The 144,179-nt window shown below is 45.2% G+C and overlaps 1 protein-coding gene across 1 annotated transcript; it reads left to right on the forward strand.

Moving 5' to 3' along the window:
• Positions 1-10,987: 10,987 nt before the first annotated feature.
• Positions 10,988-91,546, forward strand: TNMD (tenomodulin). Its single transcript, XM_040405814.1, has 7 exons — positions 10,988-11,083; positions 11,269-11,406; positions 45,706-45,846; positions 60,142-60,240; positions 63,000-63,153; positions 65,147-65,298; positions 90,961-91,546. Exons 1-7 carry the CDS (start codon positions 11,042-11,044, stop codon positions 91,168-91,170), a joined length of 936 nt encoding a protein of 311 aa, XP_040261748.1. The 5' UTR covers positions 10,988-11,041; the 3' UTR covers positions 91,171-91,546.
• The last annotated feature ends 52,633 nt before the right edge of the window (positions 91,547-144,179 follow it).

Raw genomic sequence — 144,179 nt, forward strand, 5'->3', positions numbered from 1 at the left:
TTATCCTGTACTGATCCTGAGTTACATCCCGTATTATACTCCAGAGCTGCACTCACTATTCTGCTGGTGGAGTCACTGTGTACATACATTACTTATCCTGTACTGATCCTGAGTTACATCCTGTATTATACTCCAGAGCTGCACTCACTATTCTGCTGGTGCAGTCACTGTGTACATACATTACTTATCCTGTACTGATCCTGAGTTACATCCCGTATTATACTCCAGAGCTGCACTCACTATTCTGCTGGTGCAGTCACTGTGTACATACATTACTTATCCTGTACTGATCCTGAGTTACATCCTGTATTATACTCCAGAGCTGCACTTCTTATACTTCTCCCAAACTTTCTTCATGCCCTGGAAGAAGCTGATAATGGACGATGCCTTGGTTCAGGCATTGTAAAAGTGTTTTCTAAATGCTTTTACACTTTGGATTAAACCTTACCTGTCAGTCTCCTTGCCTATTCCGCCTAGTGACTCCCTGCTGGAGAAGATCTAACGCCGCATGGTGTGAATACCTAGAAGACTGCATCCATCCTGAGCTCCGCTGGAGTGGCAAGCAGTGATTGTGAGACATCTGTGCCGAACGTGTACGTGGAGTCGGTGGAAGGAGATACAGGACTGAGTAGGAGGCCTTCTTACCCTCGATCTCTTCTGAGGTGGTGAGTCCCCGAGACCTCTGTGTTACTAGTGGAAGAGACATTTAGAGCCAGAGATACTTTTGCTTTCTTCCCTGTGCACAGAGATATTGTAGTTGCATTTTATCCTCCTTTAGGGTCCATTCACACGTCCGTGTGTGTTTTGCGGATCCACGGATCCGCAGATCCGCAAAACACGGACATCAGCGATGTGCGTTCCGCATTTTGCGGACCGCACATCGCCGGCACTTAATAGAAAATGCCTAATCTTGTCCACAATTGTGGACAAGAATTAGGACATGTTCTATTTTTTTCGGGAACGGAATTGCGGACCCGGAAGTGCGGGTCCGCAATTCCGGATCCGGGCAGCACATCTTGCTTCCCCATAGAAATGAATGGGTCCGCAATTCCGTTCCGCAAAATGTTGATGTAACTTCAGCGCAGGTCCTGCTAGACTAGAGCTTTGAATTATTGTCCAGTCACCATCTTTGCCTGAATTTGATTCCACCTGCACAGTAAGAAGAGGCACGGCACTGCACAGCGGATGGAACAGTGAAAGCATACAGTCGTGGCCAAAAGTTTTGAGAATTACATAAATATTGGAAAAGTTGCTGCTTAAGTTTTTATAATAGCAATTTGCATATACTCCAGAATGTTATGAAGAGTGATCAGATGAATTGCATAGTCCATCTTTGCCATGAAAATTAACTTAATCCCAAAATAACCTTTCCACTGCATTTCATTGCTGTCATTAAAGGACCTGCTGAGATCATTTCAGTAATCGTCTTGTTAACTCAGGTGAGAATGTTGACGAGCACAAGGCTGGAGATCATTATGTCAGGCTGATTGGGTTAAAATGGCAGACTTGAGATGTTAAAAGGAGGGTGATGCTTGAAATCATTGTTCTTCCATTGTTAACCATGGTGACCTGCAAAGAAACGCGTGCAGCCATCATTGCGTTGCATAAAAATGGCTTCACAGGCAAGGATATTGTGGCTACTAAGATTGCACCTCAATCAACAATTTATAGGATCATCAAGAACTTCAAGGAAAGAGGTTCAATTCTTGTTAAGAAGGCTTCAGGGCGTCCAAGAAAGTCCAGCAAGCGCCAGGATCGTCTCCTAAAGAGGATTCAGCTGCGGGATCGGAGTGCCACCAGTGCAGAGCTTGCTCAGGAATGGCAGCAGGCAGGTGTGAGCGCATCTGTGAGCGAAGACTTTTGGAAGATGGCCTGGTGTCAAGAAGGGCAGCAAAGAAGCCACTTCTCTCCAAAAAAACATCAGGGACAGATTGATCTTCTGCAGAAAGTATGGTGAATGGACTGCTGAGGACTGGGGCAAAGTCATATTCTCTGATGAAGCCTCTTTCCGATTGTTTGGGGCATCTGGAAAAAGGCTTGTCCGGAGAAGAAAAGGTGAGCGCTACCATCAGTCCTGTGTCATGCCAACAGTAAAGCATCCTGAGACCATTCATGTGTGGGGTTGCTTCTCATCCAAGGGAGTGGGCTCACTCACAATTTTGCCCAAAAACACAGCCATGAATAAAGAATGGCATCAAAACACCCTCCAACAACAACTTCTTCCAACAATCCAACAACAGTTTGGTGAAGAACAATGCATTTTCCAGCACGATGGAGCACCGTGCCATAAGGCAAAAGTGATAACTAAGTGGCTCGGGGACCAAAACATTGACATTTTGGGTCCATGGCCTGGAAACTCCCCAGATCTTAATCCCATTGAGAACTTGTGGTCAATCCTCAAGAGGCGGGTGGACAAACAAAAACCCACTAATTCTGACAAACTCCAAGAAGTGATTATGAAAGAATGGGTTGCTATCAGTCAGGAATTGGCCCAGAAGTTGATTGAGAGCATGCCCAGTCGGATTGCAGAGGTCCTGAAAAAGAAGAGCCAACACTGCAAATACTGACTCTTTGCATAAATGTCATGTAATTGTCGATAAAAGCCTTTGAAACGTATGAAGTGCGTGTAATTATATTTCACTACATCACAGAAACAACTGAAACAAAGATCTAAAAGCAGTTTAGCAGCAGACTTTGTGAAAACTAATATTTGTGTCATTCTCAAAACTTTTGGCCACGACTGTAGTGTCAGGTAGCATGTGCATGCTTCAGGCAGGTTAGGCTGAGTTCAGGTATTTCCATCTGTTATTGTGAGCCAAAACCAGGTGCGGTTCAAAAACTCAGAACTGGAAGAAACGTTCCCATCATACCTGATCTGGTACCTGAGTAGGCTTCTCTACTGGTTTTGGCTTGGAATAACAGATGGAAATAACTGAAGTGTGAACTGGGCGGATTATTTGCCTGATGGGCTGATGGATTCTTTTTACATGCCCCGGCTCCATTTCTTGGGGTTCACAATCAACCACAACTAGCACAAGATTCTAATATTCACAAATAATTTCCAAAATTTGCCGTCCAGGGCAATAATCAAAGCTTCTGATGGAAAAGGTACGATTCTGACATTTTTGAGATAAGCTGCACGGAGACGTGTTTGAGCTGCAGGACTCCCTTGTGCCATCGCCCAATGTAACCTTCTAATTAAATTCTGCAAACACTGGAAATTATTTTACGTTTTGCCGTCCAAAGTGCAACAGAAGACGGATCCTGCCAGACGTAACAGATTGGTGAAGTATTCCAGTCTCACCTTTGTGCTGTCATGGCCCACACGCCAGAGGAAAGTAATGAGCCAAATATCTGGGATTAAAAAGAAATTTAAAGCAGCAAAAAAGTCAATAAATTTTACTGAACTGTAACTAATCTATATATTATTATTTAAAAAAAAAAAATGGGAGTAATTGTGGTTTATGAGGATAATAAACTGCATTGTAATACAGGCCCAAAATATAAAATCACTTAGGCCTCTTTCACATGGGCGTCCCGGATTTGCTCCAGATGCGTCGCGTGTGCATTACGGAAAAACCTGCTCGAGTGCGCACGCAATTTCAGTCAGTTTTGACTGCGATTGCGTTGCATTGTTCAGTTTTTATCGCGCGGGTGCAATGCGTTTTGCACGGGCGTGATAAAAAAGTGAATGTGGTACCCAGACCCGAACCCGAACTTCTTCACTGAAGTTCAGGTTTGGGTTAGGTGTTGTGTAGATTTTATTATTTTCCCTTATAACATGGTTATAGCGGAAAATAATTGTATTCTTAATACAGAATGCTTAGTACAATAGGGCTGGAGGGGTTAAAAAATTAAAAATGAATTACTCACCTCATCCTGTTGTTCGCGCAGCCGGCATCGTCTTCTTTCTTCTTCTTTAAGGACCTGCAAAAGGACCTTTGATTACGTGGTGATCCTTCTATCTTCATTCAGCAGGACCTGCGCTGAAGTTACATCTTCAAAGGTCCTTTTGCAGGTCCTGAAAGAAGAAGAAAGAAGACGATGCCGGCTGCGCGATCAATTGGATGAGGTGAGTTAATTATTTTTTTATTTTTTAACCCCTCAAGCCACATTTTAGTAAGCAATCTGTATTAAGAATGCTATTATTTTCCGTTATAGCCATGTTATAAGGTAAAATAATACAGTGATTAAACTTTAATGGGGTCCGGGGTTGCTCATCCCTATCATCTCCTAGCAACCATGCGTGAAAATTGCACCGCATCCGCACTTGATTGCGGATGCTTGTGATTTTCACGCAGACCCATTGATTTCTATGGGGCCTGCGTTGCGTGAAAAACGGCGAATATACAACATCCTGCGATTTTTACGCAACGCACAAGTGATGCATGAAAATCAACGCTCATCTGAACAGTCCCATTAAAATAAATGGATCCAGATACAGTGCGGGTGCAATGCGTTCACCTCACGCATTGCACCCACGCGGCAATGTCGCCCGTGTGAAAGGGGCCTTAGTGCGCAGGTCTTGTATTGAGCACACTAAGTAAATATTCCCAGCGCAGGAAGAAAAAGTAAGTGAACCTCTGTGCCAATGATTTCTCCAAGAGCTAATTGGCAAAAGGTGTTTCAGTTAAAGGGGTTGTCCGGACATACCCATCATTTCACCCAGGCAGCCCCCTGATGCTCTCCCTTGCCCTGTGCTGGATCGCGCAGGGCAAGGGCTTTTTTATTTACAATTACACACTGCCGAGGCGGAGGCCTCCGACCAAGTCAGGGGGGTGTCATGCCCTGCTCAGGCTATGTGCGGAGGTCTGCTAGATTAGCAGCATGTGTCTAGCCTTTTGTTTTGTTTTGGAGTCGAGCTAGATCAGCCTCCCTTCAGGTGCACTGGGTGGGGTCGTTGGTTTCCGTTTAAATCACACCCACTCCCAGTGTTCCTTGCGGGTTATAGCTTCTGTCTGGCTCTGTGGAAGCAAGGAAGGAAGGATTGGCTTTTCCTGCTCAGAAAAGATAAGTTGGTTTCTGTTCTCTTGTGGTTTGCTGTCTAGGCTGTTAGAGAGACGCCTGCCCCTCCAGGTTCTGAGGGAGCAGGCTGCCTCTATCCACCTTTCACCATCTCAGGGATTTTAGGGTATTTTCAGCCTAGGCACGAGGACATGTTATTCTCACCTTAAGGGTCTGAACGTGGGCATAGCAGTATAGGGAGAGCTGGTAGGGATTTGTCAGGAGGTGACCTTGATCCCCAGCTTCTCGCCTAGAAACTTGTTTGTTTGTTTTTCTATGTATTTGATATCCTGTCCGTCATGACAGGGGGCTGCCTGAAAATGGGGATATGTCCAGGTTCGGCGCTGAACCAGGACAACCCCTTTAAGGAGATGAGATTGGATGTGTGGGTTTCTGAGGTGTTTTGCCTATTAAAGGCACACAAAGCCTGGTTACTGGCAAATCTGATCTCCTCTGGAAACATAGGTTAGTGTCAACCATAGTTCAGGGCTAACAACTTCCAGAAGACCTCAGAAGACATGTCACAGAGATGCATGAAGCCGGAAAAGGCTCAAAAGCACTGTTTCAGGCCTGTGTCTACATCAATCCATGGTTAGAGAAATTATCTTCAAATGGAGAAAATTCTGGACTGTAGCTACTCTCTTTAGGATTCCACAATGGTCAACCCTAAAAGAGGTGATAACTGGCCCAAGGGTAACAGAAAACGACCTACAGATGACTCTACAAACTGCAGAAACCTCTGATTAAGAACGGCGTTCATAGAAAGACACCTTGAAGGATGCCGTTACTGACCAAAAAAAGGCATTGTAGCACATCTGTTGTTTACCCAAGACCACCTGGATACTCAAAATGTTCTACTAATAGATAAGATAAAAGTTGTACTTTTTTAGCCCAAAGGCACAATACTATGTTTGGAGGAAAAAATACTCTGTACACCAACACAAAAATATCATCCCAATGTGATGCCTGGAGGATGGGGTTTTATCAGGCGTGGGATTCAGCCAGTTCCCTCCAGTTCTGGTTGTTAAAGTTACAACTGGATCGGAGAACCGTGTTACCGGCTGAGTCCTGATCCGGTGCTCTAACGGTGGCAGGGCAGCTGGAGATGTTCACTTCCATTGCTTTGCGCGCCCTCTGATAGTTTAGCTCCTTAGTTGGGTGGTATGTGTGTCTAGTGTATATAAGGTATAGAACAAAACATACAATGCAACAGCTCTCTGCCGGAAAAGAATAACGCTAGCGTGAAAGTAGCCTAACATTTTGTCATTGCCCCGCAGACATCAACTTTGTGTGCTCTGTAATAGATATTAACCAGTTGCCGCAACTGTAACGCCGAAAGGCGTCATCGCGGCGGCTCCCCCAGGCTACGCTAACGCCGATTGGCGTCATCTCGCGTGAGCCGAGATTTCCTGTGAACGCGCGCACACAGGCGCGCGTGCTCACAGGAACGGAAGGTAAGAGAGTTGATCTCCAGCCTGCCAGCGGCGATCGTTCGCTGGCAGGCTGGAGATGTGATTTTTTTTAACCCCTAACAGGTATATTAGACGCTGTTTTGATAACAGCGTCTAATATACCTGCTACCTGGTCCTCTGGTGGTCCCCTTTGTTTGGATCGACCACCAGAGGACACAGGTAGCTCTGTAAAGTAGCACCAAGCACCACTACACTACACTACACCCCCCCCCCCGTCACTTATTAACCCCTTATTAGCCCCTGATCACCCCATATAGACTCCCTGATCACCCCCCTGTCATTGATTACCCCCCTGTCATTGATCACACCGCTGTAAAGCTCCATTCAGATGTCCGCATGATTTTTACGGATCCACTGATAGATGGATCGGATCCGCAAAATGCATACGGACGTCTGAATAGAGCCTTACAGGGGCGTGATCAATGACTGTGGTGATCACCCCATATAGACTCCCTGATCACCCCCCTGTCATTGATTACCCCCCTGTAAAGCTCCATTCAGACGTCCGCATGATTTTTACGGATCCACTGATAGATGGATCGGATCCGCAAAACACATACAGACGTCTCCCTGGAGCCTTCCAGGGGGGGTGATCACCCCATATAGACTCCCTGATCACCCCCCTGTCATTGATCACCCCCCCCTGTCAGGCTGCATTCAGATGTCCGTATGATTTTTACGGATACATGGATCGGATCCGCAAAACACATACGGACATCTGAATGGAGCCTTATAGGGGGGTGATCAATGACAGGGGGGTGATCACCCCATATAGACTCCCTGATCACCCCCCTGTCATTGATCACCCCCCCTGTCATTGATCACCCCCCTGTCATTGATCACACCCCTGTAAAGCTCCATTCAGACGTCCGCATGATTTTTACCGATCCACTGATAGATGGATCGGATCCGCAAAACGCATACGGATGTCTGAATGGAGCCTTACAGGGGCGTGATCAATGACTGTGGTGATCACCCCATATAGACTCCCTGATCACCCCCCTGTCATTGATTACCCCCCTGTCATTGATAACCCCCTGTAAAGCTCCATTCAGACGTCCGCATGATTTTTACGGATCCACTGATAGATGGATCGGATCCGCAAAACGCATACGGACGTCTGAATGGAGCCTTACAGGGGCATGATCAATGACTGTGGTGATCACCCCATATAGACTCCCTGATCACCCCCCTGTCATTGATTACCCCCCTGTCATTGATAACCCCCTGTAAAGCTCCATTCAGACGTCCGCATGATTTTTACGGATCCACTGATAGATGGATCAGATCCGCAAAACGCATACGGACGTCTGAATGGAGCCTTACAGGGGCATGATCAATGACTGTGGTGATCACCCCATATAGACTCCCTGATCACCCCCCTGTCATTGATCACCCCCCCTGTCATTGATCACCCCCCCTGTCAGGCTGCATTCAGATGTCCGTATGATTTTTACGGATCCACGGATACATGGATCGGATCCGCAAAACACATACGGACATCTGAATGGAGCCTTATAAGGGGGTGATCAATGACAGGGGGGTGATCACCCCATATAGACTCCCTGATCACCCCCCTGTCATTGATCACCCCCCTGTCATTGATCACCCCCCTGTCATTGATCACCCCTCTGTAAGGCTCCATTCAGACATTTTTTTGGCCAAGGTAGCGGAAATTATTATTTTTTTCTTACAAAGTCTCATATTCCACTAACTTGTGTCAAAAAATAAAATCTCACATGAACTCACCATACCCCTCACGGAATCCAAATGCGTAAAAATTTTTAGACATTTATATTCCAGACTTCTTCTCACGCTTTAGGGCCCCTAGAATGCCAGGGCAGTATAAATACCCCACATGTGACCCCATTTCGGAAAGAAGACACCCCCAGGTATTCCGTGAGGGGCATATTGAGTCCATGAAAGATTGAAATTTTTGTCCCAAGTTAGCGGAAATGGAGACTTTGTGAGAAAAAAAAAAAAAATTTATTTCCGCTAACTTGTGCCAAAAAAAAAAAATTCTATGAACTCGCCATGCCCCTCATTGAATACCTTGGGGTGTTTTCTTTCCAAAATGGGGTCACATGTGGGGTATTTATACTGCCCTGGCATTTTAGGGGCCCTAAAGCGTGAGAAGAAGTCTGGGATCCAAATGTCTAAAAATGCCCTCATAAAAGGAATGTGGGCCCCTTTGCGCATCTAGGCTGCAAAAAAGTGTCACACATCTGGTACCGCCGTACTCAGGAGAAGTTGGGCAATGTGTTTTGGGGTGTCATTTTACATATACCCATGCTGGGTGAGATAAATATCTTGGTCAAATGCCAACTTTGTATAAAAAAATGGGAAAAGTTGTCTTTTGCCAAGATATTTCTCTCACCCAGCATGAGTATATGTAAAAAGACACCCCAAAACACATTGCCCAACTTCTCCTGAATACGGCGATACCAGATGTGTGACACTTTTTTGCAGCCTAGGTGGGCAAAGGGGCCCACATTCCAAAGAGCACCTTTAGGATTTCACAGGTCATTTACCTACTTACCACACATTAGGGCCCCTGGAAAATGCCAGGGCAGTATAACTACCCCACACAGACCCCATTTTGGAAAGAAGACACCCCAAGGTATTCCATGAGGGGCATGGCGAGTTCCTAGACTTTTATATTTTTTGTCACAAGTTAGCGGAAAATGATGATTTTTTTATTTTTATTTTTTTCCCTTACAAAGTCTCATATTCCACTAACTTGTGACAAAAAATAAAAACTTCCATGAACTCACTATGCCCATCAGCGAATACCTTGGGGTGTCTTCTTTCCAAAATGGGGTCACTTGTGGGGTAGTTATACTGCCCTGGCATTCTAGGGGCCCAAATGTGTGGTAAGGAGTTTGAAATCAAATTCTGTAAAAAATGACCAGTGAAATCCGAAAGGTGCTCTTTGGAATATGGGCCCCTTTGCCCACCTAGGCTGCAAAAAAGTGTCACACATGTGGTATCTCCGTATTCAGGAGAAGTTAGGGAATGTGTTTTGGGGTGTCAGTTTACATATACCCATGCTGGGTGAGAGAAATATCTTGGCAAAAGACAACTTTTCCCATTTTTTTATACAAAGTTGGCATTTGACCAAGATATTTATCTCACCCAGCATGGGTATATGTAAAATGACACCCCAAAACACATTCCCCAACTTCTCCTGAATACGGAGATACCACATGTGTGACACTTTTTTGCAGCCTAGGTGGGTAAAGGGGCTCAAATTCCAAAGAGCACCTTTCGGATTTCACCGGCCATTTTTTACAGAATTTGATTTCAAACTCCTTACCACACATTTGGGCCCCTAGAATGCCAGGGCAGTATAACTACCCCACAAGTGACCCCATTTTGGAAAGAATACACCCCAAGGTATTCGCTGATGGGCATAGTGAGTTCATGGAAGTTTTTATTTTTTGTCACAAGTTAGTGGAATATGAGACTTTGTAAGGAAAAAAATAAATTAAAAAATCATCATTTTCCGCTAACTTGTGACAAAAAATAAAAAGTTCTATGAACTCACTATGCCCATCAGCGAATACCTTAGGGTGTCTACTTTCCGAAATGGGGTCATTTGTGGGGTGTTTGTACTGTCTGGCCATTGTAGAACCTCAGGAAACATGACAGGTGCTCAGAAAGTCAGACCTGCTTCAAAAAGCGGAAATTCACATTTTTGTACCATAGTTTGTAAACGCTATAACTTTTACCCAAACCATTTTTTTTTTACCCAAACATTTTTTTTTATCAAAGACATGTAGAACAATAAATTTAGAGCAAAATTTATATATGGATGTCGTTTTTTTTTGCAAAATTTTACAACTGAAAGTGAAAAATGTCATTTTTTTGCAAAAAAATCGTTAAATTTCGATTAATAACAAAAAAAGTAAAAATATCAGCAGCAATGAAATACCACCAAATGAAAGCTCTATTAGTGAGAAGAAAAGGAGGTAAAATTCATTTGGGTGGTAAGTTGCATGACCGAGCAATAAACCGCTAAAGTTGTGGAGTGCCGATTTGTAAAAAAGGGCCTGGTCTTTAGGGGGGTATAAACCTGTGGTCCTTAAGTGGTTAATAGTACAAGTGTTTGTGTGTTAGTAGTTTTGTTACATTGTGTCTGTCTATAATTGGGACAATCAGACCATATCCTATTAGTAATCAAAGTAAAAATCCAGTCATTCCGGAGGGTTCACTTACTTTTTCTTTTAATGGCCACAGGAACCAGCCACTGAGAAGGGAGTTTTTGCCGGTTGTTACACACATTCTATACAAACATACATATACATTCTGAAATGAAAAACTGTCTGTGTTTTGATGTGGTTGGTGTATTTGGTGGTTATCCTCCCCTCAGTTTACACTTGTGTTATAAATCATGAACTTTTCTATGCTGAAGAAAATGACACTTTGTGTAAAAAAAAAAAAAAGTCTGTATGGCAGATCATTCAGCCACTGAAATACAATTCCCCTCCTAGGGTACAGGAGCAGCTCAGTCTAAACTTCACAATAGCAGCTCCTGCTTTCCTACTTATTTCTGTCCTGCAAATATGAAGAAAGAAGATAACCTGGAGGAGCAAAGTCTGCAGCACGTAAGTGTGTCCTACTCCTTCATTATTTTGTAAATAACTCATTTATTATTATTTTTTATTTTTTTTATTTTTTTTTTATATTTCACAATTAGAAATTTATACATTTGTTTACATTAGGCAATAATATTGTTTCAATATTTAAAAATAAATGTTTTATTTTTATCATTATCATCATTTTTCTAAAGGGTGAAATTTCAAAACCCAAAAAAAGACATTTCAAGAAATGTGCAATCCTGGCAATATCTGTGTGCTTACTCATGATTCTATCTCTTCTGACGCTGCTGGTGTTTGTGAAGGATTTCTGGAAGCAGAAACCAGAGAAGGTGAGAAATGATTTGTGGTTTCTCAGTGATATTTTGGGATATGGAAAATATGTATTTATTTATTATTATGATGATTATTATTCAACATTTTAATTAAGGAACTTTTATGGCCTTTTTATTGACTCCTTTACATTATTACAATATAATTTTTTTTTAAAAATTGGACGCTATTTGATAATATTTCATTGCAGAATTCAGCAGTTTAGTCAATATTATATATATATATATATATATATATATATATATATATATTAGATATTGGATAGATAGATAGATAGATAGATAGATAGATAGATATGAGATAGATATGAGATAGATAATAGATAATAGATAGATAGATAGATAGATAGATAGATAGATAGATAGATAGATAATAGATAGATAGATAATAGATAGATAGATAGATAGATAGATAGATAGATATGAGATAGATAGATAGATAGATAGATAGATAGGAGATAGATAGATAGATAGATAGATAGATAGATATGAGATAGATAGATAGATAGATAGATAGATAGATAGATAGATATGAGATAGATAGATAGATAGATAGATAGATAGATAGATATGAGATAGATATTAGATAGATAGATAAATAGATAGATAGATAGATATTAGATAGATAGATAGATAGATAATAGATAGATAGATAGATAGATAGATAGATAATAGATAGATAATAGATAGATAGATAATAGATAGATAATAGATAGATAGATAATAGATAGATAGATAGATAGATAGATAGATAGATAATAGATAGATAGATAGATAATAGATAGATAATAGATAGATAGATAATAGATAGATAATAGATAGATAGATAATAGATAGATAGATAATAGATAGATAGATAGATAATAGATAGATAGATAGATAGATAATAGATAGATAATAGATAGATAGATAGATAGATAGATAATAGATAGATAATAGATAGATAGATAATAGATAGATAGATAATAGATAGATAGATAGATAGATAGATAGATAGATAGATAGATAGATAGATAGATAATAGATAGATAGATAGATAGATAGATAGACGTTTTTGGGTCTCTGATGGATGTTTTTTAAAGAAACAGTTTCATGGTCCAGTAGAAGGCTTGCCGTGTACCATATGGCGGCACATTGAGCGCAGTATGGAGCCATAGTGACTCAGTTCAATGCCCTACAGGCTTCACATTGTTACATAAAGATGATGTTCAAAACAACTGTCTTCGGCTGATGGAAATCTGCGCCATAGCATTGCGCATCATTCACACATGAAGGTTTTTCGTGGTGAACGATTGCACTGAAGTGTTTAGTCGCCATTTATCACACTCCTTATGTGGCAGAGGAACCCACTGGTCCTGACAGGTATCGGGGCTCCGGGGCGCGCGCTGCCTCTGCAGCTGAATATGCCACATGGATTAATGGACGCGTTTTCTCATCTTCTCAGCTTTTTCCTCCTGAAATATTTCAGCAATTACACAGCTGATATTTAAAATTCTCCAAATGTCTTGTAAATTGAGCAGAAGTTTAAGCCTATGAGAAATGTTCCAGTAAAAACGACTCTATAAAGTTTTATAGCGGAACGTGCACCGGCTCAGAAATATCTGCACCTCCCGGCCCCAAGGTTCTGCAGGCAGTTCAGATTACCTGCTGCCTCCAGCATGATCAATGCCTTCTCCAGACATTTCCATCATCCTGCCAGGAGCTTGTGGAAAATAAAATGTGCAGCGCCACGTAAGACCAAATCCCAACATACCTGTGCAGACTGCAGGCACTTCTAGATTCAGCCCAACTAAATGAGTATTATTGTAATTACTTATAGGAGGAAGATGACTCAATAAGCCCTCCTGGCTCTGTTTATACCTGTATCCTGACCACTAGGGGGAGCTCAGGAGATTACTGTGTAATTATTGAGTTCAGTGTATGCAGCTAGGTCTTCAGCTCCCTCTAGTGGTGGCTGCAAACTGCCATAACCTGATCACCGAGATGTTCTCTTTTAGATTGAGATATGTTTGTCATTGTATTGGCATTAGACTAGTATTTTTTCACTGGCCAGCTCTGCAGTAGATGTGTCCTTCAATCCGTTCCTTTCCCACAGCATACATACAGTACTTTGCTATTAATTGTGGGTGCCAGCTGTACTGTACCTCCTCTAATGGCCAGCAACAGATATAACTCTGTCGTTTAATGATCGCGGTCCCAGAGGGTGCGACCGTACCGGGCAGGGGAAGGGGGGACCGCTGCGCTAATATGTATTAGGGCCCAGCATTTTCACTGTACTCTCACCTGCATGATAAGCACTCCAGTCTTCAGGCCTCGGCGCTGCCCTATTAAGACACATATTAAGCAGGTGGGCGGAGCATAACCATCAATTAGGCCCCCACTCACCTGCTTAATTTGTGATTAATTCTAGTAGGACAGCGCCGGGGCCTGATGCTGGAGACTGGAGTGCTTATCATGCAGATGAGCTGAGCCCTCTGATGGGGCCCGGATTTAAGTAATGTGAAAATGCCGGGCCCCATCACATGAAGACTGTGGGCAGTGGGGGGCACTTCTAGGGGCTGTGGGAGGTACTAATGGGGGCAGTGGGGACACTATTGGGGACATTACTAGTAGGGGCAGTGGGGGGCACTACTGGGGGCGGTGGGGGACATTACTGCGGGCATTGGCGGACACTACTAGGGGCTGTGGGGGCTCTACTACTAGCAGTGGGGGACACTACTGGGGACATTACTGGGGCAGTGGGAGGCACTACTGGGGACATTACTGGGGCAGTGGGAGGCACTACTGGGGACATTACTGGGGGCAGTAAAGGACACTACTAGGGTCTGTGGGGGACACTACTGGGGACATTACTGGGGGCAGTGAAGGACACTACTAGGGGCTGTGGGAGCACTACTGGGGGCAGTGGGGGCCACTACTGGGGATATTGCTGGAGGCAGTGAGGGACACTATGGGGGGCAGTGGTGGGCACTACTGGGGACATTTCTGGGCGCAGTGAAGGACACTACTAGGGGCTGTGGGGGACACTACTGGGGACATTACTGGGGCAGTGAAGGACACTACTAGGGGCTGTGGGGGACACTACTGGGGACATTACTGGGGCAGTGAAGGACACTACTAGGGGCTGTGGGGGACACTACTGGGGACATTACTGGGGCAGTGAAGGACACTACTAGGGGCTGTGGGGCACTACTGGGGGCAGTGGGGGCCACTACTGGGGAAATTACTGGGGGCAGTGGGGGACACTATGGGGGGCAGTGGGGGACACTACTGGGGGCAGTGGGGGACATTACTAAGGCAGTGGGGGCACTACCTGCTGGGGCAAGGGGGACATTACTGGGGGCAGTTTGAAACATTACCGGGGGCATTACCGGGAGATCAGGGATGTAACAATCGCGGACACAGAGGGAGATCTAGTGCTATCACATCTCTAACAACCTGAACTATAAAATTCCCACATGGTGAATAGGTGATAGGACTTCCACTGCAAGTACGCCCACCTTCACTGCGCATGTGCCATATCTAGGAGAGAGTGGAGCATCTCTAATCCGGCTTATGATAGTGTGTCCCATTCTTAGTGAGGTCAATACAGGCAAACTGTGTAGTGGGAACGTGGGACAGGAGAGTATTCAAACTAAGGGGCATCATAGTGTATGGGGGCAATAAGGGGGCATTGTACTGCATGAGGGGGAATGAGGAGGCATTCTTACGCGCACTAAGGGGGTATTTTTATTATGTGTGGGTGTGATTTTAGTGTGCGTATAGGGGCGGTTTTGAGTTGGGCTGATATTGTCAGTAGTGTTGACCGAATTGAACTTAACGAAGTGGACTTTAATCAGAATTTAAGAAAAGAAAAATTAGAATTTCCTTGCTCTTTGTCACATCATCACTTCAGCGCGCATGAGATTTGGCTAATTTTCTTCAATCAAGATGGCTGTGATGCCCTCTACGTGAACAAATGGATCAGGTGAGTAAATTTTTTTTTTTAACCCCAGCTGTGACCCTTAGATGCCGCGATCAGCATTGAACGCTGCATCTGAAGGGTTTAATGAGTGATCGCCATACCCCGTCATTACGCCCACAACATACAATGGAATGCAATTTGTGATGAAGAAATTCATCACGACTCGAGTTTCTTTGTGAACGTCGGCGAAGCAGTCGAATCGAATTTTGGCAAACTTTGCTCATCACTAATGATTACTCCTCAGGCTTTTCAAACGTTGGGCGCCGGGGGGTGGGACTATGCTTGTCAGCCTTCGATTTGGCTGCATCACTGAAATTCACAAAGAAATTCACTTTGTGGCAAATAACTTTGTCACGAAGCGCATTTCTTTATAAGTAGCTTGTGCAGTGACGGTCAAGGGCGATTGCGCCACGCCCTGTCATTGAACCCCTCAGATGCTGCGTTCATCGCTGATTGCAGCATCTAAGATAAAAAAAATAGGGCTTACTGGGGTTCATCAGTTAAAAAAAATAATAGGCACCTCATCCATCTTGATTGAAGATCCCAAACAAAATCTTGTCGGTGCGTGATGATGTCATCAGGCTGGCACAAAAAAAATATGCACTTAACACGGGTGTAGAATCAGTGGAGTCTGACAGCTGATTGTTCGCCATTAAACCGGCTAATTACCAGCAAAGCGATTATTTTCAGATTGCTCCTTCTGCTGTGGATCCCGAGAATACCAATATGATCGAGATATGAAATTTAAGATATTGTATCATCTTGTAAATTCCATATATATTAGGTGTGAAGGACCTCGACTGACCAAGCAGCACATAACTAGCTTCACAATATTCAGGAATAGCACAGATAGCATATAGTGATGTCACTGCAAACTCAGCTCTGCTACACCTTGGGTTTTACTCATCAATGTTAGATGCATACCTATCTTCACCTGATACACTGCAACCTATGCACCCCTATAGCTACCTCTCTGTATATGGGACCAAGTGCACCCACCTGTCGGCAGAGCTTGTGCCAGGCAGGGTGTAGACCGGGACACGCTAGAAATATGACATTCTGTCTGTGCCAGGAACACTAAGGGACCGGAGAACATTTGTGGGTTTGCCTCGGCTGCCAAGTACTTCTCCAAATGTTCAGCTCAGTCCCGCACAGTCTCTTAATTCTCATTTAATACAGATATTTGTGGGCTGAAGTTACTGGGTTGGCAGAAACTTCATTATATAGATACCAAAATGTCTAGACTGTTATGTAGGATTAATGGTCGGCCGCAGTCTTGGGAGGGGCACTGGCATTTTATGGGTTTAGGGTCGGAATGATGAAGGGGATTGTCCTGGATTAGAAACAAAAAGTTTTATTTTTATTTCTTGTAGATGGGCCGTATCCTGTATTCATCTGAGCAGGGATGAGCTGCAATACCAGACACAACCTCCCTACAGGTGTGGCACTGCATCTCAGAGAAAGAGTCTTTTTTTCTAATGCTGTGGTTCCTTTTACAAGTCAGTGATAATAACTGAGATATTTATACAGTAATGGCCCAAGGAGGAGAATGAGGAGCACAGAAGGACCTTCGAGCAGTGTACACAATATTCTATATCACTGGTGATTGTACAGTTATTATCTACATACATCTCTTTATTTGTATTGCTGTCTACTGTAAAGCTTAGAATTTTATGAGAAAATTACAATCATTTTTTCTGCATTTACAATTATTTTTCCAATACAGATATAGCAGAGCTGATTCGTGTTAACTTCTTAAGAGGACTTTGTCAGGTCTCCCTTCTGAGGGCAGCATAGGATAGAGCAGGAGATCAGAGATACGTAGTGTTCTGAGATTCAAAATAGAAGAATACTGTTTACTAGAGAAAGAGGGAGAGAGGACTCACAAGCTTCTTCTATGAGTGGCAGGGAAGCAGGACTTATAAGCTTTCTCCAGGGGAGGGCAGGACTCACAGATAGGGGAGGCAGGACTCACAGGCTTTCTGTATGAGTCAGTGGTAGTCACAGGACTCACAGGCTTTCTGAATGAGTCAGTGGTAGTCACAGGACTAACAGGCTTTCTGTATGAGTGAGTGGTAGTCACAGGACTCAAAGGCTTTCTCTGAGTGGCAGGGAAGCAGGACTCATAAGCTTTCTCCAGGGAAGGCAGGACTCACAGGCTTTCTCTATGAGTGGGCAGTGTAAGCAGGACTCACAGGCTTTCTCTATAAATCAGTGGTAATCACAGGACTCACAGGCTTTCTCTATAAATCAGTGGTAATCACAGGCCTCACAGGCTTTCTCTATGAATCAGTGGTAGTCACAGGACTCACAGGCTTTCTGAATGAGTCAGTGGTAGTCACAGGACTCACAGGCTTTCTCTGAGTGGCAGGGAAGCAGGACTCATAAGCTTTCTCCAGGGAAGGCAGGACTCACAGGCTTTCTCTATGAGTGGGCAGTGTAAGCAGGACTCACAGGCTTTCTCTATAAATCAGTGGTAATCACAGGACTCACAGGCTTTCTCTCTGAGTGGGCAGGGAAGGCAGGACTCACAGGTTTTCTCTATGAGTGGGCAGGGAAGGCAGGACTCACAGGTTTTCTCTATGAGTGGGCAGGGAAGGCAGGACTCACAGGCTTTCTCTATAAATCAGTGGTAATCACAGGACTCACAGGCTTTCTCTCTGAGTGGGCAGGGAAGGCAGGACTCACAGGTTTTCTCTATGAGTGGGCAGGGAAGGCAGGACTCACAGGCTTTCTCTATGAGTGGGCAGTGTAAGCAGGACTCACAGGCTTTCTCTATGAATCAGTGGTAATCACAGGACTCACAGGCTTTCTCTATGGATCAGTGGTAGTCACAGGACTCATAGGCTTTCTCTATGTGTGGCAGGGAAGCAGGATTTATAAGCTTTCTCCAGGGGAGGTAGGACTCGCAGGCTTTCTCTATGAGTGGGCAGGGAAGGCAGGACTCATTCTTTCTATATCGGTGGGTGGAGAAGGCAGGACTCACAGGCTTTATGAGTGGGCAGGGGAACCAGGACTGGTTTTCTCCTTGATCATATGCAACCCTTAAACAGAGACCTGGCAAGGCTGGAAGAGCTATTTAAAAAAAATCTGGCATGAAAGCGAGTCCCCCCTGGCATCAAGGAGCTCTATTTTTTGTAGAATTACCTGCAGTTCTGATGTAAACCTTTGATCAGATATAGTGATATTACCAAGAGTTGTGCCAAATTACAGATTTAATTAACTCCACCTCTATATGGCCTGTAACATATGCCAGGTCCAGCTCTGCTGCACTGGACGCTCTCAGCTCTGCTGCTGTCCTGCTCTATTGCATCTGACATATCAGTGTCTGACAGGTGCAGCCCTGCTACATCAGACAAACTCAGCACTGCTGCTACATCAGACAAACTCAGCACTGCTGCGTTTCTCATGCTCCATTTGGTGCATCTGACAAACCCTGTTTTGCTACATCATAAATTGATACCTTTGCTACATCTTTGCAGACTCTACTTCCCCTGACTCACTGACCTATACTGCACCTGCGCTCTATGTGACACATTTACGCTTAATCGCTATATGCTCCATTGCATCTGAAACGCTGCTGCATGAATCTGTTAGCTATGCTATACTGCATTGCATGGACAGTCAGAAGTGCACGTCGGGGGTCCGGTAAAGTTGGGTAACAGTCCCTGTGGTTACTGTAATTTCAGCTGGTATCACCCAGCTTTCCCATTTCTTGCATGGCCAATCTATAAGGTTCTGCAGAGATATTGTTTACCGAGGTAGGGTCAGATTTCAGGAATATGAGACTCTCTGTGGTTATTGTAATAGGAGCATCTTTCCCAAAATGCTGAAGAGCTAATCTGCCTCTGAAGCTCTGCTGTCACTCGGCTTTCCTAAGCTCCTGAGTGACAAATCTGCCTATTCATGTGGAGATACCAAATCACTGCATAACTGGAAAGATTTACATCTCAGGGGTCTGAGAAAGCTGCGTGAGGACCTCACGGGAGACCCTGAATTACAAATCTGTCTATCCAGCAGAATGTGAACAGGGAATCTGTGTATGTTAGCCATTCCGGAGCCTTACATCTGTCATGGTGGCCACCTTGGTATCACCCAGCTTTCCAAAACGCGTCGCTAAGATATTGGCAATTTTTTTTATTTGGTGGATTCTTTTTGCAGTTCTATATTTCAGAATTGGAAACAGTTTACAGAATGTTAGCGGTGACCACAACCTCCGAATAATCTCATAATCGTTACCTCCAAAATAACCGGTGACGTAATCGGACGCGCACGAAGAGCTCCTCCTGGGACAATTAGGGTTACATCCATGTATTACATGCAGTGTCGCACTGGGGTGCACAGGGCCCACCAGTAAAATTTATTTTGGGGGCCCATAGTACAGATACATTCAAATATTACCTGCTCAAACAGCAGCAAGATGCTTCCAGAGGATTGAATATGGGGGTCCCTGCAGCAACTCTGAGAAGGTAGACATCATGAATATGGGAGTCCCTGCATCAACTCTGAGAAGGTAGACATCATGAATATGGGAGTCCCTGCAGCAACTCTGAGAAGGTAGACATCATGAATATGGGAGTCCCTGCAGCAACTCTGAGAAGGTAGACATCATGAATATGGGAGTCCCTGCATCAACTCTGAGAAGGTAGACATCATGAATATGGGAGTCCCTGCAGCAACTCTGAGAAGGTAGACATCATGAATATGGGGGTCCCTGCATCAACTCTGAGAAGGTAGACATCATGAATATGGGAGTCCCTGCAGCAACTCTGAGAAGGTAGACATCATGAATATGGGGGTCCCTGCATCAACTCTGAGAAGGTAGACATCATGAATATGGGGGTCCCTGCAGCAACTCTGAGAAGGTAGACATCACCGCAGGTCCTTTTGCAGGTCCTGAAGAAAGAAGATGTGCGCGATCAAGTGGATGAGGTGAGTTTTTTTAAAATTATTTTTAACCACTCAATGTCCATTTTATTTAGCATTCTGTCTGAAGAATGCTATTATTTTCTGTTATAACGGAAAATAATAAAGTGAAGTTCGGGTCCCCATTGACTTTAATGAACACAAACCCGAACTTTGACCTGAAGTTCGACTGAACCCGGCGAACCCGAACTTCACCTGGTTCGCTCATCCCTAGCCCTGATTCATAGACACTGATACGGTACTGCGCTGCTCTTGGTGGGGCCCGCGCTGCTGGAGGAGCCATATAACTTATGACCCAGAGCTGTCTTAGACTTCCCTCATTATTTAGAACAGTTTCTGGCATAAATAATGATGAATGATCCCCTGGGGGTTTATGACCTCCCCCACACCCTGCCCTCGCCAAAGCCCTTTTTAATAAGAAACGCGAGGGCTCCATAAAATGCTAATTATATCTAGAAATGTCACAGCGACATTGGAAAGTCACTAATATGGTGGATATGGGACTTTTCTACACCAAAAACAGGTGTAGGGGGGGATAATGGATTATTCCACCTCTTGAGGTTTTGGTTGTACAGCTTGTACATGATATCAGTGTCCTCCTGTAGGGCCCTGGACTGGAGCAAGGGTACTTTGGACTATGGACGTTTGTGGACATTTGCCCCTATTGCTACTATATAAAGCCATCAACTACTTTACTGCACTTGGAAGGGGTAACTTGCGCTATGATTCATCCTGTTGTGTGCACCTATACTGTTTTATATTGGTGAACTGCATTTATATGTTTATTGGAATATATACTGCAGTGCAGTGTGGAAAGAGTTAATGCATAACCAAGTAAATACTGAGAGACTTTGGGACTTTCTATCTATGCACTGAAAAGTAAGAAATTTTCCACAGTTACTATAAAGGACTATGCAAACTTTTAGCTCTGTTGTTTATGTCAGAAAACTTGTTTATGTCTGGAAAAATTGCTTAGTCATTCCCATAGACTTGTATTGAAACTCTATACAAGTCCATGGCAGACTGAAATTGCAACATTGTTTCTGTTTAGGTTGTGCTTCTCTACTCCACCCCTCCCACTAGAAAGTTCTAGTTCAGCTAGAAACTTTATAGAAGGAGAACACCTGGAGCCCCTAGTTGTCTGCAGATAGGGACCAGTGTTTAGTAGAGGAGACTCTTCCAGACTGCAAAAGTAACCAAATATTCTGAGAAGGGGATACTCTGCCACAGACCCTGGGTTACCACCCCTTTCATCAGGGAGCCAGCTGGACATTTGAGCCACAAACCCTGAGCCAGCCCTTTGGCCAGGATATCAGCCTTCTAGGAGAAAGAAAGAGAGAGGGACAGGTAGCTGAAGCCTTCTTCCGCCAGGGAGGAGTCTGGAGAAGCCAGCCCTATGCCTCGCCTGTATTGTTTTGCACTTGAGTTCCTTCAGTAAAGAAGAAGCCTGGTTACTGCAGACCCTTACTCTCTGGACTCATTTCTCATTGGGGTGCGCCATGCCTTACCACCCCCACTGGAGAGCAGCAACACGTGGTGACACCTCCACAGTGTCTGGTGGACCTAACGTAGCGTTGGGACCACCCCAAACTCGGCCACAGCACTTCACAGCAAGGTGATATCACCTTGCAAAACCATAGACATTTGCTGTCAAACACATGCAGTTTTTGACCACACAGCTGCCAGCCTGTGTGAATACATCCTTACATGACAGATAAATTAAACAGCCAGTCCTGTCATTGTATGAAAAGCTCAGCAATATTCTAATAGAGTTTGTGGTTTGAATTTCACTGCATTTTCAAAGCCTCTACGAGCGCTCACGTTTACTAGAATTTATTGTAGTTGTTTGCTAGAGTTTCTTACAGTTGTAACTAGTGCAGTCATTTCTCTGTAACCATCCTGGCCTGATGGTTACAATGTATCAGTGCAGGTAAAATGTATCACATTGGAGTCTAGAGGTTTACTTCACGTGTTACGTACGGCTCATGTGTAGATCTTATCTCTCATCTCCAGACCTTATAAACTCTTATTTAAGCCACATTCTAATCAGTTTGAGAAGATTTGAGCTATAATGAGTGTTTATGAGGTCAGGAGATCAGAGATAAGAGCTACACATTAACCGTCAGATGACAATATTTAGAAAGAAAAAAACAGAAAGTGACATTTTGCCAATAAACAGATTTTTAACCCCTGTAATTCAGAAACATTTTTAATAAAGTTTAATTGAAGAAATTACTTTTAGCCCAAATTGAGTACAATGCAATCATAAACAATGCCCCCTAAGGTGTACATAAAGTACCACAGTAAGGCCTCATGCACACGACCGTTGTGTCCATCCGTGGCCGTTGTGCCGTTTTCAGGTTTTTTTTTGCGGACCCATTGACTTTCAATGGGTCCGTGGAAAAATCGGAAAATGCACCGTTTTGCAGCCGCATCCGTGATCCGCGTTTCCTGTCCGTCAAAAAAATATGACCTGTCCTATTTTTATGACGGACAACGGTTCACGGACCCATTCAAGTCAATGGGTCCGTGAAAAAACACGGATGCACACAAGATTGGCATCTGCGTCCGTGGTCCGTGGCTGTAGGCTACTTTCACACAGACGGATCCGCAGATCCGTCTGCATAAAAGCTTTTTCAGAGCTGAGTATTCACTTCGTGGGCCCCCCCTTCCTCCCCCTCCTAATTAAAATCTCCCCCCCTATCATTGGTGGCAGCGGAGAGTACAGATCGGAGTCCCAGTTTAATCGCTGGGGCTCCGATCGGTAACCAGGGTAACCAGGACGCTACTGCAGTCCTGGTTGCCATGGTTACTTAGCAATTTTTAGAAGCATTATACTTACCTGCGAGCTGGGATGTCTGTGACCGGCCGGGCGCTCCTCCTACTGGTAAGTGACAGGTCTGTGCTATAAGCAATGCGCCGCACAGACCTGTCACTTACCACTAGGAGGAGCTCCCGGCCGGTCACAGACATCGCAGCTCGCAGGTAAGTATAATGCTTCTAAAAATTGCTAAGTAACCATGGCAACCAGGACTGCAGTAGCATCCTGGTTGCCATGGTTACCGATCGGAGCCCCAGCGATTAAACTGGGACTCCGATCGGTACTCTCCGCTGCCACCAATGATAGGGGGGGAGATTTTAATTAGGAGGGGGAGGGAGGGGGGGCCCACTTGCCACCAATGAATCTACAGTACTACAGGGGAGGGAGGGGGGGCCGGCCGCACTGGCCACCAATGTGTTAACTACAGGGGAGGGAGGGGGGCCGGCCGCACTGGCCACCAATGTGTTAACTACAGGGGAGGGAGGGGGGGCCAGCCGCACTGGCCACCAATGTGTTAACTACAAAGGAGGGAGGGGGGGCGGCCGCACTGGCGACAAATGTGTTAACTACAGGGGAGGGAGGGAGGGGGGGCCGGCCGCACTGGCCACCAATGTGTTAACTACAGGGGAGGGGGGGCGGCCGCACTGGCCACCAATGAGTTAAATACAGGGGGGGAGGGGGTCTACCCCCTGCTGCCTGGCAGCACCTTTCAGGCAGCAGGGGGCAGTCATGTACACAGTTCGTAGGATATTCTAACCTGAAGCGTCCCCATCACCATTGGAACGCCTCTGTGTTAGAATATACTGTCGGATCTGAGTTTCACGATCTAACTCAAATCTGATGGTATATTCGAACATAGAGGCGTTCCCATGGTGATGGGGACGCTTCAAGTTAAAATATACCATCGGATTCGAGAAAACTCCGATCCGATGATATAAAAGGGACTCCTGACTTTACATTGAAAGTCAATGGGGGACGGATCCGTTTGCAATTGCACCATATTGTGTCAACGTCAAACGGATCCGTCCACATTGACTTGCATTGTAATTCAGGATGGATCCGTTTGGCTCTGCACGGCCAGGCGGACACCAAAACGACTTTTTTTTCATGTCCGTGGATCCTCCAAAAATCAAGGAAGACCCACGGATGAAAAAACGGTCACGGATCACGGACCTACGGACCCCGTTTTTGCGGACGTTAAAAAAAAACGGTTGTGTGCATGAGGCCTAACAGCTCCCGCAGGGGTTGTCCTCTAGCCTTCCTGGGTTCCTGAATGGCAGGGAATATACGCGGAGGGCGATGGATGAAGCAGCAGTTGGCAGCGCCTTTGTCCTTCTGGTTTGCGTAGTTTGGCCTGAGATGACAGTAGTAATTAGAGATGAGCAAATTTCCGCTTATGAAATTCGTTCACACTTTGTTTGGTGGTAAAAGGTGAATTGCGTTATGGATTCCGTTTCCACGGACCATAACGCAATTCTATGACGGAATGTATAATGCAATGCCTTTAGAGGCATTTCGCTATTAATTCCGTCATAATAGAAGTCTATGGGCTGCGAAACGGATCCGTCCTGTTTCCGTTATTGCGTTATGGTCCGTGGTAACGGAATCCATAACACAATTCTGCTTTTACCACCAAAGTGTGAACAAATTTCAAAATATGAAATTCGCTCATCTCTAGTAGTAATGCGTGTAGGCGGCGGGACGAGGATTCACCCCGTGGTCTTTTTCTTGCTGTGATTATGCATTTGGATACTTTTGTGCAAATTTATAATTATTTGTTTTGTGGTTCGTTTGATGTGGACAAAATCTTCACTTTAATTTACATTTTAATTTTGTTATTCTGATTTTCATCATCACTCTCACCCTATGGTAATCCACTCTCCTTCCTTCCTGCAGCTGGTCCTGCTCCACAGCTGCGGGGCTTGTTACAGTGTATCAGCCCAGAACTGTGCCAGGCAGTCTGTGTAATGCATGGACGAGGGTGACAATTGCTCAGGGATCAACACACTCTGGAGAGCGAGGGTGCAGTCCGTGTCCGTGTGGCCGTTCTGCGTATTTTAGAACGCGCCCTATTCTTGTCTGTTTTCGCGGAATAGTAAGCATTTCTATAGCAGGGAGCGAGGAGAGTGCGGCATGCCGACGATCGGTATTCATACTTTGCGGGTCTGTGGTTTGCAGACAGCAGAATACATACAGTACGGTCGTGTGCAGGAGGCTTTGTGATGAAATATTCTCGCTGAGGAAACCGCTTTCCCGTCGAGCGGCAGCTGAGTGATTTGCATCCTGCGGATGTCGCTTCTGCCGACAGCTTCCTCGTAAACTTTGCAATGTGTGAAGTGAAATGTTACAAGAAGCCACAAACAAAGCGTCAAATGTTTATCTGCTGCCTCAGCTCCTTCCTATCGTATCAGTCCCGGAGAGTCAGAGTGGGGGTCATTCACTAATGACTGTGCTACATGGAATGTAAACAGGGACGTGGCCTTCCAGAGATGTCCTCTGGAGCATTGGGCCCCAGTGCAAAATCAGTGACAGGGCCCCAACCTCCCATGTAACACTGGTGTCTTCTTATGTGGGGGACCAAGTGTTAACATGAGGTATGTCCCCCTCTGAAAACCCACCTACCCCGAAAACAATTCCCGAGAGCCAAGTCAATATACAAGAAGGTGCTATCTGGTCAATGTGCTATGACGGTATTATTTGAGCACTGCATGGCAGTAATTACTGTGTGTGTGGTACTATACAGTATATTTGTATTGTAGAGTATGATGGTAATTACTATGTGAGGTACTGTACAGTATATAAGTATTGTAGAGTATGATGGTCATTACTATGTGTGGTACTGTACAGTATATAAGTATTGTAGAGTATAAAGTTAATTACTATGTGTGGTACTGTACTGTATATTAGTATTGTGGAGTATGACAGTAATTACTATGTGTGGTACTGCACAGTATATTAGTATTGTAGAGTATGACGGTAATTACTATGTAGGGTACTATACAGTATATTAGTATTGTAGAGTATGACAGTAATTACTATGTGTGGTACTGTACAGTATATTAGTATTGTAGAGTATGACAGAAATTACTATGTGTGGTACTGTACTGTATTAGTACTGAACTGCATGATGGTAATTACTATGTGTGGTACAGTACAGTATATTAGTACTGTAGAGTATGACGGTAATTACTATGTGTGGTACTGTACTGTATTAGTACTGCAGTGCATGGCGGTAATTACTATGTGTGGTACAGGGCAGTATATTAGTACTGCACTGTATAATGGTAATTACTATGTGTGGTACTGTACAGTATATTAGTATTGTAGAGTATGATGGTAATTACTATGTGAGGTACTGTACAGTATATAAGTATTGTAGAGTATGATGGTCATTACTATGTGTGGTACTGTACAGTATATAAGTATTGTAGAGTATAAAGTTAATTACTATGTGTGGTACTGTACTGTATATTAGTATTGTGGAGTATGACAGTAATTACTATGTGTGGTACTGCACAGTATATTAGTATTGTAGAGTATGACGGTAATTACTATGTGGGGTACTATACAGTATATTAGTATTGTAGAGTATGACAGTAATTACTATGTGTGGTACTGTACAGTATATTAGTATTGTAGAGTATGACAGAAATTACTATGTGTGGTACTGTACTGTATTAGTACTGAACTGCATGATGGTAATTACTATGTGTGGTACAGTACAGTATATTAGTACTGTAGAGTATGACGGTAATTACTATGTGTGGTACTGTACTGTATTAGTACTGCAGTGCATGGCGGTAATTACTATGTGTGGTACAGTGCAGTATATTAGTACTGCACTGTATAATGGTAATTACTATGTGTGGTACTGTACAGTATATTAGTATTGTAGAGTATGATGGTAATTACTATGTGTGGTACTGTACAGTATATTAGTATTGTAGAGTATGGCGGTAATTACTATGTGTGGTACTGTACAGTATATTAGTATTGTAGAGTATGACGGTAATTACTATGTGTGGTACAGTACAGCATATTAGTACTGCACTGCATGGCGGTAATTACTATGTGTGGTACAGTGCGGTATGTACTATGTGTGGTACTGTACAGTATATTAGTACTGCACTGTATGATGGTAATTACTATGTGTGGTACAGTGCGGTATGTTAGTATTGTAGAGTATGATGGTAATTACTATGTGTGGTACTGTACAGTATATTAGTACTGCACTGCATGGCGGTAATTATTATGTGTGGTACAGTGCGGTATGTACTATGTGTGGTACTGTACAGTATATTAGTATTGTAGAGTATGATGGTAATTACTATTTGTGGTACTGTACAGTATATAAGTATTGTAGAGTATGATGGTCATTACTATGTGTGGTACTGTACAGTATATAAGTATTGTAGAGTATAAAGTTAATTACTATGTGTGGTACTCTACTGTATATTAGTATTGTGGAGTATGACAGTAATTACTATGTGTGGTACTGCACAGTATATTAGTATTGTAGAGTATGACGGTAATTACTATGTGGGGTACTATACAGTATATTAGTATTGTAGAGTATGACAGTAATTACTATGTGTGGTACTGTACAGTATATTAGTATTGTAGAGTATGACAGAAATTACTATGTGTGGTACTGTACTGTATTAGTACTGAACTGCATGATGGTAATTACTATGTGTGGTACAGTACAGTATATTAGTACTGTAGAGTATGACGGTAATTACTATGTGTGGTACTGTACTGTATTAGTACTGCAGTGCATGGCGGTAATTACTATGTGTGGTACAGTGCAGTATATTAGTACTGCACTGTATAATGGTAATTACTATGTGTGGTACTGTACAGTATATTAGTATTGTAGAGTATGATGGTAATTACTATGTGTGGTACTGTACAGTATATTAGTATTGTAGAGTATGGCGGTAATTACTATGTGTGGTACTGTACAGTATATTAGTATTGTAGAGTATGACGGTAATTACTATGTGTGGTACAGTACAGCATATTAGTACTGCACTGCATGGCGGTAATTACTATGTGTGGTACAGTGCGGTATGTACTATGTGTGGTACTGTACAGTATATTAGTACTGCACTGTATGATGGTAATTACTATGTGTGGTACAGTGCGGTATGTTAGTATTGTAGAGTATGATGGTAATTACTATGTGTGGTACTGTACAGTATATTAGTACTGCACTGCATGGCGGTAATTATTATGTGTGGTACAGTGCGGTATGTACTATGTGTGGTACTGTACAGTATATTAGTATTGTAGAGTATGACGGTAATTACTATGTGTGGTACAGTACAGCATATTAGTACTGCACTGCATGGCGGTAATTACTATGTGTGGTACAGTGCGGTATGTACTATGTGTGGTACTGTACAGTATATTAGTATTGTAGAGTATGATGGTAATTACTATGTGTGGTACCGTACAGTATATTAGTACTGCACTGCATGGCGGTAATTACTATGTGTGGTACAGTGCGGTATGTACTATGTGTAGTACTGTACAGTATATTAGTATTGTAGAGTATGATGGTAATTACTATGTGTGGTACTGTACAGTATATTAGTACTGCACTGCATGGCGGTAATTACTATGTGTGGTACAGTGCGGTATGTACTATGTGTGGTACTGTACAGTATATTAGTACTGCACTGTATGATGGTAATTACTATGTGTGGTACAGTGCGGTATGTACTATGTGTGGTACTGTACAGTATATTAGTATTGTAGAGTATGATGGTAATTACTATGTGTGGTACTGTACAGTATATTAGTACTGCACTGTATGATGGTAATTACTATGTGTGGTATAGTGCGGTATGTTAGTATTGCAGTGCATGGCGGTATGTACTATGTGTGGTTCCTGTACATTTTTTTTGCAGTGTATGATGGTGGCAGCACTATATAGTACTGCCATTTAGGCAACTGTATGAAAGTGTTGTGGGCCAAGTTATGGCAGTTTTATTTTGGGGACCATACTGTATGGTTCTAGTAACATTTATTTGTATGCTGCATGCCAGCAGACTATATGGGGCGCCCACTGAAGCTACAACACAGCGCACCGTCCGGGCCCCTCTGTAACCTGCAGAAGTAAAGTTGGCTCCTGAGAAAGCCTGACAGTAATGTGTATGAGAACAGGGGTCAGTCCGGGAGCACCATCGCAGAGCCGGTCCCAGAGCCTCCAGGTTGGTGGGCACCATATTGGTGGTCTGGACTGCAGAGAGGTAAAGCAGCCAGAGTGGCACCTGGTGCACCGAGGACACAGCAAGTGAGGAGGAAGACTACGCTGGAACTAGAATGAAGAGATTGGTCCTCCTGGGGGTAATCGCCCGCCCACACCCCACATTACACATCTTCTAAGTGGCAGAAGTAGGAGCACAGCTGTGAAGGTTCACGGTCTTGTATTGTCAATGTGGCCGATTAACCTCCTAGACGAGGATATAGAAGGCGTTAATACAGTGGAATTGTAACATCCGCAACCGCAAAGTCGCCAGGCGCACATGTCCCCGTCTCCTGGCGTGAATCGATTCACTTTGTTCCTCTCGCAGAAATTAAACTTGATTTTTTTCTCACATTATTCCTAAATTTACTTCCCCTCTGTAAAGAGAATAATCGGAACAAGCGGCAACTTTCTGGTAATTATCCGTCATTCCTGCTAAAGGCGCCCAATTTTACCACTGAAGCGGTCTTCTGGCTCCTTGTCCTTGTCCCGTAATTGCAGCTCACCTCCGCCGCTCTGATTGTAAAGATATAATGGCTTCTCTGCCGAGTGGGTATCAGCGATCTGCATGGAGCAGGAGGTCAGCGGCAAGGTCGCCTATAATACAATGTCTGCGGCGGCGGGAACGGCCTTCAAACGAGATCTGATGTGAATGGAAGGAGCTGAGAAATGCAAAGTGATTACCAGATAATTTCACTAAGAGCTCGAGAGGAGCCATTAAATCACACGCCCGTCTTCTCCATGTAATTTCTAGACCGTCGCCAATCAGCAGGAAGAAGTCATCTTACCTTACATGGTCCGAAAGAAAAGCGGATTGCGGGGTTTTTCTTTTTTTCTCAGTGAATAAAAAAGAGCAAGTTTTTTTTACATTTTGATTATTTTATTTATTTGCTTTTGTTTTTTCTTTGTAGCAATTAACTATAAGGTAAAGGAGAGCGCTCACCTCTCCTGCCATGTCTGATATAGTAAAGGAGAGCGCTCACCTCTCCTGCCATGTCTGATATAGTAAAGGAGAGCGCTCACCTCTCCTGCCATGTCTGATATGGTAAAGGAGAGCGCTCACCTCTCCTGCCATGTCTGATATGGTAAAGGAGAGCGCTCTTCTCTCCTGCCATGTCTGATATAGTAAAGGAGAGCGCTCACCTCTCCTGCCATGTCTGATATAGTAAAAGAGAGCGCTCACCTCTCCTGCCATGTCTGATATAGTAAAGGAGAGCGCTCACCTCTCCTGCCATGTCTGATATGGTAAAGGAGAGCGCTCACCTCTCCTGTCATGTCTGATATAGTAAAGGAGAGCGCTCACCTCTCCTGCCATGTCTGAAAAAAGTAATGGAGAGCGCTCACCTCTCCTGCCATGTCTGAAAAAGTAAAGGAGAGCGCTCACCTCTCCTGCCATGTCTGATATAGTAAAGGAGAGCGCTCACCTCTCCTGCCATGTCTGATATAGTAAAGGAGAGCGCTCACCTCTCCTGTCATGCCTGATATAGTAAAGGAGAGCGCTCACCTCTCCTGCCATGTCTGATATGGTAAAGGAGAGTGCTCACCTCTCCTGCCATGTCTGATATAGTAAAGGAGAGCGCTCACCTCTCCTGCCATGTCTGATATAGTAAAGGAGAGCGCTCACCTCTCCTGCCATGTCTGATATAGTAAAGGAGAGCGCTCACCTCTCCTGCCATGTCTGATATAGTAAAGGAGAGCGCTCACCTCTCCTGCCATGTCTGATATAGTAAAGGAGAGCGCTCACCTCTCCTGCCATGTCTGATATAGTAAAGGAGAGCGCTCACCTCTCCTGCCATGTCTGATATAGTAAAGGAGAGCGCTCACCTCTCCTGCCATGTCTGATATGGTAAAGGAGAGCGCTCTTCTCTCCTGCCATGTCTGATATAGTAAAGGAGAGCGCTCACCTCTCCTGCCATGTCTGATATAGTAAAGGAGAGCGCTCACCTCTCCTGCCATGTCTGATATGGTAAAGGAGAGCGCTCACCTCTCCTGCCATGTCTGAAATGGTAAAGGAGAGCGCTCACCTCTCCTGCCATGTCTGATATAGTAAAGGAGAGCGCTCACCTCTCCTGTCATGTCTGATATAGTAAAGGAGAGCGCTCACCTCTCCTGCCATGTCTGATATAGTAAAGGAGAGCGCTCACCTTTCCTGCCATGTCTGATATAGTAAAGGAGAGCGCTCACCTCTCCTGTCATGTCTGATATAGTAAAGGAGAGCGCTCACCTCTCCTGCCATGTCTGAAAAAAGTAAAGGAGAGCGCTCACCTCTCCTGCCATGTCTGAAAAAGTAAAGAAGAGCGCTCACCTCTCCTGCCATGTCTGATATAGTAAAGGAGAGCGCTCACCTCTCCTGCCATGTCTAATATAGTAAAGGAGAGCGCTCACCTCTCCTGTCATGTCTGATATAGTAAAGGAGAGCGCTCACCTCTCCTGTCATGTCTGATATAGTAAAGGAGAGCGCTCACCTCTCCTGCCATGTCTGATATGGTAAAGGAGAGCGCTCACCTCTCCTGCCATGTCTGATATGGTAAAGGAGAGCGCTCACCTCTCCTGCCATGTCTGATATAGTAAAGGAGAGCGCTCACCTCTCCTGCCATGTCTGATATAGTAAAGGAGAGCGCTCACCTCTCCTGCCATGTCTGATATAGTAAAGGAGAGCGCTCACCTCTCCTGCCATGTCTGATATAGTAAAGGAGAGCGCTCACCTCTCCTGCCATGTCTGATATAGTAGTGACTACTTTCATTTCCCATGTAATAACAATTCTGGAGCATCTATTCCTAGGACTTTATTTGTGCCCTTTTCTCTGTAATTCCTTTTAGAAGTTTATGACTAAAGGTCCAGGCGGGTGTTACTAGTTGGGGGGTGTGTGTGTCCCAGGACATTCTAAAATGTCCTGTTGGGACAGAGTCAGAAACTGCAGATGCATTTCCCCCTCTGGTAACACCTTTAGGGCGCATTCACACTACTGTGCCGTGTTTTGCCGTCCCGGATGCCACCCGTTTGCATTCCGCAATGGGTGACCCATTATAGAAATGTCTATTTTTGTCAATAGGAAATGGTCTACAATTTTTGCGTGGGGCCGTGGAAAGGAACAACGGATGCGGAAAGCACATGATTTGTTGCCCGCATCTTTCGCAGCGCCATTGAAATGAATGGGTCCGCACCCGTTGCGCAAAACTGTGCGAGTGAGCCCTTATTCATACGATTCTATAAGGAATAACAGAGGAACGGCACAACATAGAGTCATAAGGACGGATGCTCCGGAATGGTCACTTCATGTGGAATACAAGTATTTACTAAACAGACAGGTCAGGAAAGGCGACTGCTCTTTAAGCAAGAAAACATGTAGCAAAATTGGAAGCAGGAAATTCGGAGCGATCTGGTTTTAACCACAGGTTCCCTTTGGGGTAAAAAGTTGCTGCCACCAGGTGACTAATATATAAATTTAAAAAAAGATAATTTTGTCATATCCACAAGGCGACTTAAGCAAACAACTGAAGTGTTGTCATCACCATGATTTTGCCGCGGCCAGGCTACATTCACACTATGTTTGCAGTGTCCGTGCTCCAAATGTATCTCTGGACCCCATTTACCCAACCGAGGCCAAACGAGATCCCCTTCAGCCTGGATGGGGCTGTGTATGGAATAGTGCAATCTGCTCCATATAGAGGCAACCTGTGCAGAAACATGGAGCCTATGGGAGACGTTTGGCACTGTTTAGGCTGTGGCCAGACCTATACAGTACCTCCAATGTACGTACAACTTTATCTTCTCTGGTAGACTCTTGAAGACCACCCGTGTCAATCCTGGGTGTCGAGCTGGCGTGGTTTCTCCCTGCAAAATTGGGTCTGTGAAGACCCCCTGTTATATCCTCCACCAAATATAAAACCTACCTGTGCTTCTGAGTCCGTGCTCCAGGACTCTCCTGAGTTTATTGGAAGTAGTTGGCCATAGTCGGCCAATACTGGCTGTCATGGAGCTGACATCTCTGTCACACGGTCACCCCTGAGATGATCACCATCCCTTTTACAGATCTCCCTGCCAGTCAATCATAGTGGGAGAACAACTCCCATCATCCTCAGAGACATGTCTCATTGCATTTATAGTTCATGCAAGTTCACTGACTAAAGTATACAAAGTATAGCCCTGTGGTGACATCATCACTGAAGTAGGAAGTAGCTAGCTTCTCCTATTAAAGGGGTTGTCCGGGTTCCCGCTCGTCCCCCCCACTCAGCCCCTCTGACAGGAGTATTGGAGCATTTCATAATGCTGTATCGCGCCAGGCAAGGTATTTTTTGTTTACATTCTCACATTGCCCGTTTCACAGGCTAAAGCCCACCCATTAGTGCCGGTGACATCATCGGGCTCACTGCTAGGCTGGAGCCTCCACCTAGCTTACCCATGGGGAGCCCAGTACATCACCGGATCTCCAGAAAAAGCTCTTGCCCTGCGCGATACAGCGCAGAGCAAGGAAGAGCATCGGAGTATGAAATGTCAGAGGAGCTGGGTGGGGGAAGAAGGGGTTATGTTCTTTAATAGAAATCAATATCACTACAGCGTATATTCAGTAAAGAAGGTAGGACACAGTATGTTAACTCAGCTCTGCTACATCATGAATTTTGCAGGCACATCTTCATTCCCCCAGCAGGGATGCATCCGCATTATAAAATTAATAGCAAACACTCAGGGAATGAATGTTTCCAGATGTGCGGAGATAGAGCCCCGACAATGCGGCAGCCTCCCCCGTCACTCCGGAGCGGTGGCATTATGTACTTAACAAAGAGGCGCGCGGTTAACGGGGGGCTCCGCAAGCGCAGAGACTGATAAGGAGATTGTCAGACAAGACGATGCATCTGATTTCTCTCCTTCAGCCGTCACCCGAGGCGCAGGGCAAGCTGTTTTTATTTGTCTAATTAATTCATAATCTAGTTCTAATTAAGGCATATTGCAAAATCAAAACCTGTTTAGAGACAGTAATTACATTAGGAGACGCGGGCCAGGCCGGGGGAGACGTGCAAACTCCCCGATCATCCTGGGTACACTCTGTCTACACCGTGGAGATGGAAAACGGATCAGCCGGGGTGTTTGCAATCAAGGAGGACAGATGCGCCTCTACCTTGACGACTGTCAATCATCCACCTAGGAAGGAAAGGCACCGGCTGTATGGAGATCACACTGATGACATAAACAGGCTGGGGAATGCGCAGGATAAAAGGCTTACGTGTGAGGAGAACACCTGGCCGGGGGGTTGCACTTCTAGACCCTAAATATTTGTATGAATTGCTCCAAAACATGGCTGCACGGATCACACCATATCACACATGGGTGTGGCAGAGCTGGGTTGATCATGGAAAGGTTTCTTGTTGGCCAACATGCAGCTCTAATACATTGTAGTACTGTTTGGGGCAGTTACTAGGCAACGATACATTGTTGTGGGTCAGCTGATGTCTCTGCTGCAGCCAGGCTTGTTCCTGATTGGATAACACCTCTTTAAATATTTTTAGTCTCTGCTGTGATGTTGCTGGTGATAGCATAAGCTCTGTGGGTAAAATTTATCATGAGGGGAATATCTGAAGTCAGTTTTGCTTGACTCTGTGTTGCCGTTCTATATGCCTTATTTATCAAATGTTGCAGATTGTTTGATAAATTTGTCTTATCCTTAAAGGCTCATGCACACAAACAAAAAGTGGGTCGGCAATAGATGGGCATCGGCCGTGTGTGCACCGTATCACTTTAATGGGTCCATGGTAATGGATCATGTGAATGACCATGTGATGAGCGCAGTGACGTCATCACAGGTCCTTTACCCAGGTCCTGAAGAAAGAAGACAGAAGAGATGCCGACTGTGCGAACAAGTGAATTAAGGTGAGTTAAAAAAATTTTTTTTTTTTTTTTTATCCCCTCCAGCCCTATTTTATTATGCATTCTGTTTTCAGAATGCTATTATTTTCCCTTATAACCATGTTATAAGGGAAAATAATACAATCTACACAACCTTGAACCCAAACCTGAACTTCTGTGAAGAAGTTCGGGTCTGGGTACCACAGTCAGTTTTTTATCAAGCGCGTGCAAAACACATTGCACCCGCGCAATAAAAACTGACTGCAGTTGCGTACCTACTCGCGCGGGTTTGCCGCAATGCACCAGGACGCATCCGGACCTAATCCGGACACGCACGTGTGATACAGGCCTGACACTTTTGTCTAGAAAGGTTAGTGCAGTTTCCTACTCCACCCTCTTGCTGGGGTTTTAGTTTTTTTTTTTACTGTTTTTAAAAAGTCTCAGTGATGGATATTGACTGAAATTCGTTAACATAGCTAACCACGTCCACTTTCCCTCCTATATTTCATAACTGGAGGGAGTTTTTAATAATGCAAGGTCACAAAACTTTTTCACAAGTGACTGCAAGAAATCACAAACGCCTCATTTTGTGACTTTTTGAAGCCAGAATTCTGGAGTGAAGACGTGATAAATCAGGGGCATTCTATTTATATCCAGTAAATCCTTGCATTTAGCTCTTTGTCTAGTTTGCTTTGTTTAGTTTTGTTTTTGTGGCATTTCTAGTCCTGTCTTTGCTCCTGAGTCTTGTAGGTTGTTTGTTTCCTTGCCAGTTTCAGGTCCAGCTCTGCTCAGTTCGTTTTAGTTTTTTTTGTCTCCAGCTGTTTTGCAAAGGTCAGAACTGCAGAGTTGGGTTTCAGTAGGAAGATATGCAGGGTCAGTGGCGTTTTGTGTTTTTGTGCATTTTTTATAATTTTTTTGGTGCAGATTTGATGTGTTTTCCATTGAAAAGGGTAAAATACACACAAGAAAAATGCAACAACAATTGACATGCTGCAGATTTCAAGATACGTTCATGAGGTCAATTTCTGCACCAAACAGAAAAGTAAAGTATACATGGGTATACATGGGAAAATTTGCAGCAGAAACTGACCTGTGTTGTGCGTATTTTCAATCTGCAACATGTCAAGTTATACTGTGGATTCCATTGCCAATGCAAAGAATGACACTTCATCTAATCAGCTTTTCTGCAACAAAATCCGCAGCGTGTGAACACTGCAGTTTGCTACAAGCCATGTAGGGGACACAGCAAACATGTGAAAAAAGGTGCTCTGGTCAGATGAGACCAAAGTTTAACTTTTTGGCCTAAATGCAAAGCGCTATGTGTGGTGGAAAACTTACAGTGCACATCTCCACTGTGACACAAGGTGGTGGCAGCAGCATGATCGGGGAGGCTTTTCTTCAGCAGGGAAGCTGGTCAGAGTTGATGGGAAGTTGGATGGAGCTAAATACAGGGCTATTCTTGAAGAAAAACCTGGTAGAGGCTGCAAAGGACTTGAGATCGAGGCGAAGGTTCACCTTCCAGCAGGACAATGACCCTCAATATCCAGCCAGAGCTAAAATAAAAGGGTTTATGTCAGGGATGCTCAACCTGCGACCCTCCAACTGTTGCAAAACTATAATTCTCAGCATGCCCTAATAGCTGTAGCCTGTCAAGGCATACTGGGAGTTGTAGTTTTGTAACAGCTGGAGTATATTCATGTGTCAGAATGGCCCAGTCACAGTCCAGACCTAAATCCCATTGAAAATCTTGGGCAAGACTTTAAAATTGCTTTTCACACTCTCCATCCAATCTGACTGAGCGCGAGCTCTTCTGCAAAGAAGACTGGGCAAATATCTCAGCCTCTAGATGTGCAAAGCTGGTAGAGATATCCCCCAAAAGACCTGCAGCTGTAATTGCAACAAAAGGTGGTTCTACAAAGTATTGACTCGGGACTGAATACAAATGCAAACCACACTTTACAGATCTTTATTTATTTATTTTGAAAACCATGTATCATTTTCTTTTCACTTCACACATACTTGCTACTTTGTGTCGGTCGATCACATAATATCCCAATAAAATACATTTAAGTTTGTGGGTGTAACGTAAAAAATGTGGAAAAATTCAAGGGGTATGAATACTTTTTTAAGGCACTGTATGTGGAGGAGGAAGAGCTATTTGGCTCCACTGAGCAGAAATTGGAGATTTCCTTCAGAAGTGATAGCTCCTTGCTCTCCTGGTGGGGTCCGTGATTGTCTCTGTACAGGGAACAAGCTTCATTCAAGGCGAAAAGTTACAAATGTGAACAAGTTATCCCTGCAGAAAAGAACAAAGTGACCGCATTTCACAGCGAGTCGCTGGTTCTAGCCCCCGGCTTTCATCATTGAGAGCGGAGGTCGGTGTAATATGGATTTATCATGTGCAGCTGCAAGGCTGAGACCGGCCAGGAGCCCTGGAGTTGGGGATATCACTTAGGCTGGGGTCACACAGAGCTTTTTCTGGGGGGGTTTGCTGCATTTTGTAGAAGTGTGCGGTCTGCAGAAGTTTACAGCCTTCGGATACAAATAAAGGCGGGTTCTCATTGGCGTTATGGCATTCTGTTATAGGTTCCGTTATAACAGAATGTAACGGAATTTTAGGACGGAAATAAAAATCGAACCCTTTAAGAGCCGTTCCGTTTTGCTCCGTCCTAATAAATGTCTATGGGGACAAATAATAGTTCAGTTTGGTTCCGTTACACATAGAAACATAAAAACATAGAATGTGTCGGCAGATAAGAACCATTTGGCCCATCTAGTCTGCCCAATATACTGGTAACAAGACCATGGTCTGAATATACTCCATTGACTACAACCCTCTGTTGTCTGTCCCTCAGCCACTGCCTAATCCATTCAACAATATGGGAGTCCAAGCACAAAGACTGCAATTTATTGATAAGCCTTCTATGTGGGACAGTATCAAAAGCCTTACTAAAGTCCAGATAAGCGATGTCTACTGCACCTCCGCCATCAATTATTTTAGTCACCCAATTAAAAAATCTATAAGATTAGTTTGACATGATCTCCCTGAAGTAAACCCATGCTGTTTTTCATCTTTCAATCCATGGGATTTTAGATGGTCCACAATCCTCTCCTTGAGTATGGTTTCCATTAATTTCCCCACTATTGATGTCAGGCTTACTGGCCTATAGTTGCCCGATTCCTCCCGACTACCTTTCCTGTGAATGGGCACAACATTTGCTAATTTCCAATCTTCTGGGACAACTCCTGTTTCCAGTGATTGGTTAAATAAATCTGTTAATGGTTTTGCTAGTTCACATGACGGAAAATAATAGTTCTATTGACTATCCCATGGCGGAGAGGCCGTCGCGACCATCTTGATTAAAGAAACCGTGCAAAATCTCTTGCGCGGTGACGTGTGACATCAGCTGGCTGGCCGGGCACGGTGACGTCATCAGTGACAGCCTCAGGATGGGGTCACTCCTGGCTCCTGTCATCTACATGAGGAAGAATAGGGGGTTAGCGGCACTGCCTTGTTCCAGCCCCTGACTTCTCCGTTCACAGCAGTTGTAGGGTCTCATTTAACCATTTAGGGGGCGCTCTACAGAACCCATCGGTTGGGGGCTTTCAGCAGGAACATTTTGGGGTTCATCCTTTCATCCTGAAGTCAGTTATTACCTTCTGTAACCAGGAGAACAGTCCATAGACTTTCCGTTTTTTTATTTAATTTCTCCCATAAATCATAATGCCGGATCAGATTGTAAAATACGGTGAAGGCCGAGCACAGAACGTACGCAGCTCCCAGGCTATCCGAATAATAATTACCTGATGTCTCCTGAAGTTCTCTGTGAGGGGAAATCTATAAGGAAATGACACAACCCTCTTAACCCTTTTGGTGTCACTCCCAAAATCTACAAAACTCTCATCCTGTGACGTCCCATATTTCTGCACAGTCTTTCTGAAATGCTCTGTGCTGCTGGTGGACCTGCTCCCTCTACTATGTAACTCTCATCTTGTGATGTCCTACATGTCAACACAGCCTTCCTGAAATACTCTGCGCTGCTGGAGGAACCTGCTCCCTCTACTATGTAACTCTCAGCCTATGGCCTCCCACATATCCACCCAGGCTTCCTGAAATATTGTGCACTGCTCAGGGGACGGGTTCCTGTGACCTTCCAGATTAGGACACAGACCCTGAATGTGACTCTGAACCCTTTTTCTTCTTTATTTTGCCTTCACCAATAAAACTGCCTTTCATAGTACTACAAATATAGCAGAGCTGAGCTCCCTGGGCAAGTGACAAACCAAGCTCTTCTTCATCTTTGTATCACCAACCTGTGGCGTTCCAGCTGTTGCAGAACTACAACTCCCATCATACCCTGGCAGCCTGCAGCTGACAATCACTGTTCTAAGGCAGTTTCCAGTAATATTTTAATTAAATTTATATAGCCCTTACATATACCACTGTAACGCTGTATGGAGCTTGTGAGAGTAATGGTTAATGCTAACATGCCTGCTACTGTTGGGCGATCATGCTCGGCCGAACACCAATTCAGCTCAAGCATTGCTATGCTCGTCACATCGCGGTGTTCGGCCGAATATCGCGTGTGCTCGAGCGAGATGCTCCAGTCAGTGTATTTAAATCTAATTTAGCCTCTATTTCTGAAAAGTTTCTGGCGGGATTCGAACTCACAACCTTCGACATTACAGCCAAGAATGTTAACCACTACACTATAGAGCTGCATGGCCAGTTACTTAAAAAATATATATATGAGACTTCTGCTCTATAGGAATACTTACTACTAGTTTCATATTTGCAGCTCTATAGTGTAGTGGTTAAGATTCTTGGCTGTAATGTAGAAGGTTGTGAGTTCGAATCCCGCCAGAAACTTTTCAGAAATAAAGGCTAAATTCGATTTAAATACACTGCGTGTTCCCAAGCACTGACTCCACATAAAGACATAGCTGTAGAGCACCCGAGCATCCCGAGGTGTTCTACTCGAGCACCAAAGCACACGAGCGCTTTGGTGCTCGACCAACACTAATGCCTTCCTTATAAGCTTATAGTTATATATATATATATGAAGTTTATATATGAATAAGAGTGGTTTGGAACATGTGTATCATCAATTACTGTTAAGTATTTGTAGTGTGGGAGGAAACCCATGCAAACACAGGGAGGACCTACAGACTCGGTCAGATTGGACCCCAGGACCCCAGCGCCACCATGCTTTAGAATCCTTGTTGGAGTTCCAACAGAGAGCCCAAATACAACTCTCTATGGCTTCATTCACATTTGCTATACCTTCTTCGAAGTTGTGCTATATTATTAATATTTTATTCTTTACTGCCCCATCTAATGTAATAAATAAAAACTCCAACGGGAAAATTTTCATTGCTACCTCCTAGGGTGTGGGTGGGTTATCATGGGCGATTTCCAACCTCAGAGGGGTGCACTAATTCATGTGGATGCAGAACACTACTATGGGAGTGATAGACGTGCACTTCTACACAATGGTAACTAAAATCAGTTCTTTAAAGCCTCACAAATGGCTGATGATGGAAGCGCAGCTCCAGAGCACAAACTGCTGCTCTAACAAGAGAAATACTAGGCACTGATCCCAAGGGAATGAGGGTTATTTAAAGGTTTAGCTCTGGACTACAGGGAGTGCAGAATTATTAGGCAAATGAGTATTTTGACCACATCATCCTCTTTATGCATGTTGTCTCCAAGCTGTATAGGCTGGAAAGCCTACTACCAATTAAGCATATTAGGTGATGTGCATCTCTGTAATGAGAAGGGGTGTGGTCTAATGACATCAACACCCTATATCAGGTGTGCATAATTATTAGGCAACTTCCTTTCCTTTGGCAAAATGGGTCAAAAGAAGGACTTGACAGGCTCAGAAAAGTCAAAAATAGTGAGATATCTTGCAGAGGGATGCAGCACTCTTAAAATTGCAAAGCTTCTGAAGCGTGATCATCGAACAATCAAGCGTTTCATTCAAAAAGTCAACAGGGTCGCAAGAAGCGTGTGGAATAAACCAAGGCGCAAAATAACTGCCCATGAACTGAGAAAAGTCAAGCGTGCGCTGCCAAGATGCCACTGCCACCAGTTTGGCCATATTTCAGAGCTGCAACATCACTGGCGTGCCCAAAAGCACAAGGTGTGCAATACTCAGAGACATGGCCAAGGTAAGAAAGGCTGAAAGACGACCACACTGAACAAGACACACAAGCTGAATACGTCAAGACTGGGCCAAGAAATATCTCAAGACCTGATTTTTCTAAGGTTTTATGGACTGATGAAATGAGAGTGAGTCTTGATGGGCCAGATGGATGGGCCCGTGGGCTGGATTGGTAAAGGGCAGAGAGCTCAGTCCGACTCAGACGCCAGCAAGGTGGAGGTGGAGTACTGGTTTGGGCTGTATCATCAAAGATGAGCTTGTGGGGCCTTTTCGGGTTGAGGATGGAGTCAAGCTCACTCCCAGTCCTACTGCCAGTTTCTGGAAGACACCTTCTTCAAGCAGTGGTACAGGAAGAAGTCTGCATCCTTCAAGAAAACATGATTTTCATGCAGGACAATGCTCCATCACAACGCGTCCAAGTACTCCACAGCGTGGCTGGCAAGAAAGGGTATAAAAGAAGAAAATCTAATGACATGGCCTCCTTGTTCACCTGATCTGAACCCCATTGAGAACCTGTGGTCCATCATCAAATGTGAGATTTACAAGGAGGGAAAACAGTACACCTCTCTGAACAGTGTCTGGGAGGCTGTGGTTGCTGCAGCACGCAATGTTGATGGTGAACAGATCAAAACACTGCCCGAATCCATGGATGGCAGGCTTTTGAGTGTCCTTGCACAGAAAGGTGGCTATATTGGTCACTGATTTGTTTTTGTTTTGTTTTTGAATGTCAGAAATGTATATTTGTGAATGTTGAGATGTATACTTGGTTTCAATGGTAAAAAATAAATAATTGAAATGGGTATATATTTGTTTTTTGTTAAGTTGCCTAATAATTATGCACAGTACTAGTCACCTGGCACACACAGATATCCCCCTAAAATAGCTAAAACTAAAAAAACAAACTAAAACTACTTCCAAAAATATTCAGCTTTGATATTAATGAGTTTTTTGGGTTCATTGAGAACATGGTTGTTGTTCAATAATAAAATTAATCCTCAAAATACAACTTGCCTAATAATTCTGCACTCCCTGTAGTGATGAGCGGGATGTGCATATTCGATTTCGCGATATTTTCGCGAATTATTCGATTGAATATTCGTCTTATATTCGTCGAAAATCGAATATTCGTCATTATTCTATTTATCGCGAATAATATGCGATTTAATTATTTGCGTATTGCAATTTTCTTTTAACCGTATAAGGCAACTTTCCAATTGGTTGGCTATGGCTAATATGTGTATTTTACGAATATTCGCTATATTGGTCATATTCGTCATATTCTAAAAAACGAAGTTATAGGCAATATAGCAAATATTCGTAAAATACACATATAGACTGCAATTTAGCTAATATAGTGCTAATAATCTTTTTTTTTTATAGTCTATTTTTTTTTTCTCTTCTGACCTTCGTTTTGGACAGGATTTACAGTATCAAAAAAAATACTATAGCACTGTATTAGCTAAATTACAGTCTATGTGTATTTTACGGAATATTCGCTATAATGCATAAACTTTGTTTTTTTAGAATATACGAATATTCAAAAAAACTAAGTTGTAGCAATATAGCGAATATATTCGTTATTTAGAATATTTGTCTTTTTTTTTTTTCACTCTGTACTGTTATTCCACTTTGGCATACTGCTCCCCGACAAGCGTCCCCGTCACCATGGGAATGCCTGTGGGATAGAATATACCATCGGATCTGAGTTTTCACGATCTCAGGGAAAACTCAGATCCGATGGTATATTCTAACCCACAGACGTTCCCATGGTGACGGGGACGCTTGTCGGGGAGAAGTATGCGAACAGCTGTACGGATTGGAAAAAAATATGTGAATATTCTAAATAACTAATAAATTCCCTATATTGCTATATATTTGTTTTTTAAAATATGCGTCATTTTTTTTTTCATATGAAAACATGTTCCTCGCTGCTTAAGTTGCTTGTGGGCCAATGACTTATTGACCCACAAGAAAGAAGCAGGGAGGAATCATGTGTTCAGATGTAAAAAAATGACGAATATTCGAAATAGCGAATATATAGCTCTATATTCGAAATATTCGCGAATTAGCGAAGATGCAATACTCGCGATTTATATTCGCTATTCGAATATTCGAGCTCAACACTACTCTGGACCCAACCCTGGCCTGAAAGCCCAGGAGGAAAGCTGAAAATGCAGATTCAGCAACCATCACAGAGAGACCTCGTCCATTGCTGCAGTGAACAGCATCAAGTGACTGTTGTTCTTATTGTTATTTTTTTGCATTTTTATTCTTGTTTCTTCTGATCTTTGAGTTTTAAAAACAGCTGCCAAAATCCCATTATTTTGTAACATCAGCCCACACAACATCCTCGATAGGAGCCGCCTGGACTCAGTTGTGTAGATTGTGAGGCGATGAATCCTCTTCTGTCACCACAGTATGTTCCTGGCAGCAGTCGCTCACACGTCCACCTCATCGTCACCCGCTCACATGACACAATCTGACTTTTACATGTTTGAGACATTGCAATTATGTTTCATCAAGGATGTGATACAAATGTTATGCCCATCCACCATCGGAAGCCACCATTGGTCAGCAGGTGGAGTGAGCTTCATCGCCCATTCTGTGGGTCACCCATCACAGGAGGCAACGGGTGTCAGAACCACCGACTCAGGGAGACAGAATGAGCTGTACAAAGAAAAACAAAGGGACTGATGGAGCTGGAGTGCGGGACAAGGGGTCCTCTTACATTTTTTGGAAGAAAATTGTTATATCACAATGTAAGGTCAAAGAAATATTCCTTACAACCAAGATACTCAACTAGTAGCAGTAAAGGTCTGTGTAACCTTTCCTAAACTCATTCTGATCCAACACAGACCCCTAAACACATCCAAACCCCAAAACAGAACTGTACAATGAATGATACCCCAGACCAACCCCCTAAAATGAATCAGAGTCAGAACAGACCCCTAAAATTAATCAGACCTCGAATCATACCCCTTAAATTAATTCAGACTCCAGAACAGACTCCTTAAATGAATCAGACCCATGACCAGTACCTACAATTAAATTAGACCCCAGACCCTTAAAATGAATCAGACCCTTGAACAGACCCTAATTTGATCAGACTCAGGACCAGCCCCTAAATGAATTAAGACTCCAGATCAGGCACTTAAAAGTAATAGAGACTTAAAAAAAGACCCGCAAAATTAATCAGACCCCAGAATAGACCCCTAAAAGTTATCACACCCATGATCAGCACCTAAAAGTTATCAGACCCTAGACCAGACCCTTAAAATGAGTCAGGCTCTAGACCTGTAATGGCTAACCTCCGGCACTCCAGCTGTGGTAACACTAAGACTCCCAAGATGCACACCTGGCTGTTCTCAGAACTCCATAGAAATGAATGCAGCCTGCTGGGAGTTGTAGTTTCACCACAGCTTGAGTGCTGGAGGCTAGCATCGCTGCTCTAGACCATACTCATACAATTAATCAGACCCCTCAAATTAACGGGGACCCCCAGAACCAACTTCTATAAGCAGAACTAGTAGATTATAAGTCATGGAAATGAAATCCTCTACAGCCTGTGTCCCTTTCATAGATACAGCATCCCTACAAGATAAAGGCTCCACCAAACAGCGCCACATATCTCAGCTTCCTCAATCCTTTTTATGAAAAAATATCATTGACATTTACTGCAATCATAGGATTGGGAGAGTCTTGGTTCATGCCTCTACACTCTCCCTGGTACATGCCCTTACAGGAGTGAATAGGTTACCCTCTCCCTTGATTGCAGTGCTTTTGGAGAGGGAAAGCTCTGCACACAGATGTGTCCACTCTTAAATGTCTGCAAAAATCTCCCATCACACAATATCAATACATTTTTAAGCAAAACTGTCCGCAGGCTGCAGTTCACATCACCACCACTGGGTGGCCGCACATAGAGCATAAGCAACTCCAGACTGCGTATCTCCAAATGATGTTTTTCTTCCGTGCTTGTGCCACTCACCTCGGTATGTTGAGTCAGGAGAAGAGGTCAGAAAGAACATCTGTAGGTTCACACCACCAATGGGAAAGGGCGGCGGTGTCAGCGAGACCTGGGCCCCATTTTCATGGGCCCCCCTTGCTATAAAAGGGCCTATTTCCTAAGCACATTACCAGGCCGGCCATTGGACCGGTCTCCGGGAATATCTCCTGTTTTGTAATGATCCAGTGAAGCAGCAGAAAACATTTGATTTGTAATATAAAGTCCTCGGCAGCTTTTATTACCGCAGCTGAAATTGCATTTCAAAATGGCTCCATAAAACAATATTGTCTTCCATTATTCTCCCCTTTGTCTCCCCGCAGGTCTATGATGTTGAATACAAATTCCTCAGAAACGGAGAGAAGACAACACTCTTGATGGAGATTGATCCCAGGAACAAAATTGAAACTTTTCGGATGGAGAACGGCACAGATAATGCGGTGGAGATCCACGACTTTAAGCACGTGCGTCCTTCCACTCGTTTTTTGTTTTTTTTTTTATCATAGATTTTCTTTCTCCATAAAAAAAAAAAATTACCTGGGTTGTATACAAAATTGCGCAGTCAATGCAAAGCGCTCTTAAAGGCAACTTTTGCAGACGACTTAATGACATAAGTTACGATTGGATTTCTCATTCCATTTCTCCTGTTTTATTGATGAAGAAATTTCCAGCTGATGCGGCGCAATATTTCCAAACAGCAAATACTTCACATGAAAAGACGTAAAGATCTGCAGATGAATGAGCGCCGCAACAATCACCGTGTTATATGCGGCCGATACTTTATTGATACATTGTGTCGTTTAGATCTGCATGCTTCAGTACTAAACACTTTACAGCAATTGCTGGGACTGTAGCATCAGTTTAACTCCTTGCATGCACTGTGGGCACTAATCATAAAGAAAGACCACACCATTAGCTATATGGCCGAGGTGAGGGGGCCAGCACTGATCTGCACCCATCCACACCCCATGAAGTGATAGGATACAATTCTATTTATATGAAGCCACCACTAGGGGGAGCACAGTGCATACATATTTATACAGACTTCACCAGGAGGAACTCAATGCATGCAAATTTATACAGCCACCACTAGGGGAGCTTACTGAATAGATATTTACACAGCCACCACAAGGAGGAGCTCACTGCATGCATATTTATACAACCACCACTAGGGGGAGCTCACTGCATGCATATTTATACAACCACCACTAGGGGGAGCTTACTGTATAGATATTTACACAGCCACCACTAGGGGGAGCTCACTGCATGCATATTTATACAGCCACCACTAGGGGGAGCTTGCTGCATAGACATTTACACAGCCACCACTAGGGGGAGCTAACTGCATGCAAATTTATACAGCCACCACTAGGGGGAGCTTACTGCATAGACATTTACACAGCCACCACTAGGGGGAGCTCACTGCATGCATATTTATACAACCACCACTAGGGGGAGATTACTGCATAGATATTTATACAGCCACCAATAGGGGCAGCTTGCTGCATAGACATTTACACAGCCACCACTAGGGGGAGCTTACTGCATAGATATTTACACAGCCACCACTAGGGGGAGCTTGCTGCATAGACATTTAAACAGCCACCACTAGGGGGAGCTTACTGCACTGATACGTATACACCATCCATGAGGAGGGAAGCTTACTGCATAGATATTTATACAGCCACCACTAGGGGGAGCCTACTGCAAGCAGATTTATATGGCTACCAATTGGGAGAGCTCACTGTATGCATATTTATATAGCCACCACTAAAGTGAGTTTACTGCAAAGACATTTATACATCCTCCACTAGGGGGCACTTACTGCATAGATATTTATACAGCCACCACTAGGGGGAGCTCACTGCCAGCAGATTTATATAGCCACCAGTTACTGCATAGATATTTACGCAGCCACCACTAGGGGACGCTCACTGCATGCAGATTTATACAGCCACCACTAGTCTGCAGCTGCACATCTCCCTTCTTGCATCCCACCCCAACAGAGCTTGTCTACAGTAATACACTGTAAGAAACCCAACATCTGTGTAAGAATGGGTAGGTCAAAACAAACTCTCAGCCATTTCATTCATTGACTGCAAGCCATGATCTTAAAAACGTGTGGAGGAGTTAAAGCACAAAGTACTGTACATTAGAAAGCTACATTCATTCATTTCATTGCAGTAATTGCTCCGGATGTGTCTGTTTCTGTAACAACTTGCATTCCCAATGAAATATAAATTTGGGGGAATCATTTCTTTTAACTCCATGTTGGGCCATTCCTCTATTACTCCTGCTAGAATGTTATGATTACAGGTCCATCTGGGTGTTACCAGTTGGAGGTGTGTCCCTGAACAGTCTGACAACAGCAGGACTGATTGGATAGTGTCAGACTGTGCAGGTGTAAGCCATGTACCGGGGCGGGCTCCCCAGGATACAGCGAAGTCACGAACGTGGAAAGCAACTCCAACACCAGCTTTTGCCAAAACAGAATTTTACTAACACGTGGTAATAAATACAACCACAAATGTTGAGAACATAAAATAAATTATATACACCCAGCCCGAAGCTGAGACCCCTGTGTTGGCACAGCACGGCGCCCTCATTAGGATGCCGGAGGAAATTTTGCAGTAATTTACCTACTGGCGGGCATAAACTAAACTGCCTTGCCGCACCTATTATTACCCTGAAGCAAACACGAACAATTGTTTGGGTGCTTAGAACGGGTTAGCCTGCTGTGGCAACACAACAGTTTACTGTGCTCTATAGTATTTCTCCTCCCATAACTAATCGGTAGCACGTGTCTAAGTATTACTCCTGAGCAAAAGGCTGAACTGGATTGAGTTTCGTGGGGGTGTTTATCAGCTCTCAAATGTGCAATGTCCCTTTAAGTAATGGAGTCCTTGTAGTAACAGTAGCAACACCTTAGGGTCCTGACACAAAACAGAGACCCTAACTAGATAACTACAGGCCTGGTCTCAGTCTCTAGGCGCCAACACTGCAGTGAGGTGCGTGCATGATCGTTACCTACCTGGGTCTGCTCTTTATCCGCTGATAACTCTGAACCAAACAACAAGTCTCTCCAGTAAACATGGGGTCCCGCAGGGTATGCAGCTTTGTTCCTCAGCTCTTCCTGGAAACAATCCTCCTTTTCCGGACAGGATCTAGGTCTTGGACCAACGATCAGCTTCACTCAGCTACAGCTGTGGTCACTGGGGGTCCTCTCACTCCTGTATCCTTCAGATTCTCTGCTCACACAGAGCTCCTCAGTCTCAGCTAGCTTCTAAGATGGTTGCTGCTTCTCCCAGAAAGTTCTAAAAAAAAACCACATCCTTTGAATATTCAAATATCTGCAGTCTATTAGCTGTGTTTAAGAAACAGTGGCATCTTGTGGCCAAACAGCAGAATATCAGTCCTGATCATTTAACTTAATCCACATACAGTGTTCAAACAATGAAAGTTGCTTCTCAATCTCACATGCCACCCCACTAGAGGTGGTAATCTTCAGCAACTTTCCCCATACAAATTCATCCTGGGCATAGCGCTGTGGGGGCACACCAGCATTGGGCCTCGTTGACCTTCGTAGAGTGATAGGCTCAGAAGCCCTGGGGACATCAGGCACATTTAATGGGAGAGGGGCTGTTGACCGCTCAACACTTTCCCTGGGTGGCAAACTTGCCACGGCTGGAGCCTCTGCGGGTACCGGGGCAGGGACAATCCACCATTCCTCCTCCTTCTCCTTTAAGGGGATTTTCTCTGTACTCTGAGCACACTGGCTCATCAAAATAAAAACGCCTCAACATGTTACGATGCAAGGTTCGTGAGGGCCCCCAGTCCCTATTGGCTCTACTTCATAGACCGGGATGGCAGGGCCATGTATGGGATTGCCTCCCACTGCCCATCCAACTTCCCATACATTAGCTTGGCTTTGACCATCCATCGATCACCCAGGGCATACCCATCCCCCTGCACTGGTCTTGGGTTAGGGTGTACCACTAGTCCCAGGCGCTCCCCCACAACCTTGTGGATCGCTCTCAGCCGCAGCAGTGCTTTTGTACCCATGCGGTGGTATTTCTCGGGGGTGGCTTCATCGGATTGGGCATGTGGAGATCCTCAATCTCCATTCCGGCTCTCCCAAACATGAGCATATGTGGGGAGTATTTGGTGATACTGTGTACCATGTTGCTATAGGCCCACATAAGTTCAGGTAGGTACTCGGGCCACCAAGTCTTTTGGCTATCCTTCAGAATCTGCAGCATCTGGAGCAAGGTGCAGTTGAACCATTCGCATGCCCCGTTTCCCTGGGGGTGATACGGGGTGGTGTGAGAATGTTCGATCCCATACAGCTGGTACAGCTCATTTATGAGAGTACCCTGAAAACATGCCCCCTGGTCCGAATGTATCCTCCATGGACACCCGAACACCTGTATAAAGTGTTTTCAGACAGCTTCAGCGGCCGACTCTGCCGTCTGGTCTCTGTTGGCACAGCCACTGCATACTTTGTGAAATGATCTGTCATGACTAAACAGTATAAGTGTCCCGAGGTAGAGTACCCAATCTGTACGTAATCGATCATAAGGAGCTCCTGGGGGCGCTGGGGTCCGGATGGCCTGAACAGGAGCCCGCTGTTCAGTACTCTTACTCAGCACGCAGGGCCGACACTTAAGACATGCCTGGGCCACCATGTCTGCCAAATCTGGACAGTATACCAGCCGTTGGAGCCACTTAAAAGTTTTATCGCTCCCAAAATAGGCACCCCTCTCATGGGCTTCCCAGGAAGCCTCCAGTCCTAATGACATGGGGATGACAATCTGTCGCCAGTACTGCAACTCTGATTGCATGTATATGGTCCGAAACAGGAGGCCCTCGGGAACAGTCAGCTTATCCCACTGCCTCAACAACTTTTGGCCCTCTGTAGTCAGATGGGCCCCCTCTTCTGGCCGAGTCCAGATCTTGGTCCAGACCCATTCTTTCACTTTCCACAAGTCTGGACAGCTATTCTGGACTCTCTCCTAATCAGCCATCATCCATGGACATCCCAGACGCCAACCCACTTGAATGTGCCACGTCCCGGAACATCGGTAATCGACCAAGGTCAGGAGTTTCAGTGTCCTCTAGCTCTTCATCGTCACTCTGAGTCAACAACCCTACAGGGACTCGGGAGAGAGCATCAGAGTTGCCGTTCTCCCTACCTGACCGGTACTTAATGCAGTAATGGTACTTAGAAAGGCAGGCCAACCACCGAGCTTGGCATTCTCCAGATGTGCTAACGGGTTGTTGTCCGTCATCACGGTCACCTCTGCACCTGTCAGGTACTCCGCGAACATTTCGGTCATGGCCCACACCAGTGCCAGTAGTTCCAGTTTAAAGGAGCTACAGTTGTCAGGGTTATGCTCTGACTCCCTCAGAGACTGGCTGCCATAGGCAATGACTCTCTCACGTCCATCCTGGACTTGGGATAACACGGCCCCCAGACCATGTAGACTTCCGTCAGTGTACAGCAGGAATGGGATGTCGAACCGTGCATAAGCTAGAATCAGGGCACTGGTCAGAGCCTCTTTGACTGCTTCAAAGACCTCTTGCTCTGGGGTCCCCACTTGATGGGACGATTCTTCGGGCCCCCCGCAGTACCCCTTAATGACTCGTTTAATGGGCCAACCAAATAAGCAAATTTTGGTATAAACCTATTGTAGTAGCTGGCCAGTCGCATGAACGCCCGCACCTCTCGTAGTGTACTCGGCTGGCCCCACTTCTGGACGGCCTCCACCTTGCTGGGGGTCAGCTTTACCCCCTCCTGGGTGACCAAATGTCTCAAATACTCTATCTGCTGTTGAAACAGTTGGCACTTCTTGGGCTTGATCTTGAGCCCATGGTCTCGCAGCCATCTTAGGACCTGTCACAACTTCTGGAGGTGATCCTCAAAGGAGGCCCCAAACGCTACTATGTTGTCCAGGTATATCAATATCGACTCGAAGTTGAGATCTCCCAGACAGTGCTCCATCACCTGCTGGAATGTTCCCGGGGCATTGGAAACGCTTTGTCCTTCTTGGCCACCGGTAACTGCCAACACAACAGTTTACAATCTTCCCCCCTCCCATAAGTAGTCCGGTAGCACGTGTCTGAGTATTACTCCTGAGAAAAACGCTGAACTGGATTAAGTTCGTGGGGGTGTTTATCAGCTCTCAAATGTACAAAGTCCCTTTAAGTAATGGAGTCCTTGTAGTAACAGTAGCAACACTTCTAGCTTCTAAGATGGCTGCTGCTTCTCCTAGCAAGTTCTCAAAACCCCACCTCTTTTGAATATTCAAATACCTGCAGTCTATTAGCTGTGTTTAAAAAACAGCGGCATCTTGTGGCCAAACAGCAGAATATCAGTCCTGACCATTTAACTTCAAACAATGAGAGCTGTTTCTCAATCTCACACAGGGACACCCCCCCCCCAACTTGTAATCTAAGGATGGACCTTTACACTTCTAGCAGGAATAATAGAGGGATGATACAACATAGAGTGCTAGGAATAAAACATTTTACTTTGGAGAGGTGATAGCTCCTCTTCAAGCTTTACTTACATACAAAGGGACGTTTAATATGTGAGGAAATGGCTGAATTAGTAAGGCTACTTTCACACTAGCGTTCGGGGCTCCGCTTGTGAGTTCCGTTCGAAGGCTCTCACAAGCGGCCCCGAACGGATCCGTACAGCCCCAATGCATTCTGAATGGATGCGGATCCGCTCAGAATGCATCAGTTTGGCACCGTTTGGCCTCCGCTTTGCTCAGCAGGCCGACACCCGAACGCAGCTTGCAGCGTTTTCGTGTCATCCGCTCAGAATGCATCAGTTTGGCACCGTTTGGCCTCTGCTCCGCTCAGCAGGCGGACACCCGAACGCAGCTTGCAGCGTTTTCGTGTCCGCCTGGCCGTGCGGAGCCAAACGGATCCGTCCAGACTTACAATGCAAGTCAATGGGGACGGATCCGTTTGACGTTGACACAATATGGTGCAATTTCAAACGGATCCGTCCCCCATTGACTTTCAATGTAAAGTCAGGAGTCCCTATTAATATACCATCAGATCGGAGTTTTCTCCAATCCGATGGTATATTTTAACTTGAAGCGTCCCCATCACCATGTGAACGCCTCTATGTTAGAATATACCATCGGATTTGAGTTACATCGTGAAACTCAGATCCGACAGTATATTCTAAACACAGAAGCGTTCCCATGGTGATGGGGACGCTTCAAGTTAGAATATACTGAGAACTGTGTACATGACTGCCCCCTGCTGGCTGGCAGACCCCCCCCCTCCTGTATTTAACTTATTGGTGGCCAGTGCGGGCCCCCCCTCCCTCCCCAGTATTAATTGTAACCAGTGCGGCCCCCCTCCCTCTATATTCATCGGTGGCCAGTGCGGATTCCCAGTATTAAATATGACCAGTGCGGCCTCCCCTCCCTCCCCAGTATTAAATATGACCAGTGCGGCCTCCCCTCCCTCCCTCCCCAGTATTAAATATGACCAGTGCGGCCTCCCCCTCCCTCTATATTCATTGGTGGCCCGGCCAGTGCGGATTCCAAGTATTGTGACCAGTGCGGCCTCCCCTCTTCCCCCCCCCTAATTAAAATCCCCCCCCCCCCATCATTGGTGGCAGCGGAGAGTACCGATCGGAGTCCCAGTTTAAATCGCTGGGGCTCCGATCGGTTACCATGGCAGCCAAGACGCTATTGCAGTCTTGGCTGCCATGGTTACTTAGCAACAAATAGAAGCATTATACTTACCTGCGATGTCTGTGTCCGGCCGGGAGCTCCTCCTACTGGTAAGTGAAAGGTCTGTGCTATAGGCAATGCGCCGCACAGACCTTTCACTTACCAGTAGGAGGAGCTCCCGGCCGGACACAGACATCGCAGCTCGCAGGTAAGTATAATGCTTCTATTTGTTGCTAAGTAACCATGGCAGCCAAGACTGCAATAGCGTCTTGGCTGCCATGGTAACCGATCGGAGCCCCAGCGATTTAAACTGGGACTCCGATCGGTACTCTCCGCTGCCACCAATGATGGGGGGGGGGGGTGATTTTAATTGGGGGGGGGGCAAAGAGGGGAGGCCGCACTGGTCACAATACTTGGAATCCGCACTGGCCACCAATGAATATAGAGGGAGGGGGAGGCCGCACTGGTCATATTTAATACTGGGGGGAGGGAGGGAGGGGGAGGCCGCACTGGTCATATTTAATACTGGGGGGGGAGGCCTCACTGGTCATATTTAATACTGGGGAGGGAGGGGGAGGCCGCACTGGTCATATTTAATACTGGGGAGGGAGGGAGGGGGAGGCCGCACTGGTCATATTTAATACTGGGGAGGGAGGGAGGGGAGGCCGCACTGGTCATATTTAATACTGGGGAGGGAGGGAGGGGAGGCCGCACTGGTCATATTTAATACACGGAATCCGCACTGGCCACCGATGAATATAGAGGGAGGGGGGCCGCACTGGTTACAATTAATACTGGGGAGGGAGGGGGGGCCTGCACTGGCCACCAATAAGTTAAATACAGGAGGGGGGGGGGTCTGCCAGGCAGCAGGGGGCAGTCATGTACACATTTCTCAGTATATTCTAACTTGAAGCGTCCCCATCACCATGGGAACGCTTCTGTGTTTAGAATATACTACTGTCGGATCTGAGTTTTCCGAAGTGAAAAATCAGATCTGAAATAAACAGTTATGCAAACGGATCCGTTCTGAACGGATGCAAGCGTTTGCATTATAGGAGCGGATCCGTCTGTGCAGATATCAGACGGATCCGCACCTAACGCAGGTGTGAAAGTAGCCTAACTCGGTGTAAGCAGATGTGAAGGGGCACACTCAGAAGGGAAACACAGTGGTGGATATAATATAGTAGTTTAATACTTTAAAAACACACCCCTGAAAATAATATAAAATATACATAAAAACGCACATCAATCGTATAAATAACGTTGTGTGCACAATCCTGCACAATAAACATACAGTGGACACGTGCTAAATAGCTTGCATGATCTCTGAGACAATAAATCAATGCAGCGGCAATGTCCCAATCCAATGTATTGTATAATAATCGTGCCGACAATGTCCCAATCAGAGTCCTAATTCCATATAGTATAAATTGTGCTGATATGGCAATGGCACTATGGCCAAATCCAGATAGAGCAGTAGTAATAATGGTACAACCCAGTACTAGTGTCCGGTAATGTGAGCGTTCAATAATGTATAGCAATTACTATTGCTTCACCGGGGACTGATGATGAAATTACTTACAGTCTCTTGCAACTTGTAATGCTCAAATACGAGCCCGGTCTTACCCTTCTTCACCGTCTAACCGCAGCGCTGTTCCCAGGTAGCCGTACACTCGCAGCGTCCCACGTGGTGTACTCCGAGTGTGCCCCTTCACATCTGCTTACACCTCATTTGCTCTTTGTAGGTCCTGAGGGTAGGACCGGAGGGTGAGCACCTTATCCATACGGAGAAGGGGTGAGCCGCTGTATCTTTTTCACTTGAATTAGTAACTCCTCTCTATGAATCATCATTGTTAGGCTCATAAATCAATAGTGATAGGTGGGACTAAGAACATCGAATATAAATGATGAGGAGAGCAGTCCTGGCGTCCTGCCATCTCCAGAGTCCAGGTAAGGCTACTTTCACACTTGCGTTCAGACGTGGTCCGTCTGATGTCTGCACAGACGGATCCGCTCCTATAATGCAGACGTTTGGATCCGTTCAGAACGGATCCGTCTGTATTATAGTTTAAAAAAAATGCTAAGTGTGAAAGTAGCCTGAACTGATCCGTCCAGACTTTACATTGAAAGTCAATGGGGGACAGATCCATTTGAAAATTGAGCCATATTGTGTCGTCCCCATTGACTTACATTGTAAGTCTGGACGGATCCGTTTGCCTCCGCACGGCCAGGCGGACACCCGAACGCTGCAAGCAGTATTATAGTAGTTATATTCTTGTACATAGGAGGCAGTATTATAGTAGTTATATTCTTGTACATAGGAGCAGTATTATAGTAGTTATATTCTTGTACATAGGAGGCAGTATTATAGTAGTTATATTCTTGTACATAGGAACAGTATTATAGTAGTTATATTCTTGTACATAGGAGGTAGTATTATAGTAGTTATATTCTTGTACATAGGAGCAGTATTATAGTAGTTATATTCTTGTACATAGGAGCAGTATTATAGTAGTTATATTCTTGTACATAGGGGGCAGTATTATAGTAGTAATATTCTTGTACATAGGAGCAGTATTATAGTAGTTATATTCTTGTACATAGGAGCAGTATTATAGTAGTTATATTCTTGTACATAGGAGCAGTATTATAGTAGTTATATTCTTGTACATAGGGGCAGTATTATAGTAGTTATATTCTTGTACATAGGGGCAGTATTATAGTAGTTATATTCTTGTACATAGGGGGCAGTATTATAGTAGTAATATTCTTGTACATAGGAGCAGTATTATAGTAGTTATATTCTTGTATATAGGAGGTAGTATTATAGTAGTTGTATTCTTGTACATAGGAGCAGTATTATAGTAGTTATATTCTTGTACATAGGAGCAGTATTATAGTAGTTATATTCCTGTACATAGGAGCAGTATTATAGTAGTTATATTCTTGTACATAGGAGCAGTATTATAGTAGTTATATTCTTGTACATAGGGGGCAGTATTATAGTAGTAATATTCTTGTACATAGGAGCAGTATTATAGTAGTTATATTCTTGTACATAGGGGCAGTATTATAGTAGTTATATTCTTGTACATAGGGGCAGTATTATAGTAGTTATATTCTTGTACATAGGGGGCAGTATTATAGTAGTAATATTCTTGTACATAGGAGCAGTATTATAGTAGTTATATTCTTGTATATAGGAGGTAGTATTATAGTAGTTGTATTCTTGTATATATGAGGTAGTATTATAGTAGTTATATTCTTGTACATAGGGGCAGTATTATAGTAGTTATATTCTTGTACATAGGAGGCAGTATTATAGTAGTTATATTCTTGTACATAGGAGCAGTATTATAGTAGTTATATTCTTGTACATAGGAGGCAGTATTATAGTAGTTATATTCTTGTACATAGGAACAGTATTATAGTAGTTATATTCTTGTACATAGGAGGTAGTATTATAGTAGTTATATTCTTGTACATAGGAGCAGTATTATAGTAGTTATATTCTTGTACATAGGAGCAGTATTATAGTAGTTATATTCTTGTACATAGGGGGCAGTATTATAGTAGTAATATTCTTGTACATAGGAGCAGTATTATAGTAGTTATATTCTTGTACATAGGAGCAGTATTATAGTAGTTATATTCTTGTACATAGGAGCAGTATTATAGTAGTTATATTCTTGTACATAGGGGCAGTATTATAGTAGTTATATTCTTGTACATAGGGGCAGTATTATAGTAGTTATATTCTTGTACATAGGGGGCAGTATTATAGTAGTAATATTCTTGTACATAGGAGCAGTATTATAGTAGTTATATTCTTGTATATAGGAGGTAGTATTATAGTAGTTGTATTCTTGTACATAGGAGCAGTATTATAGTAGTTATATTCTTGTACATAGGAGCAGTATTATAGTAGTTATATTCCTGTACATAGGAGCAGTATTATAGTAGTTATATTCTTGTACATAGGAGCAGTATTATAGTAGTTATATTCTTGTACATAGGGGGCAGTATTATAGTAGTAATATTCTTGTACATAGGAGCAGTATTATAGTAGTTATATTCTTGTACATAGGGGCAGTATTATAGTAGTTATATTCTTGTACATAGGGGCAGTATTATAGTAGTTATATTCTTGTACATAGGGGGCAGTATTATAGTAGTAATATTCTTGTACATAGGAGCAGTATTATAGTAGTTATATTCTTGTATATAGGAGGTAGTATTATAGTAGTTGTATTCTTGTATATATGAGGTAGTATTATAGTAGTTATATTCTTGTACATAGGGGCAGTATTATAGTAGTTATATTCTTGTACATAGGAGCAGTATTATAGTAGTTATATTCCTGTACATAGGAGCAGTATTATAGTAGTTATATTCTTGTACATAGGAGCAGTATTATAATAGTTATAATCTTGTATATAGGAGGTAGTATTATAGTAGTTATATTCTTGTATATATGAGGTAGTATTATAGTAGTTATATTCTTGTACATAGGGGCAGTATTATAGTAGTTATATTCTTGTACATAGGAGCAGTATTATAGTAGTTATATTCTTGTACATAGGAGGCAGTATTATAGTAGTTATATTCTTGTACATAGGAGCAGTATTATAGTAGTTATATTCTTGTACATAGGAGGCAGTATTATAGTAGTTATATTCTTGTACATAGGAGGCAGTATTATAGTAGTTATATTCTTGTACATAGGAGCAGTATTATAGTAGTTATATTCTTGTACATAGGAGGCAGTATTATAGTAGTTATATTCTTGTACATAGGAGCAGTATTATAGTAGTTATATTCTTGTATATAGGAGCAGTATTATAGTAGTTATATTCTTGTACATAGGAGCAGTATTATAGTAGTTATATTCTTGTACAGAGGAGGCAGTATTATAGTAGTTATAGTCTTGTACATAGGAGCAGTATTATAGTAGTTATATTCTTGTACATAGGAGCAGTATTATAGTAGTTATATTCTTGTACATAGGAGGCAGTATTATAGTAGTTATATTCTTGTACATAGGAGGCAGTATTATAGTAGTTATATTCTTGTACATAGGAGCAGTATTATAGTAGTTATATTCTTGTACATAGGAGGCAGTATTATAGTAGTTATATTCTTGTACATAGGAGCAGTATTATAGTAGTTATATTCTTGTATATAGGAGCAGTATTATAGTAGTTATATTCTTGTACATAGGAGCAGTATTATAGTAGTTATATTCTTGTACATAGGAGCAGTAATATAGTAGTTATAGTCTTGTACATAGGAGCAGTATTATAGTAGTTATATTCTTGTACATAGGAGCAGTATTATAGTAGTTATATTCTTGTACATAGGAGGCAGTATTAAAGTAGTTATAGTCTTGTACATAGGAGCAGTATTATAGTAGTTATATTCTTGTACATAGGAACAGTATTATAGTAGTTATATTCTTGTACATAGGAGCAGTATTATAGTAGTTATATTCTTGTACATAGGAGGCAGTATTATAGTAGTTATATTCTTGTACATAGGAGCAGTATTATAGTAGTTATATTCTTGTACATAGGAGCAGTATTATAGTAGTTATATTCTTGTACATAGGAGCAGTATTATAGTAGTTATATTCTTGTACATAGGAGCAGTATTATAGTAGTTATATTCTTGTACATAGGGACAGTATTATAGTAGTTATATTCTTGTACATAGGAGCAGTATTATAGTAGTTATAGTCTTGTACATAGGAGCAGTATTATAGTAGTTATATTCGTGTACATAGGGACAGTATTATAGTAGTTATATTCTTGTACATAGGAGCAGTATTATAGTAGTTATAGTCTTGTACATAGGAGCAGTATTATAGTAGTTATATTCTTGTACATAAGAGCAGTATTATAGTAGTTATATTCTTGTACCTAGGAGCAGTATTATAGTAGTTATATTCTTGTACATAGGAGGCAGTATTATAGTAGTTATATTCTTGTACATAGGAGGCAGTATTATAGTAGTTATTTTCTTGTACATAGGAGCAGTATTATAGTAGTTATATTCTTGTACATAGGAGGCAGTATTATAGTAGTTATATTCTTGTACATAGGAGCAGTATTATAGTAGTTATATTCTTGTACATAGGAGCAGTATTATAGTAGTTATATTCTTGTACATAGGAGCAGTATTATAGTAGTTATATTCTTGTACATAGGAGGCAGTATTATAGTAGTTATATTCTTGTACATAGGAGCAGTATTATAGTAGTTATATTCTTGTACATAGGAGCAGTATTATAGTAGTTATATTCTTGTACATAGGAGGCAGTATTATAGTAGTTATATTCTGGTACATAGGAGCAGTATTATAGTAGTTATATTTTTGTACATAGGAGCAGTATTATAGTAGTTATATTCTTGTACATATGAGGCAGTATTATAGTAGTTATATTCTTGTACATAGGAGGCAATATTATAGTAGTTATATTCTTGTACATAGGAGCAGTATTATGGTTGCTATAGTTTTGTACATAGGAGCAGTGTTATAGTAGTTATATTCTTGTACATATGAGGCAGTATTATAGTAGTTATATTCTTGTACATAGGAGGTAGTATTATAGTAGTTATATTCTTGTACATAGAAGCAGTATTATAGTAGTTATATTCTTGTACATAGGAGGCAGTATTATAGTAGTTATATTCTTGTACATAGGAGCAGTATTATAGTAGTTATATTCTTGTACATAGGAGCAGTATTATAGTAGTTATATTCTTGTACATAGGAGCAGTATTATAGTAGTTATATTCTTGTACATAGGAGCAGTATTATAGTAGTTATATTCATGTACATAGGAGGCATTATTATGGTTGTTATAGTTTTGTACATAGGGACAGTATTATTGTAGTTATATTCTTTTACGTAAGTCCTTCCTAGGATAACATGAGTGAATGTATTACAATACTCGTACTAGTATAATATGAAGTGTATAGTAGTCAAACAGGTTTTTTTTTCCTAACTGTCAGATTACCTCAGCTTTATACCTTATTTTGCATTTTCCCTTCTATTTTTTAGGGAATTACTGGCATTTACTTCGCTGGATTGGAAAAATGCTTTATTAAGACTCAGAGCAAAGAAATCCCAGCAGTTGAGGCGACTGAGCTGGAAGTTGAGGTACTGTTTGGTTGTATAAGGGTTTTTCCCTATACAGACTGTTATTGTGGCCACAGTTGGAACCTTAGAGCCAATTTTGAAATGAGCCCACTTTTATTACTGCTAATTGGCCATTCTAGTTGAGGGAAGACACTGATATTACATAATGCTAATGGCCCGTCTAGTAGAGGGAGGACACTGATATCACATAATTCTAATGGCCCGTCTAGTAGAGGGAGGACACTCCACATAATTTGTTATCAGTGCCCCCCCCCCCCCTACTAGATTAGTAGTAGTAAATGTATTGGTTGAAAACCACCTGAGAATGTGATTCACATTCTTTTTTTGGCTGTTAGAAAAGTCATATTCTTTTTTCAACTTCTGAACATGTGATGGAACCAGAGCAGTTTCTTTATTAACTTCCTTTTTCGACTTTCCACTGAAATTAGGTTCTTCCAGCATTGTAGAACCATAACTGACAACTCTTGTTTCCAAACATATTGATTGATGGTGACCATCTGGCTGTCCTTATCCTTGCCCATGCATCCTTATACTTCAGATTGTATGTAGGACACAGTTTCTCAACTTCTTGTTCGCTCAAAAGGGTCATATCATATCCCCAGCATTTTATTAGGATTGCACTGGTCATGTAATTAGGGTCAGTGCACTAGGTGTTCTCTCTCTGGGATATCCTCTAACGATCATCTTGTGTAGACATCTGAGGACTAAAGTTGTGAAACACTTATGTAACTGGCTAATTTGAGAAGAAGGGGAGGTATAGAGGGGTAAGTTGAGGTTCTTAAATACTTACAGGCCCAGTTTCATTCTGTAGGAAGTCAATTCCTATTTGTATGTGCTTAGAGTTTTGGAAGAAATTAAATTATCTAGAGGAAGCCCATGAGAACACAGGAAGAACATACAAAGTCCACACAATTTCTGCAATGCAACTTCACCTCTGGAGTAATAGTTGACAGAAATCTACATAAAACAAATACAGTTTCGTATCATTAAAAAAAGTCTCAGTATTTTCAAAAGCCCTCTGTTCAGTGGTCACCGGTCTGCAGATGTCTCCTCTTAAAGGAATACCAGGAAATACATTGTTTTATATGTTCCATTAGTGACATAAAATAATTGAATACTTTTCCACCAACTAACAAAAAGCAGAGAGACCTCACGCCCCATGTCAGTGCAGGATCCTCTCTCATATGGGGACAATTTGCTGGATTTATGAGAAAGTTTCCGTTTCTATAAACTGTTGTATGGAAATATTTACATTGGCGTCTATTTTAACAATGTAGCATTCCACATAGTCACAGTCCTTCCAGTAATTTGTTGCAGTCTCAGTTGTCTCTTGAGGTTCCTCTAACTGCACAAAAAGACCTTTTTTTTTTTTTACAATTCTTTAATAAAATTGCACTTCTTACCATATAGATATAGCAGATGATTCTATGGCTTTCATTGAAATTAATCAAAATCCTAAGAATGGAGTTTACTTTACCTGATCTCGAGGAGCACGTGGGCTGTCATGTGGGTCTTACTATCTCAATGGGGAAGTGCTTTCCTCTTGTGATGCAGAACATACCAGTAGATGCCTCCTGGCTCATGACTTGAAGAAGCCTCCCACAAAAATGCTTATTCTCTGGCCCACTAGAATAGTGAGGGTAATCTTCTTACTGGTGGTTGTATCTGTGGGTTATCCTTTCCCTTCTGATCCTCAGCTGTGTTATGTGATGGACACTCTGACTCTCCAGCTGACAGTGGAGAGTCAGAGTGTAGATGTATCTTGTAGTGAAGATTACCTTTACTACAAGATATATCAGGTACCTTTTTAACAGGACAGAGAATAAGAAAATGTGGGAATGTTTCTTTAAGAAAGAAAGAAGAGAGAGATAGTGGTAAAGTGCCAGGATGGAAAACGGAAGAAAGACAGAAGGATATTGATGGAGGGTAGAAAAAAGGAAGGAAGAGAGGAAGAAAGGAAAAGAGTAAGGAAGGAAGGAAAAGAGGGAGGAACAGAGAGAGGGAGAAAGGAAAAGAAGAAGAAAGAGAGGAAGGAACAGAGAGAGGAATAAAGGAAAAGAGGAAGGAAAGAAGGGAAGGGAAGGAAGAGAGGAAGGAACAAAGAGAGGGAGAAAGGAAGAGAGGAAGGAGCAGAGAGAGGGAGAAAGGAAAAGAGGAAGGAAGGAAGGGAAGGAAGAGAGGAAGGAACAAAGAGAGGGAGAAAGGAAGATAGGAAGGAACAGAGAGAGGGAGAAAGGAAAAGAGGAAGGAAGGAAAAGGGAAAAGAGGAAGGAAGAAAGAAAGGAAGGGACAGAGAAGGAAAAAGGAAAAGAGGAAGGAAGAAAGAAAGAAAGAAAGAAAGTGAAGAAGGAAGAGAGGAAGGAACAGAGAAAGGGAGAAAGGAAAAGAGGAAGGAAGGGAAGAAGGAAGAGAGGGAGAAAGGAAAAGAGGAAGGAAGGAAGGGAGAAAGGAAAATAGGAAGGAAGGAAGGGAATAAGGAACAGAGGAAGGAACAGAGAGAGGGAGAAAGGAAAAGAGGAAGGAAGGGAAGGAGCAAGAAAGGAAGGAAGGAAGGGTGGAAGGGTAAATAGAACGATGGAAAAAAGAATGGAATGAAGAGAGAGGGCGGAGAAAAGGAAGGAAGGAGGAAAGAAGAGAAGGAAGACACTGCAAAAAGAAGGAAGAGAGGAAGGAAGAAGGAAAGGAAGTACATATAGTAGATTATTGGCTTTAGGATAATTTCTATGCTTTTCTTTTTTTTTTTACTTCCATCGCTTTAGGAAGGTGAAATCACCACCACAATCTATGAACAGTCCATGTTCTGGATCCCCTCTGAGAATCCTATAGAGGACACAGATTTCCTGAAGAATTCCAAAATACTGGAGCTCTGTCACAATAAGTCAGTGCACTGGATCTTCCCTTCTTCTCCATCAGGTAAAATTAGACTTTAGAGGACAGATTCATAGACTCAGTCAATGTATAGATCCGCTGGGCGGCTGTGGGAAGTCTGGGGGATTAACAATATGGCCGCCATTCCAGCAACATGTCATATTCATACACTCCCATATTGCTTCCATTACTGTTTGGCAGGTGGTTTCTGACAACTTGTGTGTCCATACTGGTTGTCACTCATCTTTCCTAGAAACAGACGTAAATAGATAGAATTTGTAGAAACATTGCACAAAGCCGGCAGCTGTGCGAGCAGGACGTGGTCAACCTCAGGGTACTTTCACACTAGCATTGTTCGGACGGATCCGTTGTAGATGGATCCGGATGCGGATCTGTGTCACAAAATGCATTGCAATACCGCATCCGTCTCTCCGGTGTCATCCGGAAAAACGGATTTGGTATTTATTTTTACATTTTTAAAGGTCTGCGCATGCGCAGACCGGAAGACCGAATCCATCAATGCATCAATTTTACAATAATAATAATACATTTCAATGGGAAAAAATGCTGGATCCGGCATTTCCGCAAGTGTTCAGGATTTTTGGCCGTACAAATACTGTAAAAGGACTGAACTGATGCATCCTGAACGGATTGCTCTCCATTCAGAATGCATTAGGGTAAAACTGATCAGTTTTTTTTCCGGTATTGAGCCCCTAGGACGGAACTCAATACTGGAAGATTTTGACGCAAGTGTGAAAGTACCCTAAGTGAAAACGAGAATGCCTCCATTTACTGACAGGAAGCAGATACACTGAAAAACAAAAAAAATATAAAAAAATAAATAAATTAATACACAAAATAAATTACAAAGTTGTAGAACTTCATTATATAAAAATGTAACTTAATTTACATAAAACCTATTGACGCTGAAAAGAACCCACCATGACCTGGAGTATGGGGGATGATTTTCCCCTTAATTCTATGTTTTGACATGAATGCTGACTGTTTCCATTATACAGGCAGCCGCGTCATGTAACGAGCGCATACACGAAGAGAATACCTCCACCAGATTACTAATTATAGCTAATTATTAAAACCATCAAAGCCGCGTGCGTCCTGCTGATGTAGACGATCCAATTAGGTCTCATTCATGGAAAATACAACCTTTTGTTTATTACAACCGGTGACTAATTTCATGGCTGTCACAGAGGAGACGGCGTCCGTGTCATTACCTGTACGATCGTAGCCCTGGATTTACATAGAACGAAGTGCGAGACATATTCCGTATGTCTACCTCCCCCCCCCCACATCACCAGACAAGTCCTCTCTGTTCCTGGGAAAGCTGAGTGACAACCAATATGGCCATTAGTGATGAGCAAAGGTATGAAAAACTTGATTCGGCTGCTTTGGTGAATTTCACAAAGAGATTCGATTGGTGATCAATTACTTTGTCACGAAGCTCATTCCTTTGTAAATAGCGGGCGCAATGATGGGGAATGGCGATGTGGTGGAGTGTGGGTGGAAACCGGAGAACCCGGAGGAAACCCACCCAAACACGGGGAGAACATACAAACTCCATGCAGATGTTGTCCTGGCAGTACCAGGCACCAGTGCTAACCGCTAAGCCGCCGTGCTGCCAAGCATAAGGCATTTGGGCACTGCCTCTAGCATTGGTTTACACTCCACCTACAATGGTCCGGGGCTTGTTTGCCCCCCCCCCCCCCCCCACCTTTGTCCCATTCTTTTTCGCCCTTTGTTTGGTAATATTGCCTATCCTATGATAAGGAAGTGACTTTCTTAGGTTCCTACCACTGAAGCCATCATGGGCCCCTCTTCTACACTGGCCCCATGCTATCCTTTGCACCCCTGGTCTCAGATTTGGTAATTTTCCTGTGGGAGCTGCGATGGCGGACATTCTAGCTGTCACCCAGCTTTCCCAGAGGCAGAAACTGCGGCACAGGATCTCTAAGGAATTCAGGCTTTCTGACTTTATGGACTTTTCATTCTCAGGGAATTGTTCTTTTTTTTCTCTTTCAAGCTCCTGAATTTCAAGATTTTGATGATGGAGAAGACGATGAGTCAGAAGCAGAACAACAAGTATTTTCACCTAAAGATCAAAGAGGCAAAAGGCAGAGCGGCAAACGTCAGTCCAGATCTCTGACCGAAGAGGACCTACCGGTCAATGACTATGTAAGTGCCATTATATCACCTGTCACCTACACGGGGAGGGGGAGCAGCTGCCGTGTGAAGGGGAGAAGTCAGCCCAGTGTCCTCTCATCTACAGAAAACACACAAAGTATTAGTAACAAATAATATAAGACTGGCACTCAATTGTGTGGGTCATATAGAACGTGGCAATTTATTACAGCAATTGATTGTTATAAAATCACATTTAAAAAGATATACAATAAAATACAATCTCACACAATAAATAAAACATCAATAAATGAAATAAGATAAGATAAAACCGCAGGATAAGTGCACACTGGTATATTGTATCAGTAGGATTATAAGATAATCTGATCGCGTATCATCTATAAGAAATAGTTCCAGGTCTAACACTGTTTTTGAAGAGAGAGTCACTTCCTTAGTTGTCACTGAGTTCTCTCAAAAGTGTTCTCTTACACAGGGACAATCATTTGAATATAGAGACAATAAATAAATCCGGAGAACGGGACCTAGTGTTCCGGTTGATATGATAGTTAAATATCAGTGGTGAGTAAGGCGTGAGTTATTCTCTTACCCCTATCGTATCGGGAACGCCGCTTGGATTACTTCTCTCAGGTCTCTGCTCACCACCTTGTACCGGCGTCTTCTTCTCCCGTTTGGCGTCCTCGTGGTATATGTCTCACGGGACTTGGTATATGTCTCACGGGATTTGGTCCGGTATTTCTTCCGAATATTACTGATTTGAAAAAAAAATTCGGATTCGAAAATCTTTTATGGAGCGCTCCACAAATCAGGATATCATCGGTCCTCTGTAGTTAGTCCGGGTCTTTCTTTATGGGGGTGAACTATGCCAAACGCGTTTCGGGGACCTCTCTCCCCTTCCTCAGTGGCTCAACCCCCAATGTGATCTCACTTCCTTTTATAGTTCACTTAGGCTTCTCAAAAACCTGGACCGGAATCAAATTTTTGAAAGAAAGAAAGAAAGAAAGAAAAATGATAGATAGATAGATAGATATGAGATAGATAGATAGATATGAGATAGATAGATAGATAGATAATAGATAGATAGATAGATAGATATGAGATAGATAGATAGATAGATAGATAATAGATAGATAGATAGATACATAATAGATAGATAGAGAGATAGATAGATAATAGATAGATAGATAGATAGATAGATAGATAGATAGATAATAGATAGATAGATAGATAGATAGATATATAGATAGATAGATAGATAATAGATAGATAGATAGATAGATAGATAGATAGATAGATAGCTCCTTGCTGCAGTTGGTACATTACATCATTGCTCCCGCTGTGATACTAAGGACACCTTGAATAAAATGTAAATCTCACATATGTTAGGATGCGTTTAGGGCCCGGCTCCGCCGCCCTTCTGTACATGGAGCCCCTATGAGCTGCGTACAGCTGTGAGCAGCAGACGTTTTTCTGAACATCAATGTAAATAGTGAGCGCCGTCTCCCCTAATAGTCTTATTACGGAGCAGATCTGACGCGCCTTTGGAGTTGGAACATGTAGGAAAAAATTGCTAACAGGACTGATTTGCAACCTGGATAATTAGGGGAACAGTAGCATAAATGGATTAAAAAGAGAGTGGGTGAATAGAGATTTGATGTATCCAGACTGCGGGCGACAAAAGGAGGAGGCTTTCATGTTGCGATAAGTAACCGTCAGCGCTCGCACTTTAAAGAGCCCTTTATGTCTTTACTTGATAAAACACAAGGTGTTAAAAAGGAAAAGTTAGAGATAAAAAAGAGAAATGATAACAAAGTCCTGCGCTCGTCGTTAATTCGGTGCTCGGTGCCGTACATCAAGCAACAACATGGCGACAGATGGGTGATCAATATTCATCATATATATGACACATTGAGATACCGCCACTGCTTATATCATTGTTACATCTTGGCGCCAATTTTTTGAGAGTCATCCTGGCAGATGTTTCAGAAAGTAGAATGTACACAGATAGACGTCCCCCACTTCTGACACAGATGCCCCAACTGGATTTGGACTGACATTGTCCTTTTGAAGCTTCTACGTGACAACAGCTTAGGTTGCCCTAATGGCTCTGTGACAAATCCAGGCTGTGTATAACGCTGGGGAATGCGGTTTATTGTGGGCGCGGGGGAACGCACTGTGTGTATGTCTCTTTGTTTATCCTCCCATCCCTCATCCACACCTACCTGTTAAACTAATCAGCCCATTGTTAGACTCTGTGCCATGATGTTTGCCCTGTTAACTCGAAATGTGTATTGGGACAAATCAGACTCCTACAAAGTGGTTGATACCGGTTCTTTCTAGACTGCGGAGGGGGCTGGTTTCTTTCTATAAAACTCAAATGCTTTGTGTTAATAAAAGGTTCTTCTCATTCTGCTTACCTCAAAACGAGTGCTGCCTGATTCTTTGGGTAATGGTAACAGCGATTGGAATACGTTCCTTTTGGGAAGCCATATCATTGACGTAGGTGCCCAGTCGGGGTACCAGGGAGTCCGTCACAATTGGTGGCAAGCGGTGGGATGCTTCCTTGCACTTGGAACATCCAGATCACCACCGGGACATCTTCGGAGGAGGATCGCTATAGCAGCCTGAAGTGAAGTACACTGAAGGACTTACTTGAGTACAGAGGAATTAGTGGAAGCTGCAAGACTAAGGCGTCTCTCATCGCAAAACTCCTAGAGGGAGATCATACCAGAGAGAGGATGAGTGCCCCGGTCCAGGGGGGTTCTCAGGTCACGGAGATCTAGTGGGATATCCAGTGGAAGCTATCCCTGTATAGCACTCCACCTGACTCAGATACCATCACCACACTCATCTCGGATGCTACCAACCTAAGACAGGCGGAGGTTCAACGAGCAGGAGACCGTCAGACAGTGCCTGATGGAGAGAGCCGGAAGAAAATACCTTTTGACTCATTCCGACTCTTCCAGGACGGCCAGGAAGACATTGATGTGTACCTGGAGCTGTTTGAGAGGCAGCGTGACATGCAGGGAGTAGAAGAGACTGACTGGATGAAGATCCTGATCAGTAAACTGTCTGGTAGGGCTTTGAGTGCCCTCGAATCTACTCCTGCGGAAGACAGAAGGAACTACGAGCGGGCGAAGGAGAGGATCCTAGCCCGCTATAATATCAACCCTGAAGCTCATCGATGAAAGTTTTGAGGGCTGCGGAAGGAAGCCGAGCAGCCGTATACAGAGCTAGCACACCAGATGGCCCGAGCCATGGATGCCTAGTTCGCGGGATGCCAAATCACCACCATGGGATTAGGTGGAGGACCAAAGACCGCTTAACATCAATGAAGCTGCAGTCCTGGCAGATCAGTATATTGATACCAGAAGACCCCATCAACCTGAAGCTTGACCAGTCAGCAGACCCTTTCAGGTGGTGATACCTCGTTCCCCAGTAACAACAAACCGTCCACCGACCTCGTACCCTCCTCCTCGGGCAACGCCTGCAACCCTTCTCCGATCGGATGGGAGAAGGTGGTATACATGCAATCAGGTGGGACACATGTGGGGCAACTGCCCCCGAAATCGCCCACGGTCTCCGCAGTGGAACCAAGCTACAGCGGGACCCCAGAGAGCAGCAGCCATTTTGTAGAGGAGTCCCCGGTAATGATGGTAGGAAGATGGGATGAGGAGGAGTTTGAGGTGCTCCACGAAGTGGACCCTGTGCAGGCAGCCGCTCTAAATAACCGCCAACACCATAGGTAGATGGTGAAAGTGAATGGACGCCCCTCTCAAGGGCTCCGGGACAGTGGAGCCACCATCACACTAGTACAGCCGCGGATGGTGAGATCTGAGGGCCATACAGGACGGGCCATTGCAGTACGAGTAGCAGGGGGAAAAAATCATCAGAATTTTGCCCGCCCCAGTATACCTGGACTGGGGAGCCGATAACCGTGAACTGGAGGTCGGGTGATGAAGAATCTCCCTGCAGATGTCCTGCTCAGAAACGATCTGGGGAATTTGACTTCATCTTTCCTAGCAGAGTCCTTATCCGAGGCATATCCGGTGACCACCCGGCAGCAGTCCAGACAGGCGAGCTCTACATTCGATGATGGGACCCAGGTAAGCCCGGTTCTTTCGACCCCTGACTCAAATTCTCCGACATTGTTCTGGGTTGCCCCAGCCCAATTCGCCCAGGAAACTCTGACCGACCCCTCATTGACCAAGTATAGAGAGACAGCGGGGTTGGACCCCAGGGGGTTTGGAGAGGACTGTTTTCAGTGGGATGGGGGGCTACTGTGCAGGGTTATTGAGGACAAGGGATCTCTCCATCTACCGAAGCGCCAGTTAGTGGTACCCCGGCAACATAGGTCCCAGATTCTTAGCGTTGTCCATGACATTCCCTTAGCGGGGCACCTTGGAGTTACTAAAACCCATGCCCGCCTGACCCAATTATTCTTTTGGTTGGGGATCACCGAGGACGTTTGACAATACTGTCGGTCATGCAACAGTTGTCAGTGGGTGGGCAAAAAGGGTGACCATTCCAGAGCTTCCTTGTATCCTATGCCCATCATTTCTGAACTGTTTAGTCGGATTGCAGTTGACCTGGTTGGACCACTTCCCCGTCCCAGTGCCTCTGGAAAGAGGTATATATTGATGGTCGTGGACTATGCCATCCGTTACCTGGAGGTGATTCCGCTGGCCAATATCCATGCAGAGACAGTGGCTAATGCCCTACTCAGGATTTTTGCTTGGTTGAGATTTCCTAGAGAGATTATCTCAGACCAGGGGACTCAATTTACCGCTGAACTGACCCAGCAGATCTGAAAGCTGTATGGGATTGACCCCGTTACAGCTCTCCATACCACCCCCAGATGAACAGACTGTGTGAGAGGTTCAATGGAACACTAAAGCAGCTGCTTCGTACGTTCGCTACCTCTCACAAAGATTGGGAGAAACTCCTGCCGTACCTCCTGTTCGCTTACCGGGAGGTACCATAGGAGTCCACTGGATTTTCTCCTGTTGAGTTGTTATATTGTAGAAGGGTGAGGGGACCCCTAGACTTATCGAGAACCCACTGGGAAGGAGGGGAAGGGGGTCAGGACACATTGGTGATAGCCTATGTTTTAGCATTGAGGGACCAGCTGAAAGAGCTCACTGAGATGGTCAGTGATAATCTTCAGCACGCACAGTCAGCAGAAGCGGTGGTACAATCGGACCACCCGGAACCGCACTCTGCTTGTTGGGCAAAAGGTTCTTGCTCTCAAGCCAACCAAGACGGATAAGCTGCAAGCCGCTTGGGAGGGACCTTACAAGGTAGTGAAGCAGCTTTGCGACACTACCTACCACGTAGCTAAATGTTCGGATGAAAGAGTCCAGTGGACCTTTCATGTGAATATGCTCAAAGCGTACGAGGAAAGGTCAGAAGATGTAGCAGCCATTTATGCTCCGGCCGGGGATGACTCAGAGAGCTGGACTCTCCGATGAACTGAAGGACATGTTGGTCTGTTATCCCACCCCTGACACTTTAGAACAGACTATGACCCTAGCTGTCAGACTAGACCGACGTATAAGAGAAAGACGGCGAGAACTTTTGACTTTTCCACAGGTAGTGGTCAAACCGGATTCTTCACCCTTGAGAGTCAAGTTGGAAAGTAACCCAGAAGAACCCATGCAACACGAAGGAAAGTTTACAAAAAGCTCATATTAGACCTTTGGTTTCCCCTATGGGGGCAGGATTTTTCTTTGTTGAAAAAAAAAGATGGTGGATTAAGACCTTGCATTGATTATCAAGAGTTAAACAAAATTACTATCAAAAATCAATACCCTTTGCCATTGATTCCAGACCTGTTTAATCAGGTCCTTGGAGCCCCAATGGTTCACTAAACTCGACCTTAGGTAAGCATATAATCTTATTCGTCTCAAGGAGGGGGATGAGTGGAAAACTGCTTTTAATACCCCTGAGGGGCATCATGAATATCTAGTATGGTTTAAGCAATGCCCCAGTGATTTTCCAGAATTTTGTAAATGATATTTTAGGCAATTTATTGGAAAATTCTTGATCGTTTATTTAGACTATATTTTGATTTATTCACCTGGGATTCTCATGTTAGCCACATTAGACAGGTACTACAGGTTCTTCGAGAAAACCAACTATTTGCCAAAGGTGAAAAATGTATATTTGGGGTACGGGAAATGTTGTTTTTGGGGTATGTTCTCACTCCCCAATCCTTTAAGATGGATCAAGGGAAGGTGCAGGCAATTCTAGAATGGGTGAGGCCCTCTCTAAAAGCGTTACAATGTTTTTGGTGTTTTTCCAATTACTACCGGAAATGTATTAAAAATGTTGTTAAGCCTCTTACTGACCTAACTAGAAAGGGAGCGGATTTAGTGAATTGGTCTCCCGAAGCTACTAAGGCTTTTGAAACTCTCAAGAGATGTTTTGTTAACACTCCTATTTTAGTTCAACCTGACCAAGAGAAGCCTTTTGTGGTCGAAGTCGACGCTTCCGAAGATGGGTTATGACCGGTACTCTCCCAGGGATCATCAACTTTCACGAACTTGAGACCGTACGTATTTTTCTCTCGTAAGTTCTCTCCGACTGAGAGAAATTATGATATTGGGAACTGAGAATTTCTTGCTATTAAGTGGGCCTTTGAGGAGTGGAGGGGGCCCTACATCGTGTTACAGTTTTTACTGACCATAAAAATCTCATGTTTTTGGAGTCTGCAAAACGTTTAAATCTCAGGCAGGCTACATGGGCATTGTTCTTTACACGTTTTAATTTCTGTATTACTTTCAGGCCAGGAAGTAAAAATATTAAAGTTGATGCCCTGTCCCGAAGTTTCTGTGCTTTCCAACCTCCTGACACTCCACCTGAACCTATGTTGCCGGCAGGAGTCATTGTGGCTTCGGTCTCCGCTGATTTGACGCTGATTCTGCGGAACAACACTTGGCTCCAGTACAATCTCTTAGTGATAAATTATTTGTCCCTGGTCATTTACGTCTCCGACTGTTGGATGAGTGCCACAACTCTGTTTTGAGTGGACATCCAGGTATTTATGCCACCAAACTTGTTTCCAGGTTTTATTGGTGGCCTTCCTTGTCTAGAGATGTCTACTCATATGTTTCCGCATGTGAGGTTTGTGCCAGGTCCAAGACTCTTAGGTCCCATCCTGTGGGTGAGTTACGACCACTGCCCTTCCCGAATAGACCGTGGTCCCATATTTCTATGGATTTCATCACCGACTTACCGGTTTCTGAGGTTAAGTCAGTTGTGTGGGTGGTGGTGGACAGATTTAGTAAAATGGTACACTTCATCCCTCAAAATTGCCTAATGCCAAGACTCTGGCTTCCCTGTTTGTTGATCATGTTATATGTTTACAAGGAATCCCAGAGAATGTGGTTTTGGATAGAGGTGTCCAATTTGTTTTAAGGTTTTGGAGGGCTTTTTGTCGTAAATGTAACATCTCTTGGTCTTTTTCTTTGGCCTTTCATCCAGAAACCAACGGTCAAACTGAACGTCTCTAGAGCAGTATCTGATGTGCTATGTCTCACACAACCAACAGTTGTGGGTGAATTCGCCATTACCAACCAGGTGAATTAATCTACTGGTATGTCTCCTTTTTAATGTAATCTTGGTTTTCATCCGCGATTTAGTTCATTTTCGCCATCCTCTTCGCAAGTTCCAGAGGCTGATATAATGGCTAGAGAACTGTGCACAGTCTGGGCCCAGATTCAGTCGAACCTGAGAAAAGCACAGGAGATTCGGAAAAGTAACGCAGATCGAGGAGTAGATTTTGGGTTGGGTGATAAAGTGTGGTTGTCCACCAAGAATTTGTCTTTGAAGGTACCTTTGAATAAGTTTGCGCCACGGTTCATTGGGCCTTATGAAACTGTGGGCATTATCAATCCTGTATCTTTTAAGTTAAGATTACCCGACTCCTTTCGTATCTATAATGCTTTTCACAATTCTTTACTTAAAAGGTATGTGTTGCCTGTATCCCCTTCACAGGAAGCTCCACCACCAGTGGAGGAGGCTGGTCAACCAGAATTCGAGATCTCTAGGATTATTGATGCGAGAAAGGTCCGGAACTCTCTGCAATATTTGGTCCATTGGTCCTGAGGAGATGTCTTGGGTGCCAGCTAGTAAGATGCATGCTGTGAGGCTGGTGAGAAGGATTGATCTTACTCACCCGAAAATACCCGCTCCAGTAATTATGGATCTGGTGGCCCCTGGTGGAAGGGGGGGTACTGTAACGGGGAGCCGGCAACGCGCTTCCTCCTTGCGGCGGCGCCTGCATCCTGCATGTGTGCAGGAGCGAAAACGCGACCTGCGTCCTCGTCTCCATGGGGACCAGGGGGTGGGGAGGACCCGGCCGCGCACGCCTCCTCAGCGTGACCCGCATCCTCCTAGCTGAAAGAGGTACAGAGCGCCGATCACAATTTTTCGGTGCTCAGATGGTTTGGGCTGCAATTTATCGGTTCTCAGATGGTTTGGGCTGGACTTGGGTCACATGACGCTGGCCACATCATGTGACCCACTTGTTCTGCTATTTAAACAGACAGCCTGCTGGCCACAGGTTGCCTGCGATTGGTCTTGCTACCCTCACCAGCATTCTCGTATTGTGCCTTCTGTGTGTTTTGGACCTCGGCTCTGTTTTTTACCTCGACCTTGTGACCTCCCTGGAATTGACGTGACCTCTCGGCTTCAGACTCCGGATTGTGTTTTGACTTCATTATCGGATTGCTCCTTGTGTACCTGCGTGACCTCCTGGCTTTGACTTTGGCTTGTCTGACTCTGTTACGGTACCGCCCCTGCACGTATCTAAGCGAGGGACTTCTGCTAAGTTGTACGCTGTTGGTTAGGGCGGGCCATGCAAGTAGGCAGGGACCGAGGTGGGGTGGAGTTTTGGGCTGCACTTATCCCTACCCTCTGTCGTGACAATACCAGCATGGTCCATATGACTATAAGAAGATGTATAACTTATACCAGCTGTACATATAAAACTATATACAGGAGATGCCCAGGTTATACCAGCATGCTCCATATCACTATATACAGGAAGATGTATAACTTATACCAGCTGTACATATATAATTATATACAGGAGATACCCAGGTTATACCAGCATGGTCCATATCACTATATACAAGAAGATGTATAACTTATACCAGCTGTACATATATAATTATATACAGGAGATGCCCGGGTTATACCAGCATGGTCTATATCACTATATACAAGAAGATGTATAACTTATACCAGCTGTACATATATAATTATATACAGGAGATACCCAGGTTATACCAGCATGGTCCATATCACTATATACAGGAAGATGTATAACTTATACCAGCTGTACATATATAATTATATACAGGAGATACCCAGGTTATACCAGCATGGTCCATATCATTATATACAAGAAGATGTATAACTTATACCAGCTGTACATATATAATTATATACAGGAGATACCCAGGTTATACCAGCATGCTCCATATCACTATATACAAGAAGATGTATAACTTATACCAGCTGTACATATATAATTATATACAGGAGATGCCCAGGTTATACCAGCATGCTCCATATCACTATATACAAGAAGATGTATAACTTATACCAGCTGTACATATATAATTATATACAGGAGATACCCAGGTTATACCAGCATGCTCCATATCACTATATACAAGAAGATGTATAACTTATACCAGCTGTACATATATAATTATATACAGGAGAGGCCCAGGTTATACCAGCATGGTCCATATCACTATATACAAGAAGATTTATAACTTATACCAGCTGTACATATATAATTATATACAGGAGATACCCAGGTTATACCAGCATGGTCCATATCACTATATACAAGAAGATGTATAACTTATACCAGCTGTACATATATAATTATATACAGAAGATACCCAGGTTGTACCAGAATTACTTTCATGTCCTGATTTTCTTTTAAGTTAAAATAACAAAAAAGTTAAGTAAATCAGACAGGTAAAGTTTTTTTTATCGTTCTGCTGAATTATCTGAAGCTTTTTCTCCTCGTTAATCTTAAAGAAGGTTGTGTGATGATGACAGAGCTCACGTTTTCTTTCGTCTTCCTGTAAACTCATATAGGTTACTCTCCTTACATCTACATGGAAGGCGGCACAAAGCCACCGTAGCCTTTATGTATGTGGCAGGTAGGACTTTGATGAAGCTCTGATTTCACATCTCAACCACCAGAAGCAGCAAGGACAACAAAGCAAATGAATCACACCTCGTTTCTTCATTTCAGTCTGTCCTCCAAAGTGTTAGTCTAATTAAAACACAGCAAGCCCCCCCCCCCCTAGATACAGTGTGTACAGATATATAGTATATACAGCAGTGTACTGATATGTGAGGTATGAGGTATAATAGATACAGTGTGTACAGATATATAGTATATACAGCAGTGTACTGATATGTGAGGTAGGAGGTATAATATATGCAGTGCGTACAGATATATAGTATATACAGCAGTGTACTGATATGTGAGGTACGAGGTATAATAGATGCAGTGTGTACAGATATATAGTATATACAGCAGTGTACTGATATGTGAGGTACGAGGTATAATAGATGCAGTGTGTACAGATATATAGTATATACAGCAGTGTACTGATATGTGAGGTACGAGGTATAATAGATGCACTGTGTACAGATATATAGTATATACAGCAGTGTACTGATATGTGAGGTACGAGGTATAATAGATGCACTGTGTACAGATATATAGTATATACAGCAGTGTACTGATATGTGAGGTATGAGGTATAATAGATGCACTGTGTACAGATATATAGTATATACAGCAGTGTACTGATATGTGAGGTAGGAGGTATAATAGATGCAGTGTGTACAGATATATAGTATATACAGCAGTGTACTGATATGTGAGGTACGAGGTATAATAGATGCAGTGTGTACAGATATATAGTATATACAGCAGTGTACTGATATGTGAGGTAGGAGGTATAATAGATGCAGTGTGTACAGATATATAGTACTGTATATACAGCAGTGTACTGATATCAGAGGTACGAGGTATAATAGACGCAGTGTGTACAGATATAGAGTATTTACAGCAGTGTACTGATATCAGAGGTACGAGGTATAATAGATGCAGTGTACAGATATATAGTATATACAGCAGTGTACTGATATGTGAGGTACGAGGTATAATAGATGCAGTGTGTACAGATATATAGTATATACAGCAGTGTACTGATATGGGAGGTACGAGGTATAATAGATACAGTGTGTACAGATATATAGTATATACAGCAGTGTACTGATATCAGAGGTACGAGGTATAATAGATGCAGTGTGTACAGATATATAGTATATACGGCAGTGTACTGATATGTGAGGTAGGAGGTATAATAGATTCAGTGTGTACAGATATATAGTATATATAGCAGTGTACTGATATGTGAGGTATGAGGTATAATAGATGCAGTGTGTACAGATATATAGTATATATGGCAGTGTACTGATATGTGAGGTACGAGGTATAATAGATGCAGTGTGTACAGATATATAGTATATACGGCAGTGTACTGATATGTGAGGTACGAGGTATAATAGACGCAGTGTGTACAGATATAGTATATACGGCAGTGTACTGATATGTGAGGTACGAGGTATAATAGATGCAGTGTGTACAGATATATAGTATATACAGCAGTGTACTATGTGAGGTACGAGGTATAATAGATGCAGTGTGTACAGATATATAGTATATACAGCAGTGTACTGATATGTGAGGTACGAGGTATAATAGATGCAGTGTGGACAGATATATAGTATATACAGCAGTGTACTGATATGTGAGGTACGAGGTATAATAGATGCAGTGTGGACAGATATATAGTATATACAGCAGTGTACTGATATGTGAGGTACGAGGTATAATAGATGCAGTGTGTACAGATATATAGTATATACAGCAGTGTACTGATATGTGAGGTATGAGGTATAATAGATGCAGTGTGTACAGATATATAGTATATACAGCAGTGTACTGATATGTGAGGTATGAGGTATAATAGACGCAGTGTGTACAGATATATAGTATATACAGCAGTGTACTGATATGTGAGGTACGAGGTATAATAGATGCAGTGTACAGATATATAGTATATACAGCAGTGTACTGATATGTGAGGTACGAGGTATAATAGACGCAGTGTGTACAGATATATAGCAGTGTACTGATATGTGAGGTATGAGGTATAATAGATGCAGTGTGTACAGATATATAGTATATACAGCAGTGTACTGATATGTGAGGTAGGAGGTATAATAGATGCACTGTGTACAGATATATAGTATATACAGCAGTGTACTGATATGTGAGGTATGAGGTATAATAGATGCAGTGTGTACAGATATATAGTATATACAGCAGTGTACTGATATGTGAGGTACGAGGTATAATAGATGCAATGTGTACAGATATATAGTATATACAGCAGTGTACTGATAAGAGGTACGGGGTATGATATATGCAATGTGTACAGATATATAGTATATACAGCAGTGTGCTGATATGTGAGGTATGAGGTATAATAGATGCAGTGTGTACAGATATATAGTATATACAGCAGTGTACTGATATGTGAGGTACGGGGTATGATAGGTGCAATGTGTACAGATATATAGTATATACAGCAGTGTACTGATATGTGAGGTACGAGGTATAATAGATGCAGTGTGTACAGATATATAGTATATACAGCAGTGTACTGATATGTGAGGTACGAGGTATAATAGATGCAGTGTGGACAGATATATAGTATATACAGCAGTGTACTGATATGTGAGGTACGAGGTATAATAGATGCAGTGTACAGATATATAGTATATACAGCAGTGTACTGATATGTGAGGTACGAGGTATAATAGACGCAGTGTGTACAGATATATAGTATATACAGCAGTGTACTGATATGTGAGGTACGGGGTATGATATATGCAATGTGTACAGATATATAGTATATACAGCAGTGTGCTGATATGTGAGGTATGAGGTATAATAGATGCAGTGTGTACAGATATATAGTATATACAGCAGTGTACTGATATGTGAGGTACGGGGTATGATAGGTGCAATGTGTACAGATATATAGTATATACAGCAGTGTACTGATATGTGAGGTACGAGGTATAATAGATGCTGTGTGTACAGATATATAGTATATACAGCAGTGTACTGATATGTGAGGTATGAGGTATAATAGATGCAGTGTGTACAGATATATAGTATATACAGCAGTGTACTGATATGTGAGGTACGGGGTATGATAGGTGCAATGTGTACAGATATATAGTATATACAGGAGTGTACTGATATGTGAGGTACGAGGTATAATAGATGCTGTGTGTACAGATATATAGTATATACAGCAGTGTACTGATATGTGAGGTATGAGGTATAATAGATGCAGTGTGTACAGATATATAGTATATACAGCAGTGTACTGATATGTGAGGTAGGAGGTATAATAGATGCAGTGTGTACAGATATATAGTATATACAGCAGTGTACTGATATGTGAGGTACAAGGTATAATAGACGCAGTGTGTACAGATATATAGTATATACAGCAGTGTACTGATATGTGAGGTAGGAGGTATAATAGATGCAGTGTGTACAGATATATAGTATATACAGCAGTGTACTGATATGTGAGGTACAAGGTATAATAGACGCAGTGTGTACAGATATATAGTATATACAGCAGTGTACTGATATGTGAGGTACGAGATATAATAGATGCAGTGTGTACAGATATATAGTATATACCGCAGTGTACTGATATGTGAGGTAGGAGGTATAATAGATGCAGTGTGTACAGATATACAGTATATACAGCAGTGTACTGATATGTGAGGTACGGGGTATGATAGATGCTGTGTGTACAGATATAGTATATACAGCAGTGTACTGATATGTGAGGTACGAGGTATAATAGATGCAGTGTGTACAGGTATATAGTATATACAGCAGTGTACTGATATGTGAGGTACGAGGTATAATAGATGCTGTGTGTACAGATATATAGTATATACAGCAGTGTACTGATATGTGAGGTATGAGGTATAATAGACGCAGTGTGTACAGATATACAGTATATACAGCAGTGTACTGATATGTGAGGTACGAGGTATAATAGACGCAGTGTGTACAGATATATAGTATATACAGACTGGAGTACCAGTACAATAGGGCCCTTAAGGTCCTGTCTGCACAGAGGTTGGGCCCTCGGAATCATTTTCTCTGGGGGGCACACTGGACTGCAGCCCGATGCTGAGTATGCCCATGTGGCACCCCCGCTCGGACCGCCGCCGTAGAATGGATGATAAGGATATGTTCACACGTGACATAAACACGGAGGATTCTGTGCAGCGGAATTTCAGGTGGAATATCCGCAGAATTTGTAGCACAAGCAAAGTGGATGAGATGTTACCCAACCATCCACAGACTGCATAAAAACTGCAGGCGGAATCGATCGGCGGCGAGGATTTTATACCCGCAGAACGCCGATCTATGCTGTGGATTCTCACCACTGACTTAACCCCTTGATGAACAGCTTGTAGCTTGGGCCAGTCACGATGCCTGCAGCGGGTGTGGGGATCATTGTGGTTTGGATGAATGAGCTTTTCACTACTTTCATCCCGATGGCTCGTTTTAATCTAATAAACATGAACTTCTGCGCTGAGAGCAACTTCCCAATCATTGATTTAATGCAGCATTTATTACACTCGCCCCGTGAGTTCATTCACTTAACCGCCGCGTTCAGCAGAGGAGCCCGATCATCGCCTAACGCCGCCTTCTGCAAGCTTCTAACCTACTTTCTGCTAAATGTCTTTTCCATTTGCAAAATCTCTGCTTGCTCTCAGTGAATAGGAGCATCCTTTTTTATATCTTGCGACCTGTCCTGGTTTGTTACATTTGTATCCAGTGTAGACCATTGTCTGTGAGCTGAACGCAGCAACACAAAGCTTGTTACAGTGTATCGGTGCAGGTAAATGTATCCGTCTGGGATCCTGGCGAACTTCGCGGAAGGTTGTCTAAACTGGATACAACAGTAACAAACCCTCAGCTGTAAGAAGCATTAAGTCGGGATGAGTTTTTAGCCTTTGCATTCATTGAGGCACATTTATTAAGGGACCCATTTTTTAACAACCAGTGCAACAATATTTAGTCACACGTTCGGTTTTACACTGCATTCACCAGTTGGGCGGGGCATGAGGTGTCGGGGGCTGTGCGTCCGGCAGCGCCGGATCCAGACAGACAGCGTCCGGCAACGCCGGATCCAGACAGACAGCGTCCGGCAACGCCGGATCCAGACAGACAGCGTCCGGCAATGCCGGATCCAGACAGATAGCGTACGGCAGACGCCGAATCCAGACAGACAGCGTCCGGCAACGCCGGATCCAGACAGACAGCGTGCGGCAACGCCGGATCCAGACAGACAGCGTACGGCAGACGCCGGATCCAGACAGACAGCGTACGGCAGACGCCGGATCCAGACAGACAGCGTCCGGCAACGCCGGATCCAGACAGACAAAGTCCGGCAACGCCAGATCCAGACAGACAAAGTCTGGCAACGCCGGATCCAGACAGACAGCGTCCGGCAACGCCGGATCCAGACAGACAGCGTCCGGCAATGCCGGATCCAGACAGATAGCGTACGGCAGACGCCGGATCCAGACAGACAAAGTCTGGCAACGCCGGATCCAGACAGACAGCGTCCGGCAACGCCGGTTCCAGACAGACAAAGTCTGGCAACGCCGGATCCAGACAGATAGCGTACGGCAGACGCCGGATCCAGACAGACAAAGTCTGGCAACGCCGGATCCAGACAGACAGCGTCCGTCAGACGCCGGATCCAGACAGACAGCGTGCGGCAACGCCGGATCCAGACAGACAGCGTGCGGCAACGCCGGATCCAGACAGACAGCGTGCGGCAATTGCCGGATCTAGACAGGCAGCGTCCGGCAACGCCGGATCCAGACAGATAGCGTCCGGCAGACGCCCGGATCCAGACAGACAGCGTCCAGCAACGCCGGATCCAGACAGACAGCGTACGGCAACGCCGGATCCAGACAACGCTAGTGTGAAAATAGCCTTAGATACACAGCCCAGCAGACTGCACCACAATTTATATGCTTAGATACATGTCTCAGCAGACAGTATCACACATGCTAAGCGTACATAGCCCATTGGACAGAATCACACTTAGGGCTCCTGCACACAATTGTTGAGTGTTTTGCGTTCCGCAAAATTGTGGATCCACAAAACATGGGTACCGGCCGTGTCTGTTCCGCATGTTGTGGAACGGAACAGCCGGCCCCCTAATAGAAACAGTCCTATCCTTGTCCGTCATGCGGACAATAATAGGACATGTTCCGTTTTTTTGCGGAATGGACATACGGACACTGAATGCCCATGGAGTCATTTCCGTTTTTTTTTCTTTTTTTTCTGCGGCCTCATTGAAGTGAATCGTTCCACATACGGGCAGCGAAAAAAATGGAACGGACCCGGAAACTAAAAATGTTTGTGTACATGAGCCCTTACCAGGCTTAGATAAATTACTCAGGAGAAAGTATCACACATGATAGGATGAGATACCCAGTTGACCGTATCAAACTTAATAGCCTTAAATAAAAGGCCCAGCAGACAGTATCAGACATGACAGGTTTAGATACATGGTCCCATAGGCAGTATCCACATGATAGGATTAGATACATGGCTCAGCAGACAGTATCACACATGATAGGATTAGATACATGGCCCCATATACAGTATCCACATGATAGGATTAGATACATGGCCCCATATACAGTATCCACATGATCGGATTAGATACATGACTCAGCAGACAGTATCACACATGACAGGTTTAGATACATGGCCCCATAGGCAGTATCCACATGATCGGATTAGATACATGGCTCAGCAGACAGTATCAGACATGACAGGTTTAGATACATGGCCCCATATACAGTATCAGACATGACAGGTTTAGATACATGGCCCCATATACAGTATCAGACATGACAGGCTTAGATACATGACTCAGCAGACAGTATCAGACATGACAGGTTTAGATACATGGCCCCATAGGCAGTATCCACATGATAGGATTAGATACATGGCCCCATAGACAGTATCCACATGATAGGATTAGATACATGGCTCAGCAGACAGTATCAGACATGACAGGTTTAGATACATGGCCCCATATACAGTATCCACATGATAGGATTAGATACATGGCTCAGCAGACAGTATCAGACATGATAGGATTAGATACATGGCCCCATAGACAGTATCCACATGATAGGATTAGATACATGGCTCAGCAGACAGTATCAGACATGATAGGATTAGATACATGGCCCCATATACAGTATCCACATGATCGGATTAGATACATGGCTCAGCAGACAGTATCAGACATGACAGGTTTAGATACATGGCCCCATAGGCAGTATCCACATGATCGGATTAGATACATGACTCAGCAGACAGTATCACACATGATATAATTTATATATATACAACTGAAAAAAAATGGCTCCTGAGCTTTATTTAGACAAACGACTGTAAGCGGAACAACTTCCCGCCGTTAATGACACAATGAGGGGCGCATGGCGTTTTGGAGGAGACTTTTCAGTAGGAGTCTGCAAACCTCATTAAACCTTGAAGAAGACACGTGCCATCTGCAGATTCTTTTTTATGGCAGGATAACCATTTGCTGTTGGTTTTATGCAAAGTTTGTTTGAATGTCGCAACACAAAGGCTGACAATCCGGCGGGCTCCGCACACAGTGTGCCCGTCCCGCTGTCGAGTCTTCTGTTCTCGACGCTCCCTCTCTGCGCTTCTAATGAGGCATTAATGGGCTGCCAATTACGCATGCAAATGAGGGATTTTACTGGGACGATTCTAACTGTACCTGAAGGCATAACATGCCACATTAACACGCTCCAATATAAATCACTTTTATTTAAATAATTGTCTTTCTGCCGTTCATAGCGATCAGAGATCCCGGAGATTTCGCAAAAAAACAAATTCCGATAAAAATGAAAGCCTTGGTTGAAAATGATTATTCCCAGACAATTCATTACCGGGCTCGGATACATTACATATATTATGTTGGTTATGATAAATTGACCAAACCTCCTACGAGCACAGATGGTATTTACTATATGGCAGAGGAAGGTTAATGATCTCAGGACCTGCTAAAATGAAGAGAATTCCCACAATGGCACTGACCCACATTATGGTCCTATCCACATAGTAAATAAGCAAATCGCTATTACCAGAGATTTCTATGTGGAGTCATTCAATGGGAGTTAATTACAGGGAAAAGTTCCTATTGTAAATAAAAAAAAGTCAGAAAGCCTCCGGAAAGAGAGCATCTCCATCTCAAAGATAATTTGTATTAATGTAAAGAGAATCACTTAATAACAATTTAGTAATATACAGTAATTACTAAGAAATGTTTAATCCTCATATGGGGCAGTTAAGAGGCTGCATATGAAATCCAAATAAATACTATAATATTGCTGCCCATGTAATAGAATATAACTGCTATAATGATGCCCCCCCCCCCACGTATAAGAATATAACTACTATAATACTGCTCCTATGTACAAGAATATATCTACTATAATACTGCTCCTATGTACAAGAATATAACTACTATAATACTGCTCCTATGTACAAGAATATAACTACTATAATACTGCTCTTATGTACAAGAATATAACTACTATACTACTGCTCCTATATACAAGAATATAACTGCTATAATACTGCTCCTATGTACAAGAATATAACTACTATAATACTGCTCCTATGTACAAGAATATAACTACTATAATACTGCTCCTATGTACAAGAATATAACTACTATAATACTGCTCCTATGTATAAGAATATAACTACTATAATACTGCTCCTATGTATAAGAATATAACTACTATAATACTGCTCCTATGTACAAGAATATAACTACTATAATACTGCTCTTATGTACAAGAATATAACTACTATAATACTGCTCCTATGTACAAGAATATAACTACTATAATACTGCTCCTATGTACAAGAATATAACTACTATAATACTGCCCCTATGTACAAGAATATAACTACTATAATACTGCTCCTATATACAAGAATATAACTACTATAATACTGCTCCTATGTACAAGAATATAACTACTATAATACTGCTCCTATGTACAAGAATATAACTACTATAATACTGCCTCCTATGTACAAGAATATAACTACTATAATACTGCTCCTATGTACAAGAATATAACTACTATAATACTGCTCCTATGTACAAGAATATAACTACTATAATACTGCCTCCTATGTACAAGAATATAACTACTATAATACTGCTCCTATGTACAAGAATATAACTACTATAATACTGCTCCTATGTACAAGAATATAACTACTATAATACTGCTCCTATGTACAAGAATATAACTAAATGATTTTCCTATTCCATGACGTAAAGTCATAGTTTTATTAAAGACACGGAGGCTCATATTGCTATCTCCTTCTTTACTTTTCCACCAATAGCAGCAAAGAAGAAATTTACATAATCATAACAATAAAGGCCCCTCCCCTGACAGATCCTATAATAAGCAGTGTCCTCTTCAGTAACTTTCTCTTTCTTTGTATCCGCGACACCAACCGCATAACCGTAACTGGAACCGTAACCGGAAACTGGAACTGGACCCGAGAAACGACAACCATTCTGGTCCATCAAACTGTAGAATTCAAGCCAACTTGGCTAACACTTCAGGAAACCTGGAACAACGTAGAATTCCATACGCCGTGGAAACTTCAACCTGAAACAGAGCAAATAATATAGCCAGTGTAAGAATCAGGCAGAAACTGAACAAGATCGACCCTGGAAACGGTCGTACACCGTAAGGTCGCTGATAAACAGAACCATAAATATTCAGTAAAATATACGTAATAAATAGCAATAAAAGACAATGTAAACCGTCAATAATAATCACACAGTAAAAGGGCGGGCAGGAAAAACCCAGGGCGGGCAATACTCGCCTCCGTGTCTTTAATAAAACTATGACTTTACGTCATGGAATAGGAAAATCATTTAGTTTTACAGCAAGACACGGAGGCTCATATTGCAAGTTCAAAGCTGATCAATAATAGATGAAAACACATGAGGGGTCTGACGAAAATAAAATTCTCTAAACGTCGTGGCCCTAGACCAGTCAGCCAAACGCAAAATGTCCTCCAAACGAGCCCCCGAAACAGCCAGGGCCGTGGCAGCCGCGCCCCTGGCCGAATGAGCTGTAAAGACCGCCGTATCAATCCCCGAAAGGGACATGACCCACTTCATCCAACGCGCCAAAGTAGGACTAGTCACCGGGCCAAAAGGATGGCGAATAGAGAGGAACAGGTGTGGGATGTCCGCAGAGCGGTGAGTCCGAGTGCGCAACTCATATTCCCGCAAGCAGGCTACAGGACAAAGCGCCGGAGAAGACGGGAAACAGGGATAAGACACGGACCGAATATTGGTCTTGGTGCGCCGCGTAATGTGACGCCCTCGGGAGTAAAGGATCTCGCATCATGATCCAGAGCCCTGACATCGGAAACCCTCTTACAGGAAATGAGGCAAAAGAGGGTCAACAACTTGGCTGACAGCTGACGGAGGGAAAGAGCCGCGTTTTCCGGCCAAGCAGAGAGGAAAGGAAGGACCAGGGAAACATCCCACGTAGTGGTGAAGCGTGGCCGAGGAGGCCGAGCCAAGCGTGAGCCACGTAGTAGGCGTGACACCGAAGGGTGTTGACCCGCCGGAACACCATCAAAACCCTGATGAGTAGAAGAAATCGCTGAACGGAACAAATTAATGGTCCGATAAGCTTTTCCTGCCTCAAAAAGAGACCGTAAGGAATTGTAACAAATGGGTCACAGGCGCCGAAATGGGATCCAGGTCCCGTTCCACGCACCAGCTAACCCAAGATCCCCAAGCTGCCCGGTAAGACTTCCGGGTGCCGGAAGCCCAAGCGTTGTCCAGGAGGCGTCTAGTTGCCTCCGAAATTCCCTCGACCTCTCCGGGAGTCCTGAGATTCGGCACGCCAGAAGTTGAAGGGATCTGTCGACCAGCAGGGGATGTGGAGCACCCAGAGGGTCCTGGAGGAGATCCGTTCGATCCGGAAGAAGGAGAGGTTCATCCACCAGGAGTTCCAGGAGGATCGGGTATCAGGCTTGAGTCCCCCAGAAGGGGATCACCACCATCAGCAGCATCCTCGGGATCATGGCAAAAGGTCTAAACGCGTAATGTAGAGCTGATGACCAGTCCTGGAGAAACGCGTCCACCACCTCCGGATCCGGGCGCCAGCTGAAGAACCTGGGAAGGTGAGTATTGAGCTGTGACGCAAAGAGGTCTATGGCGCAAGGACCCCAGGTGTCTGAGATCATGGAGAACATCTCCGGTGCGAGCCTCCAGTCGCTGCCGTCCGTGAAGCATCTGGAACTCCGATCCGCTCGGTAGTTGTGTAGACCCGGAAGGTACTCCGCTTGTATCATGATGTCCCTGGAAAGACAGTAGGACCAGAACTCTTTCGCCAGTCGGGCCAAGGTAGCCGATTGGGTGCCGCCTAGGTGATTGACATAGCGGACCGCCGACACATTGTCCATGCGTAATCGGATGCATGCGTTGCCATTGGTAAAACTCCGGATGGCAAACGAGCCCGCCAGGAGTTCCAGAGCGTTGATGTGAAGTTGGGTCTCGGCCTCCGACCATCGACCCCCTGTGGAAATACCCTCACAGTGGGCACCCCAGCCTTGGAGACTCGCGTCCGACTCCACCGTGAATTCTGGTTGAAATCCGAAGATTGCTCTGCCGTTCCAGGCTTCCAAGTTGCATATCCACCATCGAAGTTCCTCCCGCGCTTCCTGGTCCAGAACCACCGCGTCCGCGAACGAGGCCCCGGCACGAAGGTGGGCAATCTTCAGGCGCTGTAGGGCCCGATAATGGAGAGGAGCGGGGAACACCGCCTGGATGGAGGAGGCCAGCAGGCCAATGATGCGAGCCAGGTGGCGTAGGGATAGGGAGGTAGCTGAGAGAGCATGTCTCAACTCCTTGCGTATCGTCCGCAACTTCTCTGACGGAAGACTGAGAGATTCCGCAACAGAGTCCACCATGAAGCCCAGGAACTCCATCCGTCGAGACGGCGTGAGGCAGGATTTCTCGGGATTGAGCAGAAATCCAAGAGCCGTAAGGAGGTTCGAGGTCCACGGAAGGTGTTGTAGCAGCATTGACTGACATTGATGCATAATGAGGATGTCGTCTACATAGATGACTAGACGCACACCCCGACTCCGTAGCCAGGCAATGACCGGGCGCAGAAGCTTGGTAAAGCACCAAGGCGCCGAAGAAAGGCCGAATGGAAGGCAAGTGAAGCGCCACACTTCGCCCCTCCACAGGAAGCGCAGGAGATCCCTGGACGAGGTGGCAATTGGGACCGTCAGATAGGCATCTTTGAGGTCCAGCTTCACCATCCAGTCCCCCGGAATCAGCAAGTCCCGAAGGAGGTGAATTCCCTCCACCTTGAAGTGGCGATAGCGCACCACAGAGTTCAGGGCACGGAGATTTATCACCGGACGCATTTGTCCACTCTTTTTCTGCACTAGAAAAATGTTGCTGACTACACCCCCCAGAGTAGGAGGGGCCCTTTCTATCGCCCTTTTTTGAAAAAGGGAATACAGTTCTAAATCCACGAGCTCCCTGTCTGGTAATGCCAGAGGAAGTGGTGTGGTAGAAGGGATAAGATCTGGCGATTCCGTAAGTTCTATGTGGAACCCCTGCACAGTGGTCAGCACCCATGGGTCTGATGTAATGCTGGACCAAACGTGGAAACAAAAACGGAGTCTGCCCCCGACACAAGGAACCAAAGAAGTCCCCACTGGGGAAAGACTTACCGAAGGATTTTCGGAAATTCGGATTCCCTCTAACGGACCTTGAACGCCATTGGCCGCCTCTGGCCGGGAAGAGTGGAGGGGGATTCCTTTGGTCCTGGAAGGGTGGTCTTTGGGTGAAGGAGCCTCTGCCCGAGCTGCGGGCCTGGAAACTTGAACGGCCGGACAGACGGCCCCTACTACTGCCGGCCCTAGTGGAGACCCGTCCCTGAAAAACCCTACGCATAGAGGACTGGGCCTTGTCCAGGGCAGTAAATGCTCCTACATATCTGCTGAGGTCCTTGATAAAGGAATCCCCGCAAAGCAGACCCTGAGCATCCTTACCCGCCTCAGTAAGTGCCAGGTTGGCCAATTTAGGATCTATTTTGAATAGTATGGCTTTACGCCGTTCAATGGCCAGGGAGGAGTTGGTGCTGCCCGCAATACAAATGGCTCTCTGTATCCAGCCAGTAAGCTCCTCCGGATCTATCGGAGAGCCGTCCGCTCTGGCCGATTCGGCCATTTCAAAAATTTTGGCAAGGGGGCCAAAAATGTCAAGGAGCTTGTCCTGGCATCTCTTAATTGCCGAATCCAACCCCTTACGGGGGTTCCAGCCGGATTTTGCCAAGAACTGTGTAATCTTGGGATCAACTGCCGGCGTTTCACAGACCTTGTTGGGGATCAATGGTCTGGGGCACTCAGATCTGAGCTTGCTGCGCGCCTCTTTGCTCAGAGGACGGCGCACCCAATGCTCTAAATAATCGCTCACATGAGCTATAGGCATCCACTCCGCTGACCTAGGGTAGTGGAGGGCATCAGGGTCGAATAAGGGGGTGCCAGAGGGATCCACCAGGGTAGATGCCGTATTAGGGGCGGTGGAGGCAGGACCCATAGACTCAGAGGTGGAAGGCATAGGGCCAGCAGTGCCTGGAATATCCTCGGAATGGCAGCTCGCCTCCGCATTAGCCTCCGTATCAGAATCCAATTCTGATTCCACATCGCTAGTTTGTGCTCTAGCACATTTCCACGTGCGCGCCCTTTCTGCCTGGCGCGGTAAGGCTCTTTTGCGTGATCTATGCACGCTATCAAGGGTGGCTGAAATCACACCAGTCAGGTTCTCCTGTATATTAGGAGTATCATAAACGGCAGGCTGCGGATGAGGTATAGCAGGCGTCAGACTAGAGGGGCCAGGGGCATGGGCAGACAAGGCCTGGGAGATGGTCTGGGATATCATGGATGACATGGATCCCATGGCTTCAATTATTGCGCTAGATACTGAGCGCTGAAACTCCAGGGCCTGTGCATTCATCTCAGACCTTCTGGGCTCCCCAGATGGAGGGGGAGTAGGCCCAGATGGGGATCGGTCGGATGACATGCTTGGTCTATTCAGATAATAATGATAAATTATTAAAACAGGTCTACGGCTGCAGGTAACCTAAGGGGGAGCTAAAATGGCAAGTGCTAGCCTAACAACCCCCCAACTAACCAAAACGAGGGGTTAATCACCCCAGGAGCCGTAGAGAAGGAGCCGAGACCGTCCGGTGTAGATGCAGTGCCGAAATCCCGCGAGAACACGCGCAGGAGCTCCCAAAATGGCCGCCGAGATCTCGCGACCCGCGGGAAATAAGCAGAGCCGGCGCCGGAGATAGACTGTGAACGGAGCACCAAGGAGAAGAGAGAAAAGAGTGGAGGAACACCGCCGGAGCAGGCCGCAGGTAACGGACAGAATAAGGGTGGGAATCGGAAGCCACAAAATCGCAAACGGAAAATAATACAGGGAAAAACAAAACGGGAAACAAAATGAAAAAGGGGGGGAGAACCCCCAAGCAAGGGAAAGGGCCTAGAATGAATCCCTAAGATATGAAGGCCTAGAAACAATATACAAATATATATAAGGGGAATAAACTCAATTAAGAGACACAGTCTGACATACAGTAGTCTGAGCGAGCAGAAGCTCCGAGCTTAACCCCTAAATCACAGCAATCATGCCACAAAAATATACTGAATAGATGTTACTTATCTTGGTGGAAGCAGCAAAGAAAGAGGAAGTTACTGAAGAGGACACTGCTTATTATAGGATCTGTCAGGGGAGGGTCCTTTATTGTTATGATTATGTAAATTTCTTCTTTGCTGCTATTGGTGGAAAAGTAAAGAAGGAGATAGCAATAGGAGCCTCCGTGTCTTGCTGTAAAACTACTATTATACTGCTCCTACCGGTATGTACAAGAATTTAACTACTATAATACTGCTCCTGTGTACAAGAATACAACTACTATAATACTGCCTCCTATGTACAAGAATATAACTGCTATAATACTGCTCCTATGTACAAGAATATAACTACTATAATACTGCCTCCTATGTACAAGAATATAACTACTATAATACTGCTCCTATGTACAAGAATATAACTACTATAATACTGCTCCTATGTATAAGAATATAACTACTATAATACTGCTCCTATGTACAAGAATATAACTACTATAATACTGCTCCTATGTACAGGAATATAACTACTATAATACTGCCTCCTGTGTACAAGAATATAACTACTATAATACTGCCTACTATGTACAAGAATATTACTACTATTATACTGCCTACTATGCACAAGAATATTACTACTATAATACTTCTCTTATGTACAAGAATATAACTACTATAATATTGCCTCATTCTGTTTTTGTCCTGTCCTCTAGAGAGAAGTTGGGCTTGACTTCCATCCAAGTTGGGATAATAGAGGCTTCTGCTGCACTCACTGCCGCCGTGGACAGAGATACTGCCAGAGAGTGTGTGAGCCCCTTTTGGGGTACTACCCCTACCCTTACTGTTACGGCTCAGGTCGTGTGATCTGCAGAATAATTATGCCCTGTAACTGGTGGGTTGCCCGTATGCTGGGCAGGGTATAAACTATGTGAGCTCTATATTATCTGTATACATTTGATGTGAAGTAAGAACAGTCATCTTGCAGTCTTGCATTGTCTCAGAACTACAGCTCCCATCGTCCATATTGTTCATCAGCCCTTATAACCTATACATTATGATCACAATCCACTAAATACTGACATCTAACCAATCCTGCCCAAAATTGCACCTTTTACAGGTAGCGAATACAGTCTATGGTTCATTTGGCGTCTTTTGAAAGATGAACAATAACATACTGTGTATCCCATCATATCCAAGACTTTAATGTTGCTTCATATTGCCCAGTGGAAATAATAATGGATTTTCAAGTTCTCATATAATATAAGGCTTAGGCAGGGTACTGGCCCTCCTTAAAGAGGATCTGGCAGCATGATCAACCCTGCAAACTAGGGTAGGGTTGATCATGCTGATTTAAATGTTACCTTTCTTTTGTCTGTAGGCTAAACAGCTGCAGAGATATCTGTGTTTTTATTCATAAGCAAATGAGCATGTTGGAGCACCGAGGGGCAGGGCTGAATCCTTGGAGCACTGCGTTGTAAAACCCCCTGTGCTCTGCACACTCCCTCTCCACTTGATTGACAGGGTTAGACATCAGCATGCTACAGCTGTGTCCTAGCATGCACATATCATATACACCACTTACTGTAGCCTTACCACGTTGATATATGCTTAGACAGCTAATATACATATTACTGCTTTATTCACAGGCACAATCTATGCTTATAAAGACACCAGTAATATTTTTAATCTTTCTAAGCATAGAAAAAAATGTTATTTTTGATGCTGTAATTTTCATAACTTAGTGCTCAGTGGTCAGCCTTGCATGTAGAGATAAGTTCAAGTCCCAGGAGAGACTAATATATGTTTTTTTCTCTGTTATTTTTTCTCTCTCTCATTTAATACATAAAATGCTTTACTATAATAAATAATATACTAACAAATGCTTTACTATATGTAGAATAGGGGTTTTTATGCTTAGAAACCTAGAACTATTATTGGTTTACTAGTCATAAGCACAATATATGATTATAAAGAAACCAGCAATACATATTAGCTTGTAAGCATAAAAAACTGTATTTTCAATATGATAAGGATACATACTTTTATTATAGGTTAAATGAGGTAAAAAAATTATATCTAACGAAAACAATCTGAAAGTCTCTCCCAAGATTCAAACCTGGGATCTCTACATGTAAGGCTGACCACTTATCACTTAGCTATAGCATTATCACATATAAAATAATGTGTTTTTTTTCTATGCTTAGAAAGATAACACATACTACTGGTGTCTTTATAATCATATATTGTGCCTGTGAATAAAGCAGTGATATGTAGATTAGCTTTTAAAGCATATTTCAATGTGATAAGGCTACAGTAAGTAGTGTATATGATATGTACATGCTAGGATACGGCTCTGCCTTCAGAATGCTGATGTCTAGCCCTGTCAATCAAAGAGATGTGGGGGAGTGTGAAGAGCACAGAAGGTGTTACAAAGCAGTGCTCTAAGGATTCAGCCCCACCTCCTGGTGCTCCAACTTGCTCATTTGCATATGAATAAAACACAGCTATCTCTGCAACAGTTTAGTATGCAGACCAAAAAAAAAAGGTATAGTTTTCATTAGCATGATGAGGCCTATCAGGCAGTGGGGTCGGACTGCGAACTTAAAGCGGCCCTTTAAAAAATACAAAAAGTGGCCCCGTTTTGTAGTTGGGTCCAAATTGATGGAAGGCAGGGTCGACAATACCACAATATACCACACATTATACCACCCCAACAGAGCCAAATACCACAGTCAATCACAGAATACTGCCAGCAGCACAAAATACATCCCCAAAAACTTCCACTGGCCGGCCGTGAGGAGGGCCCAGGCAGCCCCCTGGGCATTGGCCCACCGGGAAATTTCCCTGTAAGGTCTATGGCCAATCTGCCCCTGGTTTAATAGGGTTTATCATTATTACAGAGCCTCTTTAAGGAGACCAGCCCCGTATGGAGACTTACTGGTAATGCTCCATGGAAAAACAATATGTGAAGAGGTATCTCCCAAGGAAAGGGAAACATATCACTAGCTTCACCTTGTGAAAGTGGCTCCCTATGAGTCACAGCCAGACTCCTACTCCATACTGATGAGGGGCAAGCACTCCGAAACAGCTGTATATGGACGGATATTTGGCTTGGCTATGGTCCCTTGTCATGTCCCAAGGCTTGGTAAAACATTAGATTTTGACTCCTAGGGAGCCACTTCCACAAGGTGGCACAAGCTTTTCATGTAATATATAGGATATCTATATAACTTATTTTTAGGAAAAGTTCTGCAACTAATACAATATTCTCTGTAAGGGACAGAAAAATAACACATAGGGGAATTTCTCTGAGAACAGTTTGTTAGAGTGGGAAAATAGTTGTCGGGAGATAAGAGAAACAATTTGCTACACTATAAAAGCCTGATCTTTACACTGAGCACATGAGGAGCAGCGCCACCTAGTGTAGAGGCGAGGCATTAACACGACGTTTAGTGAAATAGTCCTGTGTATATATCAGACTTAGGGCTCATGCACACGACCGTGGTTTTTGTCCGCATCTGATCGGATATGGACCCATTTACTTCAATGGGGCGGCAATGGTGCCGCAAAAGATGCGCATAGCACACGTATATCCGTTCCGTCGTCCCGCAAAAAAAAAAAAAAACATGTCCTATTATTGTTCGTAGTTCTACAGAGGGAATGGTATTCCTTTCCGCGAAATTCTGAATGCAACTTGCGTAGCACAAAATTGACTATGGCCATGAGCCCATATCCTGAATCCAGGGCCGGTTTTAGATAAAATGTGGCCCTGGGCAAAATCAAAAGTGGGGCCCCAAATCTTGTAATAATGTACTAACAACACAGTTACATTCTGTCAATTCCAGCCTCCCTCAAAGATTTACACCCTATAAAGCTCCTCACACAGTTCTTCACCCTCATGGCCCCAGAATACGCCACATGCCCCCTCCCCTCACAGCAATGAGTTCCCCTCACTCACGGCAACTGAGAGCGTTAAAAACCGGAAGCGCGGGATTCCTCTTCAGGCGCTCTTTCCCCCAGCGGAGATCGGGGAAATCACCCTGTTCTATTAATGAGCCGCAGCCTGCACTAGGCTTCCAGGCTCATTGTTAGTATATCCCAGTTCAGGCCACTAGATGGCAGCACTGAACTATGACATAGTGGTTTCTATACAGGATAATGGAGCAATTTACATCTTATGATTGTAAGTTGTGGTCTACTTGGGGGACTTGACAAAAAGTAAAAAAAAAAAAATGTAAAAAAAAGTTTCGGAAATATATAAAAAAAAGCCTTAAAAATTAAAATCACCCCATTCCCCAAAATAAAAAGAAACAAAAAAAATATAGCATTAACGCCCATACTATTAAAATATTTTTTAAAAAGTTAGTCCATATGGTGAATGGCGTAACAATTTTTTTTTAAAAAAAGGCAGATTTTCATTTTTTTTCTCGCTTTATAGCCCAAGAAAATTAAATAAAAAGTGATCAAGTCATACACAACCCAAAATGGTATCGTCCCGCAAAAAATGAGCCCCCATAAATCTCCGTAGACATAACTATAAAAAAGTTATGGGGGTCAGAATATCACGATGAAAAGAAAAAAATATTTTTTTACAAAGTGTGTCCTGATGAGGCTCAGTTTGCTGCAGTGAGCGGGCCTATAGAGGTCCTGAGCGGGGGTCCTGTTCGGGTTGCCACCTTTCGCAACAAAAAGTACTGGATACACAAGTTTTAAAGGTTGGTGTGGGTTACTAAGGGCGTTATTTGATCATATTTTACGTTTTGCTCCATTTTTTTCCCCCAATAAAATAAAACTTTTCATTGTTGGGGACACCCTGTGTATTTAAGTTTTATTTAGAATCACAGAAGTTTCTCTTGTGTTAAAAAACGAATATAAGTGTCACTTACAAGAGAAACTTCTATGAGGTTTTTCAGCAATGACTTAGCATTGAGCTCTATAGCCCAGTGGTTAAGGTTCTTGCCATTGAAGTAGATAGTTGTGAGTTTGAATCCCCACAGAAACATTTTGAAAATAGAGTTTAAATTGGATATATATACACAGGGTGTCTCCAAGCATAATGACCATTGTGCCCCTTTCATGTTCATTTCAGAACAGGGACTCCTAAGCCTGGAAATTCCCCACTCTGGACTCCGGACTGTGATCTGCAGGACTGAAGCAGGGGGCCCTGGGCAATTATAGCTACAGCTTTTACCTTTGGAACCCACTCCTATGTCAAAAACAGAGCTCCTAAGTTAATGAAAAGCACAGCGCGCATGCGCAACGTCCTCCCTATTCACTACCTTGGGACTTTTGAAAATAGCCGAGCAAGTAAGCCCAATGGCAGAATATGGAGAGGAGTCCACGTCCCTCCATTCAGCACGATGGGAGTACTGAAAATAGCTGAGCCAGAGGTCGGCTGTTTTCGGAAGTCTAATAGCAGTGAACGGAGAAAGATGCGCATGCGCAGCATGCCTTCCATTCATGTAGGGGACCTGTTCTTGAGATAGGAGCAGGTCTGACAGGTAGGACCCACACCCATCAGACATCCATCGCATATCCCCTTTAATTATAATATCCGCCAGAAACCTACGTCAGCTCGTTGCAACCACAGATTGGCTGCTCTGGCGCACGGACTGTCAGCAGATGTGCCACATTCATTCAGAGGCCTTGTAATAAGCCTCTTGATACATTCTCGCTGCGCGTGCAATGAGGAGGTGTAGATTTGCAACAAAATTTCACCATTTTCTGGCTTTAGCATTAATAAATACCCCTGGTCCACCCAGGAAACTGCAGCAATTGTAACAATTCTTCTGTTAAAAAGCTAAAAGTTTGCACAACGTGAGAAATTTTGTAAATTCTTGTACAACTTTTTAAAGCCCAAAAAAAAAAAGCAGTTGATGATTTCCCCCAGTGTGAACAGTACATAGATTTTACAGGATTCTTGGCGCCCGCTGGAGTCCGACTCCCATTTTACTAGCATCGGAAAATAGTTTTGTGAGTGGAGTTCTCCTTTAAGCCCGTTTATGGCTCCATGGTTCTGTGACAACACAAGACGTCAGGCTGGTCGTTCTTATTCTTGTATTCTAAGTTGTCAGTTGTCACCTCGTATTCTTGTATAGTGTCTTGCCAGTAATCGCTCGATACATTTTGGTCTTTTTTGTGAATGGTTTTCCTTAGAGAGACATCACGCTGTTATTTTTGTATCGTTAATAAATCAATATCCCTTGTGGTGTTTTTCTAAAAATGTCAAGAATCCTTGACGCGGCGCGTTCTATAAATTACATGGGCCTTCATATACTTTATATAGGAATTTATGGTCCTTTCTATCACTTCAATGTCAAAATTTTAAAAAAGTAAGTGAACCCGAGCTCGATGAATACATAAATTGCTGTGATTTACCGGGGCCGAGGATTAAGAAGGCTGAGCGGCTATAAACTCTACATAAATCACAGTCAGCACTGAAATTTTTCTTGGGTCATCTACAAGCAAAGATCGATGGCAAGACCGACCGACACTCCCGACTTCCCCAGGACTGATAGTGAGGTGGATATAACAGCGGCCGGGCTCCTGGGATCTACAGAGAGATATCGGGTAAAATAATCTGCCACACGGAGTTCAAAAGCTGCCAGTAAAGATAAATCAAGGAGTGAAAGAATCTGACTGCTATTACTTTATATTAGTTTAACTGATTTTAATTTCTGAGTGCAGCTCTGGAGTATAATAAACCAATAACTCCAGATCAGTACAGCATACGTAAGTATGTACAGTGACCACCAGGAGAATAGCGAGTGCAGCTCTGGAGGAGTATAAAACAGGATGTAACGCAGGATCAGTACAGGATAAGTAATGTATGTACACAGTGACTGCACTAACAGGATAGTGAGTGCAGCTCTGGAGAATAATACAGGATGTAACTCAGGATCAGTACAGGATAAGTAATGTATGTACACAGTGACTGCACCAGCAGAATAGTGAGTGCAGCTCTGGAGTATAATACAGGATGTAACTCAGGATCAGTACAGGATAAGTAATGTATGTACACAGTGACTCCACCAGCAGAATAGTGAGTGCAGCTCTGGAGTATAATACAGGATGTAACTCAGGATCAGTACAGGATAAGTAATGTAGGTACACAGTGACTGCACCAGCAGAATAGTGAGTGCAGCTCTGGAGTATAATACAGGATGTAACTCAGGATCAGTACAGGATAAGTAATGTATGTACACAGTGACTGCACCAGCAGAATAGTGAGTGCAGCTCTGGAGTATAATACAGGATGTAACTCAGGATCAGTACAGGATAAGTAATGTATGTACACAGTGACTGCAGCAGCAGAATAGTGAGTGCAGCTCTGGAGTGTAATACAGGATGTAACTCAGGATCAGTACAGGATAAGTAATGTAGGTACACAGTGACTGCACCAGCAGAATAGTGAGTGCAGCTCTGGAGTATAATACAGGATGTAACTCAGGATCAGTACAGGATAAGTAATGTATGTACACAGTGACTGCACCAGCAGAATAGTGAGTGCAGCTCTGGAGTATAATACAGGATGTAACTCAGGATCAGTACAGGATAAGTAATGTAAGTACACAGTGACTGCACCAGCAGAATAGTGAGTGCAGCTCTGGAGTGTAATACAGGATGTAACTCAGGATCAGTACAGGATAAGTAATGTATGTACACAGTGACTGCACCAGCAGAATAGTGAGTGCAGCTCTGGAGTATAATACAGGATGTAACTCAGGATCAGTACAGGATAAGTAATGTATATACATAGTGACTGCACCAGCAGAATAGTGAGTGCAGCTCTGGAGAATAATACAGGATGTAACTCAGGATCAGTACAGGATGAGTAATGTATGTACACAGTGACTCCACTAACAGGATAGTGAGTGCAGCTCTGGAGTATAATACAGGATGTAACTCAGGATCAGTACAGGATAAGTAATGTATGTACACAGTGACTCCACCAGCAGAATAGTGAGTGCAGCTCTGGAGTATAATACAGGATGTAACTCAGGATCAGTACAGGATAAGTAATGTAGGTACACAGTGACTGCACCAGCAGAATAGTGAGTGCAGCTCTGGAGTATAATACAGGATGTAACTCAGGATCAGTACAGGATAAGTAATGTACGTACACAGTGACTGCACCAGCAGAATAGTGAGTGCAGCTCTGGAGTATAATACAGGATGTAACTTAATGATTTTCCTATTTCATGACGTAAAGTCATCGTTTTATTAAAGACACGGAGGCGAGTATTGCTTTCTCCTTCTTTACTGACCACCAATAGCAGCAAAGAGAATTTTTTTTTTACATACAAGGAACCATAGCAACCAAGGTCCCTCCCCACTGGCCCCTATAATAGGCCGCTCTTCCTCTGTAACTTCCTCTTTCTTTAAACATTTGGTGCTGACATCCCGAACCTTCCAACGATAACTCCGAACTTTAACTGGAACGGAAAGTCCAAACACCCATGAAGCGCAATCAACTAGCCAACGTGGCTAAACCCATCCACCGGTAACACGGCATCCTGCAACGGAAAGACTTGCTCCTGGAAAATAAAACAGACCATAGGCCTAGGTGAAACAAAGATATGAGGACAGGACGTCCGTAAACCATCTACACCACTGACTCCACAGGAATAAAGACAGGAACAATAAAAATTGTAATAAATAATACGCAATACAATGGCAATGAAAACACATTAGGACAATAAAACCTAAAATACAATAACTAAAACGGTTAATAATAAAAATACCTAGAGTCAATGATACATGACCTCTGTAACGAAAAACCGCGAGAAAAAACCCCCAAGGGAGGGAATAGGGTGGGCAATACTCGCCTCCGTGTCTTTAATAAAACTATGACTTTACGTCATGAAATAGGAAAATCATTAAGTTTTACAGCAAGACACGGAGGCTTCGTATTGCAAGTTCAAAGCCCGTCTATGATTGCAGTGAACAATTCAGATGGAGGCCGGAAATAGAATTCCCTGAACCTGGTAACCTCGGACCCATCAGCCAGACGTATAACATCCCCCAATCTGGCCCCCAAAACCGCCCAGACGGTGGCAAAGGCCCCACCCGCAGAAGGGGCCCTGAAGATAGACGTGTCAACACCGGCCAAGACATGACCCATTAAAAGCCAGCGAACTAACGTAGGGCAAAAAAAAAAACATCCAAAAAGATGACAAATAGGAATAAATAACCGAAAGCTGGCCGGAGACCGATGTGCCAGGGTCCTGGACACGTATTCCCAAAGGAACGCCATGGAACAAAAGACCAGGGAGGAATGAAAACTGGGGTAGGACACGAAACACTGCTAGTCAAGATGCGACGCGAGATGTTGCAAGTGACCCCACCGGGGTAAAGGAACGTGCGTCGTAATCAAGAGCCCTCACCTCCGAGACCCTAATGCACGCTATAAGGCAAAATAACGCCAGCAATTTAGCTGACAATTGCCTAAGTGTGAGTCAGTCACAGCAGGGATCCGTCGAGGAGAAGGGGATGGCGCAGACCCAGAGGGTTGCGTAGGAGATCCAACCGGCTCGAGAGAAGGACGGGGATCTCCTTCCGAATTTACAAAAAATGAAGGGAAACAGACCTGGGACCCCCAGAACGGAACCACCAGAACCCGGTCCACCAGATGGCGGAGAACCTGTGCGAGTGTCCACGGGGACAACGAGAATGGAGGAAACCTGTACAGGCGAGATACCGACCAGTCCTGGAGGGATGCATCCACCGCCATCGCCCTCGGGTCCGGACGTCCGCTGAAGAACCGGGATTAGATGACTGTTGAACCGAAAAGCGAAGAGAGCGACGGACATCGGACCCCATAAATCCGAAATCGCCGCGAACACCCTGCCAGGAGTTCCAACGCATTGATGTGTAGGAGGGATTCATCCGCCGACCAGGGACCCCAGTGGAGAGGCCGTTGCCATGGACACCCCAGCCCTGGAGGCTCGCATCCGATTAGATAGTCAACTCTGGTAGGGATCCAAAGATCGCTGCCACGTTCCACGCCTCTAGGTTGGCTATCCACCAACTCAACTCCTCCCGGGCTCCCGAATCCAGAACCACCGTGTCCGCAAAGGAGGCACCATACCGAAGATGGGCGATCTTTGGTCGCAGGAGCGCCCGGTAATGCAGTGGGGCATGGGGACACCGCCTGAAGTGATGAGGCCAACAGGACTGAAATGCAGGCCAGGTGACGTAACGAGAGATGGGGAGCGAGGAGCGCATGTCTCAACTCCTAGCGGATCGTCCGCCACTTCGCCGCCGGCAGACTGAGGGACTCCGAGAGTGAATCCACCGTGAATCCTAAGGACTCCATCCTCTGGGCCGGAGTAAGGCAGGACCTCTCCCAGTTGAGGGGGCAACCGAGATCCGACAGTAGGTCCGCTGTCCGGCGTAGATGTTCCAGCGATCCCGCTATGGACTCGTGCATCAGAAGGGTGTCGTCCAGGTAGATGATGAGGCGCACACCCCGAGTCCGCAACCATGACACGACCGGACGCAGCAACTTGGTGAAACACCAGGGAGCTGAAGACAGCCCGAACGGCAGACAGGTGAACCTCTAGACCTCTCCTTCCCACCTGAAACGAAACAGGTCCCTGGAACGAGTGGCTACCGGGACTGTCAGGGAGGCATCCTTGAGGTCCAGTTTCACCATCCAGTCCCCAGGGACTAACCAGTCCCATAGGAAATGGATCCCTTCCATTTTGAAGAGACGGTAACGAATTACCGCATTCAACAAGCAAAGGTTGATGCCCTGTCTCATCCGCCCATATTTCTTCTGCACGAGGAAGATATTGCTGATCACACCCGCCAATGCCGGGGGCGCCGGCTCTAGGGCCAACTTCTGTCTGATGGACTGCAATTCCGCGTCCACCAACGCACGATCCGTGCGCACTGGAAAACGAGCGGAGGGAAAAGAATTAGATAAGGGGACCCCATAAGCTGTATGTGAAATCCCCTGACCGTGGTAAGTACCCATGGATCCGTGGTAATGAGGCTCCAAGCGTGGGAAAAAATCAGGAGTCAGCTCCCTGCACAAGGTACCATAGAATCCCCAAACCGGGGAGCACTTACCCAATGGTCTGCGAATGTTCGGGTTGCCCCGGAAGGAGCGAGAACGCCATTGATGTCCTCTTGTGGCGAAGAACGGAGCTGCGTTGCCCTGGTCCTGGAACTGAGGACGATGTCCACCGGAACCTCTATATGCTCCACGGGCCTGGAAATTTGCACGGCCGGACAGGCGGCCCCTACCACTGCCGGCCCGATGAGAGGCCCGTCCCTGGAAGACCCTACGCATAGATGCTTGGGCCTTGTCCAGCGCCGTAAAAGTGCCCACAAACCGGCTCATGTCCTTGATGAAGGACTCGCCGAAGAGGAGGCCCTGGGCGTCCTTCCCTGCCTCAGTGAGCGCCAAATTGGCCAATTTGGGGTCTATCTTAAACAAGATAGCCTTGCACCTCTCAATCGCAATGGCCGTATTGGCGTTGCCAGTAAGGCATATGGCCCTCTGGGCCCAGCCCCTCAATTCCATAGGGTCAATTGGGGTACCCTCAAACCTAGCCGCCTCGGCCATCTCCAAAATCCTGGTCAATGGACCAAACACGTCTAAAATCTTGTCCTGGCAGCTGCGGGGCGCTGAATCCAGGCCCTTTTTTGGGTTCCAACCCGTTTTGGCTAGGAACTGCGACATCTTGGGATCCACCAACGGGGTGTCACACACCTTATTGGGGACCACTGGCCGGGGACACTCGGACCTAAGTTTATTGCGTGACTCGCGGCTAAGCGAGTGACGCACCCAGTGCTCCAAATACGCTCCCACATGAGGGGAGGGGAGCCATTCCGCCGAACGAGGGTGATGTAGCGACTCGGGGTCGAACATCGGTTCGCCCGAATCATCCGAACACGACCTCAGAACGGGTAGCGGCGGAAGTCGACGCCACTTCCTTGGCAGAGGAGGCCGCCGCAGCGGAGGTCGAGGGGCCCTGAACTGGGGGGGCGAGATCCTCCTCTGTGCCGTAATCAAAATCCGCTAACGCCTCCTCGTCTGAAGCTCGATCCGAGTCAGACAGGTCCGGTGATTGCGCTCTAGCGCATTTCCATGTCCGCGCCCGTTCTGCCTGGCGGGAAGAGGCCCTTTTCCGTGAGCTAAGCACGGCTTCTGGGGTGGCAAGGTGCGCACCAGTCAAAGTCCCCTGTAATACAGGGGGGTCAATAAAGATAGGCTGCGGTACGGCAATGGGGTCTTGCAAGGGAGCACTAGCGGGACGTGCGGACATAGCCTGAGCAATAGTCTGTGACAAAACTGACGACATGGAGCCCATGGCTGCCACAATCGCGTCAGAAACTGATCTCTGCAGGGCCAGTGCATGCGCATCAGTCTCAGTGGGGTGAAGTCCCACCGGGGAGGAGGGGGGGCGACTGGCAGTAGGAGGTGGAGTAGGAGCAGACATGTCTAAGCTGATGCCTAAATGGGGGCAGCGCTGGGACAACTAATAACCCAGGGGACAAGGCCGAGATCACCTGAAAGGCAAGGAGCAGAGGAGCAGGAGAGCAGGAGCTGCCGACCGTGCAGGGAGCCGGAACGAGTGACCGGAAGCAGGAAACGTAGAAGGACCGCCCCCAGAAGCCCGCGAAATGCGGTCGCCCTCACTAAGATGGCCGCCGAGATCTCGCGAGATCTCGCGGCCCGATCACAGAGGGCTTCCAAGATGGCCGCCGAGATCTCGCGAGATCTCGCGGCCACCCGGATCGGAGAAGCGCCGGGAATGGCGCCGCAGAAATCGAGAGGGAGGACCCGCCCCCCAAGCTCCTGGCAGTGCGGACGCCAGCGAAAGGTAGGAATGCTACTGGGGGGTGGGGAAGACCAGTGAAGCGCACAGCCATATTCAAGGCAAGCCCAGAATGAACTTTGAAACCGGTGGGGGGGGAAAGGGGAAGGGGGAGAGCCCTAATGACGCCGAATGAATAACCCCAAAGCGCGGGGATAAGCGCAGCGATACAAAAAAAAACCCCACCTGCAACGCAAGACACAAACACAAGTGAAGCGCTGAGCAGCAAACAGGGTTAGTCACCCTGTGTACGCAGCTCAAAACTACAAGAGACACCAACAGTAGCTAAAAACAGCAGAGAATAAAGGATGTACTTAGCTTGGCAGCAGCAAAGAAAGAGGAAGTTACAGAGGAAGAGCGGCCTATTATAGGGGCCAGTGGGGAGGGACCTTGGTTGCTATGGTTCCTTGTATGTAAAAAAAAAATTCTCTTTGCTGCTATTGGTGGTCAGTAAAGAAGGAGAAAGCAATACGAAGCCTCCGTGTCTTGCTGTAAAACTCAGGATCAGTACAGGATAAGTAATGTATGTACACAGTGACTGCACCAGCAGAATAGTGAGTGCAGCTCTGGAGTGTAATACAGGATGTAACTCAGGATAAGTACAGGATAAGTAATGTATGTACACAGTGACTGCACCAGCAGAATAGTGAGTGCAGCTCTGGAGTATAATACAGGATGTAACTCAGGAGCAGTACAGGATAAGTAATGTATGTACACAGTGACTGCACCAGCAGAATAGTGAGTGCAGCTCTGGAGTATAATACAGGATGTAACTCAGGAGCAGTACAGGATAAGTAATGTATGTACACAGTGACTACGCTAGCAGAATAGTGAGTGCAGCTCTGGAGTATAATACAGGATGTAACTCAGGAGCAGTACAGGATAAGTAATGTATGTGCACAGTGACTGCGCCAGCAGAATAGTGAGTGCAGCTCTGGAGTATAATACAGGATGTAACTCAGGATCCGTTCAGGGTAAGTAATGTATGTACACAGTGACTGCACCAGCAGAATAGTGAGTGCAGCTCTGGAGTATAATACAGGATGTAACTCAGGATCAGTACAGGATAAGTAATGTATGTACACAGTGACTGCACCAGCAGAATAGTGAGTGCAGCTCTGGAGTATAATACAGGATGTAACTCAGGATCAGTACAGGATAAGTAATGTATGTACACAGTGACTGCACCAGCAGAATGGTGAGTGCAGCTCTGGAGTATAATACAGGATGTAACTCAGGATTAGTACAGGATAAGTAATGTATGTACACAGTGACTGCACCAGCAGAATAGAGAGTGCAGCTCTGGAGTATAATACAGGATGTAACTCAGGATCAGTACAGGATAAGTAATGTATGTACACAGTGACTGTACCAGCGGAATAGTGAGTGCAGCTCTGGAGTATAATACAGGATGTAACTCAGGATCAGTACAGGATAAGTAATGTATGTACACAGTGACTGCACCAGCAGAATAGTGAGTGCAGCTCTGGAAGTATAATACAGGATTTAACTCAGGATCAGTACAGGATAAGTAATGTATGTACACAGTGACTGCACCAGCAGAATAGTGAGTGCAGCTCTGGAGTATAATACAGGATGTAACTCAGGATCAGTACAGGATATGTAATGTATGTATGTATACAGTGACTGCACCAGCAGAATAGCGAGTGCAGCTCTGGAGTATAATACAGGATGTAACTCAGGATCAGTACAGGATATGTAATGTATGTACACAGTGACAGCACCAGCAGAATAGTGAGTGCAGCTCTGGAGTATAGTACAGGATGTAACTCAGGATCAGTACAGGATAAGTAATGTATGTACACAGTGACTGCACCAGCAGAATAGTGAGTGCAGCTCTGGAGTAGAATACAGGATGTAACTCAGGATCAGTACAGGATAAGCAATGTATGTACACAGTGACTGCACCAGCAGAATAGCGAGTGCAGCTCTGGAGTATAATACAGGATGTAACTCAGGATCAGTACAGGATATGTAATGTATGTACACAGTGACTGCACCAGCAGAATAGTGAGTCAGATTCACTGTAGTCATAATCCTCTAAAGAAAGGCAAATTCTATTTTCTGCAAAAAAAGGTTCATTTTTAAACATCACATGAAATAAACAACTAGTTCTATTTATTCACCTCCTAAAGGGGTTAATGTCTGTAAAGAGCTGCCGAATACTTTAGAGCAATAAAAATAAGTAATAAATAAAAATATATCCAGAAATACAAAGTACATTAACCTGTTGGAAGTAGTTGATCTGGAGCAGACGCTGATCCCCGGTCCATACTGGGACTGACAGATAGGCTAATGGTAATGATATTTGATGCCTACTCACCAGGGTTGCCAACCGTCCAGAAATTACAGGACAGTCCGTAAAAATAGACAACTTTTTTCTGCACCCGTCAAAAAAAAATAGAAGTGTCTGTGATTTATTTTTTAGGCTGGTGGTGGTTGCCTAGATTATTATGTGGTGAATATCATCACTTTCCAGCTCCTAGTACACAGTGGTAACGAGTTTCTATAGTGTGTGTGTAGCAATGGACCTGGATTACTTATAATCTGTATCATTCATTATGGTTTTCCAATTTTTTCAATTTATCCGTCTGTGATTTTGGAATAATTTGTCTAGAAAAAAAAAAAAAATTCTGCTTGGCGACCCTGCTCCTCACGCTTTCATGGGAGGAACCCATCGCACGGCGCTAAACTACGTGATTTACTAAGAGAGTTCTGGAACCGCAGTAAAGACTGATGGAGATAAAGTTGTTCAGAATCTGTAAGAATCTGTGGCCGAGAAAATAAAATATAAAAGCCTTCACCCTCAGGGACTTGTATGCGGGATTGACTTTCAGGAAGCCATGGTCTCTGGCCGTAAAAGTCGACGTCACAAGTCAGGCTGTAATTCCGCACATGTGAATAAGGCTGTGTCTGTGTTTAAGTCGCACCTTATATTAATGAATCCCTGAACTGAAACATAAGACACCCACAGTAACAAATTATCGCTGCATCCGCAATCAGTTCCTGCTGCACCTGACCGAGGGGAAGTCATCGCCGCGTTAATTAATCGTGCAAATTATGAAAAGTAGTTCCATCCATTATATCTACTGGGGTCCTGAATGGTGTGATTACCACCTTCGGCTACTGGGATCGCTGGGTATGGAATGGTGTCGATTATGGTTGTCGGCGTCACCCAGCTTTCCCAGAATGCCATCAAGTAGTTTTACAGATGATTTCTTCCTCTATCCTCTTATTAAGGTCTCATGCACACGACGCGGTCCGCAAAAAACAGATCCACAAAAAACACGGATGACGTCCATGTGCATTCCACGTCCATGTGCAGTCCTATCCTTATCTGTAATGCAGACAAATGTAGGACATGTTCTATTTTTTTGCAGAATAGACATACGGAAACTAAATGCACACAAAGTAACTTCCGTTTTTTTTGCAGACCCATGGAAATGAATGATTCTGCATACGGTCAGCAAAAAAAAAAAAACGGACACGGAAAGAAAATGCCATTCTTGGGTGACACCTGTTCCTGGAAAGCTGGGTAACAGACACGGGATAAGCAGCAGCTCCTCAGGTGTCCTGACTGGCAAGAGATACATCCTGTTACAATGTAACAAGGATCTGTAATGGTGGCCGCTGTGGACATTACCCAGCTTTTCCAGGATCATGAATTACTGGTAATAAATTATTAACCATTTCCAGACCAGACGTTGCCGCCTCGCGCTTCCCTCCATCTACAGCCAAAGGTTCTAAGCAGGTAGAATTGATGATTTGATTATGAGAATGTCTTGTCTTCTTCCCCTCCTCAAGTCATTAGCTCCTTTCCAGTGACATCCCAGCCTCCAGTCTCCACCACGAGTCCAGACACGCTCGGTGGAGGCTCCCCACCTCCAGGCTCTGTTAATGAAAAGCGGCGCCTCCGATACGACACGTACCTCTATACTGGAGTTTAGAGATTACTCATATACGCAGTGTCGCCCCGCTCCTAATCTAATGGTGTTTACCACATAAAAATTAATGGCATCTGTAAACGTTTGCATGTTGAGTAGTGGTCCGTGACAATGGTGACGAAAATGAAATGTTTTCTTGGCAGAGGCGCGCAATAAACAGCGGCACTTTATTTCAATTAGCTACTCGGGAATATAAAGACCTTCATGTGGAAGATGAAAATGTTATCCTCAGACGATTGACTTGTGTTAAAGATTCTCCTCAGGCATAAAGACATCTTGTGAGATTTGACTCTCATCATGCTTAGTCTCCTCTAAAATTAAAGACTGGGGTCAACAAAACTTCAGTGAAGAATGTATTGAAGAATCTACAAAAATACTGCACCCTATGTTCTCAAGTGCTATAACACTACAACCTACATATGTACAAGAATAAAACGGTCCTTGTCGTTTTTGGGGGTAAACTCGACTTTAGATACAGGGGAGTTCCACTTTTGTCCATCAATTTTGTTGGGATCCTGTCAGAAAATTTGCGGATCTTGCAGTATTATTGCCCTTATGGAGATACACGGTGACTACATAATACTGCTCCCATGTGCAAGAATATAACTACTATAATACTGCTCCTATGTGCAAGAATATAACTACTATAATACTGCTCCTATGTACAAGAATATAACTACTATAATACTGCTCCTATGTACAAGAATATAACTACTATAATACTGCTCCTATGTACAAGAATATACTACTATAATACTGCTCCTATGTACAAGAATATAACTACTATAATACTGCTCCTATGTACAAGAATATAACTACTATAATACTGCTCCTATGTACAAGAAAATAACTAGTATAATACTGCTCTTATGTACAAGAAGATAACTAGTATAATACTGCCTCCTATGTACAAGAATATAACTACTATAATACTGCTCCTATCTATAAGAATATAACTACTATAATACTGCTCCTATGTATAAGAATATAAGTGTTAAGGCCGATTCATTGGCCTGTATTTGTGGGAGGGGCTTGGCCACCTACTTCAACGGCCGGCACCCTCCCACATGCGTACGACGTGCAGAGTTTCGCAGGAAGCGTGCGCTCGTACCTGGCAGTCCATTGTCGGCAGACAAGGTGAGTGGACGTCCGTGCGGTGGTCGGCCCTTTGGTGAGTAGGGGCCGCCAGGCGCCGGGCCACTGCGTTGCCAGCAGACAGCAGGGAGCGGGGCCTCTACAGTCCGGGGACCTCTCCTGCCCGTTCCCAGCGGCGGTACCTCTTCAGCCGCCGGCGGGGGGGATGGAGCCCACGGATACGGCACTCCCCTCCTCCGCCGCCCAGGTCCGAGCTCGGCATCTCTCTCCGGCGGGGGGCGGGGCTAGCGGTCACGAGAGGACCTCCCCGCCCGCTTCCGTCCGCTTCCGCCCCCTTTCGCCCATAAACACAGCCAATGCTGCCCCGCTCCCTCACGTGGTGGGCTGCGCAGTCAGCTGTGGGCCGGCCCCCTAGCTAGGGGAGGCACCCCTGTGACTAGCGCCCCGCCGGGGGGCGGGGCGGCATCACGTGGCTCCGCCCATCAGTTTGGGATAAGCGACACAGGCTCCCCCCGTTGTCTCAAGTTGGCCAGGGGGCAGCACCGTTTCCCCACGTGGTGGAGGGGCCCAGCCGGCGGTGGGTCGGCCCCTCAAGGAGTAGGGGGGCACCCCCGCACTGGGCACCCCATCAGGGAGCGGTGGGCCCCCCACGTGGCACGTCCTCACATTAGAAGGGGGGAGGCTATGTCTGATAAAGCCTCCCCCTATGCCAGGGGGCAGCGCTGTTTCCCCACGTGGTGGAGATGCCCAGCCGGCGGTGGGTTGGCCCCTCTAGGGAAGGGGGGCACCCCCGCACTGAGCACTCCATCAGGGACCGGCGAGGCCCCCCACGCGGCATTTCTAGTTTCGGCAAGGAAGGGCCCTCGTCGCCGGGGGCCCCCCTGTGTCGACTTCATGCCAGAGGGCTGCGCTGCTCCCCACGCGGCAGTAGTGCTCAGCCGGCGGGTGGCGCTACCCTGGGACGGAGGGGGCCCCCGCACTGAGCACCCTGTCAGGGACACGCGTTAGCTCTCCACGTGGCACCCGAATCATGTTTGGGGGGGGGTGTCAGCCGTTGCCAAAGGTCCACCCCCACGTGGTTCACGGTGCCAGGGAACTCCGCGTTCCCCACGTGGTTACCGTGGAGCACGGTGGGGCACGCAACGACCCGCTCCTCGTCCACATTAAAGTCTGGCACGGGCCGCCGTGCCACCTAGATAGGTAGAGGTTTCATCAACAACGTCAGGTAGTGGTCTACGTCAATCAAAAACACCTACACTCATCAGTCGACCATACTTTCTACTCACAACTCACGTTCTGTTTAATGAGCCTTACGCATTGACTGGTTCTTTTGTGTTGTTCTGTCGTTGTTTTCTAGGTTCAAAGCAGTTGTTAGTCAGAGAGGAGTTGGTTGGATCTCAATTGATTTTCCTTGTCAATCAAGGTTGTTCTATTTTCATTAATACTTTCGTGGAAATCAGAGTATAGTGCTTCTCAGTTGCTGCGATGTCATGCGCATCAGACATTGTCGAAGCATCAGTGGACGAGATCGTAGCAGAGACATCCGAAGGGGGCAGTATACCGTCCCTACGTGCTTGGACCATTCCCAGGCTCATGGCGGAGCTGACAAAGCGGGGCGTCCCTTTCCCGGCATCTGCCAGAAAAGCGGAGCTATATCGGCTGTGGAAAGTCTCCTTGGTACCCAGTACCAATGATCCCCCTGCGACCACGATGCAAACATCGCTGACTCAGATACACGTCATGCTAAACAGTCTGACGTCTGCCGTCACGTCCATGCAGGCAAGGTTGGAGTCTATCGAGGCTCGCAGCGCAGTCTTGCCAGTTTCCTCTCTCGAGGTTCCGGTCGCCTCCACCTCTGCTGCAGCAGACATTCGCTCTGTCCAGTCCGTCCCCAACGTGACTCCCTCCCACTTTGTCCCGATCAACATCAGGAAGGACATCCTGGAGGGTAGGGATGTCAATCTTGCGTCTCTACTGATAGCCTCCAGGGACCTATCTGACAATAAGGTCATAGCTTGCGGTGAAGTGTCAGTGGTACTGAGAAGCCGCGACCACCGGCTCAACCGCAAATTGTCCATTCCGGAGTTCGTCATGGCGTTTAGCCTTTTTAGGGATGTTATTTGCACTGCCAGGCCGGACAGGAGGGAGGAGCTAGACCTGTATCTCTTTAGGGTCACAGAATTGGGTCATAGGTATGGAGGGAACGCATTCTATGACTACCACTGTTCATTTTCAGCTAAGGCGGCAGCGGCTCTCTCCCAATTCCAACACGTTACTGACTGGTCCAACCTGGACACTGAGCTTTTCTGCAGACACTTTGCAGGCCTGAAAGCTCCCTCCTGTTCCGCCTGTCAGTCTATCTTTCACTCTGTCGAGTGGTGCGATAAATCCGCCGTCAGCACGGCGTCCTACCCCATCAGCTCTGCAGCTGGTCCACTCGACGTCTTCAGACCCCCCAACTCAGTAGACAAGCTGGGCCGACCCATCGTTCAACTAGGGAGGGCACAGATATGTAACAATTTCAATTACGCGTCTTGTAATTTCGGGCAATGCCGGCTGTTACATATCTGTACCAACTGTTTTAGGGCCCACCCCCGAGTAGCATGCTCATTAAAGTCAGTGAAAAATTACATGAGTGTGGTCAATATTAGCCGTCTACAAGAATACTTGCAAGGTCACCACAATCCAGGGTTTGTACAGTTCCTGGTGTCAGGATTTCACGAGGGCTTCCATACGGGGCTGATCACGACTCCAGAGTTCACACATGAGTGCAGGAACCTTCTATCAGCCGAAAGAAATCCCGCTTCGGTAGACGCACTAATAGAGGCCGAGTTAAACAAGGGGTTCTTAATCGGTCCCTTTGATGTGCCCCCTTTTCAACGCTGGAGAGTCAGTCCCGTAGGGGTAGTCACAGGCAAGTTCAGCAAAAAGGAGAGACTCATTATTGACTTGTCGGCCCCACACGGCTCCCAGGTCCCCAGCCTTAATTCCCTCATTCCTTCGGAGGAAGTGGGCATGAGATATGCTTCGATCGACCAGGCTATCGCCATCATCATGAAAACGGGCCCAGGGTCCATGTTGTCCAAAGCCGACATATCGGATGCCTTCAAGTTGCTTCCCATCATGCCGGCCCTCTGGCAGTGGCACGGCATCAAGTGGAAAGGCCTGTATTATTTCTCCACCAAGCTCACCTTTGGTTCCAAGAGCAGCCCCTGGCTCTTCGATCAGTTGGCTCAGGCCCTCCACTGGGTCTTGGTACACAAGGTCCTCTGTGAATTTGTCATCCACTACTTGGATGACTTCCTGCTGATTGAGAGGCCAGGGGCAGTCCCCCTAGGGCTGGGGAAGTTGCTGAGGTGTTTTTCCCAGTTAGGTGTCCCGGTTTCCCCCAAGAAGGTAGAGGGCCCGGCCACAGTCATCACCTTTTTGGGCATAGAGTTAGACTCCCAGCACATGTTAGCTAGGTTGCCTGCGGATAAGTTAACAAGAATTAGAGAAGTCATCCACAGGTTTACAGTCACAACCGTGGTCACTAAGGCTGACCTTCAGTCTCTACTGGGCATGTTAAACTTCGCCATGCGCATCATTCCGCAGGGCAGAGCGTTCATATCCCGCCTACTGACGCTCTTAAGTTCCGCCCCGGAACAGGACAGCCCAGTGTGCCTGGACAGTCAAGCCCTAGCGGATCTCCTCATGTGGGACCATTTCCTGAGCCAGTGGAACTGGGTGTCCTTATTCGTACCTGAGCTGTCCTGTCAGTCGCCTACGGTCTTTTCAGATGCAGCTGCGGGCTCAGGGTTTGCCGCCATTTCCGGCACCCGATGGGTTGCGGGCGAATGGCCTGCCGAGGTGGGACAAATCCCGGGGTTCCTCCAAACCTCGGCGCTGTTCGAGCTGTACCCCATCGTGGTGGCCGCCCACATATGGGGCAGTCTTTGGGCGCGTCAGTCTGTTCTGTTCGTAACTGACAACACAGCCGTGGTAGACATTCTTAACAGTGGGCTGTCAAAGTCTAGCCAAGTCATGTGTTTTCTCAGACGGTTAGTACAGCTCTCCCTACGTCACCACTTTCATGTTTTCAGTGCACATGTGCCAGGTGTGCAAAACGGGGCTGCTGACGCCTTGTCGAGGGCTAACTTCTCCCGTTTCTTTCAGATCATGCCAGAGGCAGATGCGACAGGCGCCACCGTCCCTCCTCACGAGTCCTTAATGCTAATATAACCGACCATCTTGAGACGGCTCACGCTCTGATACGCAATTCCCTCTCGCCTAACACAACCAGGGCATACAACACCGGGTGGAAGACGTTGTGCAGGTTTCGAGGGGAATGTCCTCATGGGGACTCCAGTTTTCCAGAGTACATCCTGGCGTTCATTGGTTACTGCCACTCAGTGCACAGGCTCTCCCACGGTACAGTGAGGTCGTACCTGGCGGGAGTGCAACACTTCCTCTCTGTTAGCCATCCCGAACTAGCATCAGTGTTCACCATGCATGCTGTCAAAGCCGCTCTCAAGGGTTTGAGCAAGTGCGGGCCTCAAAGCCAAGTACGTAGGCAAGCGGTCACCGGCCCTCTTTTCCGCAAACTGTCCGACGCCTTGGACGGTAATCCTTTCGGGATTTTGCCCAGCTTGGTACTTAAATCCGCCATCTATCTAGCCTTTTACGGCTTCCTAAGACCTGGGGAGTTCACCTGTTCGCCAGGCAGTAGCAGGTTCCTCACGGTCAGCCAGCTGGTCCAGAACTCCGACGGGTTCATACTACTGCTCAAAACGTCTAAGACCTCCCAGATGGGCCCCCCTGTCCCGGTATCCTTCTTCCCCACAGCACACCAATGGTGTCCCGTCACGGTGCTTCGTCAGTTACGGTCGGCCTTGTCCGAGGCCGGACCGAATAGACCATTGTTACCCTTTGGGGTGGTTCCGCTCACCACCCACCAGTTTATATCTCATGCCACAATTTCGGGACATTCGTTCCGCATAGGTGCGGCATCCGCGGCCTCCAAAAATCGAGTGCCGGCGCATGTCATTCAGAAACTGGGGCGTTGGCACTCGTCTTGTTTCAACCGTTACATACCGCACCCCGAAACTGAAATGTCGGCAGCCTTTCAAACTTTAGCTTTGTAACGACTTTTGCAATAAATTACTTCTGCCTATCAGTATGTCTTTTTGCCCTCTTTCAGGCGTCCCTCCACGACGCGGTTACGGCACAACTCTGACCGCTTAGGGGTAGGGTATCCCAGGTAGGATAGGTACGTACTCGGTTGCCACGACCACAAGTGTTAAGGCCGATTCATTGGCCTGTATTTGTGGGAGGGGCTTGGCCACCTACTTCAACGGCCGGCACCCTCCCACATGCGTACGACGTGCAGAGTTCTCCCTCCCACCCACCCTTTTCTCCTGTTACTCTCAAAGGGGATGCCCTCTTTCAGGCGTCCCTCCACGACGCGGTTACGGCACAACTCTGACCGCTTAGGGGTAGGGTATCCCAGGTAGGATAGGTACGTACTCGGTTGCCACGACCACAACTACTATAATACTGCCTCCTATGTACAAGAATATAACTACTATAATACTGCTCCTATGTACAAGAATATAACTACTATAATACTGCTCCTATGTACAAGAATATACTACTATAATACTGCTCCTATATACAAGAATATACTACTATAATACTGCTCCTATCTATAAGAATATAACTACTATAATACTGCTCCTATGTACAAGAAGATAACTACTATAATACTGCTCCTATGTACAAGAAGATAACTACTATAATACTGCTCCTATGTACAAGAAGATAACTACTATAATACTGCTCCTATGTACAAGAAAATAACTACTAAAATACTGCCTCCTATGTACAAGAATATAACTACTATAATACTGCTCCTATGTACAAGAATATAACTACTATAATACTGCTCCTATGTACAAGAATATACTACTATAATACTGCTCCTATGTACAAGAATATACTACTATAATACTGCTCCTATGTACAAGAATATAACTACTATAATACTGCTCCTATGTACAAGAAAATAACTAGTATAATACTGCTCCTATGTACAAGAAGATAACTACTATAATACTGCTCCTATGTGCAAGAATATAACTACTATAATACTGCCTCCTATATACAAGAATATAACTACTATAATACTGCCTCCTATGTACAAGAATATAACTACTATAATACTGCCTCCTATGTACAAGAATATAACTACTATAATACTGCTCCTATATACAAGAATATAACTATTATAATACTGCTCCTATGTACAAGAATATAACTACTATAATACTGCTCCTATGTACAAGAAGATAACTACTATAATACTGCTCCTATGTACCAGAATATAACTACTATAATACTGCTCCCATGTACAAGAAGATAACTACTATAATACTGCTCCTATGTACCAGAATATAACTACTATAATACTGCTCCCATGTACAAGAAGATAACTACTATAATACTGCTTCTATGTACAAGAAAATAACTACTAAAATACTGCCTCCTATGTACAAGAATATAACTAGTATAATACTGCTCCTATGTACAATAAGATAACTACTATAATACTGCTCCTATGTACAAGAGTATAACTACTATAATACTGCCTCCTATGTACAAGAATATAACTAGTATAATACTGCTCCTATGTACAAGAAGATAACTACTATAATACTGCTCCTATGTACAAGAATATAACTACTATAATACTGCTCCTATGTACAAGAATATAACTACTATAATACTGCTCCTATGTACAAGAATATAACTACTATAATACTGCTCCCATGTACAAGAAGATAACTACTATAATACTGCTTCTATGTACAAGAAAATAACTACTAAAATACTGCCTCCTATGTACAAGAATATAACTAGTATAATACTGCTCCTATGTACAAGAAGATAACTACTATAATACTGCCTCCTATGTGCAAGAATATAACTACTATAATACTGCTCCTATGTACCAGAATATAACTACTATAATACTGCTCCTATGTACAAGAATATAACTACTATAATACTGCTCCTATGTACAAGAATATAACTACTATAATACTGCCTCCGATGTACAAGAATATAACTACTATAATACTGCCTCCGATGTACAAGAATATTACTACTATAATACTGCTCCTATGTACAAGAATATAACTACTATAATACTGCTCCAATGTACAAGCTGCACAGGCTGGTACAGTGGTCATAATGGGAGATTTTAACTTCCCAGACATTGACTGGGGTCATGGTTCTGCCTCAACAGCAAAGGGGAGAAGATTCCTCAACTTGCTGCAGGACCAATTTATGGGCCAATTTGTAGAAGCTCCCACTAGAGGGCGATGCTCTGTTTGATCTGATAAGCTCAAATGATGTAGAGCTTGATGGAAATGTTACTGTTCGAGAAACACTGAGTAATAGTGACCACAATATAATTATATCCCCCCTAAACTATAAGAAGCAAACTCTATCAGGCAGAGCAAAAACATTGAATTTTAAAAAGGCTAATTTCCCTGGGTTGAGGGCAGCATTTCAGGGCATAGACTGGGAGCAGCTACTGTCACATAATAATACTGAGGATAAATGGACAGCTTTAAATCCACATTGAGTAATTGCACAAAAAAATTTATTACTTTAGGTAGCAAGTATAAATGGCTAAAATTAAATGGCTTATAGATACTGTAAAAAGGAAAATAAAAGACAAAAAAGGGCATTTAAACAATACAAATCTGAGGGGTCAGCTGGAGAGTTTGAAGATTAGAAAGGGTTTAATAAAATCTGTAAAAAGGAGATAAAGTTTGCAAAAATACAAAATGAACAGCAGGTAGCAAAAGAGAGCAAAACAAATCCCCAAAAATTATTTAAATATATAAATGCTAACAAACCTAGGTCTGAGCAGGTAGGTCCCCTAAATAATGGTAATGGGGGGTTAGTCACTGAAGATAAGAAAAAGGCAGAATTACTAAAAAAAAATTGTAGCTCTGTATATACAAAAGAAGATAAAGGAGCTGATATCTGTGGTGCTGGGGCTGTTAGTACATCCAGTAGTATACTCACTTGGCTAATTGTACATATGGTCCAAGACAAGTTAAATAGGGTAAATGTGAACAAGGCTCCGGGTCCAGATGGATTACACCCAAGAGAACATAACGAGCTCAGTTCAGGCATTGTTGTGCCCCTCTTTATAATTTTTAAAGATTCTCTAGGCAAATGTGGTGCCCAAATTCAAAAAAGGATCTAGGTCCTCCACAGGTAATTATAGACCAGTTAGTTTAACTTCTGTTGTGGGATAAATGTTTGAAGGACTCTTAAGGGACTATATATAGAAGTATTTGACTGTAAATAATATCATAAGTGAGTAGTAACCTGGACAGAGGGGCGGCTATGGATCTAGTGTTTCTGGATTTTGCAAAGGCTTTTGATACTGTCCCTCATGGACATTTAGTAGGTCAAGTAAGATCTATAGGCTTGGAAAGTATACATTATTACTGGATTCAAAACTGGCTGAAGGACCATGTCCACAGAGTTGTGGTCAATGATTCCTGTTCAGAATGGTCCCAAGTTATAAGTGGTGACCCCAAGGTTCAGTGCTGGTCCCTTTATTATTTAATTTACTTATTAATGATATCGAGGACGGGATTAATAGCACCATCACTATTTTTGCAGATGACACTAAGCTGTGTAGAACTGTACGGTCTATAGAAGATGTCCACATACTACAAGCTGACTGGGACACTCTGAGTGATTGGGAATCAACTTGGCAAATGAGGTTCAATGTGGACAAATGTAAAGTTCTGCATCTTGGTAGTAATAATCTCTGTGCTTCATATGTCCTAGGGGATGTAACACTGGGAGAGTCACTTATAGAGAAGGAATTGGGTGTCCATGTAGATGGTAGATTAAAGTACAGCATACAGTGTCAATCAGCTGCTTCTAGGGCCACCAGAACTCGCGGGACAGGGATGTAATATCACCACTTTACAAAGCGTTGGTGCGGCCTCATCTGGAATATGCAGTTCAGTTCAGGGCACCAGTCCATAGAAAGGATGCACTGCAGCTGGAAAAGTACAGAGGAGAGCGACTAAACTGATAAGGGGCATAGAGGGTCTGAGTTATGAATAAAGATTAAAAGAATTGAATTTATTTAGTCTTAATAAGAGACGTCTAAGGGGGGACATGATTAACCTATACAAATATATAATGGGGCCATACAAAAAATATGGTGAAAAACTGTTCCATTTAAAATGTGCTCAAAAGACAAGGGGCACTGCCTCCGACTGGAAAAGAAAAAGTTCAGTCTCCGGAAGCGTCAAAGCTTCTTTACTATAAGAACTATGAATCTGTGGAATAGCCTTCTTCAGGACGTGGTCACAGCAGGAACAGTGGACAGTTTTAAAAAGGGTTTAGATGCATTCTTAAAAGTAAAATGCGAATGAACTCATCCCCTTGGATGGGGACAGAGGGAATAAAACTTAGCATTTAATAGGTAACAATTAGAATAAATGGCACAAAAAGAAAATATTCAAAAAACACACATATATGACAAGCCCATGTGGGCCTAGACAAAAGCAAGGTATTGCCAGTATAGAAAAGGAACGCTCTCACCCATGATGGACGCGATGAATGGAACTCATCAGGAGGGTGCCAAATCAGGAACCCTGGGAAGGCGTCTTCCGTTTCTTTCTGCTGGTGGTTACTGGAAACCATGCGAGGAAGATGTCAAAGAAGGAGTTGCTGTAGGCATAGGCAGTGGTCGGGAACGATTTCCCTATACAGACCCTAATACAAGGAGGGGGCTAATGCGACCCTGCCTACCTACACAGAGTTCTTGCCCCGCAAGGAGCGACCCCGTCCGGATACCTGTCCCTGGTGGAGGCCGGTGTCCCTGATATACCCTAGAAAATTCCCGACGTGTCACGTTTCATTTACATAAAATTCATCAGGGGAAGTATATATTTGAGGGTAACAGGCAAACCAAGCCTGTGGTTTAGTGGGAAAAAATAGCAACAATTAAAGCCAAAGGGCTAGCAACTCTGAGCTGGGCCAGTTAAGGCCAATGTGGCTCAAAACAGGCAAGAGAGTGGACCAGTGGGACCACTCAGGCTCAGAGAAAGAGTGGTCGGGCCAGTGGGACCAGACAGGGGAGGGGGCAGTCCAGTCTAAGGCATCTTGCACACGACCGTATGGCTTTTTCAGTATTTTGCGGTCCACAAAAAACGGATCCGCAAAAAATACGGATTACGTCCGTGTGCATTCCATTTTTTGCAAAACGGAACAGCTGGCCCCTAATAGAACAGTACTATCCTTGTCCGTTATGCAGACAATAATAGGACATGTTCTAACTTTGAAGGGAACTGAAACACGGAAATTGAAGGCATACGGAGTATCTTCCGTTTTTTTTGCAGATCCATTGAAATGAATGGTTCCGTATACGGTCCGTATACAGAACGCAAAAAGCGAGATGGAAACGGAAAAAAAAAAAGCGTTTGTGTGAAAGAGGCCTGAAGCAAAGGAGTTCTCAACATTAGTTATGCAGACAGTACCAGAACCTCCTAGTACAGGAGGCCAGCAGCCTACACAGGTCCCACAAAGACGGCAAGATAGTGGACCTGGTCACACCTCCTCTAGGAATGCCTGGAGCCATGGCTTACCACCATTTACTTCAAACACCAGTTATACCAGCCAGGCTTTTAAGAGGAGGAACGTGGTCAGGTTCAGGCATAGAGGTGCCACAGAAGAGTAGCCCGATAGGAGGTACGTCATTAGAGAGCTGCTATGTAAGCAAATGGGCTTCCTGCCATCCAACATCCTGGCTGTGATAACCTCCCGGACAGACAGGGCTATGACATCAGTTTTAAGCTTATGTCTGACTTGGACCGTTTCTGGGCTATCTTCACCAGGTTCAGAGAAGAAGAGGGCTGGAATAAGTTCAGTTGTATCCCCATCTATAAGCCAGATACCATTAATGTCACCTTCATCTTCTGGAATGAGTCGGTTCCCCACCAGGACATTGTAGTTTGGCTGAGGAGACATTGTGACCTTATGTCTGAACTCACTAAGACCAGAGATGAAGATGGTATCTGGACTGGTGGGTGGAGGTTCTTGGTAAAGCTTCATCAGCACCAAAATATTACCCAACATCTGCCCAATTCTTTCTTCATTGGTCTGGACAAGGGTGTATGTTTCTATGTAGGTCAGCCTAGAAAGTGCTTTAGGTGTGGGAAGACTGGTCACTTGGCGAGTGCGTGCACCATGGTGAAGTGCAACCTGTGTAGGGAGGTTGGTCATGTCAGTGCCAACTGCCAGGTCATTAGATGTAATTTGTGTGGTAGGATTGGTCATCCCCACAGGGACTGACCTGACACCTGGCATAACATCAGCAAAGACTTTCCTGACGATGACTTATTAGCAGTAACAGATGACCTGGAGGAGGATGCGTTGTTATCAGGGTCAGTGCCAACAGGGCCAGAGCCTCAACAGGACATATCGTATAGTGATCTAGTACAAACCCAACCCCAGTCAGATGTCATTGAGGGGAACATGGAGGTGGTCACACAGGCTGTATACTCAGGAGCTGTCTCTTCTTCTGCTCCAGCATCTACCACTGGGGAGAAAAAAGAGTCTAGAAGAAAGGTAAGTCAAGCCGTATGCCTGAGGGTGAGTGGACCACTGTCCAAAAACCAAGTAAGGTGAAAGTGGACAAAAGACCAGATGGGACAATGACTGCCAATAGATTCAGTGTCTTGTCTGAGTCAGACGCAGAGGCAGAAATGGAGAGAGACTTAAAACATATGATGGGGACCCAAATGATCATCCTCCCTCAAAAAAGAGACCCATTCAAGTTGAGGGACAGTACGATTCACACATGGAAACTGGAATCGGACTCCGATTTATGATGATGGGGTCCATCCTTCTGTTTTTTGTACTTTTGTCTTACTCTGATAGCTGATTTTTACCTAAAAGTCATCTCACGTAATGTGAATAGTATGAAAGTAAGGAGAACAAGACATGCTATGTATGATCATCTGAAGTATTTGGACTCTGATGTCTTCTTCTTGCAGGAGACCCATCTAAGTACTTTGGGACTTGTACGAGAGGCAGAGAGAGAATGGCGGTCTGGTCCTTCCTTCTGGTCACTGGCTGTGGAACCATATGCCGGAGTCTCCATACTGTTTAACATCAGTGATGTGACCATACATAGATTAACAGAGGTTTCAATGGGGAGGTGTCTAGTCCTGGAGGTTACTATCCGAGGTAGAAGGCTCCGGCACATCAATATCTATGGTCCACAGACAGTGACTGAGAGGATTGACCTGTATAATGAGGTAAAGCCATACCTGTTCACATCTCTTCCTGTGGTTATGGCGGGGGACTTTAATGTTGTTATGACACCCAGTGACAGACCCCTTACTAGGGACTCTAAGGTACTAACCAGAATGATTCTTTAGGCTGGCCTGTCCGATATGTTTGTGTGTGGTGGTAGAAAGCCAAAATTTACCTATTCTCTTGCTGGAAGAAGCAGTCGGATAGACTTTTTTTGGGAGCCACCAAACTCTCTTCTCTCTAGCAGCATCCACTCTCTTCCTGAAGATCAGCTAGAGAGAGTGGATTTTATAAAAACATGGCTGACTGGTGGGAATACGTCAAGGATGAGATCAAATCCCTCTTAAGGAGATTCTCATTTAATAAAGGGATGAGTAAGTATAGCCAGTATCTCAAGCTGCAGAAAGAATTTGAGTCTCTATATTCGGCAGGTGGGGGGAGACCAACAAAGAATTGACCCACTGAAATCTGAAATAAGGCAGTATCAGTATAGCAGGTACACCTCCCTGGTTCTTGAACAGGATTATGGTTCCTTAGGGTCACCTGATCCCTTTGAGAATTGCCGGGAGCGTGTGGCAAACAAAGTGGTCACAGGATCTCACTGACTCCCGGGGTGTTTTGCAGGAATCTCGGGAGGGTATCCTGGGGGTGGTGAGATCTTACTATACTGACTTATTTCTGAAGAAGGTTTTGGATAAAGAGAAGATGACTCAATTCTTGGAGGCAGCTTCAGGCCCTGATACTAATAATTTGGATTTTTCTTCTTTAACGGCAGAATTTACGGTGGAGGAGGTTAAAGTGGCCAATGATCAGTTACATCTGAAGAAGGGACCAGGTCCAGATGATATTACTGCAGAATTTTATAAGAAGTGGATGTGTACAAAAATTTGCTGTCTAAAGGTAAGGAGCTAAGTGACATCAAGAACTGGAGGCCAATTGCCCTCTTGAATGTCGACAGGAAGAATCCTGTTTTCTAGATTAGTCTGTTTGTCCCGGGCACTGTTGGCAGGCTGTCAGTTCGACACAGTGAAAGGGCAAAACATCTCTGGAGCAGTCATCTCAATAAGGGAGATGTTTCAGCGATGTAAAGCTCTGAAGTGTGGGAGATATGTTGTTGGTCTCTTGACCAGGCTAAAGCTTTTGACAGAGTAGACCACGAGTATCTATAGGCCACTTTGTCAAAGCACAGTATTCCTGGACAATTTATTGATTGGCTGAAAACTTTGTATAGTGAGGCAGAGGCGGGGTTGCGACAAGGTTGCCCATTGAGTCCACTGCTGTATGTGCTTGCTTTAGACCCATTCCTGAGGTCACTGCAGGAGTGTGATTTTCGGGGGTGCCGGTCCCCCATTGCCTGCCTCTGAGTATTGTTGCCTACATAGATGATGTGACGGTGGTGATATCTGAACCTTGTGAGGTGCAGATGTTGTCTGCAGCCATCAGAAGCTACTCGGAGGCCTCAGGGTCTCTGGTCAACCTTGAGAAGAGTCAAGCTTTCTGGACATTGAATTCTGTTCCAGAGTTTGATCTGCCACAATATGCAAAAGCCTCCACCTATGATAAGATCTTAGGGGTTAAATTTAGGAGGGAAGATAATGCCAGGATAAATTGGGAAGCAATCAGTGATGGAAGAACTGGAGGCTGACCTATGGAAAAAGGGTTAAAATGTTAAAAGGTTAAAAAGACTTACCTGGTTCCTGTCTTCTTGTACGTATCTGTAATTTTCCCTTAGCCAGAACCTTTCTCGGCTAGGCTCTTTAGCCTGTTCTTCCAAATGTTATGGGGGAACAGGTTGAACCTGATAAAGAGGGGTATAACGTATCTACAGAGGAGAGAGGGTGGGCTGGATATGATAAATCCAAGTGTGTTTTTTGACTCCATGTTTCTAAAAGTTAATTTTAGTGACTTGGACTCAAATAATAGTCCTCTGTGGGTGAATAGTGTCAGGGACTGAATATTGTCTTTTGCAGAATCTTGGGTACGAGGCGACAGTCTCAAGAGGAGGAGATGGACGCAGGACTACATCCCCCAGTATTTGCACTATACCTGAAGTGTGTCAGGAAGTGGAGGCTAGAGAAGTCTTTCATAGGGAGTAAGCCAAGGAAAGAACTATACTTTGAGATACGTAGGGATTTCTTTTGCTCTCCACTTGCTCTGAGGGATTGTCCGACCACCACAATGCAGGAAAGTGTTAGGTTCCTTAATGATAAGAGACTCCCTGCTAAACTGTATGACATTCTGTCTGTCACTACATGCGAAGCTCTTTGTCAGAGGGAACCTAAAGTACTTATCTCTGTCAGATAGGAAGTGTCCCCTGGAATGTCCGGAAGAAGAGACGATGGAGCATTTTTTAGCGGAGTGCTGGGGAGGGAGGAAAATATAGAGGGAAGTGTCTGACAACTTAAAGATCTCAGGGTTGCAGTCCCTGAAATACCCTGAAGTTATCTAAGGAGTTCCATCTACTAATGGTGATATTGACAGGGGAACAATGTATCTGATAATATCCACCATTAAGTATTATCATTAGTAGTGAAGCGTACATATAAGTCATCAAAAGTGGCAGGTGACCCGCCCCCCATTTAGACGCCACCCCCAGCTGTCAAAACCCAACTCGTCAACACACCCCTTCCGTCCTCTTGACAGGTCCCCTCCCACCTTCGCCCCCTCCCAAATCTGAATAATAGATGCCTGGACATGTCTAGAGAGCAGTTCGCCATACTACTTAATGTCAGTATACAAATTGAGCACAAACAAAAAGTTTATTGAGCAGATAAACAACGTACAGAAATACGATGCGATGTTACAACACATAAATGTAAAGAGAAGCAGCGCTTTTACATCACATATAAATTCAAGCATTAATGTTACAGCCGTGGTGATATAACACATTCCTACACAAGTTCGCACATCACGTACCCAGCCTCAGATAATGCAATTCAAATCTTGTATGAATTTATTAAAATATTATGAATCTGTCTTCTTAAAATCATATGAATCTCTTTTATTAATTTAATTACAGCTGCTGACTAGAGTTGAGCGAACACCTGGATGTTCGGGTTCGAGAAGTTCGGCCGAACTTCCCGTAAATGTTCGGGTTCGGGATCCGAACCCGATCCGAACTTCATCCCGAACCCGAACCCCATTGAAGTCAATGGGGACCCGAACTTTTGGGCACTAAAAAGGCTGTAAAACAGCCCAGGAAAGAGCTAGAGGGCTGCAAAAGGCAGCAACACGTAGGTAAATCCCCTGCAAACTAATGTGGATAGGGAAATTAATTAAAATTAAAATAAAAAAAATAAAAATGAACCAATATCAATTGGACAGAGGTCCCATAGCAGAGAATCTGGCTTCACGTCAGCAGAGAATCAGTCTCTTCATGCCATAGCAAAGAATCTGGCTTCATGTCAGCAGAGAATCAGTCTCTTCATGCCATAGCAGAGAATCTGGCTTCATGTCAGTGCAGAATCAGTCTTCATGTCATAGCAGAGAATCAGGCTTCACGTCACCCACCACTGGAACAGGCCACTGTCACACATTTAGGCCCAGGCACCCAGGCAGAGGAGAGAGGTCCCATAACAGAGAATCTGGCCTTATGTCAGCGCAGAATCTGTCTTCATGTCATAGCAGAGAATCAGGCTTCACGTCACCCACCACTGGAACAGGCCACTGTCACACATTTAGGCCCCGGCACCCAGGCAGAGGAGAGAGGTCCCGTAACAGAGAATCTGGCCTTATGTCAGCGCAGAATCTGTATTCATGTCATAGCAGAGAATCAGGCTTCACGTCACCCACCACTGGAACAGGCCACTGTCACACATTTAGGCCCCGGCACCCAGTAGAGGAGAGAGGTCCCGTAACAGAGAATCTGGCCTTATGTCAGCGCAGAATCTGTATTCATGTCATAGCAGAGAATCAGGCTTCACATCACCCACCACTGGAACAGGCCACTGTCACACATTTAGGCCCAGGCACCCAGGCAGAGGAGAGAGGTCCCGTAACAGAGAATCTGGCCTTATGTCAGCGCAGAATCTGTATTCATGTCATAGCAGAGAATCAGGCTTCACGTCACCCACCACTGGAACAGGCCACTGTCACACATTTAGGCCCCGGCACCCAGACAGAGGAGAGCGGTCCCGTAACAGAGAATCTGGCCTTATGTCAGCGCAGAATCTGTCTTCATGTCATAGCAGAGAATCAGGCTTCACGTCACCCACCACTGGAACAGGCCACTGTCACACATTTAGGCCCCGGCACACAGACAGAGGAGAGCGGTCCCGTAACAGAGAATCTGGCCTTATGTCAGCGCAGAATCTGTCTTCATGTCATAGCAGAGAATCAGGATTCACGTCACACACCACTGGAACAGGCCACTGTCACACATTTAGGCCCCGGCACCCAGACAGAGGAGAGCGGTCCCGTAACAGAGAATCTGGCCTTATGTCAGCGCAGAATCTGTCTTCATGTCATAGCAGAGAATCAGGCTTCACGTCACCCACCACTGGAACAGGCCACTGTCACACATTTAGGCCCAGGCACCCAGGCAGAGGAGAGAGGTCCCGTAACAGAGAATCTGGCCTTATGTCAGCGCAGAATCTGTATTCATGTCATAGCAGAGAATCAGGCTTCACGTCACCCACCACTGGAACAGGCCACTGTCACACATTTAGGCCCCGGCACCCAGGCAGAGGAGAGAGGTCCCGTAACAGAGAATCTGGCCTTATGTCAGCGCAGAATCTGTATTCATGTCATAGCAGAGAATCAGGCTTCACGTCACCCACCACTGGAACAGGCCACTGTCACACATTTAGGCCCCGGCACCCAGACAGAGGAGAGCGGTCCCGTAACAGAGAATCTGGCCTTATGTCAGCGCAGAATCTGTCTTCATGTCATAGCAGAGAATCAGGCTTCACGTCACCCACCACTGGAACAGGCCACTGTCACACATTTAGGCCCCGGCACCCAGACAGAGGAGAGCGGTCCCGTAACAGAGAATCTGGCCTTATGTCAGCGCAGAATCTGTCTTCATGTCATAGCAGAGAATCAGGATTCACGTCACACACCACTGGAACAGGCCACTGTCACACATTTAGGCCCCGGCACCCAGACAGAGGAGAGCGGTCCCGTAACAGAGAATCTGGCCTTATGTCAGCGCAGAATCTGTCTTCATGTCATAGCAGAGAATCAGGCTTCACGTCACCCACCACTGGAACAGGCCACTGTCACACATTTAGGCCCAGGCACCCAGGCAGAGGAGAGAGGTCCCGTAACAGAGAATCTGGCCTTATGTCAGCGCAGAATCTGTATTCATGTCATAGCAGAGAATTGTAGGATTTTACTAATTTATGACGTAAAGTCATGATTTTATGAAAAACACGGAGGCGAGTATTGCTTAACTCTTTCTTTACTTAAAATAGCAGCAAAGAAGATAATCTGAAAAAAATCATCATTACAGAGGTAACATAAGCCCCTCCCCCTTAGTCCTCCATAAAGGGACCTCCTCCACATCTCCACTTCCTCTTTCTTTGGTGACGGATCTGCACACCGAAACTGGAAACTGCCGGGAATCCAAACAGCCGGCGTGAATTCAAACGATGCTCAACAACGGAACAATCCCCAAACGAAATCCTGGTAGGACGTGACAACATTGGGGAACACCAACCACAGACTGCTGGGCTCTGTAATCAACCTGGAAAGAAAAATAGAAATAAATAGCGAGGAGCCAAGATGAAACTCCAAATAGTTGTACTGATACCGTCACAGGTAATGCAAAGGACATCATCAATTTTATGCATATATAAAATAATACAAAAATATAAATAACGGGAGGGATAAAAGAGAGGGTGGGGCAATACTCGCCTCCGTGTTTTTCATAAAATCATGACTTTACGTCATAAATTAGTAAAATCCTACAATTTTATATCAAAACACGGAGGCTTCATATTGCTAGTTTAAAGCCGACTCACAATGGAAGAAAACACATGCGGGCCCGGTCTGAAGTAGAAATCCCTGAAGGTAGAAACTCGAGACCAGTTTGCTAGCCTCATGACATCCTCCAATTTTGCCCCCGATAGGGTAAGGGACGTGGCCGCGGCACCTCGAACCGAATGCGCCGTGAAAATGGAGGTGTCAATGCCAGATAGGGATAAAATCCATTTCACCCAACGTGATAAAGTGACACTAGTGACAGGAAGGTGAGGCCGACGGAAAGAGATGAACAGCTGCGAACGAGAAGTAGATCGCAGATGCGAAGTTCGCGCTTCGTATTCCCTAAGACATGCAACCGGACACAGGATAGAGGATTCCCGAAAGGCCGGATAATCCACAGACTTAATACTGGTCTTAGTGCGACGTGAGATATTAAAAGTCACACCTTCCGGGGTAAACGAACGAGCATCGTAGTCCAACGCCCGAACGTCCGAAACCCTCTTACAGGAGACCAGACAAAATAAAGTAACTAACTTGGCCGAAAGCTGACGCAAAGAGAGTTCCGAATTGACCGGCCAAGACGACAGAAAAGATAAAACTACAGATACGTCCCAAGAACTCGAAAAACGAGGACGGGGAGGCCGTGCAAGGCGCGAGCCCCTGAGCAAACGACAAACCAGGGGATGACGCCCAGCTGGATAGCCTTCGAACCCCCTATGGCCAGACGAAATGGCCGACCTAAAAACATTAATGGTACGATAAGCCTTACCATCCTTGTACAAAGAAGAAAGGAACAAAATGATATTATTCACCGAGGTTGTAACGGGATCCAGATTCCTGAGCAGGCACCAACCAGACCAAGACTGCCATGCCGACTTGTAAGCTCGTCTGGTGCCGGGGGCCCACGCGCTCTCCAAAAGGAACCTAGCCGTCTCTGAAACATCCGTGGGTGGATCGGAGATCCCGAAATCCTGCAAGCCAGTAGGCGCAGGGAGCCGGAAACTACAAGAGGGTGTGATTGATTCAACGGCCCCTGCAATAGGGCCGCTGAGTGGGGCAACAACAGAGGATAGTCCACCAACAACTCCAGGAGCTGAGGGAACCACGATTGAGTGTTCCAGAAAGGGATCACTAAGACCAACTCCGCCTCTTGGTAACGTACCATGGCCAGGACCCGTGGAATCAGGGAGAAAGGAGGAAAAGCATACATCAGGTTCCCTGACCACCGTTGTAAGAAGGCATCTACTGCCTCCGCAGATGGGTCCGGCCTCCAACTGAAGTACCTGGGGAGCTGGGCGTTCCAACGAGATGCGAAGAGGTCGATATAAAACGGACCCCAGAGGGATAACATAGAAGCGAAGATTTCCTCGTCCAATCTCCAATCGCTGGAGTCGGACATGAAACGAGAGCTCCAATCGGCCCGAGTATTGTGGAGTCCCGGTAAGTACTCCGCCACTACCGAGACGTTGTTGGAGAGGCAAAAATCCCAAAACTCCTTGGCCAGATGAGTTAACATCTTGGAACGGGTGCCACCCATGGAGTTGATATACCGGACTGCCGAGACGTTGTCCATCCGTAGGCGTACACACGCTCTGGCCCGTCCGTTGACAAAACTGCGGATCGCAAAGGATCCCGCAAGGAGCTCCAGGGCATTGATGTGCAGGGATGATTCCGAGGACGCCCAAGGGCCTCCGGTGGACATCCCCTCGCAATGGGCCCCCCAGCCCAGGAGACTGGCGTCTGACTCCACAACCAGGTCCGGTCGAGGGCCAAAAATGGCCCTCCCGTTCCACGCGGACAGATTGGCAATCCACCAAACTAGCTCGTCCCGAGTGTCTGAGTCTAGAATGATGAGGTCCGCATAGGTGGCTCCCGCCTGCAGATGAGCAATCTTCAGGCGTTGCAAGGCCCGATAATGCAGTGGGGCTGGGAAAATCGCCTGGATAGAGGACGACAGGAGACCTATCACTCTGGCCAATTGGCGAAGAGATACCTGAGGCAGAGCCAACGTGCGACGCAATTCCTTGCGTATGGAACTGACCTTTACTGTGGGGAGACTGAGAGACAGAGCCTCTGAATCCACCAGGAAACCTAGGAACTCCAAAGTCCTGGACGGGATCAAACAGGATTTCTCCCGGTTGATAATGAACCCTAAACTGGTGAGAAGGGACATCGCCAGATGAAGATGATTTAGGATGGTGGAATAATCCTTGGCCATGATCAGGATATCGTCCAGATATACTATGAGCCTCACACCTCGGCTGCGGAGCCAGGCCATGACCGGGCGAAGCAATTTCGTGAAACACCATGGGGCGGATGACAGGCCAAAGGGAAGGCACGTGAACCGCCACAGGGCGTTCCGCCAACGGAACTGCAACAGATCTCTTGAGGATGGAGCAATTGGTACAGTCAGGTATGCGTCCTTAGGTCTAGTTTCACTAGCCAATCCTGCGGAAGTAGCATATCCCGAAGGAGGTGGATGCCCTCCATCTTGAAATGCCGGTATCTCACAAAAGAATTTAGGGCCTTCAGGTTTATAACTGGTCGGAATTGACCCCCTTTTTTCTCCACGAGGAAGATATTGCTGATCACTCCCTGAGGGGACCGGGAGGCTGGTTCTATGGCTCCTTTCAGGAGCAACTGATTTAATTCCTCGTCTATGAGGAGTTGGGCCGACAAGGACGTCTGAATGTGTGGAAGGGACCTTAAAAGATACGGGCTTGACACAAGCTCTATGTGAAACCCCAGTATAGTGGATAGAATCCATGGGTCTGAAGTGACAGTGGCCCACACATGGGAAAAGAAACGGAGTCTGCCCCCTATACATCGTTCCGAAAAAGGGGAAAGAAACTGTTGACTTACCGAAAGGGCGTCGAAGGTTCGGTTGACCCCGATAGGATCTGCCTCGTCCAAAAGAACCCCGTGCTGGAAAGAAGGATGGCGGTTGCCTGGGGTCCTGACCAAAGGACCGGAAGGATGACGAAGAGGGACCTCGTCCCGAGCCACGGGACTGGAAGGAGGAGCGGCCGGCCAGACGGCCCCTTGAACTGCCGGCCCTGGAGGAAACCCGGTTACTGAAAACCTTGCGCATAGATGTTTGCGCCTTATCAAGGGCAGTAAATGTGCCCACAAATTTTCCCAGCTCCTTTATAAAGGGATCACCAAAAAGGAGTCCCTGGGCGTCTTTGCCCGACTCAGTAAGGGCCATGTTGGCCAATTTAGGTTCCATCTTAATTAAAATGGCCTTCCTACGTTCTATGGCAATAGAAGTGTTGGCGTTGCCTGCCAGGCATATGGCCCGTTGGACCCAGCCTCTAAGTTCCTCCGGGTCTACTAGCCTTCCTTCAGACTTAGCAGATTCCGCCAAGTCAAAGATTTTGGCGAGTGGCCCCATAATGTCCAATAATTTGTCCTGGCATGCCCGAAGGGCTGAATCCAGGCCTCTACGGGGACTAAACCCTGACTTAGACAGAAATTGTACGACCTTAGGGTCGACTGTGGGCGTTTCACATACCCTGTTTGGTATAGTTGGACGTGGGCATTCAGCCCGCAGCTTGTTCCTAGCCTCCTTGCTAAGGGGCTTGCGGGCCATGGATTCAATATAGCTAGTGACATGAGGAGCCGGCAGCCACTCGGATGACCTGGGGTGATGGAGTGAGTCCGGGTCAAATAATGGGGAGCCTGACGGATCCGTAAGGGGTGCCTGTGCGTCGGTCGCCGCAGACGACTTAGACGTAGACGGCCGGGAAACCGGATCAGGCTGCCCCTCATCCAGGTCAAACTCATCTCCCTCAGAGTTAACTGGGGAAAGTAACTCAACCTCCTCCTCAGACTCCTGAGAGTCAGACTCTGGTTGCGGCTGGGCTCTAGCCGCTTTCCAGTTCCGTGCACATTCTGCCTTGCGCGGATAGGCTCGTTTGCGCGACCGGAGCGCGCTGTCAGATGATGGAACTAAGCCATCGGTCAATGAGTTTCTGGAGGTATTAGGTAAAGACACAGTAGTATCCTGTGTCAAGGTAACTGTCTGGGCACAGAGGACCTGAGACAGGGAGCTGGTGAGGGCTGAGGAAACAGAGCCCATAGCAGACAAGATAGCGTCTGAAATGGACTGTTGTAAGGCCCTAGCCTGGGCATCTACCATAGAAGGAATAATCGCCCCAGAAGGGGGGGGCATAGCCTGGGGAGCAACATTATTGAGATCTGGCAAAGGGCTGTTAGCAACCAGAGAGGGGGTTGGAACCAGGGACATGATGGGCGATATGGGTAAACCAAAGGTACCTAAAATAACGACCCTATTAGGCAACTAACACAGGCGACAGGCAGGAGCGGAAAACCGAGGTGACCGTGGACACTGTACTGTGCTCCTTCCGAAATCTCGCGCGATCTCAGAAGCCGGGAAAAAACCAGAAGAGGCCGGTGAGTGCGCGCGCCCGAAATCCCGCAATCGCGAGATCTCGGGCGCAACCCAAAATGGCCGCCGAACTCTCGCGATAACAGACGCGGCAGAAGAAGGAGAAGAACAGAAAATGGCGCCGAAGCGGGACCGCCGACGGGACAGGAGACCCCCCGGAGGCCGGTAAGAAACAACCAAGGCCGCGATGCGGCCGGAGACCACCGGAGAGTAGGAATAGCCTCCGGAACCGAACGAATGGCAAAAACAAACGCCGAGAACGAACAGTGAGAAACGAGGGGGAAAAAAAAAAAAAAAGACACCCAAATACAAATAAATCACAAAGGGGGGAAAAAACACGACCCCTAGAAGAAAAACCCTAAGGAAAAAAAACAACTGTAAGACAATGTCTAAGGCAAAAAACAGGCAGTTAAAGAACAAGATCAATAAATACACACAAATCTTACCCCCATAGCCCAGAGGACTATGGTGAGGTACTTATCTGAATAGCAGCAGCAAAGAAAGAGGAAGTGGAGATGTGGAGGAGGTCCCTTTATGGAGGACTAAGGGGGAGGGGCTTATGTTACCTCTGTAATGATGATTTTTTTCAGATTATCTTCTTTGCTGCTATTTTAAGTAAAGAAAGAGTTAAGCAATATGAAGCCTCCGTGTTTTGATATAAAATCAGGCTTCACGTCACCCACCACTGGAACAGGCCACTGTCACACATTTAGGCCCCGGCACCCAGGCAGAGGAGAGAGGTCCCGTAACAGAGAATCTGGCCTTATGTCAGCGCAGAATCTGTATTCATGTCATAGCAGAGAATCAGGCTTCACGTCACCCACCACTGGAACAGGCCACTGTCACACATTTAGGCCCCGGCACCCAGGCAGAGGAGAGAGGTCCCGTAACAGAGAATCTGGCCTTATGTCAGCGCAGAATCTGTATTCATGTCATAGCAGAGAATCAGGCTTCACGTCACCCACCACTGGAACAGGCCACTGTCACACATTTAGGCCCCGGCACCCAGACAGAGGAGAGGTTCATTCAACTTTGGGTTGCCCCGCAATATAATGGTAAAATGAAAATAAAAATAGTATTGAATGAGGAAGTGCCCTGGAGTAGAATAATATATTGTTAAGGGGAGGTAGTTAATATCTAATCTGCACAAGGGATGGACAGGTCCTGTGGGATCCATGCCTGGTTCATTTTTATGAACGTCAGCTTGTCCACATTGGCTGTAGACAGGCGGCTGCGTTTGTCTGTAATGACGCCCCCTACCGTGCTGAATACACGTTCAGACAAAACGCTGGCCGCCGGGCAGGCCAGCACCTCCAAGGCATAAAAGGCTAGCTCTGGCCACGTGGACAATTTGGAGACCCAGAAAATGAATGGGGCCGAACCATCAGTCAGTACGTGGAGGGGTGTGCACAGGTACTGTTCCACCATGTTAGTGAAATGTTGCCTCCTGCTAACACGTTCCGTATCAGGTGGTGGTGCACTTAGCTGTGGCGTGTTGACAAAACTTTTCCACATCTCTGCCATGCTAACCCTGCCCTCAGAGGAGCTGGGCGTGACACAGCTGCGTTGGCGACCTCTTGCTCCTCCTCTGCCTTCGCCTTGGGCTTCCACTGGTTCCCCTGTGACATTTGGGAATGCTCTCAGTAGCGCGTCTACCAACGTGCGCTTGTACTCGCGCATCTTCCTATCACGCTCCAGTGTAGGAAGTAAGGTGGGCACATTGTCTTTGTACTGGGGATCCAGCAGGGTGGCAACCCAGTAGTCCGCACACGTTAAAATGTGGGCAACTCTGCTGTCGTTGCGCAGGCACTGCAGCATGTAGTCGCTCATGTGTGCCAGGCTGCCCAGAGGTAAGGACAAGCTGTCCTCTGTGGGAGGCGTATCGTCATTGTCCTGTGTTTCCCCCCAGCCACGCACCAGTGATGGGCCCGAGCTGCTTTGGGTGCCACCCCGCGGTGAACATGCTTCATCCTCATCCTCCTCCACCTCCTCCTCATCCTCGTCCTCCTCGTCCTCCAGTAGTGGGCCCTGTCTGACCACATTTGTACCTGGCCTCTGGTGTTGCAAAAAACCTCCCTCTGAGTCACTTCGAAGAGACTGGCCTGAAAGTGCTAAAAATGACCCCTCTTCCTCCTCTTCCTCCTGGGCCACCTCCTCTTCCATCATCGCCCTAAGTGTTTTCTCAAGGAGACATAGAAGTGGTATTGTAACGCTGATAACGGCGTCATCGCCACTGGCCATGTTGGTGGAGTACTCGTAACAGCGCAACAGGGCACACAGGTCTCGCATGGAGGCCCAGTCATTGGTGGTGAAGTGGGTCTGATCCACAGTGCGACTGACCCGTGCGTGCTGCAGCTGAAACTCCACTATGGCCTGCTGCTGCTCGCACAGTCTGTCCAGCATATGCAAGGTGGAGTTCCACCTGGTGGGCACGTCGCATATGAGGCGGTGAGCGGGAAGGCCGAAGTTACGCTGTAGCGCAGACAGGCGAGCAGCGGCAGGGTGTGAACGCCGGAAGCGCGAACAGACGGCCCGCACTTTATGCAGCAGCTCTGACATGTCGGGGTAGTTGCGAATGAACTTCTGCACCACCAAATTCAGCACATGCGCCAGGCAAGGGATGTGCGTCAAACCGGCTAGTCCCAGAGCTGCAACGAGATTTCGCCCATTATCGCACACCACCAGGCCGGGCTTGAGGCTCACCGGCAGCAACCACTCGTCGGTCTGTTGTTCTATACCCCGCCACAACTCCTGTGCGGTGTGGGGCCTGTCCCCCAAACATATGAGTTTCAGAACGGCCTGCTGACGTTTACCCCGTGCTGTGCTGAAGTTGGTGGTGAAGGTGTGTGGCTGACTGGATGAGCAGGTGGAAGAAGAGGAGGAGGAAGCTGAGTAGTAGGAGGAGGAGACAGGAGGCAAAGAATGTTGCCCTGCGATCCTTGGCGGCGGAAGGACGTGCGCCAAACAGCTCTCCGCCTGGGGCCCAGCCGCCACTACATTTACCCAGTGTGCAGTTAGGGAGATATAGCGTCCCTGGCCGTGCTTACTGGTCCACGTATCTGTGGTTAGGTGGACCTTGCCACAGATGGCGTTGCGCAGTGCACACTTGATTTTATCGGACACTTGTTTGTGCAGGGAAGGCACGGCTCTCTTGGAGAAGTAGTGGCGGCTGGGAACAACATACTGTGGGACAGCAAGTGACATGAGCTGTTTGAAGCTGTGTGTGTCCACCAGCCTAAATGACAGCATTTCATAGGCCAGTAGTTTAGAAATGCTGGCATTTAGAGCCAGGGGTCGAGGGTGGCTAGGTGGGAATTTACGCTTTCTCTCAAATGTTTGTGAGATGGAGAGCTGAACGCTGCCGTGTGACATGGTTGAGATGCTTGGTGACGCAGGTGGTGGTGTTGGTGGTACATCCCATGTTTGCTGGGCGGCAGGTGCCAACGTTCCTCCAGAGGCGGAGGAAGAGGCCGAGGCGGCGGCAGCAGCAGCAGAAGAGGCCGAGGCGGCCGCAGCAGCAGCAGAAGAGGCCGAGGCGGCAGCAGCAGAAGAGGTAGCAGGGGGAGCCTGAGTAACTTCCTTGTTTTTAAGGTGTTTACTCCACTGCAGTTCATGCTTTGCATGCAGGGGCCTGGTCATGCAGGTTGTGCTAAGGTTCAGAACGTTAATGCCTCGCTTCAGGCTCTGATGGCACAGCGTGCAAACCACTCGGGTCTTGTCGTCAGCACATTGTTTGAAGAAGTGCCATGCCAGGGAACTCCTTGAAGCTGCCTTTGGGGTGCTCGGTCCCAGATGGCGGCGGTCAGTAGCAGGCGGAGTCTCTTGGCGGCGGGTGTTCTGATTTTGCCCACTGCTCCCTCTTTTGCTACGCTGTTGGCTCGGTCTCACCACTGCCTCTTCCTCCGAACTGTGAAAGTCAGTGGCACGACCTTCATTCCATGTGGGGTCTAGGACCTCATCGTCCCCTGCATCGTCTTCCACCCAGTCTTGATCCCTGACCTCCTGTTCAGTCTGCACACTGCAGAAAGACTCAGCAGTTGGCACCTGTGTTTCGTCATCATCAGAGACGTGCTCAGGTGGTATTCCCATGTCCTCATCATCAGGAAAAATAAGTGGTTGTGCGTTAGTGCATTCTATCTCTTCCACCCCTGGGGAAGGGCTAGGTGGATGCCCTTGGGAAACCCTGGCAGCAGAGTCTTCAAACAGCATAAGAGACTGCTGCATAACTTGAGGCTCAGACAGTTTCCCTGATATGCATGGGGGTGATGTGACAGACCGATGGGCTTGGTTTTCATGCGCCATCTGTGCGCTTTCTGCAGAAGACTGGGTGGGAGATAATGTGAACGTGCTGGATCCACTGTCGGCCACCCAATTGACTAATGCCTGTACCTGCTCAGGCCTTACCATCCTTAGAACGGCATTGGGCCCCACCAAATATCGCTGTAAATTCTGCTGGCTACTGGGACCTGAGGTAGTTGGTTCACTAGGATGTGTGGCTGTGGCAGAACGGCCACGTCCTCTCCCAGCACCAGAGGGTCCACTAACACCACCACGACCATGTCCACGTCCGCGTCCCTTATTAGATGTTTTCCTCATTGTTCCCGTTCACCACAATTTTGAGAATGGCAAATTTGGGAATGCTTTTTCAACCCAGAACAAAAAGTCTGCTTTTACGGTCACTACAAATAACTTGACCAGCTAAAACAGTGCAGATTTGGTTGAATAGAGATGTGAGACCTGTTTTTTTTTGCGCTGTGTGACAGGTATAGGTTTAATCACAGAATCACACTTCTATCAGCACGCTAGCGTGTGTCTTAGGTTTTTCTGAATGACACTATCAATACCTTCAATGTAAGATTTTCTTTTTGGGATAGATTTCAAGTAGGCCTCAAATACCAGAAACTAGTTATTTTGAGAATGGCAAATTTGGGAATGCTTTTTCAACCCAGAAAAAAAAGTGTGCTTTTACGGTCAATACAAATAACTTGACCAGCTAAAACAGTGCAGATTTGGTTGAATAGAGATGTGAGACCTGTTTTTTTTTGCGCTGTGTGACAGGTATAGGTTTAATCACAGAATCACACTTCTATCAGCACGCTAGCGTGTGTCTTAGGTTTTTCTGAATGACACTATCAATACCTTCAATGTAAGATTTTCTTTTTGGGATAGATTTCAAGTAGGCCTCAAATACCAGAAACTAGTTAGTTTGAGAATGGCAAATTTGGGAATGCTTTTTCAACCCAGAACAAAAAGTCTGCTTTTACGGTCACTACAAATAACTTGTCCAGCTAAAACAGTGCAGATTTGGTTGAATAGAGATGTGAGACCTGTTTTTTTTTGCGCTGTGTGACAGGTATAGGTTTAATCACAGAATCACACTTCTATCAGCACGCTAGCGTGTGTCTTAGGTTTTTCTGAATGACACTATCAATACCTTCAATGTAAGATTTTCTTTTTGGGATAGATTTCAAGTAGGCCTCAAATACCAGAAACTAGTTATTTTGAGAATGGCAAATTTGGGAATGCTTTTTCAACCCAGAAAAAAAAGTGTGCTTTTACGGTCAATACAAATAACTTGACCAGCTAAAACAGTACAGATTTGGTTGAATAGAAATGTCAGGTCTATTTTTTAGGCGCTGGGTGACAGGCTCAACTTGCCCCTGATGTAATATATGGCCAAAAAATAACCACACTGTTGATGGTTAAATGCACTTGGGTGACACAGGCTCAGCCTGCACCAGATGTAGTATATAGCCAAAAAATAATCAGACTGTTGATGGTTAAATGCACTTGGGTGACACAGGCTCAGCCTGCACCAGATGTAGTATATGGCCAAAAAATAATCAGACTGTTGATGGTTAAATGCACTTGGGTGACACAGGCTCAGCCTGCAGCTGATGTAGGATATAGCACAAAATAACCACACTATCGATGGTTAAATACACTTGGGTGACACAGGCTCAGCCTGCAGCTGATGTAGTATATGGCCAAAAAATAACCAGACTGTTGATGGTTAAATGCACTTCGGTGACACAGGCTCAGCCTGCAGCTGATGTAGGATATAGCACAAAAAAACCACACTATCGATGGTTAAATACACTTGGTGATAGCTCGTGCTGGCGCACCACAAGTCACAAAATGGCCGCCGATCACCCCAGAAAAAAAGTGATCTAAAAACGCTCTGGGCAGCCTCATAAAAGTGAGCAAGTCAATAATAGCACTTCAATGATCCACAGCTGCAGATCGATCACAGAATGAAGTCTTTTGGAGGAGTTAATCTGCCTAATCTCGCCCTAACGTCGCAGCTGCAACCTCTCCCTATACTGATCATAGCAGAGTGACGTGCGGCGCTACGTGACTCCAGCTTAAATAGAGGCTGGGTCACATGGTGCACTGGCCAATCACAGCCATGCCAATAGTAGGCATGGCTGTGATGGCCTCTTGGGCCAAGTAGTATGATGCTTGTTGATTGGCTGCTTGGCAGCCTTTCAAAAAGCGCCAAGAAAGCGCCGAACACCGAACCCGAACCCGGACTTTTACGAAAAATGTTCGGGTTCGGGTCCGTGTCACGGACACCCCAAAATTCGGTACGAACCCGAACTATACAGTTCGGGTTCGCTCATCCCTACTGCTGACCCTTTCTCAGTAATAATGCACCGTATGCTGTCTGCATATACGAATAAGTTTATGACATGCCTCTCATACTACGTACAGCCTCCCATACAGCGACATAGGGTAAAAATGTGTCTGGGAATCTGAGCTTCCATTGTCTCATTTATAGTAGGTATGATACCACTTTTATTTAGAATGATCCCCATTTCTTAGCTCTATTGTTTGTATATATAATGGTGCGCAGCCATTTTCTTTTTTTCTTTTTTTTATAATCATGTTTGCTTCATGGATATGCACCTGTGATTCTGAAGGTTCTAGTCTAAATTTTCTTGTAGTACTTTATGTTGGCATCATTTTGTAAATGTCATTTTATTTTTTGGGGACGTTATAAGACTTAGAATTTTCGGAGCAATTCTTAAAATTTTTACGAAAATTTCCAAAACCCACTTTTTAAGGACCAGTTTAGTTCAGAAGTTAGCTAAGATCCCTGGTTGTGTGTAACAGCTGGGGTCTCAGCGCTGTCACCATGTCTGCAGACATGGTGACAGTTTAATGCCATAACGTGTATACTCATCACGGAGCGCCAAGTAGCACTGCTTCATAATGAGTATACAAGTCAAAGAGCGCTAAAGGGTTAAAAATATACACATAATCAGTATTTACAAGCTTAACCAAGAAGATTGTAGCATTGTGATGTCCTTCTTTTCGGTAACAGACTCCCCTGTCTTATACCCGTAGGTGTGGAGGAGTTGGTCAGGAGAGTGCGATTAGGTGCGACACTTACGGACGACTCATCCAGGTTCGTTTTTTTATCCATCCAGAATCTCTCTAGTAGATGAATTACCCACAACAGTAGATGGCATATTTATGTCCGCCGTGGCATGCACAAATACAAACCAGCCTGGTGGGTTTTTGTTTTTTGGCAGTCTGCGGCTTTGCATCGCATTGCGCACAAGATCCATCATGTTAGAACCAGGAATAACATCACCCTTATAAATAAATTCACCTTTATCATTCCACGTTGTAACAGTGGCGTTCTGCTTCATTCTGCTTAACAAAAGTTCATCATTTTTCTTAAAACGGGGGTTGACATGTGTTACAATTTCAAGGACGGAATCGTATTTTTCTGCGGTTATTTTTGGCAATTGTTGATGACCAGGATCAGAGGTCTTTAGCCTCCTGTTTAGGAAGAACCACGTATCTTTGCATTATAACGGTGTATCTTTTAATTTTAACATCATCCGGCAAGTCAGAGCTGTGTAAAATACCGTTAATTTCATCATCCGTGCGTTGTATCACTCTCTGCCTTACACCGGCCGGTGGTGTAAAGACCTGGCTTATCCTCTTGAGCTCGTGTTTGGGAACCAAGTACATTTTCTCTGCATGATCCATTATTTGTTAAAAAGCCAACTGGTTATTAACGGAATTGCAAACCCCAATAGCGGTCCTATGAATCCGCCTGTCTGATTCACTATGCACTTCTTTTTCTTTATGGGGATTTACGCCACTTCTTTAGTATCTTTTTCTGATGTTCCTTTAGTGGAATTCGTCCTTTTAGGATATTTAAGGCGATCTCCCCTATGGCTGCTATTAAATCATCGCTCGCATGGCGCAAAATAGATTTTCTGACAGAGGGTGTCGCTTTTACAAGCGTTTTTAAGAGAGCCCGATTACGGCGTAATCTCTCCAACATCTTGTCGCTGCTGTGTAAGCGTCCTAGAATGCGCGTAACCTTCTAAATCTCACTTTTTAAAACTATTTCTCTTCTGAAAATACACAGCCGGCAATGCTGGTGGTAAGAACCCCGACCTTAAACGAAGCTGCTCAGGTGTAGTAGCCCTTAAATCTACTGGCCATAAGGCTCCCGCGTAGCGTCCTCAAAAGCTTCCAAGAAGAAATGTGTTTTCCCAGGATACATTTGTCTCGCTAATGTTGGAATTTGCAATTTATCACGCGGATTATTAAAGAGAACCATGTACTTGGTGTTTAAATTTATCGTTCTACTCTTTTTACCCTGCACCAGATACAATATACTTAGATTTCTATGAAGCACTTACTTGGTGAATGCCTTTTCAAGCTCGCTGTTTTCACTAGCGGAATCCATAAGATCATCAACAATAGTCAAATTTACCTTGTCGGGTGGGAATAACTCATCATCTACAAACGTATGCGGCAGGCCTTCAATAAACCTGATGTGTGGAAAGCATAGAGAAAGTTCGTCAGAAAGTTTTTGCCAACAAGCATAAAACCAAACAATATTATCGGGTTTGTGTGATAAATACGTGTCAGTATTTCCTAACAGTTTTCTTACAAAATAACTCTTTCCAGAGTTGGACGGACCTGCTAAAATGCATGAAAAAGGGTGTTGTAGGCGGATGTATCGAGGCATCATAATCCGAACGGCCTCGTTGTAAAATCGCGTGATGGTAGCCTTTGAAAACCGTATGACTGCGTTGTAAAATCTCGTGAAGGCGGCCTTTCAAAAACAGGACCCAGGAGCAACTAAAAGAGCAACTAATTCACCTGGAAAAAGAATGGTGTACCTGTGTCATAACGGTATTAGAACCCGAAAGGTAGTGTGGTAAAATCGTCTTGCAGACGCCTCTTTGTGTATACACACCTCTGCGTTTTGCGCAATGGTCTTGTTTCAATCTGCCACAACTTCTAATTTTTAACAAAACCCGGTTGTTTCACAGATATAAGTTTCTGGGATTCAAGATCACAGTTTAGGATGTAATCCAGAGCTAAATCCTTTAGGCTGTCAAAATTAATATCCCTAGCATTAGCAACGTTTAGTGTGATCCCCTTAACCTTGAAAACCGTCTTACCGGTATTCAGTTTGTACCCCTAGGATTTTGAACCCGTAGATACAAATTCTGCGATGTATGTGTTATCTGGTATTTCGCTGGTTAATTCACCCAAATAATCGCCTAAAGGGAAAGCCAGTCACCTTCGCGATGAACAAAAATGACAGAATCCGTGTCGTGATAGAGACACCTTTTCTGCAGTCTGTCTGTTATAAAACGGGCTAAAAAAATGTTTGTGTTTTTGTTGATTGTGTGGTGCTGTCACGGAACCATGAACCAGACGTACAACAGAGATAAGTGAAAATAAGAAGGCTTTATTGAAAATAAAGCTGTAAAGCAAAAGTCCAAACGGATGATGAAACCGAGCAGAGTCTTTGCGAAGCCAGAGGTCAGGAACCAGAAGGGTAGTCAGACAAAGCCAGGATCAGGAACCAGCAGGGTAGTCAGACGAAGCCAGGATCAGGAACCAGCAGGGTAGTCAGACGAAGCCAGGATCAGGAACCAGCAGGGTAGTCAGACGAGGCCAGGATCAGGAACCAGAAGCAGCAGCAGTCTTAGAAGCATGTGAACACAAGAGGACCAAGCAAGGAACTGAAGCCACAGACCTCCTATATATATGAGCTAGGCATCCAGCTCCTCCCAGGGGAAGGAGGAGCCGCAGGGTGGAAGGCTACAAGAAACCCAGGACCCAAGATGGCCGTCAGCACATGTCAAACGAAGGAGAGCAGCAAGCAGGTAAGACCATGACAGTACCTCCCCCTCAAGGGCCCCTCCTCCGCGGAGCACAAAACGGTTTCTGAGGGAAGCGTGCGTGGAAGGCTCGGAGCAAGGCAGGAGCATGGACATCTGCGGAGGGAACCCAGGAACGCTCCTCTGGACCATAACCACGCCAATGGACCAAAAACTGCAACCGACCGCGGACCAGGCGTGAGTCCAGGATATTGCTCACCTCATATTCCTCACGATTGCCCACTTGGACCGGACGAGGCCGAGGAACCGAGGAAGTGAAACGATTACACACCAGTGGCTTCAACAGGGAGACATGAAACACGTTGGAGATTCGCATGCCAGGAGGAAGCGCAAGGGCATAGGCTACCGGGTTTACCCTGCGAAGCACTCGGAAGGGACCAACAAAGCGAGGCGCCAGCTTGGGAGTGGGCACTCGAAGGTTGAGGTTGCGGGTGGACAACCATACACGGTCTCCGACCTGGTAGGAAGGAGCAGGCGCTCGTCTGCGATCAGCCTGGAATCTCTGGCGCTGCGCAGAGACCTCAAGGGACTTCTGGATCTGTACCCAAGAAGCACGTAGGACGGAAAGGTGATCCTCCACAGCCGGAATATCCTGGGGAGAGAATACCTCCGGTAACACGGCAGGTTGGAACCCATAATTGGCCATGAAGGGAGACGTCCCAGAGGAAGAGTTCACCGCCGTGTTCCTGGCAAACTCAGCCCAAGGCAGGAGGTCAACCCAATTGTCTTGGTGATCGGAGACATAGCAACGAAGGAATTGCTCCAAGGCCTGATTGGATCGTTCTGCGGCCCCATTGGACTGAGGGTGGTAGGCCGAGGAGAAGGAGAGATGAATCCCCAACTGGGAGCAAAAGGCGCGCCAGAACCTGGACACAAACTGACTCCCCCGATCCGACACAATCTCCTTAGGCAAACCGTGCAACCGGAAGACCTCCCTGGCAAAAATCGTGGCCAACTCTTGTGCAGAGGGTAACTTCTTGAGAGGAACACAGTGGCACATTTTGGAAAACCGATCCACAATCATGAGAATGACCGTATGGCCTCGGGATGCAGGGAGGTCCACAATGAAATCCATCCCCAGGTGTGACCATGGGCGCTCCCCGGTGGCTATGGGTTGCAGAAGGCCCAACGGAAGGTGCCGAGGGGACTTACTCTGGGCACAAACGGAGCATGCCGCTACATATGCGGCGATGTCGGAACGTAGGGAAGGCCACCAGAACAGACGTGAAACAGCCCAGGACAGCTGATTCTTTCCAGGATGCCCCGCGGTCTTGGAGTTATGGTAGGTTCGCAACAACCGAGTGCGCAACTCCTCAGGCACAAAACATCTGCCGTTGGGTCTCCCAGAGGGAGCACCAGATTGAGCCGCCAAAATCTGCTCACCCAGGGGAGAGGTCAGGCTGGTGCGAATGGCGGCCAGGATCTGATTCGGAGGTATGACCGAAGTCGGAATCGACTCCTCCCTGGACAGCTCGGAGTACTGCCGTGATAAGGCATCCGCCCTGATGTTCTTGGAACCGGGTAGGTAGGAGACCACGTAATTAAAACGTGACAAGAACAGAGCCCATCTGGCCTGACGTGGTGTCAATCTCTTGGCCTCAGAAAGGTAGGTCAGATTCTTGTGGTCCGTCAGGATGAGAACCGGAACCACCGAACCCTCGAGCAAGTGCCTCCATTCTTTAAGGGCCTGCACGATGGCCAATAACTCCCTGTCACCAATCTGATAGTTGCACTCCGCGGAAGACAGTTTCCGGGAGTAAAACCCACAAGGAAGCAGAGGACCCTCTGGTGTTCTACGCTGAGACAGAAGGGCGCCTACTCCCGTCTCAGACGCGTCCACCTCGAGGACAAAGGGCAACCCAGGGTTGGGATGCGACAGAATCGGAGCCGACACAAAGGCGGACTTTAGGGCCTCAAAAGCTCGGATGGCCTCGAGCGGCCAGACCTGGGAATTACTGCCCTTCCTGGTCAGATCCGTGAGAGGCTTGGCCAGCATGGAAAAGTCCCTGATGAACTTCCGATAATAATTGGCGAAGCCCAAAAAGCGCTGCAGGGAACGAAGACCACTGGGCTGGGGCCACTGTAAGACAGCCGAAACCTTCTCAGGATCCATGGAGAACCCCTCAGCGGAAATGATGTAACCTAAGAAGGTTACCTGGGATCGGTGAAATTCGCATTTCTCAAGCTTACCGAACAGCTTGTTCTCTCGTAACCGTTGCAACACTCGTCTGACATCCAGAATGTGGGCCTCCATGGATTCAGAATATACCAAGATGTCATCCAAATAGACTACCACACACTGCTGCAACAGGTCACGGAAAACATCGTTGATGAATTCCTGAAAGACTGCGGGCGCATTGCACAACCCAAAGGGCATAACCAAGGATTCGTAATGACCGGTCCTGGTGTTAAACGCGGTCTTCCACTCATCGCCCGCCTTGATCCTTACCAGGTTATATGCCGCCCTCAGGTCGAGTTTGGTAAAGACCGTGGCCCCTTTAAGGCGATCGAACAGCTCGGAAATCAAGGGTATCGGGTAAGCATTCTTGATCGTGATGCGATTGAGACCCCTGTAATCGATGCAAGGCCTCAACTCACCGCCCTTCTTTTTCACAAAGAAAAATCCAGCCCCTGCCGGGGACGAAGATTTGCGAATGTGTCCGCGTGAAAGCGCCTCCCTCACGTACTCCTCCATGGCCTCATTCTCCGCTACCGACAGTGGATAGACTTTGCCACGAGGAGGAACGGCACCAGATTGTAACTCTATGGCACAATCGTATGGGCGGTGCGGAGGTAGGGCAACCGCGCGCACCTTATCGAATACATCCCGGTACTCCTCGTATTCAGGAGGCAACAGAGAGTCCGAGGAAGTACACAGCAACTTGACAGACCCATGGATGCAACTAGCCCCACACTGCGGTGACCACGAGAGGATCTCGACCGATCTCCAATCGAAAGTCGGATTATGCTTCTGGAGCCAGGGGTACCCCAAGACCACCGAGTAGTGTGGAGACGAAATAACCTGGAGGCAGACCGACTCTCTGTGAACGGCACCAATGGCTATTCCCACTGGAAGGGTCTCATGAGTCACGTGTGGCGGCAGAAGGGGTCTGCCGTCTATCGCCTCAAGAGCCAGTGGGGAACCTCGAGCCTGCAGAGGAATGGAATTGGCGGCAGCGAACACACTATCAATGA

Source organism: Bufo bufo, chromosome 8, assembly GCF_905171765.1.
Source record: "Bufo bufo chromosome 8, aBufBuf1.1, whole genome shotgun sequence".
In the NCBI taxonomy this organism is placed as follows: domain Eukaryota; kingdom Metazoa; phylum Chordata; class Amphibia; order Anura; family Bufonidae; genus Bufo; species Bufo bufo.

Bases quoted from the DNA above. Each gene is read 5' to 3' on its own strand.
- TNMD (XM_040405814.1), top strand. From the start codon at position 11,042: ATGAAGAAAGAAGATAACCTGGAGGAGCAAAGTCTGCAGCAC. The intron at 11,084-11,268 runs GTAAGTGTGTCC...ATTTTTCTAAAG, and splicing joins AGGAGCAAAGTCTGCAGCAC to GGTGAAATTTCAAAACCCAA. The intron at 63,154-65,146 runs GTAAAATTAGAC...TTCTCTTTCAAG, and splicing joins CTTCCCTTCTTCTCCATCAG to CTCCTGAATTTCAAGATTTT.